The 136,006-nt window shown below is 42.4% G+C and overlaps 3 long non-coding RNA genes across 3 annotated transcripts in view; 2 read left to right on the forward strand and 1 right to left on the reverse strand.

Annotated features, from left to right (window-relative positions):
• Window positions 1–1,725: 1,725 nt before the first annotated feature.
• LOC134737795 (uncharacterized) lies at window positions 1,726–4,097 on the forward strand. Its single transcript, XR_010123094.1, has 3 exons — window positions 1,726–1,788; window positions 2,339–2,533; window positions 3,912–4,097. It is a non-coding gene; the product is annotated as an uncharacterized LOC134737795 (long non-coding RNA).
• A 67,113-nt stretch (window positions 4,098–71,210) lies between these two features.
• On the reverse strand, window positions 71,211–102,724 carry LOC129030530 (uncharacterized). The gene is made up of 6 exons (XR_008500691.1): window positions 102,603–102,724; window positions 101,474–101,617; window positions 78,240–78,458; window positions 77,599–77,776; window positions 75,424–75,428; window positions 71,211–71,221 (listed from the first exon to the last, which is right to left on the reverse strand). It is a non-coding gene; the product is annotated as an uncharacterized LOC129030530 (long non-coding RNA).
• Window positions 102,725–125,602: 22,878 nt separating this feature from the next.
• The window catches only part of LOC129030097 (uncharacterized), a 22,202-nt gene continuing 11,798 nt past the window's right edge, over window positions 125,603–136,006 (forward strand). The window contains exons 1-3 of the long non-coding RNA XR_008500557.1: window positions 125,603–127,778; window positions 127,980–128,075; window positions 129,710–129,840. This is a non-coding gene — a long non-coding RNA (uncharacterized LOC129030097). The remainder of the gene's footprint in view (window positions 127,779–127,979; window positions 128,076–129,709; window positions 129,841–136,006) is intronic.

Genomic DNA, 136,006 nt, shown 5'->3' on the forward strand with positions numbered 1-136,006 from the left:
GAGCACAGATTCATATCGCTAAAAAGTTGTTCGGCCTGGCTTTGGGGGTGATGAGGCTGGAGGTGTCTGCATGGCCTGATGAGAAAGCACCTGTATTCTGGCCTAAGGAGTTTGCATTTTGCATGTCCTGAGGACAATAAGGAGGAACAGGATCCATTTTGTTAAAAAACAAAATTCTGGAAACAAGAAAAGAATGGACAGAAGAGGCTTGGGTGGGCAGGGAAAGAAGAGGGAGATCTAAACTCTGACTTTTTTTTTATCTTCTCCAAATTCCTACCTAAGGAGCCTAGGGAGTCACACCCTACAAACCATACAGTCTCATCAGAGGGTTTTTTGTTTGTTTCTGTTTTCGTTTTTTTGAGACAGAGTCTTGCTCTGTTGCCCAGGCTGGAGTGCAGTTCTGTGATCTCGGCTCACCGCAACCTCCACCTCCCAGGTTCCAGCGATTTTGTGCCTCAGCCTCCCAAGTAACTGGGATTACAGGTGTGTGCCACACCTGGCTAATTTTTGTATTTTTAGTAGAGACAGGGTTTCACCATGTTGGCCATGCTGGTCTGGAACCCCTGACCTCAAGTAATCCACCCGCCTCAGCCTCCCAAAGTGCTGAGATTACAGGCGTGAGCCACCGTGCACTACGAGAAGGGTTTTTATTTAACCCCCCTATATAAGGTGGTCTGCTTTCCAACCTGGCTCTGGCATAACATCACATAACAAATAAGGAAGGAAATATAAATATTTAAAGCCCAAATATATTTTCTTGCCATATCTTGAAATTGCATGGCAAGGTTGTCTCTTGTGGGAAAAATCTATGGAGAATCTATAGAGATTCTATGGAGAATCCCCTTCCCCTCCCCTGCTTTTTCCTCTTTCTTTCCAATCCCAGGAGATATTCAACTAAGAGCCAGGTACCCTTTTAAGTGGGATAAGAAACATTTTACAACTTGCTGTCTCTGAAGTCTGCTGAGAGCTTCTTCTGAACAATAAAACTTGGTCACCACAATCCTTTATCTTAACATAAACATTTCCTTTCTATTGGTCCCAGGTCTTTAGATAAACTCAACCAATTGCCAACCAGAAAACTTTAAAATCTACCTATAAGCTGGAAGCCCCCACCTCTCCCCCACCTTCAAGTTGTCCCGCCTTTCTGGAGCAAACCTATGTATTTCTTAACTGTATTTGATTGAAGTCTCATGTCTCCCTAAAATGTATAAAACCAAGCTGTGCCCTGACCACCTTGGGCACATGTTCTCAGGCCCTCCTGAGGGCTGTGTCACGGGCCATGGTCACTCATATTTGGCTCAGAATAAATCTTGCAAATATTTTACAGAGTTTTGCTCTTTTTGTCAACAATCAGTATCAGAGGGTACCTCTTGGAAGAGAACCTGGGTGCTGGGGAACAGGGGTGGGAAGGAGACCTATTTTTTACTATAAATCCTTTTGTTGGATTTCTACATGTATGTTCATTTCCTATAAAAATAATTGTGTTTATTTTTAAAAGAAAAGCTCTTCAAGCAAATATGAGGGAAGAGAAGTACTTTCCCAAAGTGTGGTGGAAGGGAAGGGGGGAGAGTTTGTGATGGGGTGGGGGTGACGGGCCTGAACTTCATCCAAGCCTCTGAGGACCCAAGGAGCAGAACCTTGCGGGGATGTGAGCTAGAAGGTGAAGCCCACCGGTTCCTAGGTGACCTCTCTCTGACTTCATGGGCCATGGAACAGGCTGTCTCTGTGGTAATCTCAACAATGCTCAAGGCAGTCAGTGTCTGGCAGCTTTGGACTTAAGAGTATCCGGTAGGTGCAAAACATCAGCCAGGCACTCGGTGCCCAAAGCCTTTGATTACACCCCAGCTGGACATCTAGAGCCTGGACGTCAGCTTGGGGAAAACCACTTCTTATGCAGAAAGTAAAGCCCAGCAAAACCCACCATGTATTCCTAACAGGAATACACCTAACAGGGCCTTTCCTCCGCCTCTGCCCAGCCCAGCCAACTCCTTCCCTCCTCTTTGCCCTACAGAGAACCTCTGCACAGCCAAGCTAGGATATTGGGTTTCTGGACTCTTGCTAGGACTTCTTTGAGTCATCCATTTTCTTTTTATTTATATATACTGTGCTTGCCTCAACTATATTGCACCATATAGTCTCGGGTCTCTGGGAAAAAGAGGATCTCACAACAGAAACATTTTTCCAGAGAAACCCTGAGAGGGGGCTGGCCTCTTTGAGGGCTTAAATGTCTTTGTGATGTCACAGAGGCGTGCCAATTTCTGTCTTAGTCCATTCGGACTGCTCTAACAAAAATAGCACAGACGGGGTGGCTTAAACAGCAGGCACTCATTTCTCACAGTTCTGGAGGCTGGAAGTCCAAGATCAAAGTGCCAGCATCAGGCCTTGGGAGGGCCTGCCTCCTGGTTCATAGATGGCCATCGTCTCCCTATGTCTTCACACGGTGGAAGGGGCGAGGAAGCCTTCCCCACACACCTGCCCTTCACTCTGCGGAGCCCAGCTTCCTACTGCAGTAAACTCTCATATGGCCAAGAAGGTAAAGGTCTGCTCAGGGCATTCACCTCCTTTCAGTGGTTCTCCACATTCAGCCCAGATAGACTCAGCCAACAGGAAACCCATTAACCAAAAGCTGTGTCTTTAAGCATGTGTTCTGTTTGGCCTCTTACACATCAAAGGGAACATAACAGTGAAAATTATAATAAGCAACAATGATCATCATCATTTCCAAGCGACAACATCAGTGCCAGCAGTTCCAATGAGACCCTGGGGTGTCAGTCACTGTATCTGCAAACAGAAAATGCAACTCACCTGCCTCTCCAGGCATCAAGAGTGCTCATAACGCTTAGAAAATTGTAAATAGCTTATAACTGCCAGTTGCTGCTATTGTTCATAAGTGCTTTGGGGTCACAGCAATAGGGAGCTCTCGAAATAATGTGAAGGTGTGCTCTTGGCAATGAAATGAAACAGGCATTTCAGGGCAACCTCAGCTCAGATCCCTGGAGAAAAAAAGAATCTACAGCTTACCTCCAGAGGGGCACTGAGGATCATGTTTCACCCTGAGAGGGGGCTGGCCCTGGAAGGAAATGACCTGAGGTCGGGGTGAGCCTCCATTCTGCCCGAGAGGGCAGGGAAGATGCTTGGCTGCTCTCACAAAGGAGCTTCTAGGATCTGCCTCTTTTTTTCCTCACCTCCTCCTAAGGGAAAAAGTTGTTTTCCTTCCTGCGCCTCAGGGCAGAGCAGAAGTTGAAATGGACTACTTGTTCCTAATATTATTTACAGTTCAGCAAAGGATTTAGGGTCTCCAGCCTCAGGTCTAGAAACTCCTTCTACAGCCACACCCTGAAAAGGACTAGGTTAGCAGCAAAGCTGGGGCTCCTGAGATAGTATGCGATCTTCTGGTGGCGCTTTAAGCTTGCGGTATAAACTAAGGTGGTCTCAGGTCTCTGGGAAAGAGAGGATCTCACAACAGAAACATTTTTCCAGAAAAGGGTGCAGCTTTGGAGTTGCCTTAATAACATGGGATCTAGCGCCACCTAGTGCCTGCTGCGGAGCTTGACGTGGGTCTTGCTCTGATGAGGTGGTTTTGTTTTTTTGGAAATTGGCTTTAACCAAGAGAGAGACCGAAATGGAGAAACACGATTTCTGCACACAGGGCTGTCCTCATGCCCACGATGAGGGACTGAGAGTTTGGTGGGAGAAGCTGAAAAGCTACAATCTTAATGTGTCCCGGACGGGGGTGTTGGGTGAGGGGATGGAGGAGTCTTTCTCTTGGAAGGAAGCTGGGGTGACTCACAAGTAATATTTAGAGTCTTAGTCCCAGAAGATTGGCTTGGATTTGTCTGCATGAATATTTTTGCTAACACTAGAAAAAAGATACTGGTGCTATTTTATGACTTCTATGCTTTTCAAACTAGTTTCTCAGAGCTCTCCCAGAGCCAGCATAGGGGCTGCTTACAAAAAGCCCTTGGAAGCCGCTTCATTGTGGAATCCACTCCTGCTCCTCGCTACTGTCTACAGGGCGAGCAGCCCTCCTTTCTTGTCCTGCCACTGTCTGGCTGCTCCTAACCCTCTACTAATTAAAGCCACCATTTGCTATTTGTTTAACGTGATTCATTTAAACCTCAGAACAGCCAAGGCAGTGGATATCGGTAATCTCAACTGATATTTAGGGAGGTTACAGGACTTACTCAAGATCTTTCAGCTCATAAGCAGAAGTGGGATTTGAACCCAGAGTTATTGAGCTCCAAAAATTTGTTCATTTCACTACAGTACTCCATCTGCACTGCTAGGGGTAGCGGCTATTGCAGAGGATACTACAATGTCCAGGAGGTTCTTGAGGAGACAAAGAACCTCTGAACTAGAGGACTTCTAGCTTGGAGGACACCTCCTGCTCTGGGCTGGTCCCTCTGACTCCAAGGCCTGGCTCGATGCTTGGTGTAAACACCTCCCTCCTCACAGCATCTGCCCTCCCTCAACACAGACACTTCCTCAGCCTACACTTCTCCACCCTTGGAAACCACCCCAGAGGAATAATGAGAGCAAAGAGCAGGGAGTTGGCAACTGTGCAGAATGCCAGGAGAATCGTGGATTTGTCTGACTCCTGGGCTTTGGCCTCATCTGGTGGAAAACTGTGAAAATTCCCTACTGGCTCCTCCCTTCCCTTCCCTCCAGGCCCCTCCACCATTCTCCACCAAATAGACACGCCTCCAGAAGAAGGTTAAGTAAGGCCACTCTCTGGATGCCTCTGAAACAAAATGGTTTGCTTAAATGTACAGATTCAGAAATAAAGTTTAAATGGGGCAGCAGGCTGCAGTGGGACCCACACCCTGACCTCCATAAATGGATAAATGTTCAGGCTGCTGAAAGACCATGGAGGTGGTTTGGGGGTATCCGAGGAGCACAGAATTAAGAGACTGGGACTTAAGTCCCCACTCTGTCACTCCCCAGCTCAGTAATTTTGGGCAAAGTCACTTAACCACTGTGAGCATCAGTTTCTTCACTCAGAGAATGAGGACAATGATTCTCTTACCTGTAAGCTAACAGATGAACGAGCGCTTGGTAAAGCCCTGTAAGGGTGTGAGGTACCGTACAATGAAGGAACTATGGGCATGCAGGATTTAGCTGAGAGCGCCTTTACTCACTTCGTCCTTTCCCTACCTCTCCCTCTTCCCCAAAAAGGAGTCTGCCTCTTTCTATAAAAGGGGTCTTAATACAGACTCACACACACACACAGAGTCTTCAGTTCTTGTGGGCTTTTCATTTTTTTTTTTCAAAGTTAAATCATCTCGGAAAACAGCTTTTCCAATAAAGACCCAGTGGCCAGGACTGCTGGATGCACTTTCTTTAAACGCAGAAGCAGGAAGGTCCAGGACGGCATCCATCCTGTGCAAGGGGAAGGTCCTAAAAGGCTATTTCCTCTGCTACCAACTAAGAAAGATGGACGTTTGTAGCTGGGCACGGAGGCTAATCATCCGTAATAGTCTGGCAATGCTAATGCATTCAGGGGAGAGCAATTAATGCCTGATGGGGAACATCAGGAGGATGGAGCTTGAGTCTGGCAGCCTCTGGCAAAACCAGTTTGAAAACCTCAGGCTCCATTTCTAGCTAGGGTGTCTCCACCTGGCTTGGCAAACTCTGTGCCTCTCCAAGAGGGAAGAAATAGGTTCCTAAGTGAGGCTTGGGAGGAACAAAGGCCTCATTAGGATCAATCACTTATTCCAAGTACACATTCCCAAGAATCTCTATTGATGATCTCAGATACAAATGAAGTAGTAATTAAGGATGTAATGCAAATGATCTTCAGCTTAGTAACTCTCTGTAATTGAAATTTACTAAATTAAGTCTGAGATTTTTGAAACTAGGCCTTTAAAAAAAATTCCCCGATTATAATTACCCCCTCTCCTCCCTCCTACCCACTCTTCAGTAATGTAATTAGTTTAAAATAAGATCCGTGGTAGGGCTGATGATGCGCTGCCTACTGAAATGCTGGCCTCCTATCAGCAATCCCCAGGGAGTGAAGAGAACAGGGGCTCGCATCAGTCAGAAAGGCCACTGTCGTGTTGCCAAATATAGGACAAGGAAACTGGACACAGAGCTTGTGATACTGACTGTGCTGGGCGGGAGAGATTTCTCAGCTCTCCCTTCTGTTTCTTTCCCCTCTGCCCACAGACCTGGGATAAGCTATGGACCATTCAGAGAAAGAAGGGAATGGACTGGAGTAGGAGAGGAATTGGAATGTTTAGGGAGTGCTGAGAAGGCCCCTGACAGGAGAGACAGAGGGCTTGGGCAGATCAGAAACCTGGCTGTTTTCTCAGAGGCCAGAGTGCTAAATCTCCATCAGTAATAGCCCTGGGACTCCTCCAAATCCTGTCCTCTGCCACCTGATAGGACCATCCCTGCCCTTAGCTCATTTCTCCTGATCTGCCCCAGCAGAGGGCAATGCCCGCTAAGCTCAGCCTGCCCAGAGCCCAAGAGGAGCTACGTGTGGCCAGAGAAGGGGCCCCAGCAGGCACTCCAGCCTCCCCGTTCTTTTTCCCAGTTTGGTTTTTGTCCCAAAGTGGGACAAAGAAAGAGGACTGAACATTGTCCTGGGTATGTTTGATCTTCTAGAAGAGCATATTGGCCTATTTCATTTAATTCAGATGAAAAGACCAGCTTGTCTTTGAGATCACACTCTAATTTCATCAGAGCTGTCATGTGAGAACAGAAGAGAAGCTACCCACAGCCTTCCTCCTTCCCTTCCCCACTCCTCCCCTCACTCACCCCCACCCTCCCGGCCCACGGCTTCCTGAAACTGTTAGATCAACACAGAAACACCTGAAGCCCATTGACCCTCACAAGGCAAAAGCCAAAGGCTGCCAGGGCCATCTTAAGATGCCGCATGAGAACAGCAGCTCCCTGGCAGGCAGCACAGACCTGAAAGAAAATGCGTTCTCCCACTGGCCCCCAGGCTTTCGAAACTGCGTGTGTGCACACGCCTGCTTTCTGTCATCCATTCACATCACCACTGTTAGAAACTTCCATAAATGCTCAACTGAAGCGCTTCTGTCAGAGACAAGCAGCAGAGTTGTTTCTGGAGAGCACAGCAGGTGTATGTTCCATTCGCAAATCAGATGGAAAAGACAGACAATAGCAATATTGTCTCTAGATAAGCCCTTGCTTAAAAGTTGCCCTGAGCTAATGTGGGCACGTTGACTGTTGGATCTTGGTGCCCAGTGTGGGGCCTGGCACGTGGTAGGTGGTTGGTAAATATTAGCTGAGTGAATAAATGAATGACTCACTCTTCTTCAAAAACTTTCAGGAGCTTCTCAATGGTATGGAAAAATGACATGATTCTAAAATCTGGTATTGGGGATCCTGCAGTCAGATGCCTGCCTGCCTTACCCGCCTGGTCCCATGTTGCCAGGCTGGAGTGCAGTGGCCCAATCTCGGCTCACTGCAACCTCTGCCTCCCGGGTTCAAGCGATTCCCCTGCCTCAGCCTCCTGAGTAGCTGGGACTACAGGCACATGCCACCACACTTGGCTAATTTTTTGTATTGTAGTAGAGACGGGGTTTCACCATGTTAGCCAGGATGGTCTCGATCTCCTGACCTTGTGATCTGCCCACCTTGGCTTCCCAAAGAGCTGGGAGTACAGGCGTGAGCCACCACACCTGGCCAAGACTCTGCCTAGTTTCTAACAAGTTCCCAGATGATGCTGATTGTGCTGGCCCAGGACCACATCTTGCCCATATCACTCATCCCCCTCACCCTGCATCCCACCAGCTGGTCAAGGTCCTGCTCAGATGCTACCTTTTTTGTCAACAAAACTGGGCACACTAGCAAAAAATGCACCCCTCCCCCACTCACCTCACTGCTACACCCCTCTGTGCCTGCCAAGACACTTTGTATCTGAGCTATTTGGCTGTGTCTCCCTGACTTCAGGGGCCTGAAGTTCTCATGCCTTTCCCCGTACCCCACAGAATCTCATTTAGTGCAGCCAGGGACACGCTGCCAGCTGGGGCAGATTCCATTCCATTCACTAGGACCTTAAAGAACTTCAGACTCCTTGATGCAGCACTCAGCCCTGGGGGTCCAAAGATGCATGACGCCCAGAGACTGCCCTTGAGATTAACATCTATATTCCGGGTTATATTCACAGCTCACTGAGCACACTCTGCTGTCCTTCCAGCTGCTGGCCCCGGGGCATGACTGACCTGAGCAGACCACGGGATGTCCTCCCTGATCTAAACCAGTGGGAGGTTCCTCTCACTAATACACAGCTCCAAGTTCTCGGCTTGCCTTGCTGTCTTTGAGACTCAGAAGGGAGGTGTTACTTTCGGTGGTAAGCCACAATATGTAACTCAGAGAGCATGTAAGAGGCAGGTGAAAGATGTTTTGCAGCCTGTTTAAATGTCAGTGACTAAGACCCAGGGGTGCTGTGAGAACATTCTCACTTCTCAGTTGTGGGCACCTAAAAGGTTACTGTCCACCCAGTTCTCCTGCCACGTGGACTTACGGCATCATGGCCTCACATCCTCATGGGATCAATGGCAAATTATGGAATCTCAACTCAGACTGCTTAAGTAAAATGGGAACTCTTTGCTCACTTTGTGGCTTGGCCCAAGGTGACTCAGAATTGAAAAAGAAGCTATAGGAATCTGGGATTTAGGAACCATGTCTGGTCTCACACATGCCGGGACTCTCTCTCTGTCCATCCTGTTCTCATCTCTGCATGTCCTTGTATGTGGGCGTAACTCTCTCTTGCTGCATTCAGGAGAAAGGGTACCATGCCCACCGAGGCAGTGTGGAATGGAAGGGGGACTGTTCTCCAAAGGAGATAGGAGTGCTAGACAGACCCAAACCAGACATCCACTCCAAATGGTTAGCAAATGTTAAGTCTTTGTCACAAGTCAGGCACTCTGCTGTTTTACATATATGATCTCATTTGATCCCCAAGCTGACTCTATGAGTCAAGTATGGCATTTACTGGTCTGACAAATAAAAAGGCATGACACATATCATACCTCAGTCCCTTCTGCCAGCTCCAGTGCTGGCTTTGGGACAGCCAGAAGATGTGACCTGGATGGGAGAACGCATTTCCTTTGGAAATAAGCATATTGTCCTAGAAAGAGGGCCTAAAAGCCAGTGCTTTAGCTCTGGTTGTCTCTGTATCAGTAGTTATGAGGCTAACACCATCAATGTCAAGTTGTTACTTTTGGATCATTTAGATCTCTGTATTAAACCATCATTTCTCTGTGAATCTACATTGAAGGAAGCGAAGTCTCATCAAGAAAATCAAAGGGGTTTCCTCCACTGTCTCATCCAGCCAAGACACATATCCTTTGGGATAGCATTTAAAAAGATAGATGATCCGATTAGATGAGGATAAGGCATGGGATTCTCCCTCCAGACCATCTGCCATCTGGAGATGTTTTCATGGATCCTAGGACCCTACCCAAAAAAAGGACTCCTCCTCTCCAGCTTTATTTCTGTGACCACTTCTTGCCTATATTTTCTCTAAGAAGGAATGAGAGTTGAGACTTGCTCACAACTTTACCATTAAGAGAAAATAAATCATAACAGAGCCTGGTCACCACCTGTCTGAGTGGGTCCCCTGACCCACCAGGGGCGTGGCTCCTTGGCTGCTGAGATTCTCAAGGCTGAGAGCAGCCCCTCCAGTGTTCCTACCTGACTGGGGACTTCGTGCAGCCGCAGGCTCTGCCTCTTCTGCTCTCCATTATATCCTGACTCACAGCACAGTGGCTGGCACACAGCGGGTGCCCAAGAAGTGTTTGTTAAACAAATGAGTGATATTCCATTCTCCAGTGATAACTCAAACAACAATTGAAATCAGTTGGTGACTCCAAGCCAAGGTCACTGTGCTGAACATTATAGTTATATAGTTATATCAAGTTCCTCAGAGACATCCGTGGTTCTTCTCCCCGGTCAGTTCTTAGGGCTCTGTTTTTGGTTTCATCAATGCAAATGCCAACTCTTTATGTAAATATTGTCATAAATTCCTTCTCAATATTCTGCTTTGCATTTGTTCAATATAAATGTGCTGATCACAGGCTTCAAATCTGGGGCAAAGAATATTTGACTAAAGTCAGACAACCAGAGCTCCAGCTCTATGACCACTAGCAAATGCCAGTATTTACTGAGCACTTACTATGTGCCTGACACTTTATATGCATAATCTCATTTAATCCTCAAGATAATCCTATGTAAATGGTGCCATCATCATCTTGATTTTACCCATGAGGAAAGTAGAGTTTCTAAGGTGTAAGGACCTAGTTCAGTGCCACAAAGCCACATGGTAACTACTTAGTTCAAGGCAGAGTTAGCACTCAAACCCATTTGACTGACTCCAGTGCCAGTGCTTTCAAATCAATCCGTAGCATTGCAAGTCACTTAACTTTCCTTCACCTCTGCTTTATTTTCCTTCTAATGGGGATAAAAATCATCTCACAATTGTAGACTGATGCATTGTGTACACTGTAAAGCACCACACATCTTTTGAGGTTAACATTGCCATTGGCCCCAATCAAAGCAGGGTGTGAGGAGGCACCACTAGATTAATCAATGCTTCTCTTCCCTTAGGCATCTTGCCAGCCCTTCAGTAATCAACAGACATTACCCAACACCGACTTTGTGCCATTCACACAAAGATGAATAAGAGGGTGCCCTTGCCCTCAAGAAGCCCACAATCTTATGAGCATCTTCACTAGTTAATGAGGGTCAGGGCTGGATCTATACACTCACCCCAGATGCCCCCTTTGCTTGATGGTTCCTTGTTTCTCGGCCACCCCAGATGTCCCCTTTGCTTGATGGTTCCTTGTTTCTCTGGAAGAAAGAGTAAAAGAGAAGTTTGAGCCTAATGGTTGGACCTCTAGGACACAAAGAATAAGAGAGCAGATAAGTGGGAATAAAGGCCACCCCTTAGCTCTGGGGATCACACTCCAGCGAGGAAGGAAACCCTCCTTCCTGCAAACAATGGTATTATAGAGTGGTTAATGGGTTCAGGTAGCAGCTCCCCGCTTTCCTGGCCATGTGGGCACTGCTTTAATGCTCAGTTTCCTTATCTCTTAAGGGGAGGTGATAATTTTGATAACATGTGTAAAGAGTTTCGGTCAGTGTCTGGAGCAGAGCAAATGTTGTTAAGTGATGTGTGGCCAAAGGCAGGGGAACCGGTAGCGCAGGCTGCAGCAGCAACAACCTCATGAGCCAGTGGGAGGGAAGTGGCAGCTGTGGCTGGGAACGAGGGGAAGCCACTCAGGACCCAGGGGAAGGAGCAGCACCCCTTCCTCAGTGAAGCAGGAGGACTCTGGAGCAAGCACCACTGTTGTTTAAACGGCCCTCACTTGTCCTGCGTAGCCTAGAGAAAAGAGCGCCAAAATACTAAGTAATAAAATCAGAATGTCTTTCCACATTAAAAACTATTGTTTGCAGAGCAAGAACATCAGGTATTTGTGTTATGCTTTCAAATTAATTAGATTCCCAGAACAACCCCATGAGGCACAGAAAGAAATAACCACCCCCATTTTGTAGCTGGTGGGACTGAGACTTGTGAGCTGACACCATTTGATGAAGGTGGTAGAACCGAATTAACACCTAGTGCTTGGTCCAGGGTTTAACACCCTCTTTCAGAGCAAACCTTTGTAGAGAAAATGGGAAAAAATGCAGATGTCTGCCTGGAGAAGCTTTCAAACTTCCTATTCCTGAGCCCTCCTGAGACCTACTAAATAAGGATGTGCATGTTCCCAGGAAGCTCCCTCAGGGGAGCGGATACTGTTGTGCTGGCACAGTGGACTGGCATCCTGGAAGCTAGTAGCCACAACCGTAATGCTCCGTTTGTAGCTGTAAGAGGGTTTGGAGCAAACACCCTGGTTGTCTGCCAGCCCCCCACATCCTCTGCCCGCTCTTGCTAGGATAACTGCACTGGCCCACCGACTGGGGTTATGCCCATCAACAATCCCCCACCCAATCCACCCTCCACCGCAACCACCCCCTCCCTCACCCACATGCAAACCACTGCTTAGCATTCTGCTCAGCTAGCAAGCCCCTTAGCCTGGCTGATAAGCCCTGCCTGATCTGACCGCATTATCCACCACTCTCTGCTCCCTAGCCCCCAAGTCTTCCTTCAGTCTCCAGATCTGCAGAGATCCCCTTGTACCACAAGCCCTTGCACTTATGCCTCCTGCCCTCTGGAATGCCCATGGCCTCGAACCCCACTGCCCACCCCTTCTAGTTAATGCCTCCTCCTTCTGACGGCACAGGGAAGTCCTGTCAGCCCCCAGTCTAGGGCAGAGTCCTTTGCTACGTGCTCTCTTAGAGCTGGGATCCCTTCTTTGGGGGATCTCTTCTCTGATTACAGCTGTACATGGAGGAGTGAGTTTTTAAAAATTTAGTTCCATCTCCTCTTAACACAGAAGAGAGTTTCTGGAGAGCAGGCATCATGGGGTCTGCCCTGCTTGTCGTGTCTTCTCACTGCTTGGCACTCAGTGAGCGTTTGTTGAATGATATTGCATGTTATTTGTAACTGGACAATCCAGGAGCCCAACTGCCTCCACTTCCCAATTCCCAGGAGGCAGGACGTTTGGAGGAGGCCAGGGTGATGAAGCCATTTTGACATCTGTGCTCCCGTCAAAGTGCAACGTCACTAGGTTTTATTACCACGTAACCTGCACGGCTGACATTCCCAACTTTGTGCCGTCCACATCCCCTACCCTGGCCATGAGAGACTCCTGTACCACAGTCTCCTTTATCTCTGCTGGGTTTGAATTTTTATGAGGTGGAATTATTTTTGTAGTCAGAAAAGGCCATATAATTTTTAGTCTGTAAGAACTGGGCAAGACTCTAAGGTAACATTAGCTCTGTCTCTAAAAATCATAATTTGGAAGGAAGTATAAAGTATTTAATGTATGTCTATTGAAAGTATTTCAAGAAGCACTAGAAATTTATTTGAAGTTTCTCTTGGCATTCTGAAGTTGAGAAAAAGAGATAATGTCATGGTTCAAATATCCTTTCTGCACTGGACACTGCAATGTGTTGTTAACTTTAAGGGATCTAGTGAAGAATGTGAGAGGCAGAGTGAATTCTCATGTGTTGTTAACTTTAAGGGATCTAGTGAAGAATGTGAGAGGCAGAGTGAATTCTCAGAAAAGAGGCAAATTCCTTGCTGGGCTGCTTGACAGCCCTCCCTGAGATAAGCAAGGAGAGCAAATCCAGGAGCCCTGGTTCTAGGTGGCAGCCCTCCTGACACCTGCTTCACCCCAAACTCCACTCTGCATAAAGGCCAGGGATGGGGTGAGATTATTTGGTTTTACACAGTATTACTTTTTAAAACCCTAAGGTTTAGTAGGTTGGTGGTTTGTTTTGGGCTGTGTCAAACAATTCCCACATAAAGTGACTGCATTTGAATTTCACTTACCTAATCTGAGACAATTCCTCACCTCTCCCTGATGTGAGCCTATATCTTAGTTTGCTTTGTGCTGCTATAACAGAATTCCACAGACTGGGTAACTTATAATGAAGGGAACTTTCTTTCTCCAGCTCTAGAGGCTGGGAAGTCCAAGATCAGGGGGATCACATCTGATGGGGGCTTTCTTGCTAAGTCACCCCATGGCAGAAGGGCAAAGAGATGGCGAGAGAGAGACAAAAGGGGCTAAACTTGTCCTTTTATAAGGAACCCATTCCCACAATATGAATCCACTCCCATGATAATGGCATTAATCCATGCATGAGGGCATAGCCCTCATAGCCTCAGCACTTCTTAATACTGTCACAATGGCAATTAAATTTCAACATGAGTTTGGGAGGGAACACACATTCAAACCATAACAACCTAGATTCTGGCCCAACTCTGGCTCCTCACTGGTGAGAATCTCTTTGATTATTAGAAATAAGGATCAAATAGCTGTTAAAGCATGCATGGTTTGGGCTGGGTCTGGAGAACACAGCCAAGGGCTTTGCCGACAGAAGCAGAGTGGTTAATGGCAAAAGTGTCGGGAGACCCAACACTGACTGGGTCAGGTGACTTCATTCCCTTTATCATGAATCTTACCACATTCAAGCAATTTTTCTTTCTTTATCCCCGGTAGGCTAGACCCAATGGGAACCTACCTGCTAACCTATAATTGAGATTTTAGCATTGCAGTTGTGTTGGGGGATGAAAGGAGGTCATTTTAAGAATAATAAATTTTGAGAGTTGAATAAAATGTTACCTCCTAGATTCAAAGAAAGATTGGATGGGCTGGGAGATTGGCAGACAGATTTAAAGAAATATAGTGGGCTGGTCCACTGTATAGAAATCTGTAAGAGTTTTTGTGAACATGTGACCAGCCATAATTCCAAAATGTGCCTGCCACTTGATAATTATTCTGATGGATGGGCAGATGGATGGGTGGATGAATGGATTTATCCACTGTGGCAGATGCTGTCAGTGTCCTGCCCATATTCTCTCTGTTTTCATTTCTACACTCCAAAGCCTGCTTATTTCCCACACCTGCCACTCTGTCTCTTCAAGCCTTTATCTGGCTGGGAAAGCACACCAGGCCTAGGATCCAGAAAAGGAGAGTTACTGCCCTGGAAGCGGACTTCAACCCATGATTGATGGGGATGTGGTGGATAAAGACCCAGTCTCGGGTGACTCTGAGGCATGTCTACGCCACAAGACTAACCCCCAGTTGCCCTCAGTGATAACTAATAACGCACTCTTTCTTTTTTTTTTTTTTTTTTTTGAGATGGAATCTTACTTTGTCGACCAGGCTGGAGTGCAGTGGTGCAATCTTGGCTCACTTCAACCTCCGCCTCCAGGGTTCAAGCGATTCTCCTGCCTCAGCCTCCCAAGTAGCTGGGATTACAGGTGCACACCCAGCTAAAATTTTTTTTTGTATTTTAGTAGAGGCAGGGTTTCACTATGTTGGCCAGGCTGGTCTCGAACTCTTGACCTCAAATGACCCACTTGCCTCAGCCTCCCAAAAAGCTAGGATTACAGGCATGAGCCACTGCGCCCGGCCGATAACACACTCTTTATTGCCTTTCTTTCCTTCCCTGTCTCCTTTCCCATTTCCCCCTTAATGTTTCCTGGGGTAACCTTCCAAATGAACTCTTGTACTCAAATCCTTGTTATGGAGCATGCTCCTGGGGAACCCAAACTAAGACGTCCATCTCACGGACTGCTCTGTGCGTGTGACTGAAAAGTCCCCAATGTCACCCTTACCTCTGCTTCCTAAAAACAAGAATAATATAGTTGGAAGAAGGGTGACAGCTAACTCACACATCACTGGATTAGTACCTAACCCTATCAAAGCGCATAATCACCAGGTCTTATTGCTAGCAATGTGGTGGCTGACAGTGTTGACCCTCCTGCCGTCAGCAACTCCCATCCTAACCACAAGCAACTCCCAAGTTCTTCTTTAGCTCCGTTGGCTTTGAATTTTTATGCGGCACATTGTTTAATCTGCACCTAATTGGAATAGTATTAAACTCATTCTTGATTACATCTCTCTGGAAACTCTCATCTTATTAAGTATTTAACAGAAGTTCACATTCATTACTGAAGCCGATCAGGCTCTGTTATTTAATGAATGAAAAGAGGACAAATGCCAGACCCACAAACCCATTTTCCTGGCCAACCTTGTTTGACAATGCAGCTTTCCTAACTCTAAGGTTGTCATGTTTGTTAAAAAAACAGTCCTTTCAACTTTTCTCTGATTATTAACTATCTAAATTCTCTACAGATCCTCGGAATACCTGCAATAATTTCTAACAACACTAAAGGAGTGGTTCTCAGCCATAGCTGTGCATTAGAATCATCTGGGAAGCTTTTGTTGCAAGGGGTTCCTGGGTCCCACTACAGACCAATCAAATGGTGATGTGCAGGCAGTAGTATTTTAAGTCTCCAGGTGGTTCTAATGTGCAAACAAGGATGAGAACCACTGATTTAGGGGAACGGAGTTTCTATAAGGCTTTGAACACCAGCTGCCCCAGGAGCTACAGATTTGGAAAAGCAGGAAGAGCTAAAAGTGTCATTGATGACAGACCAAGTGACACAGCACACGTCATAATATAGTCACTGCACTTGTGGCCTGCCCTATGCTTCACTCCACCCTTTACTCACACTTCACTCTCTGCACTTGAGCCAAGGGACCTCGGGATGCCCCTCATCAACCATGTAATGATCTTTTGCTCCATAATATAGCAAAGACTTCTCCTCTCCTCCCCTAAGAGATTTCAGATCAGGAATTTTATTTTCTCACTCGAAAGTTGAGCTTCATGCAGTCTCATTTCTCATGCATTTTAATTTCCCTGTCTTCAGATCTGAGTAATTTTTGCTCCTGGGTAGTTTTTGAACCTTCAGGTATTAGATGAATATGGCTGCCTTCGTCCCTGGGGAGTTATCCTACAGAAGGTGTTTCTTACATCCCCAGAGTCCAAAAAATCAAAATGGAACCTAAATGCTGTGATATTTCTTTATGACTGAGCTCTACCCAGGGCTGTCCCTTTATGGGCTTAGGGCCCTGGAGGATTTTTTTCAGCCTGATAATGTATAAACTTTATAAAACCTTATAAAACTTAACAAAATCATAGTGATTATTTGGGATTCCAAGCCAAGGTAACATAATTTAAATGAGTCCTTGAGCCTTTTAAGATGTTTTTATATGTTGGCATGTATCTGCATTTTTTCAGAAGGGGGAGACAGTCTGTAGCTTTTTTCAAATCCTCAAACAGGTGTGTGACTTCACACAGTTTAAGAATTATCAGCTTCATGCTTTTCCCCTCTTGCTCAAGAGCCCAAATACAGACTCTTTGATGTGAGAGGGACTCATGTTGAGCCTCCTGGTCTCTTCCCTCACTTTATTCCCTTCTTCTACCACCATCTAGGGGCTCTAGAATGTTACAGGATATAGGTTTCTGGTCACCAAAGAGGAGGCCTAAAGCCACAGAGCACCTGAAAGTCAAGGAGACAAAGTGATCCAGCTCCCAGGATCCAGCAGTTCTTTAGAAGAAAATACTTGGTATGGGTTCTCTGGTGGCCCATGAGATCCTAAGCAAACACTGTCCCAGACTAACATGACTCCAGGCTGAGAGCTGGCTTCGCTGGAGAGAACAAGCCTCCCTTTCTTGTGCAAGCACATGTGATCCTTTTCTTTCCCCAAATTCTTAAAAAGGCATGAAAGGTGGTCATTTTTCACTGTCAGGCTTCCCACTGTATCAAAGCAGACACTTGCTACACTGAAATTCCACCTCACCGTACACCTCACTCCCTCACCTTGGAAAGGCTGAGTCTCCCAGTTTCTCTGCTGCGATGCGATGTTGCGGGGAGCAGTGGGGGGGATTAATAATGTCTCACCTTCAGGGTGAGACACAGGACTCTGTAAGTTCCATAAAGGGGAGGGAGGCTGTGAGTGCGTATGGGGGGATGGTGGCACGGGGAGAGGGAGCCAACATTTATTGACTCGCTAGTATGTGCCAGGTGTGTGCTATACCCTTCAATCATGATCACTGCCTGGTGAGCAGCTGCAGGGTACACTCAAACAAGGGAGCAACTGCTGCACAAGGTCACACTGTTGGGCTGGAAAAATTCTCAACTCCAAGAGACTTACTCTTAAAAGAGGAAGAATAAACCTTTATAGTGCCTGTAACAATGACAGCCAATTGCACCTAATATTTCATGCTTTTTCTTTAGCAGCACTGCCTAGTAAAACTTTCTGAGATTAAAATGTTCCATGTCTCTAATGTCCAATGTGGTCGTCATGAGCCAAATGTGGCTATTGAGCACTTAAAATGGGGCTAGGCTGACTGAAGAACTGAATTTTAAATTTCATTTAATTCATTCAAATGTAAATGGCCACATGTGCTAGTGGCTACTCTATTGGACAGTACAGTTCTATGGTAGATCTGATTTTTAGCTAGACCCATGGTCCCCTGAATTGAATCCTCTAATTCACAGCCTGTATTGCAGTCATGTGATTAAGTTTTCACCAGCGGATGCAAGGGGGGTGATATAGGCAACTTCCAGGTTATGCCCTCGAGGGAAGGGCATGCCCTCCGCATTGCCTTTTACTCCCTCCTGCTGGCTGGCCCAGGGTGTGGCCGTGAAACATCTGGAATCATGAAGACAACACCTTAGGGAGGGTACAGCAATAACATAAAAGGAAACTGGGTCCCGGAGGATGCTTTCATGAAGCTGTGCCCTAATTCCAGCTCAGACATCTATGCGTGAGAGAAATAAAAATTCCACTTCATGTAAGCCACTGTCATTTTGGGTCTGTGTGACTCTGAGCCACACCTATCTTCTATCCTAGCAGATATACAGTCTTCCTCCCTCTTACAGAGACTGGGGAAAACAAATGTCCTATGTATGAATTTCAAAGCTGCTGTCAGATCTTTATGCAGTTTAAGGGCAGAAGCATTTATGGAGCCTCTGCCCAGCAAAGCATTTTGGTGGGCTGGTCGGTCTGCAAAGGTAGACCTGAGTTTAGTGGGACATAAGGTTATGGAGAGCCAGATTCTATGCACAAGAAAGAAATCAGGATTTGGGGGAGAAGACTGGCTCTGAGAGAAGGGAGAAGGACCTGGAGAGAAAAGAAGGGACCTGAGAAAACAGCATCAGGATGGGCCTAAGGGGTAATACAGTCAGCAGGACAGTCCCCAGGGCAGGAATAATGGATGGGCTTTCTCAGCAATGGCATCTGTTGTTCCTGTGCTGAGCTGTACTGCAGACAACCCCTTGCTTGCTCCAAACACTGCTGCACAGCCCAGCCTTGTGTGGATGGTGCTTTGGAGAAAACTAAGGAATTGGGGCAGCGTCCAACATGGGACAAAGCAATATGAGGAACACAGCAGTCTTAGGAGGAAAAACACGGGGTTCACTCAGGAGTGCAGAGGAATGGAGAAATCTGAGCAAGAGGAGACTAGGAGAACGGGAAGGTCCCAGAGAGTTCCAGCAAACTTTGTAGGAAGAGACATGCTGGCTTCCACCAAATGTGGGATGGGGGTTCCTGCCACTTCACTTGAATGTTAGAGAAAAGCATTACCCCAGAAGTGTGTATGGCCTGCAGCATCCAGGCAGTTGACACTTGGTTTTGCAGTTCCTCAGGGGACCATCTTTCCTCCTGGCCAACTCCCAAAAACCTGACAGCCAAGTTGGGAAGAGAAATGAATGTTTCTTTCATGCTTTCTCTAACTTGGCTTGGATTAAAGGAGAACTGCTCCTCTTGAATCAAGAGTATGCAATCATTAGGAGGAGTGAGAAAATCTGTAATTGCCAGAGGGCCAAGGTGGATTGGTGAGCCTGGTGGTTGGAGACATTCAGAACAGGAGTTTGGGAATTCTGGGTTTTAGATGGGCCAGAATCCCACATCCCAACTGGCTCCTGAGACAGAACATGGAACACTTGCAGAAAGGTGTTAGATGTTGTTTCTGCTAATAGTAACACTATGTTTAATGTCCAAATATATTCTCTGTTTACACTTGTTCAAGTGATGGAATTTTAGGAGCTACACCTGGGGTAATAGAAAGGTGACAGGTGTTTCCTTGGTAATTCTCCTGAATATGGTTCTATCACATCTCTAGCCAAATTAAGATATAGACTGAAGGTTGGGACCTATTGGAAAAGGATCATTTGGGAATAAAAATCTTCACATTTATTGAGTGCCTTCTATGTGCCTGTGTGCTGCTAGACACTCTACATTTGTATAGTCTTCACAATCCAATGATGTAACTTTATTTACATAATAAGGAAACTGAGGCTAAAAAGATTGATAGTTTGGCCTAAAGTCACACAGTGAGTACGTGGTATGGTTGGGTTTTGTACTCAGACTGACTGGCATTGGAGTCCACATACTTAGCCAATACCATTTTCTACCTCTTTGCTCTGGGGGTGTTGTACTTAGGCACTGGGTGCACACAACCCTTCAGAACCATCCAGGGTCTTCCCATGAGCATGAAACTACACAGAGGACTATATCCTCAAATGGCAAAGAGGCTGGGGTGAAGCTACACAGCTATTAATGTGCAACCTAGAAGTTTTTGCTTTTATTAGTTACATCCACCTCTTTATCAACTTAGTTACTAGTCACATCATAACAACCGTAAAAGCAGAACATTTCCAAAACATTTCTCTTATTTGATATTCCTAGTAGCCTGAGTTCCAGGCAAACAAGATTTTACTGTAATCTGAACAATAAATAAATGGTCATTTCATTTATTCAGGAGAGTTTAACACTTTAACTTTCCTGAATATGTAGCATACTTGGTTTATTATTCATTGCCTGCCAAAGCCACATTTTCACTAAATCTTGCAATTAGTGGAAAAACTATATTTTAAATACACATGTATAGTAGGTGTATTGAGTATAAGCCTTAATGAAATTCATTTTAAAACAGTGGAGTATCTGCTTGAAGACTGTATGAAGTACATTTTCCCATGTCTTTTCTTAGGTTAATAAATATCTAGGGACCAGTTTAACTGCCGGCTTCAAGTAACCTACCAAGTAAAATAATATACCTAATGGTTCTAGAAGAAGACATTTTCTTCCATTTTGAGGCAGTGTCTCTTATCTTGGAATTATGAATTTGAGGTTTATCTGACAGTGACCTTGCATGACCAAAAATGCTTTGGAGATTATGACATTAATTTTTAAGGAGGAGGAGGTCCAGGACTGTTGTCCTGTTGTGTAAAAATCTGTATTTTAAACATGTAATTCATTTTCAGTTCTACGTTTTGTGTATATTGAGTCCATATTGCTGCCTTGGTAGAAAGCAAGAAAGAGGGTTTTTAAATTTTCTGTTATATTAGTTACATCAAATGTTATAAAGGAGATAGAATTGAACAGCTTGTAACTGTACTGTATTTGATTTTCATTTCATAAGATTTATAGAGTGATGTGAGAGTTTAACCTTGTCCTAAAAAGGTTCTTAAATGAAAAACATGTCAGCTGTATTGAAAAAGGGCCTCAAAGAGCTTCTCCCTGCAGGAGTCAGAACTTACTATGGCATCATCAGCTAGTTTCAGTGCCGCTGGTGAAATGTGATTTCTCAGATAAAACAGCATCCCAAGAAATGACATTTACAAAACGTGGTTCTAGCCAGTTTGGAGCAAGAATTCACACATTCACACTGCTGTCCTCACTGCTGGCGGAGACCAAATTGAGAACATTTTTAGCAGGAAGAGCTGGCACTTGGCTCTGAACCCCATGGCTAGCACCTGTGGAGAAACAGATAAGGAGTTGTACGGTTTGCTCCTAATAACCATGTTCCTTTGACATTGTAAATTTTTGCACAAAATTACCCAGAAGGCGTAACAAAATACTCTTTACTGCAGTAAACCACTGCTGTGCATGGAAAGTATATAGTGAGCATTGGAGAGATCAGGGCTTCCTTTTCCAGAGTTTTTGGAACAGACTTCAGGTTTCTTTCCACCCAGGGAAAAGCTGCTACAACACTTAAGGGCCGGGGGGAGAGGGGGTGGGAATGATTAAAATTTGTTTGTTTTAAATGTGAATCATGACAAACCTAGGAATTAGAAACTTAGAGAAAAACTTATCTGAGCAAGGATAGTCGCCAAAAAGCTCAGAGCAAAATTGAAAAAAAAAAAAGTCCTGATGCTCCAAGACTTCAGACTTGTATGCATCTGGTACTGTTGAGAGACGCCCTGCACTGAACTGTCTCCCCCCAGGCCAAGCGGCGCCTCAAACATTCCCCACAGCCTCCTTTTAGATGAGGGCACAACTCCGTGAAGCTCCGGGTAGGATCGAATGTTATCTGGAAGAGGAGATATGTTAGTCCCAAACTGCTGATTGTCAAACTACCAGAGTCCTTAAGGAATTGGTCTAAGGGTAGGTAAGTTTGGAACGTAGGAGCTGAGTGGAGAAGGGAAAGGGGATCAAGAAATGGGTTTCGAGCATAAGACAGGGCAGAGCTGGGCATGAAAGGGGCCCTTGGAAACCAAGGGATCTTGGGTGCCTACATTTTGGGAATAGGAGATGGGATAGAAGCACCTACATTAGTTCTCATTGACTATGACCCAGGTATGCAGAGTTTTTTTTAAGCCAATTTTTCATAAGCTGTTATGCAACATTTGTCTTCATCTGTCAGGGAGCCTGCAAACCCAGTTGCACCACACAGTGGTGTGATTGTTTTCGTCCCGTCCACGAAGCTCTGGTTTCAGTGGCTTTGCCAATCACAGCTGTTTCTGGATTGTTCACAGGGACCAGCACGGGAGCAGCGTGGGCGGCGGAATTCCATAGAAGCAGAGACCTCATTGTGACCATCAGCCCCAACTTGCTTTCATGGGGTTTTCACCAGAGCTTCCCACAACAGCTAAATAAGGGGTAGCATTTCTCCCTCGGGCCCCTGTCTGATGCCTCCTGTTCTCTAAGAGGGGTAGAAAGTGAGAGGAAAAAGCTTAGCAAGTCTGAATTATCCTCAGCCCAGACAATCAGCCAAGGGATAACCAGGAACAACTGGGGTTCCCCCAGATATTCGTTGGCCGTGCTCCCCTCGTGTTCTGCTTTGCAGACCTATCACTCAATGGGCCCTGAGTCAGGGGTAATTTACTAGCTATTTTACCAGTCTCACTACTTCACAGTGGGTGGAAGTTTCCAATTGGCTTGCAGCCCTCTAAAGCTTTAAAAAAAAAAAAAAAAAAAAAAGCCTATTTTCTGCCATATTGAGCTTTTAGGCTCTAGGCAGAGCTTTAATAAACTGAGCCCCAAAGGACGTCCCTCACACAGGGGGCTCTAGACAGCAACCCTGATGCATGGGTCGATCTATTTCTTGTCTAAATTTAAAAAGTTCAAGTCTATTTTTCCCCCTGTTTCTGGGAAGCTGACCTAAACAAGTAAGGATATGCTATAAATGCCTTTCAAGACTCGACTTGCAGGTTCTAATTATAATTAAGATGATAATATTACTTTGAATTTGCGCTTTCTTCCAGAGTGCCCTGAGCGCTCTCAGCTGCCTGACGGCAGGTATTACGCCCTCATGTGTATCTACTTGCAGCTTCTAATTACACCTTTTGATTCTGATTCTGAACTCACCTTCCTTCCCTGAGCCTGGGGCACAAGGGTCGCCTCACTGGGCTAACCTCCCTCGGTGTCTGGCCTGCCCTCCATTCAAGTTATCTGCTGGAGGAGGTTCCCCCGGCGGGGCCTCTGAGAGCTGGGCCTGACCTGCAGGCCTTTGCAGATGCACTGGCTTCCTCAGGCCGCATCCTGCTGGGAGCCTCTCTGCTGTAGTCACCCTCACTCTCCAGAATCCTGGGTGCCAGAGAGTGAGCCTGGCTTCCTGCCCTGTCTCTAGGGAAGGGCCCCTCTCTGAAGGTGCTCCACACCCAAGCCTGCCCTCAGTGGACTCTCTGCCCTCATTGCCCCATCTCCAGGGCAGGGGCAGGCTTGGACTTGCTCATGTCCCGCTATCCCGTGCTGGGATCACACAGAAGCTTTGTGTGGTCTTCCAGGATCCCCTTGAATGTGCGCTGTGGGAGGAAACTCTGGCAGACTCTGACTTTTCTGGTCCCTCTGAGCTAAGAGAGTCCTACAGTCACTGAAGCCATGAGATGTAATCTCATTTCAGAAATGAAATGTCCAGTCCTGTGGAATAACAAAAACTCAAAACTGGATTTAGAGTCCTCACCTTTCTCCCAGCTCAGGCCTACTATGGGGGTGGGGCAGTTGTGACTGACTCTCTTTGCCCTCTCCTCCCTTCAGCTGCTGACTATAGGTCCCCAGGGTTGGAGGAAGAGGAAGGAGAACTAGAGAAAGGTGCAAGAAAGCTCCAGGGTGGGCCTTCTCAGGACTTAACTGCTATTAAAGTTCAATCTTCCTCAGTAACTCCCTCCCCCTCATCATCACTGAGTTCTCTCACCTGTGGGTCGCAGGTGACAGGTCGATGCATTGCAATCCCAGCAAGTGCCTATGCTTCCTTGGTTCCTGGAAATCCAGCAACATCTCTGCTTCTCTTGGCTGAGGTTCCTTTACCCCCAGGGCACTCAATGAGCCAGCTTCCAAGTCCCTGCTTTCATCTTTTCTCGATTTCCCCTAGCCCAGTAAAGCCCTCTGTCCGCGCCCCTCCATCTGAAGACCTTTGAGGTTTTCAGGGATGGTCCAATCTAGTCTGCCCCCCAAACTGAAGGTGATACACATTAAGTTCTCCTTAAGCCCCTCTATTGTGAGAGGAAGGAGCTGCATCCTCCATTTCTCCCCACTGTGTGCACAGGCACTGGAGCCTTCTCCAAAAATCCTCCCTGGAAACCTTGTCCCTTCACTCCCATTTTCAACTCTATTTTTAATATGGATCTTGGAGAGGGGGTTAAGAATAATCTGTTTTTTTCCTGACTCTGTGGGCCTCATTTTGGAACATGGTTTGTGTTGTCTTGGTTCTTTAGATGTAACCCAAACATGGTAGGAGAGGGAAGCATGAGCAGAAGTCCTCCCTGGCCTCCCTTTGGGACTTTTTTTTTTTTGGAAACAGAGTCTTGCTGTGTTGCCAGGCTAGAGTGCAGTGGTATGATCTCGGCTTGCTGCAACCTCCGCCTCCCGGGTTCAAGCGATTCTTCTGCCTCAGCCTCCTAAGTAGCTGGGACTACAGGTGCACGCCACCATGCCCAGCTAATTTTTGTATTATTAGTAGAGACGGGGTTTCACCATGTTGACCAGGATGGTCTCGATCTCTTGACCTCGTGATCCACCCACCTCGGCCTCCCAAATTCCCATTCCCCTTTGGGACTTTAACATCACATGTTCCTAGGGACTCTGTTAGAATACAGATTGTCCCCGCTTCCAAGTTGGGGCTTTTATGAATCCATAGTGTTAAATCTCTGGAGGAAAACAGAAGGAGGATGTCTGTGTGTGCTTCCCTGTGAAAATCAGTACAGGTGTAGGTAGTCTTCCTCAGGTGCCACTCAAATTTACTTAGGCTTTCCAGCAAGAGCAAGAGAGCCATGATGTTTGGGATCATTTTATGAATGTATCTTCTGGGTGTCTGGTACCCAGAAGTTTATTTCACCTAATCCCAATCCATTTCCCACAACTATGATGTGTCTTGGAATACTTACCCCTTCTGTTAGTATCATCTAGGTGTCTAAAGGAACAGTTTGAAGAAGCATTCATATATTTTGGAAAATGATAGTCTAAGACACTGCCCAGTATATTATGTTGTATATAATACCTATAATATACTACTTATTATATAAAAGGTAATATAAAGAGGCCAGGCGGGGTGGCTCATGCCTGTAATCCCAGCACTTTGGGAGGCCGAGGGGGTTGGATTGCCTGAGCTCAGGAGTTCAAGACCAGCCTGGGCAACACAGTGAAACCCCGTCTCTACTAAAATACAAAAAATTAGCCAGGCATGGTGACATGTGCCTGTAGTCCCAGATACTTGGGAGGCTGAGGCAGGATAACTGCTTGAACCCAGCAGGTGGAGGTTGCAGTGAGCCAAGATCATGCCACTGCACTCCAGCCTGGGAGACAGAGTGAGACTCTGTCTCCAAAAAAAAAAAAAAAAAAGTAATATATTGAGCAGTGTCTTTGACTATCATTTGATACCTTCTGTTAAAGGTAAACATGATAAAACAACTACTGATGTTTAGTGCTAGAAAATATTTCTATCCATAAGCAAACATTTATGCTTCCTTTTATTTGCCAGTGAGAACTATACAACTTGATGTATTTCTTATTTTGCTTTGCCCACCAGGAAGCTCAGCACTAAATTTGGTGTTCAATTGCAGCAACTAATTCATCCCAGCAATCTGGTGTGTTTATCTCATGTCACTTTTATTTGGTTTATGTTATTTTTCTCTTTTTAAAAGCTTTTGTTGGCCAGGAGCACTGGCTCATGCCTGTAATCCCAGCACTTTGGGAGGCCGAGGCAGGCAGGTCACGAGATCAGGAGTTGGAGACCAGCCTGGCCAATGAGGTGAAACTCCATCTCTACTAAAAACACACACACACACACACACACACACACACACAAACTAGCTGGGTGTGGTGGCTTGTGCCTGTAATCCCAGCTACTCAGGAGACTGAGGCAGAAGAATTGCTTGAACCCAGGAGGTCAGAGCTTGCAGTGAGCGGAGATGACGCCACTGCACTCTAGCCTGGCGACAGAGCGAGACTCTGTCTCAAAAAAAAAAAAAAGCTTTTGTTATGTTTTTGGATATATTCTAACACTGTAAACCACCTCCAGTCCTGTTTTTGTAGTTGTCGGGACATATAATAAATCCAAAATAAATATGAATAAAACTCACATTTATTCATTTTTTCAAAATTGTTTATTGATCACCTCCTACATGTCTGGCATTTTGCTAGGTACTAGGAGAAACTCTGGGGATCAAACAGACCAGTGCTCCCCTTGGAGAGCTCACAGGCACCAGACTCCCAGGCAGGAGGAGAGCAATGAAAACCCAAGTCCCCAGAGAAAGAGCCTGAGAAGAAAAATGATGAGATTGTGGAGTTGTGGCAGCCAGGAGAAACGAGTGTTTCCAAAGAAAAGGTAAATCCTCTGCTGCAAAGAGACCAAGTATGACAAGAACTGAGATGTGCACACTTGGCAACAAGAAGGTCACTAGCTACTCTACCAAGAGCAATTTCACTGGAATATTAAATGAGAGATAAAGAAGTAGGGTCAGCAAGTGTCGACAACCCCTTCACAAAGTTTGGCTGAGGCAGAGAGAGACAGGGTGGGCCACTGGGGAGAATGTGATGATTTGTGCTAAAAGTGGCTCAGACCCATCAGGTACCATCTTGGTAATGTCAAATGATTATTTGAATTCCTATTAATATCCAAGTCTTTTTGATAGTTTGGGAGACTTGGACTATCAGGTCAATGAGAGAGGAAAAACACAAATATTAATGCTTTAGCTGCTCATTGCTTGGCTATCTTCTATTCTCTTAAATATCACTGTGGCTGTGGCTGCTGTCTTCCCAGAGCACCCAAGAATCCAGGAGCACCTTAAGGACTCTATTCGCAACTCAGAGGTCTGGCACGCTTGGCTGCCAGTATACCGCTGGCCTCCATCCCAGTTCGACTTAAGAATACCACATTTTACAAAATCTGCATGATCAATTCCTCTGCACAGCAGAAGAAGTGGAGTTGGCTAACAAGCCCCATGAGCATGGGAAACACATTTACATTCAATTTTTCCAGGTCTGGGTTTATGTCCCACCTGGACCTCTGCTGGTTGGTTTCCTTATTCACCTGGCATTAGCTTGCTTCATTGTAAGGATGGCTCTAATGACATGACAGCAATCTGCGTTGTGATTTTGGTGTTGTGAACCTAGAAACAGTCCACATATCTTCAAGGCAAACATAAGGGCCATGTGAAGCTCTTCCAAATTTACTTCCGAAATAATTGAAAGAAAAGTGGTAACTTTCTCCAAAATCACAGCAACTCAATATATAACTAATTACATGATATTCTGCCTGCTATTCCTCCTCTATCATGCACTTAACTTGCATATCACATAAACGTTCAATCAACTATCTCCTATTTTATAATGAGAATTGTGCAATTACTTACATTTCTTTCTTTATCTTGGCTGCCAGGAAGCTCATATACAGGTTTTATTTTCAGATATAGCAACCTTCTTGAATTTTTCAGTTGGCACATTTATTTATCCACTTACTTTGAGTCTATTTTTAAAATTTTTGCTCATTTTTTTTTACTTACCATATGACATTTTTGGAAACTGATTCATACCTTTTTTGAAAATGAGGTAGGGAATAAATGAAATCCATGGATAATTATGCATTCCTCTGTTCCTTCTGCTTTCAGCTTACTCTCATTTATGATATGGAAGGAATTCTTGTTTTCAAAGATAAACTCCTTGCTATTTTACCAAAGACTTCAGGGGCGTGTGTGTGTGTGTGTGTGTGTGTAGCAAGATGCACTGTGGCACAATAGTTGAGAATGTGAACTCCAAAGACAGACCACCTGGGTCCAAATCCCAAATCTTCCACTTCCCAGCATAGTGCCCTTAAGCAAATTTCTTTCTTAATTCTGTGGACCTTAGTTTTAATTATGAGAGTAATAATACTTACCTTATACTGTGATTGTGAGGATAAAATGCTAATACATTAATACATGTAAAATGCTTGGAACATTAATGTTAATGTTATTGTTGGGGTGGGCAGGGCAGGGAGGTGGTGCTGGAAATCAAGTCCCTCTCCAAAGATGGAGAGAAGGTGGCACTACTGGTTGCTCTCCCTCCCTCCCTCCCTCTAGGTACTTTAGCCAGACTGTAGAAGGCGGCTGGGTAGTGGTAACTGGTTTAGAAATTTCCCTACTTTGCACAACAGGTCTCGGTTTCCGGGTCAAGATCCTTGCTCCACATGATCTCATTCTAATTTTCCCTACTTTACTTATTGAACCAAAAAAACTCCATAGGGACTTATGTCTATTCTTATTTTAATCCATCTCTTGAGCTTTTCACTCCAATGCCTTTTTAAAGACTTTCTATTTGTTTTTTTTTATTACTAGTCAGCTGGTCACTTTTATTCTTATATATGTTCATCATTAAAAGAGACAAATAGTCCTAGAAGGCAATCTTTTGTTCCCTTCCCCACAGAAGTCACTTTCAGCTCTTTTTAGCTGACTATTTGGGATTTATTGCTATGTCTCTAAAGAACATATTTGTGTTGTTTCTTGTCTGTTTACAGTTTGTTTTAGTGGTTGACATCATGCTGCTATTCCACTATGAAAAGCAAGAGATTTGTTCTCTTTCATTCTCATGCCCTATCACAGCCATTCATCCTCCCTGTACTCCATCCTAATTTGATTATATCCTAATTTGTTAGGATATAAATAGTTACATCCTAATTAATTTGATTAGGTCATTTGTTATTATGTAAGCATCTTTGATTGCTGGGCCATGTAGTGTACTAAGAATACGTTTCCTTTCCTATAGCAGTTTTTATTTTGCATGGAATTAATGATTATTTTTCTCAAGTTCCATGATGTTGCTCTGGGCAGTGATGTCTTGAATATCGCCCCACAAGCACAGGCAACAAAAACAAAAATAGGCAAGTGGGATTCCATCAAACTAAAAAGCTCTGCACAGTGAAGGAAAAAATAGACTAAAGATACAACCCACAGATTTGGAGAAAATATTTGCAAATCATACATTGGACAAGGGGCTAACATCCAAAATACACAAGGAACTCAAACTACTCAATAACAAGAAAATAAATAACCCAATTTTTAAATGGGCAAAGGACTTAAATAGACATTTCTCAAAAGAAGACATACAATGACCAAAAAAATATGAAAAAGTGCTTAACATTTTTAATCATAAGAGAAATGCAAATTAAAACCACAATGACATATCACCTCACAACTCTTAGCTTGGCTATTATAAAAAAGATGAAAGAAAACAAGGGCTGGTGACGATGTGGAGAAAAGGGAACCCTTATACAATTTTGGTGTATTGTAAATTAGTGCAGCCATCTTGGAAAACAGTATGGAGGTTCCTCAAAAAACTAAAACTAGAATTACCACATGATCCATCAATCCTACTACTGGGCATATACCCAAAGAAATAGAAATTAATATGTCAAAGAGATATCTGCAGCCCTATTTTCACTGCAGCATTATTCACAATAGCCAAGATATGGAAACAATTTAAGTGTCCATCATGCATCAATGGATAAATAAATTTCTTAAATGTGGTATATATACACAATAGAATACTATTCTGGCTTTTTTTTTTAAAAAAAAAAAAGGCCCTCAAATTCTGTTATTTGAGACAACATGGATGAATCTAGAGAACAATAAGTGAAATAAGCCAGGCACAGGGAGACAAATACCATCTAATTTCACTTATATGTAGAAACTAATCAAGTTAAATTCATAGAAGTAGAGAGTTGAATAGTGGTTACCAGAGGCCGGGGGCAGAGGTGAATGGGAAAAAGGGAGATGTTGGTCAATGAGTGGTGCCAATAATTAACCCAAGAAGAAACAGTTCTGACACTGTAATCCCAATGATGAAATCCTGAATGATCAAAATTCCTAAAGTCTAAAATCCTCAAAGTCTAAAACCCCTAATGTCTAAAATCTCCAAAATCATAATACTGAATATTGAAATACTAAAATCCAAATTCTGGGGAAAAGATTAGTGTATTTTCAGTTGTATTCGGGATAATCGCATCCTGTTAGCTGCATCATGTTGGGGGAACTATTAGCTTGTTATTGTCTTTATTTGGAAATTAAATATGATTTAATGAGATGCATATAGATGCCAAGGTGAAAAGGGGTGGTCTTGTGGACTTAAATGTAGGTGTCAACTTGACTGGATTGAAGAATACCCAGAAACCTGGTAAAGCATGATTTGGGGTGTGGCTGTGAGGGTGTTTTCAGAGGAGATGAGTGTGTGAGTGTGAGTGGACCAGGTGGGGAAGATCTGCCCCCAGTGTTGATGGGCACCATCCCATTGACTGGGGGCCCAGAGGGGACAAATACAGAAGGCAAATTGGTCTCTCTGAAAGCTGGGGCAAACTTCTCTTCTGCTGCCTTGGACATCAGAACTCCAGGCTTGGCACCCTTAAGACTCCAGGATTTACACTAGTGACCCTCTGGGGCCTGATGTTTTTGGCCTCAAACTGAGTTATATCATTGGCTTTTCTGGTTCTAAGGCCTTTGGGCTTGAACTAAGCTATTCTATAAGCATCCCTGGGTCTCCAGCATGCAGACAGTCTGTCATGGGACTTCTCAGTCACCATAATTGCGTGAGCCAATTCCCCTAATAAACCTCCTCTATTTATACACATATCCTATTGGTTACGTCTCTCTGGAGAACTTTGACTAATACAGATTTGGTATTGAGGAAACAAAGTATTATTTCTTCTTACTGTATTCCTTATAACACATGAAAGAAATCTGTAAAATTGTTCCCTTGCCAAAAAGCTGTGATAAATTAAATGTACAAGGCTACTTAATGGTGAAAGATGAAAGTTTAAAAGCTAGTTATTATTGGTGCTTCAAAAGCAGAAAATCACTTAATTGCAACAGCCAAGCAATAACAAGACTTCTTTACATTTACAGCATACGCTTACAAAATTTGAAGACCACAACCACTCTCCAAATACAAATGCAGCAAGTGATTCGAAGATCATAGAAATGATAATACAGGCAAAAAATGCAAGAAATCTCCCCTGCCAAATTATTCAACTATGTATGACTTCTGCCTCTTCACAGCACCAATTTGCTATGCTATGCATTTCATCTTTGCATCATTTTCAATACTGGATGTATAAATTGTATAAAGACTTCTAGAGTTCTAATTCATTTTATGCACTTTTTTGCAAATTCAATTCCACGAAAGTGCATTATCACATCATTGACTGTGTGTAATCATTGTGCATGCATATAAAAATGAAGACATAAATGAAGAGATGTCTGTTTTATATATCTGCATTTGTAAAATATAAAATTTCTTAAGATCTTGGCTGTTTGGGAGACTGCGTATGTAGTGGTGACCTATCATGGTTTTTGATCAATCTTGGCAAAAGATTTAGCTTGTCTGTCATGGCATTTCAGACGACTGAATTTCAGATGTTATAAAGCTGGGTGCACACAATTGCCAACCACAGTAATATATATTTATATATTTTGCTTTTTGACATACTTCTTTATAAGTATGGTTTGTCTGCTCATAATTTTTATACTCTTGCAACTTTTGTTAGTATACCTGAGTGCTTATGTTTGCAAATGTATGTATGTTATTAATGCCTATTTTGTTGTATACAATGGCCTATGAAGTGTTCTATTGTGTTTTTGTTTTTCAAATAAATTCCCCTTTAAAAATGTGAACACATGCCTTTAAATTTTTTAAATTATTTTTTCCAGAATTGTATTTTTGGGATTTTAGACTTCAGGGATTTTGATCTTTTGGGACTTCAACATCTGGGATGACAGCATTTAGGATTGTGTTTTTCAGGATTATGGCTCAAATTCATCAACAGGTACAAAGTTTCAGTTAGATAAGAGAAATAAATTCTGGTGTCCTATTGCACAGCATGATGAGCAGTTAACAATAATGTATAATATATTGTATACAGTCACGTGCTGCAAAATGATGTTTTGGTTAATGATAGACTACATGTACCACCATGGTCCCATAAGATTATAATACCATATTTTCACTGTATCTTTTCTATGTTTAGATATGTTTAGAGACACAAGCACTTACCATCTTGCTATAATTGCCTACAGTATTCAGTTGAATACTGTACAAGTGTGTAGCCTAGGAGCAATAGGCTATCCCAATAGCCCAGGTATGTGGTAGGCTATACCTTCTAAATTTGTGTAAGTCACTCTATGATGTCTGCACAACAATGCAATTGCCTAAAGATGCATTTCTCAGAATGTATCATTGTAGTTAAGTAACACAGACGGTATTTCAAAATTAGCTAGAAGAGAGAATTCTGAATGTTCATGCCACAAAGAAATGAAAAATATTTGAGGTGATGGATATGCTAATTAGCCTGATTTTATCATTCCACAATTTATGCATGTACTAAAACATCACATTGTATCTCATAAATATACACAATTATTATTTGTCAATTACAAGTAAGATAACATTTTTAAAAAGTTGTTTTTCACAATTGTCTATCACAATTGTTTAGTATTTTACGACTCTACGGTTAATTTAATCTGAACCCTCTGACAGTTGTTTAAATCTTCTCTCAGGATGTTCAGACACATCACATATTCCATCAATCTTCACCTTCCCAGAGGACTTGCCTGGGGCCTTCTAACCAGCCTTCCCCTGGATTCTCCCTTCATCCTTATATTGGGAATGCCTCCCCTTGTCTCTGAAGTTGAATCCTTCATCGTCCTTTCTCTTCATTTACGCCCTTGTTTTGGTGGACCCTAACCTCCAGTAGCTTCACTTTTAAGTTTATTTTTTTAACTGACAAGTAAAATTTGTATATATTTAAGGTGTAAAACATGATGTTTCGATGTCACGTGTCATATCAAAACATCATGTATACCATAAATGTATACAAATGTTCCAAATGTTCCATGTTGTATACAAATGTTCTGTGTTATACACCATAAATGTATACAAATGTTCCACATGTGTATACATTGTAGAATGGCTAAGTCAAGCTATATAACATATGCATTACCTCACATACTTACCTTTTTTGTGGTGAGAACACTTAAAATCTACTCTTTTAGCAATTTTTAAATATACAATACTTTGTTATTAACTGTAGTCACCATGATGTCCATAGTTTTTTGAGAAAGAGTTCTTAAAAGAAAAATTTTTGAGACCATGTATGTATAAAAACCTCTTTATTTTACCTTCACACTTGATTGATAATTTTGCTGGGAGGAGAATACAAAGTTGGATATGTTCATTTTGTTCCACAATTATGGAGGCATTGTTCCACTCTCTGTAGCTAAACAGATTCCGATTTCTTATCCTTCATATGTGATTTTTTCCCACTCTCCCTGGAAGCTTGTTAGATCTTTGTGTCTCCATTCACTGAGTCTAGTTTTATCTCTCTTCCTGGGCACTCAGTGGGCCCTTTCAATCTGTTAACTCACGTCCTTCAGTTTAGAGGAATAATTTTACATGATTTCTTTGACTATTTAGTCCTTATCCTATTTCTCTCTTCTCTCTTTCTGGAACTCTCTTTTTCTTTTTCTTTCTCAGATTTAGGATTTCCTGGACTGGTCTTCTAAATTTTTTATTTTTCTCTCTTCTCTTTTTAAACTCTTTGTCTTTTTATTCTACTCTTTGGAAACTTTCATCAGCTTTATCTTCCAGCCCCTCTACTGAGTTTTTTATTTCTGCTACTATGCCTTAAATTTTCAAGAGCTTTTATTTGTTGTCTGAATGTTCCCTTTTTATAGCCTGCTTCAGGCTGGTCAGGTCCTTGAGTCTCAACCTTGGCTGCACATCAGAACCAGCTGGGGAGCCTAAAAAATTACTGATGAGTCTTGTTCCCAGGGACTAATTGATCTGGAATTCAACCTTGGCATGGGGTTTTTGTTTTTAAAGTTCTCCAGATGATTCTAAACTTCGGAGAGCTATTGATCTAGGTTACTATGGAAACAACCTTCCAATAATAGTAATTTCCAATAGCAAAATTATGCTTCTTACTCATCATTATTTCATCATTAATTGGTTGATGGCTCAGTTCTGTGTCTTTTCAGTCAGGGATGGAGGCTGACAGGGCGAGCCTCCAGTGTCTGGAACATCACCACTTGCTGTACCATTCGGTGAATATAGAATTTTGTCCCATTGTCAGTCAATAAAAGAGGAGAGTTGAGTGGCAGCAACTGCTTAGAGTATCAAGCTTCTATTCACCTGTCACTGGTCAAAGCAAGTCACATGTCTACTCAGTGAAGTGCAATCCTACCATGTGAGCAGAGAAAGGAGAACTGGAGTATTTGTCAATGGCCTTAATGACTCCAGTGCTAATGCTCTCTGTATGTGCTTATTAGCCATTTTTGTTTCCTCCTATTAAATTACATTCATGACTTTTTGCCCTTCTTTCTACTGTGTTGTCTTTTCCATGTTAATTCAGAGAGATTCTTTTTATATTTGAAATACTAATCCTTGGTTTTATGTTTGTTTCAAATATCTTCTCCCAGTTTATTTTTTTACTCTCCTAATTACATGTTATAAGGAACAAAAGTTTAAAATTTCATGTATTCTAATGTATGAATATTTTATACTGGTTTTTTGAGCATTTTGTTACGATAATTTTTCTTACTTGAGTCATACAAATAGTCTATATTTTTAATAACATTTTAAAGTTTTGTCATTTTTAAACTTTCATTTAATCTATGTAGAATTGATTTGTGTATATAGCATGAGGTAGAAATCCAATTTTTCTTTCCTTTTTTTTTAGTGGGGGGTGATTATTGTCCCAGCCCCATTTTTGAGCACTCCATTCCTTTCCTTACTGATCTATAATGGCTGCTGTGTTATGAATGAATTTTTTCTCATATGGTGAGTTTATGTCTAAGCTCTTTTCCATTGCATTGGTCTCTCTGTTTATTTCTCATACATCCTCCCCCCCGCCCCCACCGTGGCTTAACTGCTGGGGCTTTATAGTAAGTCTTGATATCTGCTATAGCAAGTCCCTTCCCTCCTCCTTCAAGATTCTCTTTCCTCTTTCTGGTTCTTTGCCCTTCCATATGCATTTTATAAGCAGCTAGGCTTTGTCTGCATAATATCCATAAAATATTTCTATTGAGATTCTGATTGAAATGATAGATAAATGGGACAAATTAATCTTCATGATATTGGGCCTTTTTATCCTTGAACATGATCTTTTTTTCACTTTGGGGTCTTTTTTACCTATCTTTTAGTAAACTTACATAATTTCTTTTTACATCAAGGTTGAGACAAATTTTTAACATTAGTATCACAACTTGAGTGTCCACATTCTACAGACAATGTGAATTTAGATCTTACCATATGCACAGTGCAATTCTTATTCACCTCTGACTTTGAAAGTTATCTTTTTGCTTTTGAAACTGGCAATTTCCTTTACTTGACTTCATGCTTAGTTATGTATGTAAAACATTTTGATTATATTTTAGCCAGAAGTTCTTCAATGTTTAGAGTGAGTGAAGAGCTTCCACTCACATGTCTCTTATCTTCAACCAAAGACCTTCCTAACTTTCTGTAGAACAGCTAACACAGTTTCACAGATTAACCAGAGCTTCAGAAAGTTTGTGATAGAAAAGATGGATGTTATGACTTTCTTCCCTGTAGATGACCATGTCCTACCTAGGTAACTTCCATCCTTCTCCTCTTTTTGGGCTTGCTTACATATTTAGATTGTCAATATGGGATACAGCTACCTCTTGAATGTATTAACACTCTAATGACTTTCAAGAGACATTTAAAAACAGCTGAAATAAACCAATTAATGGCTGACTGCTAAGTTTGCATAAATTTTATCAGTCATTTTCTTCATGGATGGAAAAATTAAGAAACATCTATGACATTAGCCAATAGCCAAAATGTTTCAAGTTATATTATAGATCACAGATTTTTATCCCCTCATCTCTTTTTCCTCCTTGAAGTAAACAAAAATGCCCATTAATGCCTAAGGCTATCAGACAAATGCCCATCATACTGACCTTGATTGACCCTTTTTTTACAACAACTGCACACCTGTTAGAAATAATTTGTTGAGCTGCAATCCCAGTCAGCAACTACAATGTCAGTTTTCAGCAAGCTCTTGCTGAGTAAGAAATCAGAAGATTTAACCACATTGGTGAGAAAGTCAGATGATTTGCACATAGGCCACAGGGTTGTGTTGCTGCCTTCCTTCTTTAGAGAAACTCCAGGCAAACAAATTTCCTTTCTTGAGAGAATCAAACTCCTACAGATCCACACTCTCTCCCCAGTTCACAGTGCAGTCAGGTGAAATAGCCCACAGATGAGTTAGGAAAATTCTTTAACAGAGAAGGGTAAGCAGAGGCTATTTCACACAAAATAACAGTGAAGTCAAGCACTGTGATGTCTTAAAGGGAGTGTACACCAATAAATTAAATCAAATAATTAGAAGATGAAGCTCTGTTTCTCAATGGACCTGAGCTCTTCTGCTGTATGAGTTTAGATCTTCATTTGGTGTCAGACTGAATGGGATTCCAAGGGCATTCATGACTCTCAAAATAAAAACATAACAAAGGGGTCCTAAATTCCTGTGATAAGATGACATATACTGTTCAATAATAATAAAGTAAATAAGTAAAAGGGTGAATTAATAAGGGAAATGACCCAATTGAGGGGAGATTACTCGGCGTTTGGAGGAGTACAGGCTCATGCTGTCTTCGCCTCCTCCCTCTCTCTTCCAAGGAAAAGGAAACAGTCCTTGAACCCCAGGAAGAGAATGGTGGTTTGGGCTCCAGGAGACTCATGGGTTCTCAAGTAGTAGGGTAGCTGTTTCTTTGCCGATGTCTCAGTCTCAGAGGTGAATAGCTAGGTGGTAAACCAGAGGGCTGCAGGCCAGGAAAGATGTGGGAGCTCGATGCCAGGACCTGGGGCTATCAACCACTGCAAACACTGAACCTAAGCAAGAAATAGAAGCATCAGAGCAGCTTCTCTCTGAGTGCTGGGACAATGAGCACATCACTGGGTAACCAGTGTGGACTGAAGACAAGGGAGCCTTGTCTGGAAAGTTTTGTTCTGTATAAAATCCCTAAGACCTTCTCATAACTTGGTGGGAATATTCCTGCCCCAATAACTAGTAATCTGTAGAAAGCAGAGGCTCAGGGTGAGATGTAACTTGATTTAGAAAGTAATTTTGAGCAACTTTTGTGTCCAAATTTGGTGTTTGCTAACACATACCTGCCACAATAGCCACTTTTTGTCTTAGTATTTATATGCCAGCCATGGAGCTAAAGAATTTACACGCTTAATTCTTACAAAAACCACTGAAGTATGTATTACTATTGCTTTAGACTTAGCTTTGCGGGGGAGCAGTGTCTGACACCCCACATCCTAGAAGGCAAAAATGTTTTAAACCGTTGGAAACAAGGCAGTGTGCAGATTTTGTTATGTAAGTAATGTAACATAAGTCACGTTGCTACTTATTCTTCGAGGGTGTAAAAACTGAAGCTTTCCATTAAGATAAAATATAAAAACAAAGAAAAACAACAAATACTCTCATAGGAGAGGCTGAACAAGAATCAGCAGTATCCTGGGTTTTGAAATGACTGACCAGCTCAAAAGAAGCGAGCATTCAGAACCATGGACAGAGGCATGACCATGCAGGGGCAGCCCCCCACACCCCAAAATAAAAATGCATTTCAGTCATGCCACCCCTAGGATTATCCCCGCTTTACAAATGAAGGAAATAGGCACAGAGAGATTAAGCAGCTGCCCAAGTTCACATTGCTGATAATGAAAGAGGTAGGAATAGAACGCAAATTCATCTGACCTTAAAGCCTATACAATTTTACTGTTGAAGCCAATCTTTCCCCTCCCCCTACTCCCTATGATTTTTTGATGGGTTTCGTTACAATTTGACCACTCTCCTTAAGATTGTTCATTCTGTTAGTCACATTCTCAATTAAAAAAAAAAAAGAACTGCATCTGCATCTTGGCTGCTGAAATGGCATTCCAGATTTGAAGCAAGAGAAGCAAGTGCAGGAGGTGCACTGATATCCCTAAGATGTTCCCTTTTTCTTTCTTTGTTCCCTTTTAAGCCTAGAGCTGTGGAAGAAAGGTGGTGTTGGAGACACACAGAGCCACACTATCTTCAGCTTACTGCTTCCAAAATGCTGTTTCAGAGCTGTTCCATCCCCCCTGCCTCCCCCTGAACCAGCCAGACGTCCTCCCGCCCACCTGCCATGTGCTGGCCAAGTGCAGTTAAGCTGCCTGTCCCTAGCACCTCTGTGGGGTGGCAACAGCTCTATCCTATCAGCGATCAGCTGCAGAAACCACACTGCTCATCAGCACCCCTGCATCTTGAGCTAGAAATAGCCCTGGAGTCTCCATGTACCATGAAGAGCAGAATAGGGAAGGATGTGGATGAATTTTTTTTTAAAGCTATCTGGTACTAAATTGTTTTTCTGTTAGGCTGTGTGCATCAGTTCTCTCCAGTGTCAACAGAGGCTATCCACATTTGGGCAAAGGAAGCCATACACTGTCAGCCCATACAGAGAGCTGGGCAGGCAGGCTAACAGCCCAGTTACCTGCTGCTTCATCCTCCATCTTCAGGGTAGCAGAGTGGCTCTTTGCCTCTTGCTGACAGCTTTGATCTTAGAAGTCCTCTTACAAATCTTTCCTGATTTTGCTAGAGTCACCCTTTGTCACTCTGAGAACTGAATGTGTGGGAGCAAGGCTTAGAAGCATAGGGGTGTGAAGTGGTAATCACAGTTCACAGAGTGAGGCCATCACACTGGGCAAAACCCCAACCCACAGCTTTCTGATTGAACGCGAAGTGCAGGTGCTCTCCACACTCTCCCTCATTACTTTGTCAGTCTTCTTAAGAACCTGGGGATTTCTCACTGGGCCACCTCTGGTCCTTAGGCCACTTTTGACAGAATGTCTTGCCAGGGTTCATGGCTTAGAAGCAGATCCTGGCTAGATTTCAGCCCCTACTTGCCCCCTTGTCTGGGTGCCCTTGTGCAAGGCAATCCTACACAGCTATGCATGCAGCCCCTTGTCCTCTTTGTCTACCTCCTCCTGCTGATGTTGAGATGGTCATTTCTCACATCCTCGTCTGCTTTCCATGCTCTATTTCCTTGAGGTCAATGAATCAGCTGCATTTTCTGTACTCTCTCCTGAGCAGCTTTAATCTGAGAGCTACCAGGAAAGGAAGGTCCCTAGACACCAAGGATCTACATCACAGGGAGGATTCTTGATTACCGAGTTCTAGTAGCTCAGGCATCTGTTACAGAGCCTGCAGTTGCCACATACTGTGGACCATTCTGGAAGACATAAGCCACCTATATATCCAAATGTATTATTTTCTGATGGTCCTACGAAGATATCTTTTTGAGGGGTAGACTGTAACATGAGTAAAAACAGAAAGAAAACAGAAGAAAAACAATAACACCTTGAACAGACTCAAAGCCCTTCATTAATAATTTGTTCACCAAATATGTATTAAGTGCCTATTGTGTGCCAGGAACCCTACCAGGTTCTAGGATACAAGAGTCAACAACAACAACAACAACAAACCCATGAATCCTGTCCTTATAAAATTGAGATAATGGGAGAGAGAGATTAAACAAAAACAAATCCCACAAATGCATACAATTACAAGCTGTAAACGTTCTGTGAACGAGAAGTGCTCACTGCCCTTTGAGGACAGGGAGGGTCTCATCTGTCTTGGCCTCTCTAATGCCTGTTAGTAGGTGCTACATAAATTTTTGTAGAATCAGTGGGTAGATGGGTGGCTACATGAAACGAAGAATGATTGCACAGCATAAGAATCATCTAAAGGCACATCATTTATAAGAGGTTGTGAGGACTGAGAGCCTTTATTCCTGAGTAACTTTCTCACCGTGGTCATTAATTTTACTTGTAACCTCAGACTATCAAAGCTCTCTGCAGGTCAGCTGTAATTGAGAGTGCTATGCAGAGGCCCAGGCATGCAGCATCTCCTCACCGGAACTTGTTTGCTTCTCTCTGAAATTCTTGAACTGGAAGTATCTTCCTGAAAATCAAGTAGTTTTCTTATTTTTATTTTTTTAGAGACAGGGTCTCGCTCTGTTGTTCAGGCTAGAGTGCAGTGGGGCAATCATGGCTCACTGCAGCCTCTAACTTCTGGGTTCAAGCCATCCTCCTGCCTCAGCCTCCCATGTAGCTGGGACTACAGGGACCTGCCACCATGCCCAGCCAAAATTAAGTAATTTAAATAGTCCATCAATGAGGTGGAGTAAAACCTGCTGCAGGTGCTGTGGGATTTCTTCCACACTTAGTTTTCATAGCATTCTTTGGGTTTTCCTCTGGGCTTACAGCATTGCGGTCATCTCTGAAGCTTTGATTTCCTACTTGTCTTGATTGAAGACATGCACTAAAAAGAACTCAAATAAAAGTGGGAATTATAAGGAAAAAGGGGGGAATCTCATAGGAACCAGTTTAAAAGTAGAGGTATTATGTACCCTGAAAATATATACATCTATTATATATTGATAAAACATAAGTAAATAGGCTGGGCATGGTGGCTTATGCCTGTAATCCCAGTACTTTGGGAGGCCAAGGTGGGCAGATCACTTGAGGTCAGGATTTCGAGACTAGCCTGGCCAACCTGGCGAAACCCCGTCTCTACTAAAAATACAAAAATTAGCCAGGCAAGGTGGCCCACAGCTGTACTGCTGGCGACTCGGGAGGCTGACGCAAGCGAATCGCTTGAACTTGGGAGGCAGAGGTTACAATGAGCCGAGATCATGCCAGCCTGGGCAACAGAGCAGGATTCCATCTCAAAAAAAGAAAAGAAAAAGAAAAAAAGAAAGTAAATAAATAAACAACAACAAAAACCACAACAAAAAAAGAAAGAGCATTTTTTTCTCCCTCTTTCTCCCTCTCTCTTACCCACACTCTGAAACCATGACATTTCTTGTCTTTTCTTTACTCTGCTTTTCTTCCCCATCTTCTCTTCAGCTGACTTTCTCTGCAAGACTCTTGCTTTGGCTCTCCCAAAACTTGGGCTTGGGCAAGGCTCTGGCTTGCCATGGCCCCAGCTATAGCTTCAATTCCCCATGACTGGACTAGTCAAGACTTCCTGGGATACAGAGTCAAGACTCTCTGAGTTGATACATACTCAAACCAAACTAGCATCAGCAAAAATAAAATAATTCAGGCTGGGCATGGTGGCTCACGCCTGTAATCCCAACACTTTGGGAGGCTGAGGTGGGTGGATCATTTGAGGTCAGGAGTTCAAGACCAGCTTGGCCAACATGGTGAAACCCCATCTCTACTAAAAATACAAAAATTAGCCAGACGTGGTGGTGCATGCCTCTAATCCCAGCTACTCGGGAGGCTGAGGCAGGAGAATAGCTTGAGCTTGGGAGGCAGAGGTTGCGGTGAGCCGAGATCACACCACTGCACTCCAGTCTGGGCTACAGAGTGAGACCCTATCTCAAAAAATAAAATAAAAATAATAAAATAATTCAATCACATAACTGAAAAGTCTAAAGATACATAGCTGTAGCCACAACTGAATATTTCATCATTAAATAATATGAGCCATCTCTCTGTGCATGTGTGTGTCTCTCTCTCTATCATTCTCACCCTGCTTTTATCGATATTGCCTGATGGCAACATGGCAACCAGCAGCTATAGATTTACATTGCTCCTCCTCTCAATTTATAATCCCAGAGGAAGAGAAACCATTTTCCTCAGTAGTTCTGGCTACAATCTAGGGGACTCTGGTTGGCCCAGTTTTGGTCATGAGACTGCAGTTGAACCAATCACTGAAACCAGAAAAGTGGAGTCCGTTAATTGACCAGGACTGTGTCACATGTCCACCTCTGAGATTATTCTAGGGTCAGCTCCACTAGAATCACAAGGCTAAGTGCTTTGTAGTTCAAATTTTCAAGAGATTCTGATTGGCCCAGCTTCAGCCAGACGTCTACCCTCAGTTCAATCAGCTGTGGCCAAGAGAGCAAGGTTATCCGGTACAAATATGGTTATCTAGACCCACTTCTTCAGGATGGACTGTGAACGGGGTACAGATTCTCTTAGGGGGCTATGGGTGGTGGGGCAATATCGACTGAAAAAAGTTAAATGTACCTTCCTCAGGTTGATATCTTTATTTTACTTCATTTTACTTTTTTTTTGAGACAGGGTCTCGTTCTGTCGCCCAGGCTGGAGTGCAGTGGCATGAACATGGCTCACTGCAGCCTCAACCTCCTGGGTTCAAGCAATCCTCCCACCTCAACCTCCCCAGCAGCTGGGACTACAGGCATACACCACAATGCCTGGCCAGACACCTTTGTTTGGAAGAGACATATTAAAATGTTTAAGATATAAAAAATAGTGGGCAGTTCAGACTTTGTAGACCCATGCAATTTTTAGGACAGAAAAAGACTGTCGAGATTATCTAGTAACAACCTCCTCTTTTGACAAATGAGGAAACTGAGGCTCTGGAGGATTTGAGTGGCTTGTCCAAGTTTTATAGCTCTTTTGTTGTAGAGCCTGATACAAACCTTAAATCTTGATTCCCACACCAAGATTTGCCTAACACATCAGGATGTTTAGCCAAAGGCTTTAGATATCAGCTTAGCTTCTCCATGGCAGGACTACTTCAAGCTTCCTTGTTTTCCTCCATGGGACCACTAGACCCATTCATTGCAAATAGTTGCTTGCTAGAGGGAATTCAGTTTAATGCAAGTAATTACTGGGGATGACCTCCATATCTGGCAATGGATTGTGTGCTGATGGTACACTAACAAAGAGTATTTAGTATGCTTTGGTTGAATGGAGTTTAGAAAACTATGGTCCCTGCCTTCAAAGAGTTTATAATCAATTTGGGAAGAAAAGGCTTTGATATTTGTAGTGAATATAAATAATAGAAGACAATATTTAATTAAGTACTAAGTTGAATATTAAACACTATTTATACATTTTTTTTGACTCATCCACTTTTTTCTACCTTTAATTACAGTCATTTCTTTTAGAATCTCCCCTCTCTTGGCTTGGGCTGTTCTCACAGGGCCAAGTGCAGAGGCCAGTTCCCATTCATTCTTGGCACTTGAAGACACACCTATGTCCCTTGGGAGCACACCCCCATGAGTCAGAAGCTCTGGAGGTCCCTGCTGAATCAGAGTCCTGTGAGACACTCCTTTCTCCATCACTGCAGTCAGCTGGTCAGCCACCTCCTCCCAGAACACCGTATTGTGAATGAGGGCCCGTATTGTGAATGTGAACAGCAAGGGAGGGTTTGCTGTTGCTGTCATTGCTGGGCAAAATGAGACTGGCCTCTGAAAGCTAAAATGGCAAGAAACACTTCTACTGCGGAGGATGTGGGGGACAACTGAATGAAGTAAAAGAGGGAGTCCTCCTCTAGACCTCCAACCCCTGTGAACAGTATATGGATTAGAAGACTCATGACTCAAATCCCAAATAAAGGATGTTTTGAACATTCTTCTTGGTGATCCTGGCCAGCTAAAATAAACAATGGTACCCATATCTTCCTCTAATTGGCATTAGATTTGCCTGATTCCCCAGGCAAGGGTGAGAGAAAGCCCCAGGAAAAGGGGTAAGAAAAGGGAAGAGAAAATTCCTATTTCGCTGCACACATAACCAGGGCATACCACTTCTTCCAATGTGCAAAGTATGGACCACCAGAACTGGTTTCTCAGTGACTGCCTTGCCAAGGTGGATGGCTGCTGCCTGCAGAACCTTGGCAAGGGAGCGGGTGCATAAACATTTTGCATGTTTGTTTGAGACAGAGTCTCACTCTGTCACCCAGGCTGGAGTGCAGTGGCACGATCTCAGCTCACTGCAACCTCTGCCTCCCAGGTTCAAGCAATTCTTGTCCTCAGCCTCCCGAGTAGCTGGGATTACAGGCACCTGCCACCATGCCTGGCTAATTTTTGTATTTTTAGCAGAGACGGGGTTTCACCATCTTGGCCAGGCTGGTCTTGAACTCCTGACCTCATAATCCACCCGCCTCGGCCTCCCAAAGTGCTGGGATTACAGGTGTCAGCCACTGCACCCAGCCCATATATGTTACAGAATGTCTACCACCATCTCACACAACCTGCATTACAGCCACCCAGGTTTTCAGTCTTCCAATACGCCATGTCCCTCCCACATGTCATCTTTGCATATGCCATCTCTTCCTCCCCACTTTCTACCCTCTTCACCTAGGAACTCCTACTGCTCTCTTAGATCTTAGCTTACATATCACTCCTCAGGCAAGGTTTCTGTCTAACAGACACCATGGCACCCTCTCCTTCCCGGCACCCCACACCATTGCAATTTTCCATTTGTTTGATCATTGTCTGTCCCCCACACTAGAATGTAAAGTTCCACAAGGGCAGTACCAATATCAGTTTTGTCTCTCATGGCATTCCATGCCCAGCACAGTGCCTGGCACTTTGGACGCCCTCAGTAAATATTGGCTGAAGTTTTACGGACTTGACCTGGAGGCTGGGAGGCTAAGCAGGCGGCCAGTATTGAGGGATGGGGGAGAGGCTGAAGCTGAGAGACAAAGTGTGCAGAACCGAAAGTCAGGTCAGCATATGTGAGAATGGGGACAGAGCCAGAAGCCAGAGAAGGGGGCCCAATGTTTAGTACAAAATGGAGGAGTGCCAAGGCAGCTCTGGGGAGCCAAAAATGCAGGGCAAATGGAGACTGCAAGGTGGGGTAAGGAAGTGGGAGGGGTCCACACCAATGCAGGACCCCGGAGCTGCTGCCCAAAGCAGGTTTCTACAGGCCTGGGTAAGCAGACTACACTTAACCAGCTAAGATGAAAGAGTGGGTAGGAAGTTATTAAGAGAACTTACAGAGCAGTGATTCTCAATCCTGGCTGGACATTTGAATCATTGGGAGCATTTTTTTAAAATACAAAGGCCCATGTCCAGAAATTCTGACGTTTTTATCCCAAAGGCAAGAATCAATTGAAGGTTTTAAGATGTGTGTGCATGTGTATGCGTGTGGATGTGTGTGTTGTGTGTGTATGATGATGATGATAATAATGTTTGTGGGGATAACACACGGGGGAGACCAGTTAGAAAGGTATTATGCATGGGACTCAAGAATAAGTGTTTTACAAAAGCATCCTATGCATTTAAAATATGCACTAGGGTTGGGAACCATTGTTCTAAAACAATAGTCTTTAATCTTGGCTGCATATTGCATTTGCCTGTGGAGCTGTAAAAACTCTTGATGCCTGACCCTCACTCCCAGAAATTCTGATTTAATTGGTTGAGTATGGCCTGTGCACAGGGATTTTTCAGAGCTCCTCCAGATTTTTCTAATGTGCAGGCAGGGTTGAGAACTACTGCTAACGCTATTCAGGCTACTCAAAGTAGCAAGTCTGCGGACCAGCAGGATAGACATCTGGGAACTTAGACATGCAAATTCATGGGCTACCGAAACAGAAACTCTTGGTGGTGGGGCTATCCAGGTGATTTTGGCACCTGCTACAGTTTTAGAACCATAATTCCAGAGAGACAAAGTAATAATTTCAAATTGGGAACCCAGATTCCCACTAGGGAATCTGGTCCGCTGAATATTTTAGAGGCTTCGGAGTTAACTCGCTTCCCTAACCTAGTGTGTCACTTTGGCTTCCAATCAAACAGACTGAGGATGAATGACAATAGTTTCTCCTCTGTGAGACCCACCTTCCTCCATCTTGGGGCACATCCGTTTGGAGCAGAGGCTTGACATTTTTCTCACGGTCTTTCTGATCTCTCACTCTGGCAGGATCTCTGCCAGAGGCTACATTACCTCCTACCCAAGGCCTGACTTCCAGATGTTTTTCATATGAAACAGAGAAGAGGGGGCAGAGAGAGCAGGGAATTGGGGAATGGAGCAACCCAAGAACTAAGGAAGCAAACACTGCCTGCTCACAGGAAGCGGGTCTTCTCTTGGCAGATCAAATGCACAGAGCACGACCTGGGGAAGTGGGGGAGGGCACTGCGGTTGACTTAAGGAAGAATTCTCCCCACGGGTGCGTTTCTCTGGCTCTCTCTCCTATGTAATAATGTGCAGCTGCAGTCATGATTTGCCCTCAATGCATCCAACATTTTTCTCCCCAGCTTGTGACTTAGCCAGGCATTAGACAGATGGCCAACCTGTCATAAGGGTGAAGGTTTTGGCAATAAAATGAGGGTCTAACATCTCACACTAATGAGATCAAGGCTGGGCTTGACCTCTGTCCTGCTTTGTTGGATTTTCAGGTGTTGTTCAGGAGCATCTGTGAGTGTGCTTCATGCTAGAGGGCAGAGGCTCCACTTGAGTGTCTTATATGGGACAGAAAGTAGTTTTGTGTCTTTATCATTGTCTTCCCTTAGCAGGAAGGCGAAGTCCTTCAGTGAGGCAGAATAAAGACTGATACTTTGTTAGCATAATAATGGGGTCTCATATGTTTCTTTGGGGGATAATTGAGATATTATTTTGATGTTTGTTCTTGCTATATTTTTTCCCTTCTCCATTCCAAGAAGGTAGCTAGGCCCCTTGAGATTCCTTCTGCCAGAAAAATTACCCAAAGCTTGGAAATGGGCAAAAGAAAATAAGTACTAGGTGTTATTTTAGGACAGTGCTACGGGTGACTTCCTACTTGCTAAGGCTATTTTACAACTCTATAGAAGTGAGGTTAACTTACAGATTTTTATTCAGTAGAGATGCAAATAATTTCTGTTCAGTGCAACAGAGAAACCCAAAAGCTGTGGTTTATGGCCCTGTTGGACATTAACCAGTTTTGTATTTACCCAACAATTTACTAAGTTGCATATATATACTACATTCTCAAATACTCTTTGAACCAGTTTTAACATCTTACTGTTTCCCTCATTCATGGGAGTTAAATACGATCTTTGACATGTGTTCATTTTATATTTACATGAGAGTCATACTCTTTAGCCTTCAAGCATGGTTTATGTTATACACAACCTCTCTGTCTGCTTTTGTTTTTCAAAAGGCTGAGCTTCTTGACAGGTTTATGTGACATGAGGAGGAAAAGAAATCAGAAGCAGCAAGACAGAATGAGGGAGGTTTCCCAAGACTGGGAAGGTGATGGGCCCACAGGTCCTAAAGGTCAGGTTGACTCCTGGTCTGCTCTCATGCAGAGTCCTGAGAAAGTAGCAGGGTTTCCAGAGGGGAATGGCTGAATGGGGCCCCTTGGAGTCTGGGAACGCGATAGGAGGCTGCATCCCAAGCATAGCGCTCTCAGCCTCCACAGAGATCCAAGTACACAGCAGCCACTCTAATTAAAGTCACTGGATTGAAAGGGCCATGGGAGGTTGGATAACGGGCTTTTGAAGAGAGACCAGAGGGAGTTAAAGACCTGTGGGTCTTTGTTCTGCACAAGATACATGGGACCCTCACATCACCCTGGAGGTAGTAAGACTCCCCCAATAATGACTCAAATTTCCCACCAACCCAGTGGGTTGGGGACTTACAATCAATGTAAATGAAGCAAACTGATGCATCATTTCTCACATATCCAAGATAGTGGAATAAGATTCCTGCCTGTCCCAGAGGCCATTATCCTAAGCAAATGAACACAGAAATAGAAAACCAGCTACTGAATGTTCTCGCTTATAAGAAGGAGCTAGATATTGGGTACTCATGGACATAAGGATGGCAACAATAGACACTGGAAACTACTAGAGTGGGAAGTGGGGGGGACAACGGACAAAAATCTAACTATTGGGTACTATGCTCAGTACCTGGGTGACAAGATTAATGGTACCCCAAACTTCAGCATCATGCAATCAACCCAGGTAACAAACCTGCACATTTACCCTGTGAATCTAAGATAAAAGTTGAAATTATTTAAAAATTGCCTGCCACATTAGCAAGAGAAAGGTTTGCTCATCTCATGGATGTTCCATTTGGAGATGTCTGAAACACCCAAGAACTTTCCATGAAGAAGAGCACAGAGCAGCTCAGCTCCAAGGGAAGTGCCCTTAGTCTCCAGGGAGACCCACTCACAATGCTGGAAAAATAATTGTCACCTCCCTGGTGAGCAACAACTTATATGCTGAAAGGTGGGATCAATCAAATATGGGGTCAAAGTAATCACACACTAGGATTATTTGAAGTGATGCTCAGTAGGCTCCCCTGACTAGAAATATCAATCTCGGCACCTAACTTTCCTCCAACACAGCTTTGTTCTTTCAAGTCTTCAGATATTCAGATTTTAGTACATACATTCCTGGGAAACCATAAACCCTAAGTTAGTGTTTCTCAGGTGTGTTCAATAAGTACACCTGCTTCAGAATTACCTGGGGAACTTGATAAAAAGTATATTCTTGCTTGAACCCGGGAGGCAGAGGTTGCAGTGAGCCAAGATCGTGCCACTGCACTCCAGCCTGGGCGACAGAGTAAAACTCCATTTAAAAAAAAAAAAAAAGTATATTCCTGGACCTTTCCCCAGACTTATTGAATCAGATCCTCTGGGAATGAGAAGGAGGGCAGGGTATCTGTATTTTTGACAAGGGTTCCAGGCAATTCTGATATCTTCTAAAGTCCGAGAACACCTGTGGTGTGGTTAAGGGTAGGGCAACAATTTGACAATAAACATGTGGGGCAGGGGTTTCCATCCTGGGGTGGCCTCCTGTGGATATGTGACTTCCGCACAGAACGAAGGGTTTGTATGTATGCTTTTGTATGTATTTTTTAGGGAAGAGAGGTCTTAACTCCCATCGGGTCCTCTAAAGCCTTGCTATTCAGAGCGTGGTCAGAGCAACAGCAGCATCAGCAGCATCTATTAGAAACGGAGCTTGTTAGAAATGCTGACTCTCAGGCACCGCCCCAGACCTCCTGACTCTGAGTTTGCATTTTAACACAATCCCCCATGATTCTCTTGCACATTACAGTTTGAACAGCACTGATCCAAGGGAGGAGTAAGGTGATAGGAGGGAAGAAAGGAGGTCTCAGAGGTGAAAAAAAGTATAGATAATGAAAGGTCCAAATCTACCAATTCCCCATTCAGCTAAGGACACTAAATAATTGTGTTTGCATCCACAGGAGGATGAATGAGACACCCTTTCCAGGGCTTTTGCAGTTCCAGGAACCCAGGGCTGCTCCTGTCTGTGGCTCTATGGCTCAGCCAGCCCTGACCTCTCACAGGGCAGCCAGGGCTGTCCCCTGCTTCCTTGCCTGAGGCTATCTACTATGGGGGTGAGGTCAGTGTGAAGCCAGAGGGTTGAAGATGCCCCTTGGCTCCCAGGTCTCCCTGGCTCTCCTTCCCAAGCAGCCAGCAACTGTGCCCATCTGCTCCTGTACAAGGGCCACCAAGGGGAGGGGGATTCCTCCAGATGGCTGCAGGGGCAGTCACTCGGAGCGGCAGGCCTGAAAGGTAGTACAAAAAATGAGTTAAACTGCACCCCCATCCCTTTGGTCGCAGATGATGTAGTAGAGAGAAAAAGGGGAAGCGGGGGTGGCACCTGCCAACCCTTCCCTTCCTCCAGGCTCCCACTGAGTTTGCTCGGCTCTGAAGTTGGTCCTGGCTGCCCTCCCGCTGTTCGGCACTCACCCACATGGTCCTTCCTCTCCAACAATGCTGCCAGAAGAGTTGCCACTCTGCTCCCAATATGTGCCTGGCCGGGGGCCAGGGACCGGCTGCCGACCCACTGACTACCACTGAACCAGACCCATGGCTTCCCCTCCTAGAGCTGCAGCTGGCATTTCCTCTCTGCTCCCTGGCCCCTTTGGGCTGCAAAGGAGCCCTCTGGCTCATCTTAATCTGGGCATGGCTGGGGGCTGCTCTTGGGGTGGGCTTCAAAGCCTTCTTTGCTCCATTTTGCAAGTCAACACCCCGCACACCTGCTCTCTCCCTTCCTCTTCTCTCTGTGTTCATCTCTGATTCCTTCTGTTGTTATTTCTCCCCATCCCACCCCTTCAATCCATTGTTCCCATCTACACATAGATATATGTCAGGATCATGCCTCTCTGAGATAACCTCCTTTAACCTCATATACCCTCCTAGCTACTGCCCTAGTTTCTCTCTCCTAACAGTAAAACTTCTTGGAACAATCATCTTCACATATTCTCTCTTATTCCTGCCTTCCATTAATTCCTTTACTCGCTGCAACTTGACTTCTATCTGCACTGCTCCACACAAACTGCTAGAACCAAGGACCCGTGTCCCTGTATTGTAAATCCAGTAGACTCTCCAGTCTTTACACGCTTGACCCCTCAATGGAATCAGACACAGCGACATGTGCTGTCCTGAAATGCTCCCATCTCCCTCTCCCATGGCATCCCGGACACCCTGTTTCCTTTCTAGCTCCTTCTTAGCTGCTTGCAGCAGTGTCTCTTTTTCTATCTGATCCATAAATGTTGCAATTTATCTGCACTCAGCTCTTCTTCCTGCCTTCTCTTCCTCAAATTTAGGGCCTAAATGATTTCATTACAGAAAAATGAAGTCATTTTTTTCTAACACATTTCAGTGTGGACTGGGATTCATCGCTAAAGGACAGGCAAACGTAAATCTTTCATCTCAAACCATGATAAGTGCTTGGAAGGAAAAATTTAAACAGAAAGACTGGGGCAGAGCCTAACTCCGCCTAATTCACACTGGGGTAGGAGTAGGGAGGCCTCCCTAAGGAAGCAACATTGGAGCTGAGACCTGACAGAGGAGGGGAAGTTGCACAGGTGCAGGGTCAGAGGAGAAGCAAAAGCAAAAGCAAATGAAACAAAACAATAAGTGGTAAAGGCTCACACAGATGGCACACATATCCCTACCTTCAACCCAGACCTCTTCTCTATGCTGTCGATTACTTATCTACCAACACTTCCTACCTTCCGAACATTTCCATTCCGGCATCACTCAGGCATCTCAAAAAGTCTGGATTTCCTCACAGGCACTTGTTTTCTCCCCAGACTTCCCCTGCTGTGTAAATGGCTTCATTTTCCCACCAGTTGTTCAAATAGAAACCTGAGAGTTCTTACCAACTCTTCCTTTCCCTCACTCCGCACATCCAACCCAATGGCAAAACCTGTTCCTTCTACCACTAAAATATATCAAGAACCCATCCACTTGCTCCACTGCCCCCAGCCTGGTTTCAGCCACCATCTGCTCTCAACTGGAAGATTGCAATAGCCCTTCAACTGCACTCCTAACCTTTGCCCAGGACAGCCCCCAACCCCAAGCAACAATTAATGTGACCTTTAAAGAACAGGAACTGCTTAAAAATTCTGAAACAGCTTCCCATGTCACTCAAATACAAATCCTCTGGCCCGCACTACACAGTCCTGTGTGATCTGGCCCCTGCCTGTCCTTCCAACCTCACCTGGGCTGCCTTCCCCTCACTCACTGGATTAAACTCTTATGGCCATCTTTCAGTTCCTCAAAGCCTTCCCTCTCTTGCAGGCTACTTGTCACAATTCAGGTGACTAAGGCCTATATTTTTCTCTAAAGCATTGAGTTCCCATTCTATGGAGTGGTAGAAACGTATCTCAGCCAACTTGGAGTTTCTTTTCTTCTCTGGCGTTCCTCGACAGTTAAGTTGTGCCAGGTCATTAGGTTGGTGAAGGCCTGTCAGTCTTCAGTCACCTGTCCACAAGGGTGTCCACTGAGACATCTTTTATTCTCATAATTGTAGGTCATTGAGGCACATAGATCACCACTTAGATGAGTTCCTGGTGTCTGTGCCCTTTCACAAACGGTGGGAAATCTCCTTACGGCTTTCATGTCTCACTTGGGAGCCAGGATTCTGCCTGGCTGTGTAAGAACAGTTTGTTCAGACCCACTGCACAGCTATTTCCCAACCCCGCTCCCCACTGGACTTCAGGACAGATGACATCTCTGGTCTCCTCCTGTCCCCTCTACCTCTCTTTCCACAGGCCTGGGGGATATTTTCTGGTCCAGGGGAGACCCTGCTCTCCTCAATCCCCACATCCCCCAAATATTTTGGCTATGACTGGAGTCCTATACAGTTCCCGGGGGGCTTTTAGCCTTTTAGGGACCAGAGCTAGGAAGATTCATTTATTTCTGTTACATCCACCTTAAAGCAATGGGCACCAAGTGCCAAGCAGCTTGGCCTGAGGGATGGGCAAAGGGGAGAAATAACAGGAAACTAGGACATCAGTAAACATTCAGAAATACTGTATTATCCCACCCCATTTGTTCAATGCTCACCTCTCTCACTCTATTGGAGACTTCTCCAGAGAATTTTATATATATGTAAAGCCAGATTAAGTCCTTTAGGGGCCCTAAAGCCACACATCATTTAAAATAAAATAATTACTCAATCATAAGTTTAAGAAACTCTTGTAAGTTAGTTTTCTCCAATGATGACTGTTTCTATGCTTTGTCTGAGATATCAAACTCTTTCTAAAATTTATTTCTTGCAGGGGAGAGGGAGAGGTTGGCATTTGCTTTGCTGGTGGCTGAATCCCAGGCTTATTCTGCGTTGTGTGATCTCATACTGCCTTCCATCCGTGGTGGCAGGGGGTCATGGGAAAGGTGAGCAGCAGCTTAGCCCACCTGCTTATGGTAGCCACAGCCTTGACATTCCTAGGAAGCCAGCCTATTATCCACTAATTTAAAAATTAGTTCAACTCAGTTCCTTGGAGAAGTAATAAAGCTACTAATCATCTGATCAGAACTTCTATTTCCTTAAGAACTCATGGAATACTTATGACCGATTCATTCCTACATATTTTCTTGTGTTCTAGACATAAGAATATAAGACCAGTCTTATCCGTACATTTCACTTATCAGGCAAGCAGGGTAGGGGAGACTGGGCAAAACCTGAAACCAGAATTGCCTGATCCTTATCACCTGGTTACATAATGTTCTTGTAACCCAAATAGACTTAATATTGCCCCTTAGAACTTAAAGCATTCAAGGCAAAGTGGACCTTGAAAAGAGTCGATTGTGATTGTAAATAAATCCCAGTAACTACTGCCTTTTCTCTTATTAGCTACTTCTTCAATCCCCATTTTTGCTTCTAGGGCTTGTTAGATTAAAGTATAATGGTCCCTCAGTATCCATAGGCAGTTGGTTCCAGGATCCCCCCTTGGATACCAAAGTCCCAAGACGCTGAAGTCTCATTATATATAATGGTGCAGTATTTGCATGTAACCTACACACATCCTCCTGTATATTTTAAATTATCTCTAGATTACTTATAATACCTAATACAATGCCTACATATCACTTCATTCATGTGGGTTCAATGTAGTACTCAGTGCATGGCAAATTTAAGTTTTGCTTTTTGAAACTTTGTGGAATTTCCTTTTTTTCCAAATATTTTCTATCCTTGGTGGATTGAATCTATTGATGAGGAACCCATGGATACGGAGGGTCCCAGCTGCTACTTGATCTACTCCTTAATGTCTTAACTATGTTGACTGCTATACAAATAATATTCCACTTTGTATAGAAGAGATGTGAGGATGTGAGCTGCACTTGTGCAGCTGTGGTTCCAAAGTTGCAACTAGAAGAAGGTGCCCACCACTTGTGAAGGGGCACAGACTGTGCAACTGGCCATCTGGGCTGTTTGGGAGCATGGCAAGGACATGGCAACTGCCTGACTTGCCTCCTAGGAATGTCAAGGCTGTGGCTACCATAAGCAGGTGGGCTAAGCTGCTACTCACCTTTCCCATGACCCCCTGCCACCACGGATGGAAGGCAGTATGAGATCACACAACGCAGAATAAGCCTGGGATTCAGCCACCAGCAAGGCAAATGCCAACCTCTCCCTCTCCCCTGCAAGAAATAAATTTTAGAAAGAGTTTGATATCTCAAACAAAGCATCGAAACAGTCATCATTGGAGAAAACTAACTTACAAGAGTTTCTTAAACTTACGATTGAGTAATTATTTTATTTTGAGTTATGTGGGGCTTTAGGGCCCCTAAAGGTCTTAATCTGGCTTTACATAAAGGAAACGCAAGGATAAGATAAAAGGAGGAGTCAACAAGTTAATTCACCAATAAATGTTTAATGAGTCCCACGGTAGGTGTAATGATGATACAAAAAGCATGTGAACTCTCCCCAGAGCACTTTACTAGTTAGGCCTGTAGGTTATTTGGATGGTGGGGTTGAGGGAGAGTGAAGCTTTTGTAAACCTATACAATGCATGAGAAATAATCTTGAAAAATGGATCGTAAGAACAAAATCAGGCATGAAAGAAAGCTGTTGATGAGAACATAAAAAACCTAGACCAAGGCAAAGAGGGCCTCACTGTGGGTAGAGACACCAACAAGATAACTCCACGTATGTGCCAGATTTAAGTGCAATTGTGGACATACAACAGTAAAACAAACAGACAAACAACACCCCCGACCAATCTCACCCTTACGGAGTTTAATTACTGGGTGTGATAGTAAATTTTATGTGTCAACCTGGCCAGGCCATGGTGCCCAGATATCTGATCAAAAACTAGTTTAGATATTGCTGTGAAGGTATTTTTTTAGATGTGATAAACATTTAAATAAGTAGACTTTGAGTAAAGCAGATGACCCTTCATAATCGTCTTGGATGGTGGCCTCATTCAAATGGTTGAAGGCAGTAAGAGAAAAGACTGAGATCCTCTGAGAAGGAAAGAATCTGCCTCCTGACTTTGCCTTTGGAATCAAGGCTGCAACATCAAGTTTTCCCTGGGTCTCCAGCCTGCCCTACAGATTTTGAACTTGCTAGTCTGCACAATCGTGTGAGCCAATTCTTCAAAATAATCTCTCTCTCTATATATATATAATATATATAATTATATATGTATAATGATATATCCCCACATCCCCCAAATATTTTGGCTATGAATGGAGTCCTCTACAGTTCCCAGAGGGCTTTTAGCCACATATATATATATATATTATATATATATAAAATGTTGTATATTATATATTATAATATATAATATATATTATAATATATATTATAATATATAATATATTATAATATATAATATATATTATAATATATAATATATTATAATTATACATATGTAATTATATATATTTTATATATGTACACATATATAAAAAAGGCTAAAAGCCCTCTGGGAAGGATAAGACTTTTTTTTAAATTTTGCATTTGTGAATGTTCCAGGAATTGGAAAGAATTGAACCAGGCAGATTTTAAACATTCACAAGTTGATTATATCAATGTGAGTTTGCCTCTGACCATTTAGGGCAGTGGATATACATCAAGTTGTTTTCTTCCCCTACACTGTCCCTTTCTGGAATTTGGGACTTGAAATCTAGATTCTATGCAATAATATAGAGCTGAGTTGGGATAAAAAGTTCAGTCAGGACTGAATCCTTAGATCCAGGCAGATAGTGAACAATTTTTAAAGTGGACACAGATAGTGTCCAGTTTTTAAGGTAAATGACCTGTACAATTTGAAGCACACTTTAATTCTCAGTTGTACATTCCAAGTTTCAAAAACAACAATAAAAAACTGAAAAAAGAACTGCAAATCTATTGGCTAAGATAATTTTTTGAAAATAATATACAAAGTAACAAAGAATTGCAAATCTATTGGCTAAGATAATTTTTTTTGAAAATAATATACAAAGTAACATGACAAAAACCATATAGTTTCTGTAAGTGGCAATTTTATTTACTTGTGTTCAAGTGATGAGGCAAGTAGCTGATAAATTAATTAGATGTTTCAAATAAAGTGGAGATTTTAATTTGTTTCCCTAACTTTGTAGTAGGCAAATTAAATCCTGTTTGATGTCTTTATATTTACTAATGAAGAATGTGTGGTAATGCATCACATATATTCTGGCTCTGCTGTTAATAATGGACATGAGTAACTCCTTAAAATCATTCTTTTTGGAGGCTCTACTGTTGAAAAGAATGAATAATTTTTCTATCTCAAAGCACTCAACAAGAGTTAATGAGGAAAGTAAGAGTGCCATAGTGCTATGTTTGTAATAACAAGTATCAGCTTCGTGGTGACACCTGCAGTGGTCCCCATATTCTGTAGGAAGTAAAAGAATAGAACCGGGTAATAGTTCACTATTTGACCATAGTTGAGCATCTTTTATTTGGAATACAAATGGCTTTCTCTGCTCTCCTGGATCAACATATGAAAAATTTGAGCAAAATATTTTTTTCTTGCCAGCACCTTGAATTTCCAAAAACATCAGTTAAATTCCTAATTGTTGGAATATTACTGTCCCCAATTAAAATGTTTTCAGTTTTCATCCACTTAGGGAAGCAATGAGTAATGAAAACCAATCTCAAAGATAAAGGGAAAAACAATAAGAAAGTCCCATTCCAAATGGAGTCAAGCATCTGGAATTGGGTTAGATTCATTTTTGGTGGGAGACTCTCCCAGACATCTGTCTTTCCATTTCTTTTTGTACTCTGTAACTCCACTGGAGGCTGAGAAGTGCCAGAAAGTGAGGATTCTTCCCACAGGCTAAATATTGGAAGAATCTGTAACACCAAGTGTGGAAAAAGGAAACTCCTCAGTATTCATGCTGTGAAAACTGCAAGGTGAGCCGCTACTGCTGATCCATAAAAACAGGTGAAATCTTATTTCCCGAGGCTTTTTCAGAAAGAAAGAAAGGGTAAGAGGAAGAAAAAAAGGGGGGGAGGGAGGGAAAGAAAGAAGGAAGGAAGGAAGGAAAAAGGAAAGAAAGAAAGAAAGAAAGAAAGAAAGAAAGAAAGAAAGAAAGAAAGAAAGAAAGGAAGGAAGGAAGGAAGGAAGGAAGGAAAGGAAGGAAGGAAGGAAGGAAGGAAGGAAGGAAGAAAGAAAGAAAGAAAGAGAAAGAAAGAAAGAAAAGAAAGAAGGAAGGAAGGAAGGGAGGGAGGGAGGAAGGAAAGAAAGAAGGAAGGAAGGGAGGAAGGAAGGAAGGGGAAGGGAGGGAAAGGAAATCATGAGGTACACGGAGCACCAACCAGATGCCAAGTTCATGTAACCAATAGATCTTAGATTCACACTGGGCCCAATCACAGAGGAGGCAATCAGTGGCTAAAGGTGACTAAGCACTTTAGGAAATTATCACTCTGGTTTCTCAAACAGTAGGTCTGATTATATTTTCACATACTGGGTCACGCCTCATGGTGGCACAGCCTCGTCCATGATCACCCCAGAGCTGGTGTGGGCCAGACACCAGAGCCTCCCTGGCTGGAGAAGGACTGTGAGAGACTAATTGTCTATGGAAATGAATGGTTACAGTCACTGGGCTCTCAAAACTTGAATGCAATTTATAAAGCAGAGCATTATTATTCCAAAACCCACATTCTGCAGAGGAAGTGAAACTTCTCCATCTGGTTGGTGAGCTTCTCAGTTGTTTACCTCTGGGCTTCGGTTTCCAAGGGCAACTTATTTCCTAGGCCTCACAGGCCATAGGGAAAGAAATCGAGGGCCCAGGTTACAAAGAGGTATTTGATTTCAGGCACTACCTGGCTTCCCAGAATGCCAGATTTCACCAGAGTCCATGAGAGGCTGCTCGCGCTGTTCCTGCCTGGGGTCTGAGTTTTCTGGCCCCGTGCTGAGGCAGGCCTCCCCTGCAGACCCTTTCAGATCTACAGCTCTTTCTGATAAACCCAAGACCAGTCCCAACCAAACCAACTGGAAAGGGTCCAGGGTCAATTCTCAAACCCTTTTGGGGACCCTGAGCCCAACCCCTCCCACTCGGGGTGCCTTTTCCATCTCATAAAGGAGTTGAAGAGCAGTCTCTCATTTTTTCTTCCCCTTTATGTGAGGATTTCTATCCCGAGTCCAGGACTTGGAGAAAAGCCTTTCTTCTCCTCAGACCCTCTTTGGAGCAAAGTCCTGGTGGTCTCTTGGATGTGCCAGGTCCCTAAGCTGGGCAGGCAGGTGAGTTCTGGCTGCTGCCCTCATTGTAAGCAAGCATTTGGGTGCCCTTTTCATGACAATACTTGCCGTTAAAATACAGACATCTTATTCAAACAGGACATTTACATTTTTTGCATTCTTTAGACAGGGCTAAAGGGGATGCCACAGGAGCAGCAGAGCAGACGAGGAATCTGTGGAATGTGAATGTTCTTCATACTTTTCCCCCTGTTGGTAATCATTTTGTTTCTCTATCCTCCTCATCCCCAGGTGTGCCAGCAGCCCACCTTCCAGAGCCTACTTTCACGCCTCACAAGGAAACAGCTTGGAAAGGACTGGGGCATACCAACATGTTTACAGAGTCAGCCTTTGGCATTGGAATAGACCCAGTTTCAAATCTCTAGGCCACTCCATCATTTAAAGTGTAGAGGTTGGCCAGGCGCAGTGGCTCATGCCTGTAATCCCAGCACTTTGGGAGGCTGAGGCAGGCGGATCACCTGAGGTCAGGAGTTTGAGACCAGCCTGGCCAACATGGCGAAACCCCATCTCTACTGAAACTACATAAAATTAGCCAGGCATGGTGTAGCCATGCGCCTGTAGCCCCACCTACTCAGGAGGCTGAGGCAGGAGGAACACTTGAACCTGGGAGGTGGAGGCTGCAGTGAGTTGAGATTGCATCGCTGAACTCCAGCCTGGGCAACAGAGCAAGACTCCATCTCAAAAAAAATTTTAAATAAAGGGTAGAGGTAGAGGAGGACTAATCAAAGGGCAAAGAGGAGAATCCAGAAGGCCTGGTGTTGAGAAAGCTAGGAAAAGTGATATTGCCTGTTGCAAAATGGACAGAGAAGGCAGGTAAGTGGACGGGGTCATGAGGGAATCGACTGCAGGAGCTCAGCTGTGAAGGAGAAGAGAGCATTTCATTTTAAAGGAAGATTCCTGACCATGTTCCCATACTTCAAGGGAGGGTCCAGAAATGGAGAGAAGAAGAAAAAAGGAATAATGGAGACAGCAAAGGCTCATGAGAGACTGGAGCTAGAGCACCAATGAGGGCCCTGGGCTGGTGAGAATTCAGCTTTTCTTTGAAAATACAGGAGAGGGCTTGGAAGGTGAGGTGGCCGCATAAGAGCCTGCAGCTCTGAGGGTGAGAGTTCAGGGAGTTTGTGAAATAGAGGCTGCTATAGATTGAATGTTTGTGCACCCCAACCCAACTACCAAAATTCTTATGCTGAAGCCTTAATTAATCCACAGTGTGAGACATTGCGAGGTGGAGCCTTTGGGAGGTCATCAGGGTGGAGCCCTCATAAGGAGATTGGTACCCTTATAAGAAGAAGAAACCAGAGCCCTCTCTTGCTCTGCCAGGTGAGGACACAGTGAGAAGAAGGCCATCTGCAAGCAGGAATGGGTCCTCACTAGGAACCAAATCTGCTGGCACCTTGATCTTGAACTTCGCAGCTTCCAGAACTGTGAGAAATAAATGTCTGTTTTTTAAGCCACCCAGTCTATGGTGTTTTATTATAGAACACCATAATTCTATAATAAATTATAGAATTTATTATATATTTATATTATATTATATATTATAAATTAAATATTTATAATTTATTATAATTATAGAATTTATTATAGAGTTATAATAAATTATTATAAATATTTAATAAATATAAATTATTATTATAGAATAAATTCTAGAATTTATTATAGAATTATAGAATAAATTCTAGAATTTATTATAGAATTATAGAATTTGCCAACATGGCAAAACCCCATCTCTACTAAAACTACATAAAATTAGCCAGGCATGGTGTAGCCATGTGCTTGCATGACTATAGAATTCTATAATTCTATGATAGAATATAGACTATGACTAAGACAGGAGCCTTGGTGGTCTGCTAAGAGAAAGGTGGTCGGGGAGGGGACAGCAACACAGCAGTGAGGGTTTAAGATGAGAGAGAAACAGAACAGGAGGAAAGGATGCTGACCAAGGGCCTGTGAGGGGTCACTGTGCTAAGAACCCAGCTGAGGTCAGAGGCCCCAGGTTACGTAGAACCCAAACCACAAAAGTGTGTATTCCTCTAGCCACCTTCAGGAGTCCTTGAGTAGGAAGAAAGAGGGAAAATGATTCACAGAGAAAACTGATTCACAGAGAAAGGTTTGCAAGACTGACATAGCAAAAGGAAGGGGAAAGTGGGTTGAGGTTGCTGGCAAGAGTCACAGAAGACACACACGTATACATATACATACATATATAATTATATAGAATTGTATGTGTATATATAATTACATATGTGTGTATATATATGCTAGAGAGAGAGAGATGGATTGATCACAAATGTAGAACAGGTCTGAGTTGCTAAAGTGGAGTGGAGTTGAAATTTTTTTTGATAAGGCTCTTATCAAAGAATGCTTCTGGAAGATTAATCTTTTTTTCTGGAAGGAAATAGAGGTAAGTGCACCATTTAGCAGGCTGATGTAATGGTCCAGATCAGAATTAGTAAACACACAGAATGCAAGTTACAGTGAACCACCTGTGCCTCTGGCAATCGTCACCAATGGACAACCACACTCTGCTGCTGAACTCAAAATCTTTCTCAACACAGGGCTCGGATAGCCACTACCAATTAGTTGGAATTGGCCCAGGAGATGGAAACCGCTTTCAGTTCTGGTCTGGATGAAAGGTAATAAGCCTGGCCTAGGTTTTTAGCAGCAGGCATGAAGTGACTGCAATGTGGAGCCCACCACAGGGTAAGAGAAAGAACATCTCACAGTCAGCCAGCCTCTGATCACTGGGTTCCCAGAACCCTGAGAGAGCTGAGGGTGGTGCCAGAAACGATCTCTGGACTCAGAATTGCTCTGGGGCACACCCAGAAGGCCAGTTGCTACTGAAGCCCCCGAGCTCACCTGGACAGTCTCTCAGAATCCCAGGTCAGTTAGCCTTGGCTGGCTTCTGGAAGTGGAGAATCAGACAAACCACAGATCTCATGACTCAGTGATCTTCCATAAGGGAGTAGATGAGTGTTTCTGGCACTGGCCTGGTAGGAGCTCATGGGAGGGTGCCAATAATTCCTTTTAGTTACTCTGGGTCATGGTGTCCTAATAGCTAGAGCCAGCCTGAGGCCACAAGGAAACAGAAGCAGCTTTGGGCCCATCTCTGAGAAATACCTTTCACTTTATCTAATTCCCTTTCTTTTGGGTGAGCAGCTTCAGCCAGCAGGAAGCTTCATTTCCTTCCTCTCTGCTGGAACTCCTTGGTTCTGGGCCTTTGTTTTTATCAGCCATTGCAAAACTGATCTCTGATTGCACAATATGGGCAATGACATGACAGTGACTGAGACTCATGAATCCCATTAAGCCCAGTGGTGCTAATAGATCAGATATTCATAAAGAGTTTGCAGTATTAATCCCTGACTTGTCACCACAACTTCCTTCAGACTGTCATTAATATTAAAAAGAATAAGTCATCGATATGTCATGCTGGTCTGCAGTTGTTTGGGGCCTTTTGTTGTTACATAATGAATGGGTTCCATGCGAAGGCCTCGGGGAGTTGTTTTTGCTGTTTATCTCTTTGTTCATGTTTGTTTATTTGTTTCTCCTTAGGCGCTTATCAGAAGAACCAAGAACTGAAGATACAGGAAAAAAACTTCTGCAAGTTCAATGTCCAAAAGAGATTAGGATTTAATTGAAACATACAGATCTGGAAAATAAAAGTCTGATTGAAAGAGTTAACAAAAGAAAGCAGAACACTAAGGGGTGTGTGTGTGTGTGTGTGTGTGTGAGAGAGAGAGAGAGAGAGAGACAGCAGGGCAGGAGAAAGGGTAAGAGAGCAAAACAGCTTTGCAGGGGCAGGTGATGGTGTGATTTGAAATGCCTATGAGATGCACATCTGGCAGGTCTGAAGCCTGCAAGTAACACATGGAGCAAGTTACCCATCACCCTGGCATTTCCTCAAGTCTAAGCTATATGAGCATCCAGCCTCCCACACGTTTGTCTGCATCCTAACCTAATTAGTAAAAGATTACATTCTCCTGTGTAAGTGGCAGAGTCTCTTGGGTGCAGTCTTTTGGGCTAGGACCCAATAGATAGCAGTGGCTGTGTCATTTTAGATAGCAGTGGGAATTTGGTAATTGATTTAAAAACAAGTCGGCCGGGTGTGGTGGCTCACGTCTGTAATCCTAGCACCTTGGGAGGCCGAGGCGGGCGGATTGCCTGAGCTCAGAAGTTCGAAACCAGCCTGGGCAACACAGTGAAACCCCATCTCTACTAAAAATACAAAAAAATTAGCCGGGCATGGTGGCGTGCGCCTGTAGTCCCAGCTACTGGGAGGCTGAGGCAGGAGAATTGCTTGCACCTGGGAGGCAGAGGTTGCAGTGAGCCAAGATCGTGCCACTGCACTCCAGCCTGGGCGACAGAGCGAGACTCTGTCTCCAAAAACAACAAAAAAAACAAGTCAACAGATACATGCAAAAGTTCCCAAGGTGTAGGCCACATTCCAAACAGGGTTTTAATGGCTACCTGCAAGTTTCCTAACCCTGCTTCCCCCCAGTTCAGCAGAGGGATCTTTCCTCAGCTAGCAGGCATTAATTGAATACCTATTAATGAATAGGAAGGAGCCATGGAGTAAGACAAGCTGACCCTAGTCAGTTTACAGACTGATTAGGGAGGTAACATGGGGCAGGGGATGCCTCTGTGAATTGAACTACAATTACTAAAGAGCATGCAAGATGTACTGGAAAGAAATGTGAGGTCCAGAGTAAGAAGATAAGTTTTTCTGAGAACAGCCTATGAACTGATTCTAAAAACGAAGCAATGGATTGTTTTAGTTTTAAAAATAGCTTTGGATTTTTAAATCACAAAATAAATAACAATTTGTTATAGTAAATTAGAAAAAAACAGGTTTGAAAAAAGTTTAAACTTACAGACCATCCCACCACTGCAAAGCAACCAGTGGGGCATCACCCTGAACCCTGGGCCCCATCTTTTTTTTTTTTTTTTTTTTTTTTTTTGAGGCAGAGTCTCACTCTGTCACCAGGCTGGAGTGCAGTGGCGCGATCTTGGCTCACTGCAACCTCTGACTCCCTGGTTCAAGTGATTCTCCTGCCTCAGCCTCCCAAGTAGCTGGGATTACAGGCACATGCCACCATGCCCAGCTAATTTTTGTATTTTTAGTAGAGATGGGATTTCACCATGTTGGCCAGGATGGTCTCCATCTCCTGACCTTGTGATCCGCCCACCTCGGCCTCCCAAAGTGCTGGGATTACAGGTGTAAGCCACTATACACCCAGCCCCATCTTTACCCACTGCTTTACACTTCCTCCTACCACTCCAGTCTGATCTACTTCATACCTGTGCAGTGTCTTCATTAGATTTCATTTGACCAAATGTTTCTACTGCTAAAGCAAATTTTAAAACTACTGCTAAACAGCTGGTCCAGGTAAATTCCCTGACTCTTGCTTTCCTTGCATCATTCTCTTCTGATCAGCCTCCAGTGGCAACCTCCTCACCTTGGCCATTCAGGGCTGTCTTGGTCAGTTCAGCTGCTATAACAAAATTCCAGAAACTAGGTAGCTTATAAACAATGGGAATTTATTTTTCATAGTTCTAGAGGCTGGGAAGTCCGACATGAAGGTAAATCCTGTGTCCGGTGAGGATTCATCTTCTAGTTGTAATCTCACATGGTGAAAGGGGCAAAGGAGCTTCTTTGGGTCTCTTTCATGAGGGCAATAATCCCATTCATGAGGGCTCCACCCTTGTGACCTAATCACTTCCCTAAAGGCCCCATTTCCTAATACCATTGCCTTGGGGGTTAGGATTTCAATTTATGAATCCTAGGGGGACACAAACATTCAGATGATAGCAAGGGCCTTCTGTTTCTGGCTACAGTCCATCTTTACAGCTTGATGTCCCATCACCCTCAACAGGACCCTGTCTCTGGAATACCATATGCATGTTCTTACTGCTAACCTTTTGCTTACATCTTTCTACCATGTTATGTGACCAACTCTTCTCTTCAAATATCTCCATACCAATTCTATAATCTGAGTTTGCCTAGCTCCACTGACCTATGAATCACAGCAATAGCAGCTCCCCACATTGCATCTGGCCACACCTGAGTGATGCAGAACCTCTGGGCCCCTCAAAGTCATAGCCAGAAATTTCACCCTGGGGGATGTTTGATGTGTCCTCACAATACCCCACAAATGTGTCTCCTGCCATGTTCTTCCTCTCCTGTTCCAGCCAAACTTACCCTCCTCCCCCTGTTTATGCTTCCAGCTGAGGCAGCCACTCCTGCTCAAGCCTTCCATGAATATCATAATGTCCTCTTTCCTCATGACCCCAAGGCTGCACCCTTAAGGTGCCAGCATTGTGGCCCCTGGAGTCCTCAAGGCACAGGTGCTAGGGATGCCAAGAAACACCACTCACAGCCCTGTAACTAAGATCCTTCCTGAAAGCCACTCCTTTGGCATCTGTCCTCTTCCATAGGCTCAGATCAGAGTCCCTTGACTGGCAGGGGCCTCAACAGGCCCATACTTTCCTTTCCATTTTCCTGTCCCGGTGCCATAGAGAACTCTTGACAATTGACTTATGCAAATGGACATCTGATAGCCCAGCTGGTTCCTCAGATGTGCTCAGAAATATTCTAATCCCATTGGTGGAAACAGTTTAGGTTCAAATGGCCAATTCGACTATATACACTTTTAGATCCCGAGACTCAGTGCCAACCTTCATAAAATCTCTATCTCAGGCTAAATAAACTCACAAGCCTCTGTAGGAGGCATGGTTGTACAGTTGACCCTTAAATAACATGGGGTTAGGGATACCAAACTCCCTTGCAGTCTAAAATCTACATATAAATTTGGAGTCCCCCAAAACTTAACTACTTATAGTCTACTGTTGACTGGAAGCCTTACCAATAACATAAACAATCAATTAATATCTATTTTATGTTATATGTATTATCTACTGTATTCTTACAATAAAGCAAGCTATAGAAAAGAAAACATTATTAAGAAAATCATAAGGAAGAGAAAATATATTTACTATTCATTAAGTGAAAGTGTATCCTCATAAAAGTCTTTATTCCCATTGTCTTCATATCTTTATAGCCTGAGGAAGAGGAAGAGGAGGGGTTGGGCTTGCTGTCTCAGGGGTGTAAGAGGCAGAAGAAAAGCTGCATTTAAGTGGACCTTGAAGTGCAAACCCATGTAGTTCAAGGGTCAACTGTACAATTAATTTGGCAACTATTCATGTATTTCCATGTGACAGCTCTTCTTTCTGCAAATTGGTGTTAACATTTTTATTGTACTAAAAAAGATATATTTTAAAGGTATGTCTTTTTTATTTTGAGCATGTTGAGCAAAGAATGGAAAGTCAAGAAAGACAGTCCTCTTCCACCTCAACCCCGAAGAACACAAAGATAGCTTGAATAATTTAAAATTGTCAATGTTTCATGTTTATGTCTTAGCTCATCATTCATGTAAGGCCCATGGTTTTCATCATGATATCCAGTAGGTACTCAAATACCAGTAGGTTCTGTTATTTTAAGAATGTTTAAGGTCATTATCTGTACCTTAATCAAGATCACAGGGGATAGGGAGAAGACAAGATAAGACAAAGTAAAACATGGGACAGAAATAAAACTTTACAAAGCAAAAATTTCCAGAAGAAAATTTACCTTAGCATTTTGGTGATAGGATAAAATACTTCTAATGTAATTTGCCACTTCTTAGGGATTTCAAAAGCACATACTGAGTATCTAATTTGCCCATTCAACAAATACCTATTAAGTACTTACTGTGTGTCAAATAGGTTCCTAACAAGACAGCCAGCATCCCTCCCCTCCAGAAACTTCCAGTTTGGTATAGAGAGGCGGAGACTAAACAAGATCATTTCAGACTGTAAGTACCATGGAAAAAATAAACCTAATGACTGGGGAGTGAGGATGAAATGGTCAAGGATGCCTTTTTGAGGAGGTAATACTTAGGCTGAAACAGACTGATGGCAAGTCATCAACCACACACAGCCAAGGAAAGAGTGTTCCCAGGCTGCTATTTACGGGTTGTGAACTGCACATGAACTCCACTTACAGGGACTCCAATGGCGCCCCTGGAGTAGTACAGTAGCTCAGGGTGTTCCAAGCATGTTTAAGTTCATTCACTTGTATAATTAATTTACTTTGCTCAAGTAACTTTGCACATCTATCGACATGCACTTAGTCCAGCTGGATGCAATGACAATCAAATTAACCACGTGGTAATTCAGACCAGCGAAGAAAATGACCCTCAGCAAATTGCAAGCTGGAGTTGATCGTGCAGTTTGTGACTACGTATATGTTTTTCCACTTCTGGAGACATGGGAGACAAGCCTGGCAATTGACATACTGTAAGTGGGAAAAGCTTGAGATTATTTTTGGAACCAATCCATTGTCTACTCCTGTCTTCCTGATGCCAGGGAAAGGAAATATGAGTAATTGCTGTCCAAGCCGAAAGCTGGTTTTCATGGTGAGCATTCCTCCTTCTTTGGTAATGTTCATATGTGGGGTTTTGAAAATAGCTTTTATAATTACAGACTATACTATTAAAGGTGTGCCACTCAATTAACCATTTGACTCCATAGCATGGGGATATCCCATAATGACAGGTTAATGGATTCCATGTTTAATAAAAACAAAAGGGACCATTAGACTTCTAGTTAAGTCAGCAGCATAACTCTTTGCTGGCCATGGATTCCTTGTTAAACTGGCCTCAAAAGCAAATGTATGGAGAGCCTTTAAGATTTCAAACTGGTTTAATGAGTTTCACAGAAATGCTCAAAGGTAGCTTTCCCATCAACTTAGAATTGAGGCAGTGGAAGCTTAAGTGGAGTCTTATGTTCACCTCAGGTCACCTCAGAAGTGGGATACTCAGAAACTGACCCCTTGTTCCTTGAATCTCTCAGCTAATCCTACTTCCTCTCTGAATTGTGCTCACCAGTGTTTGAATCCATTTAAGTCAGTTCTGAGGAGGAAATTCCAGGCACTCTTCCCTACATATTCTGGCATGTAGAATCCAAAAGGAATTCTAGGGGGTGGAGGGCTGGCAGGAACACAGAGTGGGATGGGGCAGAAGTAGTGTTCCTGGGGAGGGCCTGGATATAGGATGTCATGCCCAAACAAGGGAAGGAAAAATGCAGGCCACTCTGGCAGGTAGGGATATTCAAGGGCTGCCAGTTGCGAGAAGTAGGATGGGGTGTTCATCTACCCGTGCCAGGGGGAGCAGGGTTATCCTGGGATATCCAATTCAAAATAGGTGGAAAAATGGGTCAGGGCTCAGGACCTAAACAATGAGGGCTAAAGGACCAGAATTCTCCAGATAGCTACCTAGAGTACGTTTTCAAACTTTCGTGTGAATATGAGTCTCACAGAAAATGCAGATTCTAATTCAGTTGGTCTGGGGTTCTACATCTCTAACACATTCTTAGGTCATGCTGCTGCTGCTGGCTATTGCACCACACTTTGAATATCAAGGGGCTAGAGTATAGGGTAAGGTGTCTCCTTCTTTTTCTCCTAAACATCATGGTCCCAAGAGGAATGAGGAAGCCTTGTACTCTAGAGCCTGGGCAATAACACCGCTACTGCCCAATAACACTGCTGAGAAGACACATCAGCCCCCACTGATTGGGGGAGCAGTCAAAGTCCTCTTGTTAATTGCAGGGCAGAAGCTGAGCAACTGGCTACTGGAAGAGACTCACAGCAAAAAAAACAGCCCAAAACAATGGGTAAAAGAAAGGTCATATTTGGTGAGTCCAGGGAAGAGGCTTAAGTCTCTACCCCTTTTTAATGCTTTGAAAAAAAAGGATCTCTCATCACCCGCACTATGGTCAGTGCTTTGAGTAAGGTCCCTCTACAGAGTGAGCCTCAGAGTATGCTGAACAAACACTGTGACCCAGCCCAGCAGACAGGGTTCAGGGGCTACTGCTCTCTCATAGTAATCTAGGAAACTATAGAGGGAAGATTTCTTCCACAGCTGCTTTCCAGGAGCTCTAAATTGGGTACTGTGATGGTTAGTTTTATGTGTCAACTGAGCTAGACTATAGTACCCAGTTGTTCAATAAACACTAGTCTAGGTATTGCTGCGAAGGCATTTTGTCGATGTGATCAACATCCACAATCAGCTGACTTTGAGTAAAGGAATTATTCTTGATCATTTCTATGGGCCTCATCTAATCAGTTGAAAGTTTTAAGAGAAAAACTGAGGTTTCTCCAAGGAGAAGAAACTCCACCTGTCAATTGCAGCTCCAGCTCCTGTGGGAGAGTTTCCAGCCCTCGGGCCTGCCCTATAGATTTCAGACTTGTCAGTCCCCACAATTACACAAGCCAATTCTTGAAAAACTTTTGTAATGTAGAGTTGATCCTCATTATCAATGGATTCTATATTTGGAAATTTGCCTACTTGCTAAAATTCATTTGTAACCCCGAAAGCAATACTTGCAGTGCTTCTGCAATCATTCACAGACATGCTCAAAGCAGTGAAAAGTTTAAGTCACCCAATGTACAAATTTTTCAGCTGAAGTCAATTGAGGCAGCACTTTCATGTTTCAGCTCTCATACTGTAAACAACTGTCCTCACAGTTCATTTAGTGCCATGATTTTCACATTCTTGTGCTTTTTGTTGGTGATTTCATTGTTTAAAATGACCCTTGAATGTAGTGCTGAGGTGTTGTCTGGTGTTTCTAAGCACCAGAAGACAGTGATGTGCCTCACAGGGAAAATACGTGTGTTAGATAAGCTTCATTCAGGCACGAGTGGTAATGTTTTGGCCATGAGTTCAATGTTAATGCATCAACAGTATATATTAAATAAGGTGTCTTTAAACACAAACACACATAAAACAAGGTAATATCTTGATCAGTTGATGAAAATGTTGTGACCAGAGGTTCATAGGAACCTAACCCTGTAGATCCCCTAAGAGCAATGGCTCAGCATTTGCTATTTCAATGTTTGTGACAGCTTTATAGAACATGGCTATCATGAATAGCAAGAACTGACTTGGGTGGGGGTGTGTGTGTGTGTGTGTGTCCTGCTGGTTCTGCCTCCCTATGTTCCGCTTCCCTCTGCTTCCCTGGTAGCCCCCTTACTGATGCAGATGCAATAATGCCCTTTCCTCCAGGTCTGGCTACGCCTAGCACAGATGACAAGGGTGTTATGTCCTTTCTGTATTCAGATCCTTGACAATACTCTGCAGATGGAGGGGAGGAGTCCATGTACAAACCTTCTAGTGAAAGTTAACATTCTCTTTAACAAGGAGAGTTTTTCTCTTACTAGTTCAGATTTAGGAACATAAAATATATGCAGGCCTGGTAATTTGGATGTTATTCCATCTCTCTGATACAGTAAGAAGTAGGCTAGACTAGATAATGACTGGAATGCATTTCAGCATTTTTAATGCAATTTGAGTGATGAGTCCCAAATTACTTTTTCAGTGTAAACCAATCAAGTATATTCTAGTTTGAGTGTCTTTACCAAAAATAAACTTCTTTATGAATGTATAAAAAGTAATTAGACTGTCTCCAAGACATTGAGCCTATTCCCAAAGGGTGAAAGAAGCCAGCATGTCTCAGAGAAAAAGGAAAGCATCAATTCAACAAGCCCACTGCCCTTCCTCTCCCCACCCTAGCGGTCAGTTTTCGTTTTCTCGGGCTGTAGTTATGATTCCAGCTTGCCTGGCCTGCAGCTGCAGGCTTCATTCCTAATTCTAAATTTATTGTCTTCCATGTTGCACTGACTGCCACAGGAGGGCCTGGGTGAGAGAAAGTAAGGTCTTAGCTCAAATCTACCCCACTCCTGAGACACCATGCATGCTCACTCCCTCCATGGGCTGGTCCGCAGCCCAGCTCTGCAGCGCGTGCCCGACACCTGAATGGGCTTTCAAAGGCTTACAGATAATTCTCTCTTTACTTCAAGAACATGTCACGACTAAGAATAAGCACCATGCACCAGCCACCATTGATCCTGAAATAAAATGCTGTCTGGACAAAAAAGAAAAAACTTCTTTTATGCACTGATCCTAGGAAATCAGACCACCATTCACTTCACAGACCGTCTGCAATGTAATTCAACTGTCAAAGAGTGTTCAAACAAACAGAGGAAGGGGAGAGCATAATACAGCCTGAAATGTATTTGTATTCAAAAGCATTTCCCTTTAATGTTTAGCAACGTCCGCAATATGAGTAGTACTGTAAGATGCTAGATGGTAGAATGGCAGCTGCCTTTTCCTGTAACTACGTAATTGATATACTAAATAAGAATGATATACTCAATCAAATGAAAATGAATAAAAAAAGTGTCACCTCACCACCATGAAATAAAAAATTGTAGAAATATATATGGTAAACATATTGAGTCAAATATTCTCCACTCAGAAAAAAATGCGTAAATGGCTAATCAGGACTAGCTCTTAAGAAACTTGGCTTTGAGGGTCCACCGTGGCTCTTTGCTCCACATCTTCACACCCTACTGGTCACTCCCCCTTCTGGTACACCAGATGCAAGATGCTCCTTCTCTCCTCCTCCTTCTCCGGCTCTCAGCTGGTTGCCCACTTTGAGAGGATTCAGTTGAGTCAAGGGGCCACAAGCAGCCCACCTCCTGCTGTTTTAAATAAAATTTTATAGAAACACAGCCGTGCTTATTTGTCTGTGTGCCATCTATGGCTGCCTTTCATCCTACAAAGACAGGGCTGAGCAGTCGCAACAGAAACTTTATGGACCATATGCCTAAAATATTTACTTTCTGATCCTTAACAGAAAAAGTTCCCCATCCCCTGAATAAAGCCCTTCACATGAAAGTATAGCACTTTTAAAAGTTACTCCTCCAGGGATGACTTAAATTTTAATAGGGAGATAATTTTCTTAATCTAAAGGAATTAATGGCTAATAACAGAATTTTGGTCATCAGGAATGGAATACTTTAGAGGTGTGTTGGGGTTGGGGAATTTCTTAGGCTTAATAGCTATCACCTGCCCATCACCCAAGTTGTAGATCTACCTATGGAGTATTTTAATAAAATTGAGAGGGTTATTACGACGTGGAGAAAGACTCAAAAGAGAGGTTGGTCTGAAAGGAGTTTGAGAGTGCTAAAGATGGCAGCACTTGTGGGGTCAAAAACACACAACCCAGGAGATTGCCATTTGTCTCAGTCTCACCCAAGTGTTTAGTCTTATTCATAAATTTCACAAAGATATTATATTGAACTTCACAAAGTAAAACTTTTTTTATAGCACATAGATATTCTCTCTGAAGTCCCCACGAGTAGTGTTATTTATCTCTAAAGAAGTCTCTCACAACAAAACAGCAACAGAGAGCACGGTGCAGCCTTGTTTCCAGAATGCTGGGGCTCACTCCACACCAGCATTATTAAGTAGACTTAGCAAGACTTTGAAGTAGCCGCTGCACAAAGAAAACAAGAACATCTGGTTTCCCATCCCGAGGTGAATCAGAGGCTAAGCATGCATAGGAAGTAATAATCGCTTCTAACATATGCATTTGTTCAGGATATTACAGCTCACAGAAATGTTCGCCAGAGCGTTCTTTTGTTTAATCCTCAGGACAATCCCTTAATGTGAAAATTTTCATCCCCATTTACAGGTAAGGAAATGAAGGATCTAAAGTTTGGGTTAAAAGGCTCACCCTAGATAAAACTGCTCTTGGAGATGGAGTCAGAGCAAAAACTCAGGTCTTCTGAGTTGTCTCTGGGTAGAGGGTTTATTCCCTAAGCCCATGCTGGAGGGAGTCTCAGGTCTCATCAAGAGCAGAGTAGGCCAGCACAGTCATTCACCCAATTCTTTAAGGCCAAGGTTTTGTTTCTCTTTAGGTACAAGAGTGGTAAGCAGCAACCTAAAACAGGAATGGGCTCCATTCAGGTATGCGCATGAGCTACCTTGTTGGTACCAGGATGCACTGCACATTGCTCCTGGACCCTCCTGGGATGGTGGTCACATACTACTAGCACCTTAAGAGGCCTTTCTGCAAACTAGAAGAAGGCAGACCAATTCCGCAAAGATGCTCCTTCCCGTAGCTGACCCAGTCCTGAGCCAGGTGCAGCTCAGCAAGCCAAGCAGGCTAGATCCAGCCCCTGCTCAAGCCCTTCAACCCAGACAAGCCATCATCTCCAGGCACAGCCAATACAAGTGTCAAGTGCCCACTCAGTTCAGAGACCTCTCCTCTCCAAGAAGGGATGTTTCTTAAAAGAAAGAAAAGCTTACTGAGAAGAACTGAATCCATACAATAAACACTACACAGTTTACCAAGAAGGTCACAGCCACCATCTAATCTCAGCGTGGTTTGGGTTGTGATGACAGCCCTTCTGAGCTTGAGAACTGTGGCTGGTTGCAGTTCAGGCCATCTCCCTCTTGCCTGGTTCTCCCTCTTGGCTAAGCTCCTTTCTGTATCCCATTCAAGCCATTTTCCCCATTAATTTAGGTGCTACCATGTTTAACAGGAACATCCTTGAATCAGAGGGGACATACAGCTAGCAGAGGGGTGGAATTATTATTGGTGAGTGGGTGGGTAGCTGTCCCCTTCCGCATGTTTCTGTCACACCCTGACAGGGGATCCTGCTGGGATAGAGTGCCTCTTCCAGGCCCAGACCTTTCCAGGAGGGCATCTGCCATCACAGCATGCTGGATCTCTTCCTGCTCCTCCTCTAAATGTTCTCGGGAGCCCACATCATCACTTAGGTCAGGGGGCAAAGTCCAGCTGAGCTCATTAATCATATTAGAGTCACCTTTCCTGCTCAGGGATCAAGAGCAGCAAGAGCTCACAATCTTCTTTCGAGTAGCTTTTTCATAGATTTGAAGGAAGAATGGATCCAAGAGCAAAACAATAGCTCCAATTAAGCCTGGGAGACTAGAAAAGAAGGTCTACTGAGAGTGCAGCTGGGAAAAGCAGGAGAGTTAGCTGGGGTCCTACCTGATCTCAGCCACACCTCTGTCATGTGTCACGACCAAGCAGCACTGAGAACAAGACCTCAAGGCAGGCAGGTAGAAATGGACCCTCAGACTAAATGTTCAATAGACACTAAATATATTCAGTTTACAAAGTGCCCTGCTAACATTTATACGGTGTGCCGTGTCTTTCCAGTCCCACTCTGACGGCTACCACCACGTCCAAGGAGAATTGTTGAGCAAGTTGAATTTGCCTTCAATAACTTCCTAGCACCTTTTCTACACACTTCCCTTTAAACTCTATTTTCTCTCATATTCAGATTTAGGTTTTAATTATCTTGTTACTGGATGTGGGGTTTAGTTACCACTTTCGTGACAATATCTTATGGTGGCTTTAGATCCCTAATTATTAACTTTTGATAAATAACGAGGTATCTAGAGAACGCTGAAATTTGACAGTATTTTCAGGAGTATATCCCACTCCAGGTTAGATTGTACCTTTGTAGTATTTACTGCCATCAATTCAACCAAAATTATGTAGGTAAAATATAGCCAAGGTATGTTTATTGATGACATAAGAGTTATTAAAACAATTAATAACAGGTTTATGGTTTTTGAAATGATTATACATAAAACAGCCTTTGATCCTGTGTCAATTCTCTTCAAAATATATTAATAAATATTCTTAGCCAATAGACCTTTGCTCCAAGAGTAGGTTTACACTACCAAAAGCCACTGATGCCACAAAATTACTTAATTTTTGCCGTCACCAAGGAAGGGGCTTTTAATTTCCCACAATAGAAATACTAAGAAAAAACTCATTCAATGAATGTTTTGGTTTGGGGACAATTTCACAGGGTGAAGATGGGAGGGCCTTGCCCCAGCATTGACCATGTGGATTCACCTCCTGTAACTCATACAGTTCACAGAGTCCTCTCCTGCACAGACACCCGCAGCACAGCCACTTGCATTTGAAACTCACCAGGTTCCAGGAAAGGCTTGTGGCCGACAGGTCAGTGCACTAAAGCTGTGAGCTAACAACAGGGACTTCCACTTCTGCTTTCCGAGATCAGGCTGTCTGGGGAAAATGCTGACGCGTCTCTACTTCTTTTCCTGTCTCTGTCTTCCTGTTGATCTGTGTGTGCTTTTATAGCTTTATCACTTATCACTTGTCCCACTTCATCCCGAAAGAATAAAGGAGATGAGTAACGAACTCAGACAACCTGCTAGTCCCAATTCAGTTGAACCCCTCTTAAGGCAGCCAAGAGTAAAAATCTCAGATTTTAAAAGATGATGGACACATTATGAGGTGATTATTCACACTACAAAACAGTTTTTAGAACCCAGAATGATAAAGCTGAAAAGGGATCTTAGAAATCTTTCATTACACTCACCCTCTTTTATAGATGAGACTACTAAGCCCACAGAGGGAAAATGACTCAGCCAATGACCTTCTCATTCTTAACTCATTCTTTGCAGAAAGGAAAGTTTTGCAACTGGAGCTCTAAATTTTTAGAGCGATTAAAGTATGATTATTGCCCAGGTGCAGGGGCTCACTCCTGTAATCCTGGCACATCGGGAGGCCGAGGCAGGCAGATGGCTTAAGCTCAGGAGTTTGAGACCAGCCTGGGCAACATGGCAAAACCTTGTTTCTACATAAAATACAAAAATTATCCAGGCATGGTGGCACACACCTGTAGTCACAGCTACTTGGGAGGCTGAGGTGGGAGGCTCACTTGAGCCCCAGAGGCAGAGGTTGCAGTGCATCAAGATCACACCAGTACACTCCAGCCGGGGCAACAGCGCAAGACCCTGTCTCAAAAAAAAAGTATGATTTTATTTAAAACTATTTAAGTTAGACACACATTCCTAGGAAAACACTATTACATGTACTGAGGGACAATGGCTTGTGAAATGGAGTATGAATGCATGCGGTACCACATTCATATATGTGGTTCCATACTCTAGAATAATGAAAAACATTCCACATCCACATTTGTTTTAGTATTTCCTATTAACAACTTGTGTTTGGAATAAATACATGTTATTAACAGAACCATCCAGTTAGGCAATTAATGAACGTCCTGGGGGTATATAATGACACAAATATATTTTAAAGTCTTGAGAGGAGACAAATTACTAACAAGGTCAAGGCCACTTCATTTGCCCTTGATAGCCTTGTGTGAACATACCCTCAGCTGCCTTCTGAACACTCTCCAGGTTCAACTTCTACAACCTGCCTCTGTGATTTATCAGGTAGCAGCTGTGTGAGCAACTAGCCGTGTGCACATGGGCACACACACGCACCCATACACAATGCTCCTAGGAACAAAAGCTGGCACAGAATCTTAACTGAATTCAATAGAAAAAAAATGATTTTTTTAAAAATTGATATAGGCATCCTTCTGAGGGCCACACTGTCACTCTGGGCTTTTGTACTGGCTGGCTCCTGATTTTTCAATGCATGCTGAAAACACCACTCCTGCACACACACTCCCCGGAGGCAGCTTTGGCTTGCTGCCACTTGCCCTCACTGTATTAAGAAGTGTGGATCCATTGCTATTATGGAGCCTGAAGCAGAGCCAAGAAGAAATCTCAAAGGACCCACTCCCTAGACATATGTGAATAGAATAAAAATGAGACACAAATGATAGCACGAAGCCTCCAGCACTCTACGGACAAAGTGAGGGGCTGTGTTGCAGGTCAGGAGAATGTTCTTGTTCTTGGGAAAGAAATAAAATTAAAATATGCCATCCGTTACATAGGAAGTTCCTTCAGACCTATCATCAAGAGAGGGGGTCTTTTTTCTGTTGTTTTCCTCCAAGTAGGAGTTGGAATTTATTAAAGCAAAGATATACATTCAAGGCTGAGTTTAGAGGTGTCTCCACGACTACATACCGAGGGTTCCCAGCCTGCTGATCAGATAACAGAGGAAGCAATCTCATATGCTCATTTATACTAAAGTGTTAAAGATTTGATGTGTTACTTCTCCCAGAGGTAGTTACTTTACAAAGGCCCATGGACAGCAAACAATATTTAACCTAAAGGAATATACAGAACTTCAGACACCAGAATTTCAGGTAGAATTTCAGGCACCAGAGCTTTTTAACCCTACCCAGGAAACCATTTAATTAATACATGGTGTATCTAAACATATTTGTCTGATGCAGTGACAGAAAAAAAAGAGTGTCATACAAAGCAAACCTACAAGAGCAAGTCATGGCTTCTGCTATTTTTTCTTTCTCTTTCCCTTATCCATTCCAAACCCCTAATGGTTCCTGCAACCTCATGTCTCTGATTCCACTGTCCCATGTGATTGAACCAGTTGTGAAGATTCAGCAAAGCGTTTCTCACACGTTTCATTGGTAAAGATAAACCCAGTGCTGAGATCACTGCAAAATGAAATTAGAGGTCAAAAACAATGTCACAAAATAGAACAAAATGGCAAACATTCAGGCGGAAATGTTAGGCTACACAAGAGCTAGCACAAATAGTGCACAAAACTGCAGGAATCACCAATGTTTTTATGACAAAGGAGGCATTTAAGCTAATGATTTAAGCTAATGATTTAAGCTAATTCCACTGCAGTGTGGTCCCAAGGGCAGGGCAAGAATATGGGTCCACCCCCCAGGGCAGGCAATCAAGGGGTCCATGGCCTGGAAGGGACTTAAAAACAATAATAAAACCCACTGAAAGCCAATGTGCTTTTTATTATCACCACTGCAAGCAATTCTAAACAATATCAGTGATAAACTGCTCTCCCCACCACCAAAAAAAATCTTTTGTTGGTCTAAGTTCTACACAATCGCTGAAGTTGCAGTTGAATTTTAGGAATATAAATGTATGCTTCAACTCAGCACTTTTTAAAATTGTGCCTTCCTTAGTAAACATTGCATTCTACATGGGAGTTGATTCAGAGAATTAACTCCATGCATTTATTTTGAGAGTAAGTACAAAACAAAGCTTGCTTTGGGCACAATTCGTGTCTCAGCCTCCCTGGCACTGTACTACATATTCCTGTTTTCAAACAATTGATTGAGATAAACAATGATAGCTCAGTGATTGTAAAGACAAACAGAACTTGAGTTACTTCAACTCTGTCATTCTATGTGACTGCTGGAGTTTTTTATTGTGTTTAAATTTTCTGGAATTTATTGTGAAATGAGATTTTATGTATTTCTGCCAAATGTATCCTTATGTTTACGGCTTTTTCTTATTTATTTAATCTGTTCCTTCATGTGAAAGAAAGCTTTCAAAATTAAAATTAATGAAAAATGTTCTTTGATCAAAGATAGATAGAAACTTCATGAATATGGGAAGAAAAATAACTCTGACAAAGCCATTGACAAATTTGCAGAAGTTAATCACAAAAACAGAAACCAAAAAATCACTATTCATGACTGTGAAAGACCAATATGTAGGTATAAGTTTTCATCCCTTTATTCAAAAAAAATACACTAATGAAACTAAAAATATTATACTATAACTTTCTTTCCTTTTTTGGATTGTAGCATTTACTGTATTTTTAGTTTTTATTGATATGACACAAAATTTCATAAAAGAACATTTCTGGCCAACATTATTTTCATTTCATGTTGTGATTATTACTAAAAACAGCTTTGACATATAGAGCAAAGAGGTTTTAAAACTGATGCGGTCTGGGTGTCAAACACTAGCCCTAGCGCTTCTAATCTGTTACCTGCTTTGTTTTTGTGGTTCCCTGACTGTCTCCCTCCCTTTAGTCTGGGCCTTCCCCTCCCCCCACCCACACCCCCATCACTCCAAACAAGACTTGTTAGAAAGGTAGATCTGATGCACTTAAAATAATTCACCTCTTCTCTTGGGTTCTTCAGTCTTTCTCCCACTTTTTCTTATAGAGAGTCAGGTTACGAAACTAGAAGGGTTAAAACTCAGTCCTTCACTCTCTTTTTCCTATTTGCCGCGAGTAGAGATGAGCTGAAGCATAATTGGCCAGGACTCACCAATCCACCTATGAGAAGCTGAGCCAGGCTGGGGAGAGTGGGAGAAAGGATTCAGACAGCACAAACCCTACTTTGACTCTGACCCCAGGCATGCCGCCTCCAGCCAGGAGTACTCCTGGCTTTCCTTTCTGGAAGAGCATCTGAGAAAACATTGTCCTGAGATGTAAAACTGCCCTCCACACTCAGGGCCCCAGCATCACCCATCACTTCAGAGACAATAGAGTTTACATTTTAATGCATGCCCCATCCCACACCTCCTCCCAACTCTGAAGTTCCAACTCTTGTTGGCCCACTGCCCTTAACTCTGAAGAGTCGACTCAAAGTAACAGGGGATATATTTCCCACCCAAATTTGGCATAGGAGGATCATCCCGCTTCAGTCCCCTGAAGGATCTTAAGTTACCTAACAGCGATTTATTATGTCATGAAGGGTCACGTTTCCTTCATGTTAGTGATGAGGGGAAAGTTATAGTATTTATTTTTCATTTTGACTTAGCTGAATATAATGAATTCCGCTGATGGCCTATTTCTGAAATCCACCAATCAAAGGAAATTGTAAAGTTCACCATAGTAACAGCTCTGTGTCAGCGGCCCGCGTGAGAACCACACAGCCTGGGAGGCACCGCAGCTGAGGAGGCACTGGCCAATGGTGGGGCAGAGTGATGTTACCATCTCATAGCAACCAAGGGATCTGCATGGCAACATCAGTTGCTATATAAAAGAAAAATTAGCAACAATATTCTGTTAGGGAGAGATAAAGATATTAACTGTTAAGTCATACTTGAGTCACATTTATGAGGACCTATCCCAAAATATCCACCTAAACATAGCTCAGATGATACCTGCCAGATTCAAGTCCACATGCCAGGAACATTCTCCCCCACCAACTAGCACCACCTGAGGACTGAGAGAGAGGAGCATGTCCAGAGAACAGACTGCTTCTGCATAGGAAGGAGAGGGCTCTTTGAATACCAGGAACCACAGCGCATATTTGCGGGGTAAATTACACATAAATCATCACATTTAGTCCTGTGAGGGAGGTAGGGCAAAATTATTATTATCATCAAGTTCTCCACCTATCTCCCATCCCTTCCTCCCCCGGCTTTCCCATCTCAGTTAATAGCTACACAATTCTTCCAATTGCTCAGGCCAAAAACCTCTGAGTTCTCCTATTTTCTTTCTCTCACACCCACATCCACTCCATCAGAAATGCTATTCATTCTTCCTTCAAGCTATCTCCAGAATTCAGCCTTTTCTCACCACCTCCACAGCTACACCCTGGTCCACTCCACCACCTGTCACGCAGAGGCAATAGCCTCCTAACCTGTTTCCCTGCTTCCCGGGTAGGCCTCCCTGTGGTCTATTCTCAACACAGCAACTAGAGTGACCCTTGCAAAACGTAAGTCCTTGGCTCACAACCCTCCAATGACTTCCCATCCTATCTCAATGTAAAACCCCAATCCTTCCCAGGACTACATGGCTTCACACACCTTGGCTAGGGAGCTGACCCATCTGCTGCTATTGTCTGCTTCTCTCAACTGCTCTAGCCACACTGGCCCCCTCACTGGGCTTCTAGCACATCAGGCTCCTTCCTACCACAGGGTCTTTGCACTAGCTACCTCTTGCAGAACATTCTTCCCCCAGAGACCCTCACTTCATTCAAGTGTCTACTCAGATGTCACCTTCTCAGTGAATTCTTCTCTGACTTATTTTAAAACTGGACTCTCTATATCCATAGCCCCTAACCCCCATCCCTAGCCACCAGTGGGCACCTAGAACAGTGCTGGCATGCAGTAAGTACTCACTCAATATCTAACGATGAATAAAGGAAGCACTGTTTTACAGATAATCGGGCTCAAGAAGCTAAATTATTTACTCAGAGGCTCCCAACCAGGACGCATTAGAGCCCAGACTTGAACCCAGACTTACTCATGCAGTGACTCCCACACTGGGCTCTACCCTCTCTACCTCACTTCGGTTTCCTTTTCCAGATCTACCACTGCTTCTAAGTGCCAGGAAAGCATGAATTCTCCGGGAAGGGAAGAGGAATGGCTGGGCTGATGGCGTGGCTGTGCAGACAGCCACAGCAGGAATAGAGAGTGGGGGTAAGCTGGCCCAGACCCTGAGCAGTGCCCTGAGTGGAGCCACCCTTCCAAGGGAATCAGCAAGTATGGCTGAGACCATGTCAGCGTGACTGCCAATGACACCTCATTGATGATGACCTCTCCCTCCCTTCCAGGCCACTTCTCTTGGGGATAGAAACAACTCTTTTGAACATTCAGCATTCCTACCCAATATTTGGATCAAAAACAAATATTTAAATGGAATTTTTAGTCTGTAGAGTGTTTTATCCTCATTTTTGCTAGTTTGTTATCAAGGAGTCTCAGAGTTGTATTAAGTGTATATTGCATGACTGATTAAAAAAAAATAGAGAAAATTCAGTCACCAGATGTTTTTTGGTCTAAACAATAAATAGTTTTTGTTAACAGAAGCAGCCTAGTATTGTGGGATTATGAAGAATAGCATTTTTCCATTAAAATTATGCTGAACACTGGTAATAGCACGCCTATATTCTCTACCCTGAATCTGGTGGTGGAGGGTAAGTAGTGGAAGAAGAGATGAGGTGGGAGCGGGGGAAGACCACCCAGAAACAAGGCAGGGAGAGGAAAACCAAAGGCAAGAACATTTTGCTTCCATGGCCTATATCGGCAATTAGGAAATCCTGGTGTAGACACAGACATTGTCATCAATCTTGCTGTTGAAGCAAAAAAATTAGTCATGACTCTCTCACCAAGAAACTAGAAACATGAAAGACAAACCAATAACAATAATCACTACTGCTTTTTGAGCATTTACAATGTAGTACACGTTTTGCTAAGGGCTGGCATACAGTTTTACATTTAAGCCTCTTAGCAAACCTGGATGGGAGGAATTACCTCCCCATTTTATAGACTATTTACAGAGAAATTGAGTAACTTACCCAGGGTCATACAACTAGAAAATGACAGAAATGATCTGATTGCTTCCATAATCCCTGCAATTTTTTTTTCTAATTTCCAGCTTTTATTTTAAGTTCAGGGGCACATGTGCAGGATGTGCAGGTTTGTTACATAAGTAAACATGTGTCATGGTGGTTTGTTGCACAGATCATCTAATTATCTAGGTAAAGCCCAGCATGCAGTAGCTATTCTTCCTGTTGCTCTCCCTCCTTCAGTCTCTGGCAGGGCCCAGTGTCTGTTGTTCCCCTCCCTGTGTCCATGTGTTCTCATCATTCAACTCTCACTTATATGTGAGAACATCCAGTATTTGGTTTTCTGTTCCTGCATTCGTTTGCTGAAGATAATAGCTTCCAGCTCCATCCATGTCCCTGCAAAGGGAATGAGCTCATTCCTTTTTATGGCTGCATAGTATTCCATGGTGTATATGTACCACATTTTCTTTATCCAGTCTATCATTGATGGACATTTAGGTTGACTCCATGTCATTGCTACTGTGAACAGTGCTACAAGAAACATATGCATGCACGTATCTTTATAATAGAATAGAATGATTTGTATTCCTTTAGGTACGTACCCAGAAATGGGATTTCTGGGTCAAATGATATTTCTGCCTCTAGGTCTTTGAGGAATCGCCACACTGTCTTCCACAATGGTCCCTGTTTTTAACTGTTACATTGCACCTCCTCTCTCTACAATAAGATTATTTCATGTGCTATAAAGAAACATGGAATACATATAAAATCAGGAGGTGATATAAGGAAACATTAAAAAAAAAAACTTCAGTGAAAGTTCTGATCCTTTCCAAGAATGCAGAGCCCTGTGTGGAGAGCTAGGCAGGTGTGTGGAGGTCCTGAGGAACGTGCTTCACAGTTCCACTTCTCATCCCCAAGGTGACATCATCATCCCCTCTATTTTGCACCACAAAATTAGTTCAACAATAATGGAAAAGTAAATGCGAATGTCCTGCTCACAAAGGTTCATGTTGCCAAAAGTTGTAGAACACATACTATTCTCTAAACTTTTCCCTGTTGACATAAAACTCACAGGTAAGGTGTTTTGTTACATGGAGAACCCCAGGAGAGTTGAAATAGGGCATAGGGGGACCAAAGCTGTGTGCCCAAAGCAAATGTGTAACAATGAAACAGCAAAAGAACTAACAAAACTAACTCCATTTTTCTTGAAGGGGCCTCTACCCATTCCTGCATGTAGGCTAAGATAATTTTAGAACACTGAGATAATATGCAAAAACAACAATCATGTAGTTTCTTAAACTAACTCTGGGATTAAAGGAGAAGTATGTAAACAACTATGTTTTGTTAAACGTTTATAGAAACATTGTGATCTGACCAAGGACAAAGAAATTCCCAACATTCTCAGACCCTCACTGACATGCAGATGTCTGTGATCACTGGTTACCTCTTGATTCTGACCCCCTCCTTTTCCCGTGTTCTTAACTTAAAAAGAGCCTAAAATTTTTACTGACTTAGGATGGTGCTTTAGGACACTAGTCTACCCTCTTCTCAGTTTGCTGGCCCTCCAAATAAACCTGCTTTTGCTCCCACCAACTCTTGTCTCTTGAGTTTTGGCTTCTGAATGGTGAGCAGCTGTAACTGAATGGAATCAGAACACTGGAGTGTTCTGCTGAAACTTTTGGCCTGGCAGGGAGGAAAAAGCAGGCTTATATTAAAGCTGCTATTCTTTCTCAGCTGCATCACATTCATTCCAGTATTTTGCCCCAGAAGCAAATATAAACCTAAACAGAAAAAAAAAAAAAAGAAAAAAGAAAAAAGAAAGATGTTTTTTGGATTCCTGAATTAAAAACAAAACTCCAGCCTAACTTTACCCATGAACATGAAACCAACATGCCATAGGACCTGGCATTCTGACACAGTCCAGGGCAGTTTCTACCCAGGCTAGACTTTCTGAGAAGCAAATGTTTTCCTGTATTCAAATGGATCTGTGTTACCTAATATCAGGACTAGCTCTCACCTCCCAGTTTACCTTTGCAGTGAAACTTCTGTTGATCACCCCAGATCTGAATTCCCTTAGCATGAGTTGTTTAGACCAGGCACCTGTGTATTTGCAAATACTGTAGAAGGCAGTATGACTTAGTGCAAAATGTTCTGGGACCATAGAGCTGCAAGCTCAAATTCCAGCTCTGAGATTTGTTACTCGTGAGATTTTTGGCAGGTGACTACCCTCTTCTACCTTTAGCTCCATCACCTGTCAAATGAACACAATTAAACCTATCTTACAGAAGTTTTTTGGTCAGGAATAAGTAAGCTATTACATTGGGAAAGAGCCTACTATAGTGCCTGGAACATATCAACTTCAGTTATTATTTTGCTGAATTATTATTTTAAAAGCAAAATACAGAAATGAACCAGGAGATGGTCAAAATTGTAATGTAGCATTCTAACTGTATCTCAATCCTTGCTGAACTATCCTAATTAATTACATATGTATGGACTCCTCAGGAAAAAAACGGAAGTACAATCAACCCCATCTCCAAAAAGGAGTCATCTTACTCACCAATTTTCGAGAGAAGTCTTCCATTTTTCCCTCAAAATTGAACATCAGCTTTCTTCTCAACATACTCAAGGACAAACCCCCAGTCTAATGATATTAAATATTACATTTAGGCTCAAGGATGATGGGTTGCCCTTATGATCATGTTCTACTGCATTTCGCCAAAGTCGTGGTTAAGGACAGTGTCATCTTTGTCTCAGTATCTGCAGGTCTTCTGCAGGTTAGCCTTTGAGTTCATAAACAAAAAACACCTGAATAATCATGGTGTATATTTCGGGCTATAAATCCTATAAATCCTGTGTAAATGTACTTGCCCAAATCTAGAGTAGGTAGAAATAACCTTTTGACAAAAAGAAATCCCGATTTTAAATGATGTAAAGCAGAGCCTATGTTAGTCCCTCCCATTCTTTTAAACATCTGTGTAAATTATAAACAGTCCCCAACTTGCAGGAATTTCCTTTTTTTGGCATTTGGGATGGTGAAAAAGCCATATGCGTTCAGTAGAAATCATACTTTGAGTACACATACAGCCATTCTGTTTTTCATTTTCAGTACAGTATTGAATAAATTTCACGAGATACTCAGCACTATTATAAAATAGGCTTTGTGTTAAATGATTTTGCCCAACTATAGGCTAATGTAAGTGTTCTGAGCACTTTTAATGTAGGATAGGCTAAGCTATGATGTTTAGTAAGTTCCGTGCATTAAATGCATTTTTGACTTAATTTTTTTTCAACTTAAATAGACTTATCAGGACATAGCCCCATTGGGGAGCATTTGGTATTTGCCATAACCATTGGGAGGGTTAGATGGATGCCCTCCAGCCATTGGGAATAGAAAGACAAGCATCTTCCCTGGTGCTGATGTGAGTTTACCACTAGGAAATTGCAACAGCTTTATGAAGCAGTTGTACCTGTTGTCTGATTATTTGGAGAAAATGTAGTTGAGCAAAAACTGTGGAAATGGGGGATGGGGAAGGGGCCATGGTAATCTGCAGGCCCAGTTCAGGCATTTGCCTACTGGGGTGGAGAGTAGGAGCTCTGTGTATTTGCTGGAGGACTCAGTCAGCCCTGAAGGAAAAGAATGAAAAAGAAATCTGTGGGACTGAAGGGAAGTTGGGGAAGCGGTTGAGAACTTGGATGCCTAGATTCTGCCTGGGTGCTCTGGCCAACTGTTGGTGTGGAAGGATGCTTCCAGATAATACAAAGGATAATGCTGCCCAAATAGCCCCTGAGCTAACTCTGGGGCTGTTGTCCCATGTTCCCCAGAAAGAGGGCTATCAGGAACTAGAAAAGACAATGCCCTCCATTCAGGATGCTAATGAAAGAATCCTTAGGAAGAAAGCTCACTCTCAGAGCAGCAGATACAGTCTCAGACAGCAGAGCAGGAGTGGCTCCATTCACAACTGCAAGAAATCTTCCAAGTAAGCATCCAAGAAGAATGTGCAAGACATACTGCCCTTAGGCCCAGGCAAGAGGGGACCATGCTTTGGAGGGCTCCACATGTCACAAACACAAAAAAGACATAATGTTAAAGAACACATGGACAGCTTTGTCTCTCAGCTCTTGCAACTGAGACCCTGACCCTAAACATCAGATCTCCTGACCTTCTCTGTTCAGGCTTCAGGGAAATGTTCCCCACATCTCTTGCCTCACATCCAAATGCCATCAGAGATGTGGATCTTGCTGCTGTGGACTTCAGAGATGGACACTGCTGCAGAGGTTGTATGGGTTTGAGTGGCCAAAATACAAGAGAAGACAACTTCCCCAACCTTTCCTCAGGTACCATCAATGGAATAGACTATTGCATTAAAGATTGATTTGCAGTAGTGTTCAGAGGCAATTTTCTTGCTTTTTTTAAATATTCCAATTCGTGGTTCAAAGAATAGCACATATTTTATAATTTGTTAGCTTGATTCAAAACATTTGAATAACTCTGTTGATACTTTTCTCTCAAACCCCACAAATGTTAGGGTGGGCCTGCCTGTGAGTCACCCAGGAACCTGTCACAGGACATGGGAAAGAATAGGGTGTGACTGAGATTCTGTTTCCTGGGGATTCACTACCTTTGCATCTATTATCCAATGCTTCTGTGTCCTCTCCCAGAGGGTGTGTCTCAAAAAGGCCAGGATTACCAAACAGTGAAACCAAAATTCTCATATCTGGCAAACATTCTCTAATATTGATGTGGATGCCACCAATTAGGCTCATTCAACAGATCAACTCGGAGAGCACATTTGATAGCTGACTTGTTTGACTAAGGGGAAGATTTTCTGTAGCCCTTCTCCCACCCTAATCAATATACACCTCCCTACACCAGGTCTTTTCTATAGAGCTTCTGTGTCCTCCCTTCTGGGGAATGATGGAGAGGGAATCTCCATGTTTTCTCCCTAACTACTTGCTGTTGCTCCTCAAGGGAGGAAGGGCTGATCCAGTTGGCCAGAGCTTAACACTGACTAAGCCCCACTCTTATGTATGGTGGATTACATGTCTCATAATAGGAGGAACAGGCTCCAGCCTATCTAGTTCAAATTCTTCTTGTCCACCCCTGTGCTTCATTTTTCCATATAGTAGCAAAACCAGCAAGGTCCTCTCACAAGGGGAGGCCAACAATTCTCCTCCCTGCCCTGTTCAGCCCTGACCTGGGGAGTGAGATGGACTTTGCCTCCACGCAGGTGGCTGGGTTAGTTGGAATCTGTGCTGCAGGCTTAGGCACGTGCCCAAAGACACACTGGACTTTGTGAGTCCTAAAGCAGAGATTTAGGGTCAAAGACGGGAGATCATAGGTCCAAGTCATACTCCCCAGCACAATTTGCCAGAATCCCTGTTTTTTGAAGGTACATTAGACAAAGTGGGCTAAGTAGCCATGATGGAAGACCCACTAACTCAGAGAATGCAGAAGGTTGCCTCTGTCATATTTTGGTCTTAGATGACTGGCTCAGGGTTGGCAGACAGCTCTGAGCCACATAGTCCTTTGAGAGCTGGTGCAGACAGTGCCTCTTGCTATCTTCAACATGCATCTCCCAGGGCTGCTCTATTCCAGCCACCCAGAAAGGGAAAGAGGACAGTCCAGGGCCAGAGATGACTCTTAAGTACATAGGATGAAAGTTGCCCAAATCAATTCCTCCCAAACTCCAAAGGAGCCTGGGAAATGGGAGCACTGATTCTGGCAGACAGCTAGCATTCTCCACCACAGAGGAGTTACTGAGCCTTTGCAGGATGTAAGTTTAGTCCTTATTCTACAAGAACACATTAAGTGCTTATTTGTTTGTTTGCTTGTTCGTGGTCTGGGTAGTTGACTGGCAATAGTTACAAAAACTTCTCAGCCAAAATCACCTGTTACATACAAATTGGTGCAGAACTCACAATCATTAGCTTGCTTCAATTATTTAAGCAGATTCAAAAATTCATTTTGGGATAAAAATAAATAAAGTTATTTTAATAGGACTCATGAAGCCTATCTTGGGGTAGAAGAGGGATGACCCACCACCTGTAAGTTTCCTAAATTAATACATCTTTGTCAGTTTTATTGGCCATCCTAAAGCTTATCAGTGCCCCTTGAATCAACACTAAGTTTATGACCCCTCCCTGATTAAGCTGTGATACCTTTTAGTTAAGAGACACAGCCTGAAGGATATATTAGTTTCATTCATTTAGGTTCTCCAAACAATAATCCTAACTTTCTATATTTCTAACTTCTCAGCTAAGATAATTGAAAAGCAATATACGTAGGGCATATTGTCTTAGTTCTCCCAACCCCCTCTGCCAAAATAATGGGTAAGTTTTTTTTTAAGTTAGGTACTTGACATTTTGAAGATTAATTTTTTAAAAATCTATTTAACATCATTTGTTTTCAAAGCTTATCCACTACGATCAAGTAGGCCTCATCCTTGGGAGGCAAGGTTGGTTCAACATATGCAAATCAACAAATGTGATTCATCACATAAACAGAACTAAAGACAAAAACCACATGATTATCTCAATAGATGCAGAAAGGTTTTTAATAAAATGCAACATCCCTTCATATTAAAAACTCTCAATAAACTAGGTATTGAAGGAACATATCTCAAAATAATAAGAGCCACATATAACAAACACACAGCCAACATCACACTCAATGGGCAAAAGGCAGAAGCATTCCCCTTGAAAACTGGTACAAGACAAGAATGCCCTCTATCACCACTCCTATTCAACATAGTATTGGAAGTTCTGGCCAGAGTGATCAAGCAAAATAAAGAAATAAAAAGGCATTCAAATAAGAAGACAGGAAGTCAGACTATCCCTGTTTGCAGATGACTTGATCCTAGATCTAGAAAACCCCATCGTCTCAATCCAAAAGCTTCTTAAGCTCATAAGCAACTTCAACAAAGTCTCAGGATACAAAATCGATGTGCAAAACCTGCTAGCATTCCCATATACCAACAACAGTCAAGCCAAGAGCCAAATCACAAACAAACTCTCATTCATGATTGCCATAAAAGGAATAAAATACCTAGGAATACAGCTAACAAGGGAATTGAAAGATCTCCACAAGGAGAATTACAAACCACTGCTCAAAGAAATTAGAGATGACACAAATAAATGGAAAAACCTTCCATACTCATGGGTAGGAAGAATCAATATCATTAAAAGGGCCATACTGCCCAAAGCAATTTATAGATTCAATGCTATTTCTTTTAAACTACCATTGACATTCTTCACAGAACCATTTTTTAAGACTGTTCTAAACTGTAGAAAAAACTGTTTTAAAATTCATATGGAACAAAAAAAGAGCCTGAATAGCCAAGGTAATTCTAAGCAAAAAGAACAAAGCTAGAGGCATCACACTACCCACTTCAAACTACTACAGGGCTACAGTAACCAAAACAGCAAGGTACTGGTATAAGAACAGACACATAGACCAACAGAATGGAATACAGAACCCAGAAATATGACCACACAACTACAACTATCTGATTTTCAATAAACTTGACTCAAAAAAAAGCAATGGGGAAAGGATTCCCCATTCAATAAATGCTGCTGGGATAACAGGCTAGCCATATGCAGAAAATTGAAACTGGACCCCTTCCTTACATCATATACAAAAATTAACTCAAGATGGATTAAAGACTTAAATATAAAACCTAAAACTATAAGAACACTGGAAGACAACCTAGGCAATACCATTCAGGACACAGGCATGAGCAAAGATTTCATGATGAAGGTGCCAAAAGCAATTTCAACAAAAGCAAACATTGACAAATGGGATCTAATTAAACTACAGAGCTTCTGCACAGCAAAAGAAACTATCAACACAGTAAACAGACAACCTACAGAATGGGAGAACATTTTTGCAAACTATGCATCTGACAAAGGTCTAATATTCAGCATCTATAAGGAACTTAAACAAATTTACAAGAAAAAAACAACCTCATTAAAAAGTGGGCAAAGGACATGAACAGACACTTCTCAAAAAAAAGACATACATGCAGCCAACAAGCATATTTAAAAAAGCTCAACACCACTGATAATTAGAGAAATGCAAATCAAAACCACAATGAGATACCACCTCACACCAGTTAGAATTACTATCATTAAAAAGTCAAAAAATAACAGATACTGGTGAGGTTGTGGAGAATAAGGAACACATTGTTGGTGGGACTGTAAATTAGTTCAACCACTGTGGAAGACAGTGTGGCAATTCCTCAAAGACCTAAGGACAGAAATACCATTTGACTCAGCAATCCCATTACCGAGTATATACTGAAAGGTATATTAAATTGTTCTATTGTCTATTACATATTATAAAGACACATGCACACATATGTTCACTGCAGCACTATTCACAATAGCAAAGATATGAAATCAACTTAAATGCCCATCAATGATAGACTGGATAAAGAAAATGTGGTACATATACACCATGCAATACTATGCAGCCATGAAAAACAATGAGATCATATCCTTGGCAGGGAGATGGATGGAACTGGTGGCTATTATCCTTAGCAAACTAACGCAGTAACAGAAAACTAAATACCACATGTTCTCACTTATAATTGGGAGCTAAATGATGAGAATACATAGACACATACAGGAGAACAACACACACTGGGACCTATTGGAGGGTAGCAGGTAGGAGGAAGGAGAGGATCAGGAAAAATAACGAATGGATACTAGGCTTAATACCTGGGTGATGAAATAACCTGTACAACAACCCCCCATGACACCAGTTTACCTGTGTAACAAACCTGCACATCTTGCACATGTACCCCTGAACTTAAAAGTTTTTTTTTTTTTAAATCATTTGTTTTTTAATTAAATAGTAATTGCACACATCACCCTTTAAGTTACTCATGATTTCTTATATAAGCATCTATGCAGTAAATTCCTTCTAAAATTTTAACCTGGAAAATTTTATAACTTCAAGTGAAGGTAATGAATCTATTATTTTTTCTTACAAGAACCATACAATCTACCCACACCCCCCATTATCTTAATTTCTAAGATTGGCACTAAACTTAATGATCAACTATAATAGCTAGTTCAATTCTGGTGCCTGAAACCTATGTCCCGATTTGCTTTACATTTTAATGAATGTTTTACTTTGGAATAATTTTAAATTTATAAAAAAATTATAAAATAATTTGTACGGAGAGTTCCTGTAAACCCTTCACTCAGTTTCTCTTAATATTAACATCTTACTTAACCTTGGTACATTTGTCAAAACTAAGAAATTAACACTGGTGCATTTCTAATAACTAAACCACAGACTTTGGATGTCACTAGTTTTTCCGCTAATGTCCTTTTTCTGTTCCAGGATATCTAACTGCATTTAGCCCAGTTTGTTTTAATTGAAATACAGTGTCCTGGTTGAAAATCATTCCTAAGAAATTTAATGACTAGAAACTGGAAAAACATTTATTTAAGATTCACAAAAGGTTTTCTTTCTCAAACAAAAAAAAATTGTCTACATTTTAATTTTTAAGCTATCATTTAATTTAAATATGGTTTGCTAAATGATAAGGAAATTAGATTTTTATACTTGAAAATTTAGAGAACTTATTAGATGTGGTTCATCAGGAAGGCTTAAGAAGCACATATCTATCATGGAATAACTTTATAAAAAGAGAAATATCCCTCTTAAAAGTTTTGGCTTTCCTGTACCCCAATCCCAGTGATAGCCATAGAGATTCCTGTTGGCTCATAGCCAAAATTTAAATACTGTCTTGGTCATGCACACCCAAAAAAACACCAGAACAATGAAGTCCTTAGAAACAGAGCCTTTAGATACTTCTTTTGGAAACAGCGGTGCAATAGAGCTTCTAAGTCTTCTAATTGCTATTGCTGACGTAGTCTGCTGTAAAATTACAATAGTGAATAGGCAAGGACCAGAAGATTCCAAATTGTCAAACAATTTGGAGAGGTACTACAAATCATTTCTCTTAAAAAAAACATGGCTGTCAGAGCCTGGGACCTGATTATGAAGACATCCCTGACTGGATAATGCTGATTATGAAAACTGCTGAAAGTTATAAATAAAATGTTAAATAATACAGTACAGCTAATTCTTCAGGTGTTGATTCCATTCTCAAGTAAGAATCTACATGAATCAAGTAACAGCACACAACTTTCCTGGGGTCAAAATCTCTAGAAACATTGTTCACTCACATTTGCTTATGTCCTTTTACTCTATAGTCTCAATGACATTATTATTTCTTGCTTTGTTATTTCTTTTCTCCAATCCACATTAGTAGCCTGTTCTTATGAATAATTCAGCATCTGTCTGAGCATTTGTTTGCAATATTATCTTATATGATGTTATGTAGGAAGAGGGAGAAAAATGCAAAGTATTTTTGAAAGGCTAGTAATGCTTAAATACAGGGAAATAATTTTTCTTTCGATCTTTCACGTTTGCAAAGTGGTTCTGCCACATCCATTGCCTCTGAACTTACACTGAACTTTTGCTTCCAGAAAGTCTGGTTTCATAGACTCCAGCCTGCTGTAAAATTTGATATAACTGAAACTTGATAAGACGGTCCATTGCAATCACATGCACCTACAGAGCTATCTACCATACCTGTAATTCCTGGTGAGCTTGTGTCTATTTGTATGTTCAAACAGGCTTCAAAGGAAGCAAGTCAGATCATCTGTACACACAATGGGGGCAAGGAGAACCATTTTTGCTTTTATTCTTTTCAAATACAATTTTGAGATAATGTTGTTAAAATTTCCAGGGCAATTTAGGACTCAGAGCCAGGTGTTCACATTTGAGATCTGCAGTTGAAACCTTGCTGGCTTACTTCCCACGATACATCCGACAATATTGCCTTGGAGCTGTTGGGAAGCTTGCCACAATTGTAGCGGACATCCAATCTTCCAGTTTCTAAACAGAGTTAAGGAAGACAAACTTTGAAAACAGAATTAAGTCCATGTTGGAGGACTCACACTTTCAACTCTCTTGACTGCCAATGACTAAGAGTATCTTTTTTAAATTATGAAAACCTACAGGAATCCAGGTCAAATGTTGACTTAGGGTTCTTCTCACATGCTGTTTCCTCTGCTTGGATGCTGTTCCCTCCCCACCCACTCCACTCTTAACTTACAATCTAATTTTACTTCACCCTTAGGGTCTCAGCTTCCCTGACACCTCAGAAGAGGCTGGGCACCCCAGTATATGCTGTTTCAGTGCATTCCATCTCTACTTCGTAGCGCTATCCTTATTTTTTTCTCTAGTGGTTGATTGATGTCTGCTTCCCCCAATAAACGTAAGGAAGCTATAGGAGAGCAGAACTATATCTTTCTTACCCACCACTGGCTAGCTAGGCTCAAGGTGGTGGTCCAATAAAGACGTAAACCGATAAATCAATGCATGTGAGTGAAAATAATAATAGCTAGCTAATATTTACATGTTTGTTTACTACATCCCAGGCTCTGTGTGGAGTGTTTTACCAGCAAGAATGAATGAATGACCACAAAAATGAACACTAAGAACATTAGAAGTATCTGAACGAATAGTAGATGTAATCTTACACAAGTTATGCATGAAGCCTTTTTGTTTACATAAAATTTAGGGGAATGTTTCAAGTTCAGTATTTCATGATTTATCTAACCTCAATTGCAGACGAGGGAGAAACTCAAGTTTTATAGGTAAACTGCCAAGAACAAAGCTTGGAAAAAGTCAACAGGTAAAATAGTAGTAATGTGCTCCTATCTAAAGCTGAAACAATAACCAGAGGAAAGAGAAGATGGGGAGCTAGGAAGCCCAAGGTAAATGCACATTTTTATTCAGATTCTCGAAGAGGTATGTGACCCAAAAAGGATTAAAAACTAATGCTATCTATATTATTTTGTAAACTGCATTTTTTTAGTCAGTACATCTTGTCATCTTATCATGTCATTGAATATTCCTCTACAACATCTTTTCAAGTAGCTAGAAGAATTTTATTGTGTGCATGTGCCATTATTTATTTAACTATTTTCCTAAAGTTGAACATTTAGTTTACTTCCCATTTTTGCCAGTATCAACTTGTAACTAAATTTTTGCATACATCCTTAATTATTTGCTTTAATATAGTAAAGGGGTTAAATTACAGGGACCAGGCTGGGCGCGGTGGCTCATGCCTGTAATCCCAACACTTTAGGAGGCTGAGGTGGGCGGATCAGGAGATCAGGAATTTGAGACCAGCCTGGCCAACATGGTGAAACTCTGTCTCAACTAAAAATACACAAATTAGCTGGGTTTGGTGGTGGGCACCTGTAATCCCAGCTACTCGGGAGGCTGAGGCAGAAGAATTGCTTGAACTCAGGAGGTGGAGGTTGCAGTGAGCCGAGATCGCGCCACTGCACTCAAGCCTGGGTGACAGAGCAAGACTCCATCTCGAGAAAAAAAAAATTATAGGGCCCAATATTTGTAATTGTATATGGGAAAAACATGGCTTCACACAGGATATTTCATCCAGGTTTGAGATCATAACCTTCCTTTAAATCAAAGAGCACAAAGCTAGCAACTTCAAAAAATTAACATTTAACAGCATTTGTATTTATTTACGTTGAACTGCTTTACCATTTCTTCAAGTTGCTTTACCATTGCTTCAATCAAAGCAGCAAAATGTTAGTAATGCTAAATTGAAAGAAATTCTGAAGGTGCCATCTGGAAATGGCAGCACCTTGGCCCTAAAAAGCATTCTTGACTCAATATTGAAGACACTTGTCATGGTATTTTTTTCTGATTCCGGGTAGTTTTAATATATATTCAATTGAGTGATAATCTTAGAAAACAATCATGGACCTCTTCACTATGTTTCCAAGAAAGATCTCAAGTCTTCGAGATTAGTACAAATCTTAAAAGGTCATATCTGAGTACTTTTGGTTTCTTACCTCCTAAAAGGCAAACCAGGCCATTTGTTGTTTTGCCTGGTAACAAGAGGAAAGAGCTTCTAAAATTAGTGTGAAGCCAGACCTACAGTGAATTAATAATGAATAGAATCACTGATTCCATAAATAACAGGATTCAGGGTCAAGAAGGTCAGCTTGGCTGCACTCCTAAGAGGAGTAAAAGCACCTCCAAAATTAATGCTAGAAATAAAAGGTACGGAGCCACGATGTTTCTAAAGGAAACCTAAAGAAGATCTTGCTGTGCAGGATGAATTTCAGTAGTGGCCATTCTTAAAGTCAACTGCATCTCAGATAATCACAGTCAAAAAAGTAAAGCTAATGAACCTCATCCAACAACTTGGTTTAGGACTATTGTTTGTGATAGCATACTTTCTGTCATGTTAGTCATCACCATGAAAAGCTGTTTTTAAAAAGCGATCCCAGGCCGGGCGCAGTGGCTCACGCCTATAATCTCAGCACTTTGGGAGGCCGAGGCAGGCAGATCACGAGGTCAGAAGATCGAGACCATCCCGGCTAACACGGTGAAACCCTGTCTCTACTAAAAATACAAAAAATTAGCCGGGCGTGGTGGCATGTGCCTGTAGTCCCAGCTACTTGGGAGGCTGAGGCAGGAGAATTGCTTGAACCCAGGAGGCAGAGGTTGCAGTGAGCCAAAATCATGCCAGTGCACTGCAGCCTGGGCAACAGAATGAGAATACATTTCAAAAAAAAAAAAAAGTGATCCCACTCTCAGAAAACATGAATAGGTTCCCAGCCTGTATAGCCCTCCCAACTGGCTTTGATCTTCAAACCTACATGTTGTCAGGTGAATTAATTTTTCTTTTTTTTTTTTTTGAGACAGAGTCTTGCTCTGTCACCCAGGCTGGAGTGCAGTGCCGCGATCTTGGCTCACTGCAACCTCCACCTCCCAGGTTCAAGTGATTCTTCTGCCTCAGCCTCCCGAGTAGCTGGGATTACAGGCGCCCACCACCATGCCTGGCTAACTTTTGTATTTTTAGTGGAGATGGGGGTCTCACCATGTTGGCCAAGTTGGTCTAGAACTCCTGACCTCCGGTGATCCACCTGCCTTGGTCTCCCAAAGTGCTGGGATTACAGGCATGAGCCACCACGCTTTTTTTTTTTTTTAGACAAGGTCTTGCTCTGTCACCCAGGCTAGAGTGCAGTGGCACGATCTTGGCTCACTGCAACCTCCGCCTCCCGGGTTCAAGCAATTCTCCTGCCTCAGCCTTCTCAGTAGCTGGGATTACAAGTGTGCCATCATGCCCAGCTAATTTTTGTATTTTCAGTAGAGACAGGGTCTCACGATGTTGGCCAGGTTGGTCTCAAACTCCTGCCCTCAGGTGATCTGCCTGCCTTGGCCTCCCAAAGTGCTGGGATTACAGGCCTTAGCCACTAGCCTGGCCGTCAGGTGAATTAATTTAACAGACAAGACAAAACCCTTAAGGCTACATTTGGATCCCCTATAAAGCTCTGATGGTCAAGGAATCTTGAAAGTAGCCCAACAGCCAAGAACTTGTCTCAAATTGTATTCCGTTTTCTTATTTCTGATGAAACTTGGTTTCCAGAGATGAATAGTAATCTCATTTTTTTTGTACGTTCAGGTGTTCAATTGCTGTTGTTCTTCTAAAATGGTAGTTTTCTTCCCTTTAATCCACTGCTTCATGTCACCTTGTGATATCAAACAAGGATATCACATTTTGAACAACACTTAGCACAGGCCAAATACTTTATGAAATGGGCATGACTCAAACTTGACAAAGTGAAGCATAAAGACCCATGCTGCCCTTTTCCTAGAAAGCTGATGAATCCTTCACCAATTCTTTTCAGTAGTTTCACTCCTGGCCCACAGGGCTGCTCGTTCTTCTCAGCACACACTATTTACGTATCTTTCACTATGGTACAGATTCTTCGAAGACCTTCCCTTTGTATCTCTAAGATAGCTAAGTATTTGAAACACCCACTCCACTTAATTAATGCAACCCAAATAGTAGAGATTAAATCATCCCAGGCTTCCAGGCAAATGGAGGCTCTTTCCTCTGGTAGGTCACAAACACACACACAAATAGAAGCAAATGTACACCTACGTAAAAATACCCAACGACTCCAGAACTGCTCACAACAGAGTCCCGGGAAGCTGCCTTGTTACTAAAAGATCCCAAAATAAAAATACAAGAAAATGGATTCAAGGGAATAAGGTAAAATTTCACCTTTGGAGAGCTGGCTCTAGACAGGATAAACTTGATCCTGAATTTGGTCACAGCATGCAGTTTTTTCATGGGTTGGCACAGAGGACCAAGGAAGAGCAGACCTGGGAATCACAGGAATGCTCTATCTCAGGCTCATGGATGCATTGGCTGAGAGCCCCAAACACATGAAAGTTCTATTGCCATTATCATGGTCCCACTGTGGGAAGACCCACTGTTAAGTCAAGTTACATGTTTGAAATCAAAATTTAAAAGTATGTTCCTCTAAGCTAATAGTATAGAACTGTACATGACCTTGGCCTACTCTAACCCAGTGAAACATTACCAGCTCAGTAGAGCAGAAAGAGGTCATTTTCAAAACTGGTTGAATTATAACAGGATTTCCTGAAGGCCAAGAGGAAACCATGCTGTTTCACTGCAAGCAAAGCAGAGTGGGCCAGGATAATAAAGTACTCAGGAGTGAATCCTGGCACACAGAAAAATTAAAGAAACATGTGGCCAGGCACTGTGGTTCACCCCTGTAATCCCAGCACTTTGGGAGGCTGAGGCGGGCGGATCACCTGAGGTTGGGAGTTCGAGACCAGCCTGACCAACATGGAGAAACCCTGTCTCTACTAAAAATACAAAATTAGCCAGGCGTTGTGTTGCATGCCTGTAATCCCAGCTACTTGGGAGGCTGAGGCAGGAGAATCGCTTGAACCAGGGAGGCAGAGGTTGCAGTGAGCCGAGATCGCGTCATTACAATCCAGCCTGGGCAACAAGGCGAAACTCTGCCTCAAAAAAAAAAATGAAACATGTAGGTGGGGATAAGAGTATTCTTAGGGGTTGGGTGGAGTCACACAGAGGTGCAAAAATAAAGGAAATATATAGAATAGTGCATCCACAGGTCAGGAATACCATGCCTCCACTTGCCCCAGGGTTCTGCACACTGCAGGCACTCAATAAATGTTAATTGACTGAATTAATAGGCTTCATAGTTCCAACATGCAGTCCAGTGCCCAATTAGCTAGTCCAGGCAAGCCCTCTTAATACTATATTTGGAGAATGAGAGACATGAATTGGTTGAGTGACCTCCTCAGGTTACCCTCTGTGTTAGAGGTACAGCCAAGACAGGAGTCGAGGCACAAGCATCCACCAGCCACCAATGAACTGGCCCACCAATGACGAGGCCAGGAGCTGAGGAGGCAGGAACGCTAAGATAAATGGAATTTGAAGTCTAAATTCAGAGAATTTTCAGTTCTCTCGAATCACAAATGAGAACATTTAAAATGAACTCATCAAACTCTCTCATGGGGTGGCTCAAGAAATAGGAGCCTCCAAGTTCAAGTGAGAAGTTGTATAGGAAGAACTCTAAGACGGCACAAGGAAGGGCATGAGCTCTGGAAGCAGGCAGTCCTGGCTTTGAATCTAGCTCTATTACTCACCAGCCATGACCTGAAGCAACTTAACCTCTTCAAGACTCAGTTTCCTTGCCTCTAAAATGAAAATGATAATGATTGTCTCATAGAGTTGATGTGCAAAGTAAAGATGTGATAATAAGCCCCTAACATGATGAGTGGTCCAAAATGGGCACTCAGGTACAAACCCACAAACAAAATGCTAGTTATGACAATGATTCCACTAGGAACAGCAGAGCATCAGTCAGAGGTCATGTAAAGTTTCCACTGACTTGATGAAAGGAAATCTAAAGTAATGAATAAACACAGGAACAGGTCATTCAAACTGCAGATTAGAAGGACAGTTTTTTTCAGTATGAGAAAAATGCTGTTTGGTAGCTCACAAGCAGATTTCACTCTGGAGCAGTGCCCTTGACACAGAGCAGGCTGGGCTTTCTAAATTGTCTGCTCTCTCTCTCTTTCTCTCTCTCTCAGCTTCTGATACGTGATGTTCAGCAAATATACCACATACTGGAGAATGGTATATCATATACCCTGTGACTGCATTTTACGACAGACTCCCAAGATTGAGGGCAGATGTACTATGCACTTGAATATGCCCAAAGTTTAAGAGTTAAGTTACTTAATGCTACATCCAGTGGCATCATTTGCAACAGAGCTGGCTACCAAAAATGCATTTGGGATTCTCACTTTCCAACTAAAAACTACATTAAACCAGCACAGTGCATTGGAATTTTATATCAGACTGTAATAGTTGACAACATCCATATCTCCATATCAAAGAGAAACCATCCCTTTTTCACAAGGAACTGATTTCAAAGGAGTTATACTTCTGAATGAGAGACAGTCCGGTGATCTGGACCTAGAATCTCTGAGACTGCTTAGATGCTGAATAATATTAGTGTTATAAGAACCTGTTATTGTTGTTGTTATTGTTGTTATTATTATTGAGATGGAGTCTCACTCTGTCACCCAGGCTGGAGTGCAGTGGTACAATCTCAGCTCACTTCCACCTCCACTTCCCAGGTTCAAGCAATTCTCTTGCCTCAGCCTCCCAAGAAGCTGGGATTACAGGCACATGCCAACATGTCCAGCTAATTTTTGTCACGCCAAGATGTCCAGCTAATTTTTGTATGCTTTTGTAGAGATGGGGTTTTGCCATGTTGGCCAGGCTGGTCTTGAACTCCTGGCCTCAAGGAGTCTGCTCACCTTGGCCTCCTAAAGGGCTGGGATTCCAGGTGTGAGCCACCTTGCCCGGCCTCACCTACACTTTTCTAAGTCCATTTCTCAGTTCTCAGGTCACATCTGAGGTGTGTGTCAGTAGCATCCGACACAGTGATGACTCCCTTTCCTCTGAAACAGTTTCTTTACTTGGCTTCCAGCACAAACCCTTTCTTCATTTTCCTCCTCCTCACTGGGCATTCCTTCTTGGACTCCTTCCCTGGTCCGGCCTTTTCTCTCTGACCTCATAATCTTGGAGGGCCCCAGGGCTCAGCCCTCAGGCCCCTTCTCTTCCTTATTCACCCTCGGTGATCTCACCTGGTTTCATAGCATTAAATATCACCAGAAGCTGCCAAATGGGCACCTCCAGCTCAGACTTCTCTCCTGAATTCCAGACTTCTTCTTCTTTTTTCTTTTTTTCTTTTTTTGAGATGGAGTCTCACACTGTCGCCCGGGCTGGAGTGCAGTGGCACGATCTCGGCTCACTGCAACCTCCGCCTCCCAGGTTCAAGTGATTCTCCTGCCTCAGCCTCCCAGTAGCTGGAATTACAGGCACCTGCCACCACGCCCAACTAATTTTTGTATTTTTAGTAGAGACGGGGTTTCGCCATGTTGGCCAGCTGGTCTCGAACTCCTGGCCTCAAGTGATCTGCCTGCCTCGGCCTCCCAAAGTGCTGGGATTACAAGCATGAGCCACCATGCCCGTCTGAACTCCAGACCTTTATCCAGCTGCCTGCTTCATGTATCAAACTTAACGAGTCCAAACTTGGACTTCTGTTCTTCCCTTTGAAGCCAGCTCCACTCCCAGTCTGCACTCTCTCAGTCAATGGTGACTCTGTTCAAAACCTTTAGAGTCTTTCTGGACTCCTCTTACTTTTTTTTCTTTTCCCACATCCGAATCTTGCTGGCTTCCTCTTCAAAATATATCCTGCATCCAACCACTTCTCACAATCTCCACTGCTGCCACTGTGTTCCAATCCATTGTCATCTCTCTCTTGGATTATCACATTCCCTTCCCCACGACAGTTTCACTGTCACCCAGGCTGGAGTGCAGTGGAGCAATATCGGCTCACTACAACCTCAGTGATCTTCTGATAGCCTTGTAGTATAAAGCAATTCTTTCTCTTGACCCATGATAGCTGTCCAGGCACCATTTAAAAAATAACAACAACAAAAGGTGACCATTTAGACAATTTAAGAATTACATCCAAAAAGCAAACACATGGAGAAAAAAGCAAAACAAAATATAGGCTAGTGACCACAATTAATTCCTATAGCCAGTTACAAATCCTTGCAACTTTCTCATTCCTTTAGGTTCAGAGAAGTCAGAAGACTTCGGGTTGAGGAAAGCCAGGAATATAAAAGCCAAGGTCAGCTTTTAATTTACCTTTAACATGATCAAAACTAAACTTTTGCCCGGGAGTTTTCTCAGTAACAAAGGTGAGCAATTCCACCTTCAAAGGCATTTTTGGGTCTACACAACAGCTTCAATTGCAGTATACCCTGTTTTCCTCAAAATTAAGTTTCACATTTGTAAATGTTGATCAATAAACTAGTCCTGCTTTCCCAGGTTTTACACTCAATTCTGAATGTCCTTAGGGGGACACTGTGAAATTTATAAGGGCTCTGCTTCTTCTGCCTTCCTTTAAAGGATGGTCTTCCACTAAGATTCACCTTTCCATCTTCCACTCTCTTACCTTAATTTACATACTTTCCCTGGGTAATCTTGCCCACTTCTTCCCCTGTGCTCATGACCCTTAACCCTCTACCTATCTCTAGCTCAGACCTCTCTCTTGAGCTTCAGATCCATATATCCCTGGATGTCCCATTCTCAAACACATAGTGCACGTACAGAGTTCCTTTCTCTCTGCCAAATGTACGCCTCTTCCTCCCTTTCATTTTCCTTACTGGTGCCAAGATTCATCTAATCACTCAGGCCAGAAGCCTGAGCCTGGTGCTATAAGATCACAGAGGAGAATCCAAGGATAGTGGCAATTTGCTGCAGGGTCGGAATGCAGGGAGGCATTCCAAGTGACATAATGTAACTATAGAGATGCCAAAATAAGAAAAAGCATGGTACGTGTGCTGTTAGGATAGAATAGGACAGGCTGAGGTAACAAATAAAACCCCATAATTTCAGTGGCTTTTTCTCATTAAAAAAAAATATATATATATATTATGCCAGTTGGTCAGCTTTCCTGCAACAGAAATTCAGGACCCAGCCTGCTTCCATTTTACAACCCACTGAGTTAGAGTTTTGCACATCCTAGCATATGGACAAAAGAGAATAAGCATGAAGAACTCAGACCCCCTCTTAGTTTTCCTGAACCAGAATGCCATATCCCTCCACTCACTTTTTTGTTGTCAAAAATTTGGTCAGTGTCCCAACCTAGCTGCAAAAAAGAAACTGGGAGATGTCTTCTCATCTGCCTAGGAAGGTGAAATGAGGTAGTGAACATGTAGCATTTTCCCCACTATGACATGTTTAGGAAACTGTAAGAAGACTGGCATACCTGGAAACCAATGGGAATTATGGGTTGGGTTGGGGGTGTAATATGTGTTGTGGAGAGAGGGTAGGTAGACAGTGCTGGGAGACACAAGAACATAAGTACCATGGCCAATATAACTAGAAGGACTGGGTGGAGTCAAGAGCCTGAGTGTCATGCTAAGAATAGCATGCCAGTTCAATGGGAGTTTAAAGACGGGAAGTGAGCAAAGACAGGAGAGGTGGTCAGTGGAGAATCCTAGAGCTCAAACTTCTCAACCTGAGAGCCCCAAGTAAAGGACCAGCTCTTGCTCCAGGACCAGCCTGAGGTTCCAATTGCTTTAAGAATCCATCGAGTGCAGACCAGTATCTGAGACTCTGACCTAAAAACAAACTAAAAAGTTCTGTGTTCATTACCTCTGGACATGGTGTGATCCTTCCTCTAATGGCTTGGCTCCCACAACCTCCCCACTGGCACTCCCCTCTCAGCTGCATCCCATCTCCCTCCGCAGGCTCACCTCCCTTTTCTCTCCGGGTTCAGCCTTTCTTCTTGATTTTGATGGGTGCGGGTTCTTGGCCCCTTCTCATGGGGCTCTGCCTCCAGTAGTACGTGCCCCAGCTGACTTGCATTCTGGTTTACACGCGGCCATCTTCAACCAGGCCTATCCAATCAAAATAATAACATTAGTAAGTAGGATGTACTAAATGGTTACTATATGCCAGGCGCTATTCAAACATGTTTTATAAGGTCATGTGATGTATAACAATATTCAGTCAATATACTATTGTGGTCCCATGAGAGTATAATACTGTATTTTTACTGTGTACTTTTTCTATGTTTAGATGTGTTTAGATACATAAATACTTACCAGTGTGCTACAATTGCCTGCAGTATTCAGTACCGTAACATGCTGCACGAGTTTGTAGCCTAGCAGGAATAGGCTATACCATATATCCTAGGTGTGTAGAAGGCTACACCATCTGAGTCTGTGTAAGTACACACTATGATGTTCACACAACCGCATGATCGCCAAGTGACACATTTCTCCGATCTTGTTAAGCAATGCATGACTGTCACATGACTGTATATAATTATTTATTCTCAGGAAAAAAACCATGAGGTAGGTGGTATTGTTATTGCTTTATGCAGATAAAGAAACAGATGCAAAAAAGGCTAACTTGCCACATTCGTGGCGCTTATAAGTGGTCAAGCTAGAATCTGAATCCAGGATGTCTGGCTTTTAACCAGACATAAGTTAAAAGTGATATTGGTACTACTAAGTAAAGGATGAAGGAGAGGAAAGATAGAGACGACATGGCTTCATGATCTTGAAAGAAAAAAAAATGCAAGTAGCAGTTGTAATCACTAAGAAGGGAGAAGAAACAGTCTCCATTGTAGATAATTGCGAAGAAGGAGGCGCCACTAGAGGATAAAAAGCCTCCAATCATTCACACAAGGGATATTTGTTTCTTAAAAGGGAGACAAACTCCTGGAAGAGAATAGATAAGCCTGATTTTTTCTCAGTGGAATTTCACTTGCCCTGGCAGGTGGGTGGCAGGGAGATCTGAGGCCCCTCGAATTACAGCTCCTGGGCCCTGCCTCAGAAAAGACCATTCGTCTCGGTAGAGCCCCTCCCACAGACGCACAATGTGGCCGTCTCGAGCTGGCCCGAGGCTGGACGTGTAGTCAGCCGAGCACACAAAATGAGAACTGTTTCCCTGCGTGCAGCTGGCGCGCGCTTTCCGCTAGTCGCAGCTGCTTGGAGCCCTGCGCGCTGGCGGGGCCACGCCCCCAGTGAATATTCATGCCCAGCTTGGGCTCGGAGCCCGGGATTTCAAAGCCCCTGAAGGGATTTGAACGGGCGAAGGAGCTTCCTGATAGGGAGTTAGAAGGAAGGAAGGAGCCGGGCTTTGGTGCGGGCTTGCTTTTGAAGACTACAAAGAGGAAGGGTCACATGGAAAGTCAAATCCCGGGTTGCTAATCTAGGCTAGGTCAAGTTTGCAATGAGAGCTAGCTCCCTCCCTCCTTGTAATTTATCGAGTCTTTCAATGTCCTTTCACACAGACAACGTGCAATTACTGGTGTTTCGCAGACAGGCTCTCTTTCTAGCACTGGGAAGCATGAAAACAGCCGAGAGTAGGCTTTTAGCTGGGTTTTAAGTGCTTACTTCATAACTCTTACCCAGTTAAACGTCTGCGATGACAACGCTCCTTCTTCTCACATAGGTTTCTGTGCATGGATTTTAATTTGCACACATTCCTTACCTAATCTATGATTTTTAGATACGTTAGTCTGTCATGGGCTAGAAACTTAAAAAAAAAAAACTTTTAAAATGCATATACCCTTAAGTCTAGTTGAGACACTAAGTATTAACCCTATTTATTAGTACTCATGTTTGGCTATTATTTTTATTAATGGAGAGATTTCCCAGCACAGATCATCTGAAAGAGTAGATAGTTCCCAAATGCATTTCACGGACTTATAATACTGGGTGGCCTTTTGAGTAAGTGGATTCACTGTCTTTTGTTGTTGTTGGGGCCATAAAAGTGTTTACTTTAGAATCCACTTAACAGAAATTACTGGAGCTTTATTGAGTGCCTCTATTCCATTAATCCCTCCATTAAGAGAGAGGCTCTGCTTTTTACCTACAGATTGGAAATGGAAGAAATAACATTGGGAGGAAACCAAAGAATAAACAGGAATATATTGTGAAAGCATTTAGCTATCTTAAATGAAGGCAAACCCCTCCCCCACCCCACTTCCATACTGGAGAACTGAACAAACATGCAGATGTGAGGGTAGAACCACTGCGAGCAGCCCACGGGATCTTATGGGAAATAGGACGAGGATCAGACAAAGGACATAAACAAATGTCCCCATAAACTTGGATTCTAGCAATTATAGACAGACACATTTGCCATCAATCCCCAGCAAAGTTCTAGACTGAATAGTTAAGCAAGTAGCTAGTGAGCACTTTAAAAAGGTGACTCCTAAGAACCAGTAAGAGTTCACCAGAACTAGTCAAGCCAAACTGTATTTCCTTTTTATTTATTTTTAAAAAACAAAATGCTTGACTTCATCACAATCCCAAAAACAACGAATATCTTGACAAAAGGATGACCTATGTCCCCCAACCTTTTTTTTTTTTCTATAATGGACTCAGTATTCAGAATTGCTAAATTGAGTATCTGGTTGCTATATTAGTCCATCCTTGCATTGCTGTAAAGAAATACCTGAGACTGGGTAATTTATAAGAAAAGAGGTTTAATTGGCTCATGGTTCCACAAGCTGTACATAGTGGCATCTGCTCCTGAGGAGGCCTCGGAAAGTTTACAATCATAGTGGAAGGCAAAGGGGGAGCCAACATCTTACATAACCAGAGCAAGAGGAAGGCGAGAGGGAGGTGCTACAAACTTTTAAACACCCAGACCTCATGAGAACTCTATCAGGAGAACAGCACGAAGGGGATGGTGCTAAATCATTCATGAGAAATCCACCTCCATGATCCCCACCACCTCCCACCAAGCTCCACGTCCAACATCAGGGATTACAATTCATCATGAGATTTGGGTGGAGACACAGATCCTAAACCATATCAGTAGCCAAAAGAGAATAGACTTTAGAGCCAGAAGGAACTGGGTTTGATTCCAGCCTCTGCAACTTACTATTTGTGTGAGTAGATTGGACATCTCTGAATCTCAGTTGTCACAACTGCAAAATGAGAATAGAATATTTACTTCATAGATATTAAAGAAAATACATAGGTACTCATAGGTACTCAAGAAAGGGCAATCATTATTAAGATACAATTCAAAAGGTACAAATACAAACATAAACTCAGGAAAGAGAAGAGCTGAATCAAATAGTTCATATAGAAATAATTTTTTAATTTATCAAAAGCTCAATATGAAATAACAAAGTAACATGTTTCAGGTGCAAACTGAAGCTTATTAATACTAGTACATGGAAGCCAATAGTAAAGAGTCCCAATTAATTTTACTTGGTCAGATCCTATCTGAAATTCTCTGCCCCCTTTTGGGTAGCACACCTGAAAGAGAGCAAGGAAAAATTAAATAACATCCAGGATGATGTAAGACCCAGGAACCACAATATCTGAGAAATAATTGAAAGAAATGGTGGTTTTTATCCAGAAGAGGTTACAAAATGGCTGTCTTCTGATATTTGAAGAGCTATGATGTAGAATAGGTATAAAATGGGTTTGTATGGCTCTAAATGATAGAATTAGGAGACATGATTAGACGTTGCTATGAGATAGATTTTAGACTCGAACATGTAGAAGAGCTGTTCAACGTAGCAATGAGCATTCCTGAAAAATAGTAAGCTCACAATTACTGAAAGAATTCCTGCAATGAGTAGAATTCAGCTGTCAAGGAAAGTGTAGAAGAAATTATGGCATTGGAAAAGAGTGGCCTAGTCTTAGAGTTAGTCATACACCATATACACGCCACCATCCCCAGCAATGGGAGGCTATGACTAATCAATGACAGCTGTCTTCCCTGCTGAGCTAAAGTCAGCCTAGCAATCCTTTTCAATACAATGCTCCAAGCCATCCCCACCAATTTATCAGAGTTGACAACCTATCCAACCCAGATGATCCCTTAGTGTCTCTAAGATCCTATAACTTAAAATTTTCCCCCCATAACAAGTCTACAAAATACATCTGTAAATTAACTAGAAGGAAAGTCATCGTTAAGCACAAAATATTTCCAGGTATCTGTGTATGTTTCTGTGTTTATGCCTGTATATGTACATATATGTGTGATAGTGTATACATGGCTACTCCAAAACAGGAATCTTATGGCGGAAATAACATATTGGCCACAGAAGCCCTTAAATAGTGAATCTCATTTGTGACATGCCAATAATTAATGATGTTGCTTTCTCCTCCACAAAAATTCAAACCTTTTGCTACCCTATTCCACCCCTTATAAAATTTCAAACTTATTTTGTAAGTTTTAACTTTTGGGGCATCACAGGCAGGTTGGTAGAAAAGGAGAGAATGTGAGGAATTGGCAGAGATAGTGCCAGAGTACTTATAAACTCTCAAGAAAAGGGAGGATTTTTATTAGTAAGCACAGTGGCCAAAGACAAGCCAATAAGAGGCTAAATTACAATGTTCAAAGGTATTAGCAAACTTAGATTCCAAACTAATGGGTGGGCAGCAGGAGGTACTCCTGGAAGGAGTCCTGGTTGAAGACAGGTGGATGGCAGCTCATATTTTGGCTCCCTAGCTAACAATTAAGAAGAACAAAAATTCCAGTTTAACTCCCAAGGAGAGGGAAGAAGGTGCAAAGACAATTCAGTGAAGAAAAGATAGTCTTTTCAATAAATAGTGCAGGAATAATTGGATATCAGTATGCAAAAACAAAATTGAATCCTTACCTCTCACCATTTAGAAAATTAACATGAATCACAGACCTAGATACAAAACTTATTAACTGTAAAACTTGACATTTTCTTAAAAAAATTAAGGTATTTAATTTCAAAAGTGAGTCAGTTTAAAGACAAATATAAGTAAATAACAGTATATACAAGTGGTATACAGATATGCAAAAATTATGAAGTTGGCACTCCCCCACTGCCCTTTAACACACTGCCTCCGAGGGCTGAGAGGTATCATAGCCCCAGCCAGGCAGGATGGTGTTTAATAAAGAATTCAGTTTCAGGAGGAATGTCTGTCAAACCAGGAAACTCTGCCAGAACCTCATCATGTGGGCATGGGAAACTGTTGGATGAGGATGCGGAGAAGCTGCCATTTGCAGCCCAGCGTTTCCCTAGACTCCCAGGATCTCAAGTTTAGGAGACAGGAACATGAATTCTAGTTATCACTAGTCAACACTTGTGCAGCCACTTTTCGGTAGCCTGGCCTGAACATAGTGGGCTCAACTGGGCAGAGAAAAACCTGAAAAATAAATGTATCAGCACCTGCAGCTAATTGAGCTGAGTAAGGTAGGAGAAAGGTATGTGCTTCTCATCTCATGTCTTAAATTCTTGGACCTTAAATTGTGATGTCAGTTACAACATCTTCCTTTATGCAGATCAAACTCCACTCTCCAATATGTCAAGAATTCTTTTTTTTTTTTTTTTTGAGACCGAGTCTCACTCTGTCACCCAGGCTGGGAGTGCAGTGGTGTGATCTCGACTCACTACTACCTCTGCCTCCCGGGTTCAAGCTATTCTCCTGCCTCAGCCTCCCGAGTAGCTGGGATTACAGGTGCTCGCCACCACGCCAGACTAATTTTTGTATTTTTTGTAGAGACAGGGTTTCACCATGTTGGCCAGGCTGGTCTCGGACTCCCAACCTCAAGTGATCCACCAGCGTTGACCTCCCAAAGTGCTAGGATTACAGGTGTGAGCCACCGCACCCGGCCCAATGTCAAGAATTCTAAAAGAAGGTATGTAACAAATTTTTTAAGAGATTCCCTGACAATTGATTTTCTAAGAAAGTTACAAAATATTCCTTTCTTCTTTACCCATAAAAGTCTTAGACATATGAAGGCAATATAAAGCTTAAAAGCATTATCTATGGTGTCAGGTTGTCTGGGCTCAAGTTCTACCTCTGCCTCCTAATAGCTGTATAAGCTTGGCCTGGGTTCCTAAGCTCTCTGAACCTTAGTTTCCTCTTCTGTAAAATGAGAATTCCACTGCCCAACACACACAAAAAGGAAGTGTTTATTTCAAGGTGCATTTAGCACAGCGAACCAGAGTTACAGAGCAGGGAGGGGAGTTGAAAATCATCTAAATCATCTAGAATCTCTCTCTCCTCTGTTGTACTAGTAGAGCAAGGCCCAGAGACATTGGTAACTTACCCAACATCTCATAGCTAAATTAGGGGCAGGCCTGTTTTTCAGAAATTGAAGTACTATCATTTTTCATTTCAGTTTCCTTTCCTCTTTTGGTGTTTGGTACAATTTTCTTGGTACCTCCTCTTCTTATGCCAAACTGACAACAACTTGCACCATATTTTACTCTAGGATTTTCCACGGCTTTTCTGTGACCCCACATCCTTTAGCACTCCTACATTGTGAAAGCTGAACACCATCTGTCATTGATCAGCGCACAATGGTCCCTCAAGAGCTTGGTAAATATCTTTTCTGTAAAGCATCCTTCTCCTTTATGCATAATGCAATGTTATAATTTAACTTTCAAGATCCACTCAGGGTAGAAGGGAGGATAAGACAGGTCCATACATAAACATTCTCCCCATTGGACAGTATGACTATAAATATACCACAATGTGCTCTTCTTGAGCTAACAACACATTACCTAATGATCTTCCACTTCCAGGCTTTTGAGAGCCCTTCTCCCAGAAAGAAAAGATAATGCATTGGTTTCTACATCGTTTCTTTAAATTATGGGCAGAAGCTACTATTCTAAAAAGTTTATCTAGTTAACACAAGCTAATTCAGGTGGGAAATCTCCATTGCCTTCCTGATGATTTTCCCGAAGTCTATAGGGTAGAGTCATAAACTACAGCAGGTTTTACTAATAACAGCTAACCAGAAGGACAAGCTATTTGGAAATTAGGTCACATCTTATGGCTTCCTGCCAAACTCACACACAGGAATAGTAACATCTTTGCCAGAGTATCTCTGAACACAAAGAACAATGATAGATAATGTTGTTCTGCTGGGAATGCTGAACGGCTGGATTCCTTGTGTGTAGGGTGTCTTGGAGTAAGTTTCCTGACCAAAAGAAAGAGATTTAGGGGAATGCTTTCAGTATGTGCATTTCCAAAACAGACTTTTCTATACCAGTTTTACTATATTTTATATTTCCTGCACCTAAAATGCCTGGTATGGAGTAGGGTATTCAAATGTACAGAACAGAGGAATGAATGATTGATTTTCTTTCCCTTCTTCTATTATCCCATTCACGTACTGCCTCAGAGATACACATAAAAAAGAACAAGCTTTATCAGTGAAGAGTTCAGACTCTCCTTTTTGGTTCTATTGCTGGTGTTTGTGGGACATTTGTTCAGGGCTCTGTGTCATCAAGTGGCCTTTGAGTGCCCAGCACTCTGCCCTTGTCTCACACCTGTCCTTTCTACCTTGAAGAGGAATTCTGTCAGGGAAAAGAGTTTAAAGTCCTGCCACAGGTAGCACCTGGGAGCCTGTTGAAAATGTAAAATCTGAGACCCTACCCCAGAATCAGAATCTGCATTTTAAGGGGCTCCCCAGGAGAGTTTGAAAAGCACTAGTTTAAGCCTGTTTAAAAGTGGATCCTCCAAACACTACTGCCTGCTGGTCTCTGAAGATGTACAGCCTAAGATTGTATCCCAGGTTGACAATGGTTTTTAGAAACGGAAGAAAGACAAGAAGCCCACCAGACTTTGGAAGCTTGCAAATTAACAGTAGTCCTTAGATTCATGGCAAAGGACAGAGCATCTGCTTCAGGGGACAGAGGTACACTGTAGGCACAGGCAGGCAATCGAAATTCGCTTCTGTACATCTTCGTAAGACTTTGAAACTATCCAGGGCCCCTTCTTGTTTTTCTTCTGTGTGTTTCATAAAAACTGTTGCCAAAGCGTTTCAAAACTTGAAATTACAACTGATTGCCTATTTGCTTATTAAAAGAATAAAGCTCCGTGGAGGGTGCAAATTCCCATTTCAGAAGAAATCAATAGAAATTGCTAATCTGTCAGTGATAAATGATTGTATGTATTGATTTTGGGGCTCTTAGCATCAGCAAGGAAAAGGCTAATCACTCCGGAATGTGTGTGCACTTAGAGCATAGCCCCAGGGAGCAGAGAGCTTGCCTGTTAGCTCAGAATATGTTATAAACAAATTATAGGCAAAAGAATTCCTTTACTGTGGTAGAATTCTCTATTTCAGCTCCTCTTTAGCATTTACAAGGCAAACAATACCAGGGATGGAACAAACATTTAACAGCCATCTGCTTTGTATGCAGAATTAGACAGACAGAGTCACATGCAGTGTGACACTTTAATCTTTCTTTTAAAATACTGCCAGCAGCATTGTTCAATGAAACCCTGTCCTTCAATGCAAACTCTAAAAACCATGCCATAACTATTCTACTGCTTATGTCGTAAGAGACTGCCACATAACTGATAAAGGATGAGAGAAACCACTGGAAGCATCTATATATCCCTTCGTAGATGGAATTTGTTCATGGGGCTTCCACTGTCTGCATGCTTCCCTCACACATCTCCACTGGTTAAAATCTTGTTTATTCTTCCTAGCTCTCTATGGAACCTTCCCAGAGCCTACAAACTAGACTTCTCTTTGCTTCCTCTGTGTTCTCTGTGTTCTTATAGCAAGTTATGTGATCTTCTAGTACACCACAGGACTCTTTCTACCTTACAGTCTAGCTGCTTGGCATGCTTCATCACTGTTGCTACACTGTTTGCTTCTTTAGAGCTGCACCCTTATTAATCTGTGTGGCTTTCCATCTAGCACAATGCTTGGGATATTGTGTGCAATCCATTAGTAGTGATTGATGTGAACAACTGAGGATTTATTGTGTTCTCATTATCCAGTATTTCATATCCCAGTTCAACCAAAGAGCAATCAATATGGAAAAGCAAATATTAGGGGAAAAGCAATGGGACTCCACTAAGGTCTTAATTCTCTTTGTTAGCCAGTCAACAAACAAAATTAGCACCTATCATGTACTTGGAAAGAGGAAATTATAAAATGAGGAAGAGGAAGTTCCAATCAGATTATGAAGTAAAAATTGGGGGGTGGGAGCAAGTACAAAGCAAAAACACAAAGCAGGCAGAGTTTCATCCATCATCTTTCTACACCATCTGTCCTCCTCCCTCTGATTTCCTGCTGTCTGCAGTTTCTTTGTTCCTTTCCCATGTCCCTGTACGTGCATCTAGTATAGCTCTTATCACGCTAACCAGTAATTAAGTCAGGAGATTAAGTTTGAGCCTAGGCCATACTTGGGGTTCAAGTATGTCTGTTTCCCAGCAATTACTCAAAGACCAAAACTGTTCTTACAAAAAGGAGCTGATGCAGAATTTGAAAAGGGCTGTGATCATCAAGGATTTTGGAAGAAGAGGGGCCCAGATACCTCTGCCTTGGGGCGTAGAAAACAAAATGTTGCAATGAGCAAGGGGAGAGTCATTCTCCCCATTTCTGTATAGAAGATAACTGGGTCACAGTGAAATGTGGATTGAAGGACTAACCCTATTTTGACATTTGTTCATTCAACGTTCACATATGTATTCAGCAGCTAGTAAGTGTCGGGCACTCTTCTAGGTCCGATGAAGACATGAAGAAAATGGACAAAATTTCTGCCCTCATGGGGTGTGTTGCTTCTGTGTGATGACCAGGGGCCACCATCTGTAGCAGAGTATTTATGTTCTTTTAACCCCTCACTCCAAAAGAGGGGGCAGCTGGCTGAGCTTCAGAAGGAAATGTCTCAGTTACTCTGCTGTCCCTATTTTCTTCTTGTCTTTTGGCTCCACATTTGCTCACTGGGTTAAACTAGCCTCTTCCTTTTTAGAGCAGATCAGTTTAGAAAACAGTAAGAATTCTCTACGATAAGCTACTTGAGAGACACTGGCTGCCGGTCAGGCTGCCTACTACAGAGATTTCTCCCCTGTAAAATGTTTTCTAGAATTTTTTGAAAAGCTTTAAACTAGTATAATAAATAGTATTGTTTCTTCCATTATTGAATAAAAGTTTTAAAAGTAAAAAAAAAAAAAAAAAAAAGATGAGGAAGAAGTACCAGATACCTGGAATCCTTGAGGCTTGAAAGCAGCAGCTATGAATAGGGGAGAGCTGAACTGGAGAAGCCTCAGGGGTCAGTGTGGGAGTCTCTGTGAAAAGGCTGGCAGGAAGCTAAGTTCCTATATACGTAAGTGGGCCAAAGCCTGTGAAATCTGGGTTATTTTTCTTATGACGACCATATTCGTACTCATAGACTGGTGAAGCCTGGAAATTTAGGTTATATTATAACTTATTTTGTTATTTTCTCCCCTATTAAAATATGAACACATTGATGATAAGGACTTTATCTTGCCAGCACCTAGAAGGGTGACTGGCATAGCTAGGTGCCTAGGAATTATGTGAGAAAGGAAGGAAGGGAAAATATTCAATGATTGGAAAATATTCAATGATTTATAAATATTAAGATAGATCTATTTTTTAGGCTGGGTACAGTGGCTCATGCCTATAATTCCAGCACTTTGGGAGGCCGAGGTGGGTGGATCACCTGAGGTAGGGAGTTCAAGACCAGCCTGACAAACATGGAGAAACCCGTCTCTACTGAAAATACAAAATTAGCTAGGTGTGGTGAGACATGTCTGTAATCCCAGCTACTCGGGAGGCTGAGGCAGGAGACTGGCTTGAACTCAGGAGGCGAAGGTTGCAGTGAGCAGAGATTGCACCATTGCTCACTCCAGCCTGGGCAACAAGAGTGAAACTCTGTCTCAAAAAAAAAAGAGAGAGCGGGCTATTTTTTTTTTTTTTGAAATGGTAGGAATCTATCCAGAGCCAAGCCTGATGATGATGTGATATATCTTTATCAATATCAGATGTTAAAATAAAGTGAGGAGATTGGAGGAATTCTAAAGATATTTTGAGAAATGGCAGCATTACTGGGATATGAGTCCCAGTTGTGACTTCATTTCACACATTGGATGTCTGAACTGTGGCATGTATGCTAAAATCTTTCTGGTATGTTATGGTCACACCTCATCCTGTCAAGTGGTAGCTTGTGTTTTTGATCATAAGGCCTGCAGGAATTCATTATCGGGAAAAGTTTTCACATACCCATTTTGTTGTTGTTGTTGAGACAGGGTCTCACTCTGTTGCCCAGGCTGGAGTGCAGTGACACAGTCATGGCTCACTGTAGCCTCCAACTCCTGTGCTCAAGTGATCCTCCTGTGTCAGCCTCCTGAAAAGCTGGGACTACAGTTGTGTACCATCATGCCTAGCTAATTTAAAAAAAATTTTTTTTTGTAGAGATGGGGTTTCACTGTGTTGTTCAGGCTGGTCTCAAACTCCTGGCCTTAAGTCATCTTCCCACCTCAGCCTCCCAGAGTTCTGGGATCATAGGTGTGAGCCACCACACCTGGCCCAGATACCCATTTTTAAAAAGAATCAGTAATGCCATCCTGGCCCTGAAATACTGAACTAAAGAAATGGAGAATCCAGAAGAAGAAAGATATAAAACTGATCAGCATTTTAACCGAAAAAATAAGTGAAATGATTAAAGTAGTACCCAAAAAGAAAATCTGAAAAGAACAAGGAAGGATGCCTTTGTTTAGAAATAACAGAAATAAACTCTGACTAGTTTAACTAACAAAGAGGACTTGTTGGAGGGATAACAGCAGAGTGATATTTAGCTGATTCACCCCAGCATGGTTATCCTACATGTTTATGGTTGGTTGGTGTTTATGCTCTACTCTTTGTTAAATATCTTGCCCATCAGCCGTGATCACTGGAGTTCCTCATACACCCTAAGAGTTAGAGCTGGACCCCGAAAATGAGCAAGAACCAGTGTATCGTATCTGCTAGTTTTGGCAACAAGTCATGAAAACTCAGACTTAAACTGGCTTATAACAGGGGTTGGCAAATGATAGTCTGTAGATTAGCTACTTGTTTTACTGGGATGCATTCACATCCATTCATATATGTATTGTCTAGTACTGCTTTGGAGCAAAACAGAGGACTTGACTAGTTGTGACAAAGACCTTACGGCCAGCAATCTTAAAATATTTACTCTCTGGCCCTTACAGATAAAGTTTGGTGACCCCTGGCTTCTATAATAGGTCATTTACTATCTAATATATTGGATTGAGTGCCAAGGTGGACTCAAAACTGCCATCAGAGGTCCAGGCTTTTTAGAATTCTTGCTGTCATCTTCAGTGTTGCCCTCAAACCAGCATGGTCACGCTCATGATGGCAAGAGAGCTGACAATGGCAATCAGAACTATGCACTTCCTTGTTCACGTCCAGCAGAAGACTAATTTCTCCCCTAGGAATGGAATATAAATCTTCAATCAGATGATTGGGCCAATTTAGGTCACATGCCCATCACTGGATCAATACAGTTGCCAGGGCATTGCCATGCACATAGTGTCTTGGACCAGTCTGCAACCCTCTCTAGGGATGGATGGATCCAGAAAAACATCAACATTAAGAAGTGAAGAGTGGCCCGGGCACGGTGGCTCACACCTGGAATCCCAGCACTTTGGGAGGCTGAGACAGGCAGATCACTTGAGGCCAGGAGTTTGAGACCAGCCTGGCCAACATGGTGAAACCCCGTCTCTACTAAAAATACAAAAATTAGCTGGGTATGGTGGTGCACACTTGTAATCTCAGCTACTTGGGAGGTTGAGGAAGGAGAGTGGCTTGAACCTGGGAGGCAGAGGTTTCAGTTAGCCGAGATCGTGCCATTGCACTCCAGCCTGGGTGACAGAGTGAGACTCTGCCTCAAAAAAGAAATGAAGAGTGATTGTTAAGTTAAGTGAGCAACAGTTCCCACACAACCAGGCACTGGAGGACTATGGAGGAACCTAGGAATTGTTTCTCTCTTCTATCTCTAAATCTTTGCTTCTCTCTTTGACTCTGATTCACTGTTTATTTTTTTTTTTATCACAACCTGGTTTCTGCTACTTCTCCCAACATATGGTGGAAAATACAGCTACCAATAGCTCAGATATTTACTATTACAGTTTTATGGCTCAAAAAAACTAAGCTCTCTTTTTCTCCATCTTATTTTCAAGTTCCTGGGGAAACATTTTGACTGGCCGAGCCAGGGTCAAGATTATCCTTTAACCAAAAATGGGGTCATGTTCTTGAGTTTGGAAACTCCCACTATAACCACCTAGACACTAGTACAGAGTCAGTTAATTCTGAAAAAGACTGTTGGCAGATAAGCCAACAGGTGTCTGCTACAGTATGTTGGTTTCTTCATGTCAGATAAAATCTATCTTTTCCATTATTTGTGATTGTATACATTAAGATTATTTTTCATTTTGAGAAACATAGACACAAAAGAATAGTCATTTAAACAAGACAGTTTATCTTTCATACAAACCTTCAGAGGTAGACAAGCTTATTACATTTCTGTCCACTCATCTGCAGTGTTGCCCTTGTCTTCATTGTCCAAGATGGCAGCCAGAGCTCCTGCTTGCATGTCCATATTGGAGGCAACAGGACAGAGAAGTTGCCATATACTTCCATTAGTACTTTGCAAGGGAAATTGGAAAACAGCTGCTTTTTTTTTTCTGAACAGCTACATGCCTAACTTAAAACTCAGGGGTTCGGCCGGGTGCAGTGGCTCATGCCTGTAATCCCAGCACTTTGGGAGGCTGAGGTGGGCAGATCACGAGGTCAGGAGATTGAGACCATCCTGGCTAACACGGTGAAACCCCGTCTCTACTAAAAATACAAAAAGTTAGCCGGGCCTGGTGGCGAGCACCTGTAGTCCCAGCTACTCAGGAGGCTGAGGCAGGAGAATGGCATGAACCCAGGAGGCGGAGCTTGCAGTGAGACGAGAATAGCGCCACTGCACTCCAGCCTGGGCGACAGAGTGAGACTCTGTCTCAAAAAAAAAAAAAAAAAAAAAAAAATCAGGGGTTCTATCACTATGGAAGAAGAGAACACATATTAGGGGACCAATAGTAGTCTCTGCATTTTGATGGTTCATTTTTAGAATACATAAAGCTCTTAAGCTAGAATAGTTTCTTATTTATTTTTAATTGACAAAAATTGTGTATATTTATGGGGTACAATGTGATTGATCTATGAATACATTGTAGAAAGTCAATCAAGCTAATTAACATATCCATCACCTCATCAACTTACCAATTTTTTTGTGGTGAGGATGTTAGAAAGCTATTCTTTTAGCAATTTTGAAATATACAATACATTGCACTGAATGGTGACCACAGTTAAAAGAGTTTCTTTTTAATACAGAAAGAAAAAGAGCAGTCATCATCAAGTAACAGAGTTTAAAAATACAACTCATGTTTTGTACCCACATAATTGAAATTGAAATACATTAAAGTAACAGAAAAAATATACAAAATGCTGCCATTGTTTACTTATGTCATGTGTGGCCTTCAAATAAAGGCAATTTTGTGTCATAGTGAGGAGCTATCCGCCAGACAGTGACAACCAGTTCATGTCACTTTTGACAAAACTCTGTGTAAATTCTGTAGGTTTGTGGTATAAAAGGAGACAGATTAACATTCCTTAAATTCAGTCTCAGTCTTAGAAACATGAAATGCTGAAAAGTTATTTTTTAAGCCCAGGAATCTTCTCCCACCCATTAAGCTATCAAAATGGAAACATCCAAAATGACCAGGTGTATTTGCTCAACTAAAAAAAAAAGTGTTTCAGTTCTGCTTACCGCAATGACAGCTTGTAAAGCCTTCATCAAAGGAGGCTTTACAAGTTACAAAGCAAGGCTTTGTAAGTTGCTTTTTCAAATTATGATTAATGGGCCTACTCTTTTCATAGCCAGTTTCCGATGGAAAGAAGATTCAAGTAATATTCTCCGTGCTACTGTGGTCTGTTCTTAGTGGTGACTACTACAAGCCTGACTCAGTCAATTTAGATTTAGAAAAAATAATAAAGCTCCAGTCTCATGCCTGTGAATGAATGGGGAGTAGAGAAAGGGATTTTTTTTAGTACCTGAAAAGTTCCAGCAAAACTAAGCCTCATTGCCGAGGGTGTGTCAACTGTTCAGGGCAACACCCTTCCTGCAGTTAGGGAGTACAAGAGCACAGACGTCAAGTATTATTTGGTGACAAGAATAGAACATTATTCTGAGCAAAAAAGTGTTATTCAAATTCTACCAAAGCACACAGATGCTGTGACATGGTAATTATTCTAAGAGTGATTAATTTAGAAATTACCTAACCTTTTTGGTTTCTATTTTCGATGACATTTGTAATCTAAATGAGCAACAAACCTGTGCCTCTCTGGCTTTTACAGCAAACTCCAAACCTGATTTCCACTTTTATTTTAGGATCAGCAACTCATTTATTAGCATCAGTCTGTATCTCAGAGATATAAGGCCATTCTAGGGCCAGGTGATCTGCAGACAAGGAATGGAGAAGTAAAAGAAATTACTGCTATCGTTTTCGAGCAAAGCAGGAGAGTAACACGTCATCATTTGACTGTCGCCTTTCTCTCCCGTGCTGCCCCTAGAGGTCTGAGCAGAAGAGGAAGTCATAGAATGGCTGATCTTTGCTGAGTGTTGGGACTTTGGCCTCTTCCTGTGAATCAACAAAATAATCAATCCAGCATTGGTTGTACTTAATTAAGTTTTAGATCCTCAGCAGATCCGCTTATTAATCCATTCTTTTAGCAATAATTTTTCTAGCACCTGTCTCTACTGGGCTTTGTGTTAAACTATGGGTATACACAGAATCATCAGAAAGGGGCCCCATTCTCAAAGAACTTACCATCCAGTGATACTGGTATTAGTTTCAGTTATAGGAATAAGCAGCATGCATTTAGGAAATGATTGACAGGAAATATGTACAAATGATCATAATAGTTAGATGAAATCGTGGGTAATTTTTAAAACTTCCCCAAATTCCTACAATGTTATCATATTCCTATAATTATATTCATCTAATGGTTTGAATTTAAAAATACAACAGTAATCTCAAGCCCTAGTATTGAAAATTGAGTGACGAATTTTGATTTCTTCAAATAAAACTACTTTAAGTAATATAACCTCCATTATAAATTGTAAAAGTTACTTTTTATAAACAGACATCAACTATTTAATCATAACACAGATTCTATCTATCACAGCATAACACAGTTATTACAGCAAATCCACTTAAGTCTTCCTGGGACAAGGGAAAAGGGCATATGTGAAAACCACAGAATAAAATATCTTGGACTATTTTAGGCCTTCCAATGATGGCAGTGAGATGAATGGCCCTTTTTAACCTCTATACAAACCATGTTGTCGTTTACCATGCACCTATGATGTAGTGGCTAGGCTTACCAGAAAACACTCTTAAGCAGCCTCAGAAATGTTGAGTCATTCGTACATGTAGTCTACCTCATAATACTGAGAAAACTACTTGAAATGTCTCAAAAAAGAGAAGTATTAGTATAAACTTGTAACAGCTACAGTGGTCATCAGACCTGGACCAACTGTAGTCAATGGTTTTACCCACAAGCCAACTTGTGAGTCAGAATCCCACTTGTTTTCAGCTGAAAACACAGGTGATAGGAGTTCAAGGCCTCTACTCAGTGCTACGAACACTATGAGTACTCTCCAGATGGGAGCTATGGGTATTGTCCTTCAAAGATAGTATAGAATAAATGTTGAGGTGTCGTTTTGACCATGAAACCTGATCAGTTCTATCCTTTAGCTACATGCCTTTCTGATGCCTTCAGAGTATAAATACCCAGATGGTTTGAGTATTTAAAAGGAGGCTTATCAAAAAAAAAGAAGGGTTGAAAAGAAAAGGCACTTATTGAGTTCTTCAAAAACAACAGTTGAAGTGAATAAACTGTCATGGGTGCTTTTAATATGTAAATTTGCAAAGTCATATGCTTATTTCTGTTATCAGGAAGTAAGTGAAAAAATTCCTTTTAAATTCACTGAATCAATGCAGATATGATTTGTTTTGTTTTGTTTTTGGGGGGGTTTTTTTTGACACAAGTTCTCGCTGTTGCTCAGGCTGGAGTACAGTGACACAATCATAGTTCTCTGTAACCACAAACTCCTGGGCTTAAGCAATCCTACCACCTCAGCCTCTCAAGTAGCTAAGACTACAATGCTATGCCACCAAGCTCAGCTAACTTTTGTATTTTAATTTATTTTATTTTAATTTTATTTTATTTTTTGGTAGAGATGAGGTCTCACTATGTTGCCCAGGCTGGTCTCAAATTCCTGGACTCAAGCAATCCTCCTGTCTCGGGCTCCCAAAGCACAGGGATTATAGGCATGAGCCAGCATGCTGGGCCCACAGATAGGATTTTTATAGACTTTTCTCATTTTTGTCGTTCCTGTCTCTGAAGTTTTGAACTTTCGTTTACTCAAGCATATTTACTGATTTCCTACCATGTGGCAGACATTGATCTGGTGCTTAGAATACATCAGTGAACAACAACAGCAAAAGATCTCTGTCTTTATAGAGGTTACATTCTAGGTAGAAGACATAAAACAAACTATAAACACAATAAGTAAATAATTTCAATAGGATATTAGATGCGATAAATGCTTTGGGAAAAGGAAATGTTAGACCAGGGTAAGGCATCAGGAGTGCTGGCTGTGGAGAGGGAAGGCAAGTCCAGTTTCAGCTAGGCAGCAGGGGAGGCCTTGCTGAGAGGGTGAGAACTGAGTGAACAGATGATGAGGATGAGGGGTGGGTCATGTGCTGTGGGGGAAAGTATCCCCGGCTGAGGGAACAGACATAGCTGGGGCAGTTGAGGAACAGACATAGCTGGAGTGTTTGAGGAACAGTCAGGAGACCAGTATGGCTGGCATGGAATGAGTGAAGGTGAGGTTAGCAAGAAATGAAGCCAAAGAGGTGATGAGGAGTTGGTCATCTGAGTGGTGTAGGCCTTTGTAAGGACTTGTATTTACTCTGAATGAAAGAGGGCACTATTGTGAGTTTTCCAGCAGAGGCATGATATGATGAACCTACACATCTGAAGCATCTCTCTGACCAAATCCCACAGTGTGGCAAGGGTAGAAGTGGGGAGACTTGTGAGGAAGTGAATGTGATCACCCGAGAGAGATGACAATGGCTTGGAACAGATTGGTAGCAGTGGAGGTAGTGAGAAGTGGTTGGATGTGGGATATATTTTGAAGAGGAAGCCAACAAGATTCGGATGTGAAAAAAGAAAAAAAGAAAGAGGAGTCCAGAAAGACTCGAAAGGTTTTGAATAGAGTCACCATCGACTGATGGGGTGCAGACTGGGAATGGAGCCAGCTTCAAAGGGAAGAACAGAAGTCCAAGTTTGGACTTGTTAAGTTTGATACATGAAGCAGGCAGCTGGATAAAGCTCTGGAGTTAAGGAGACAAATCTGAGCTGGAGGCGCACATTTGGCAGCTTCCGATGATATTTAAGGCTATGAAACCAGGTGAGATCACCAAGAAGGTGAGTAAGGAAGAGAACAGGACTAAGATTATGAGGTCAGAGGGAAAAGGCGGGACCAGCGAAGGAGTCTCAGAAGGAAGTGAGGAGGAGGAAAATAAAGAAAGGGTGTGTGCTGGAAGCCAAGTAAAGAAGCTGTTTCAGAGACAAGTCAGTCATCACTGTGTCGGATGCTACTGACATACACCTCAGATGTTGCCTGAGAAGTGAGCAATGGGCTTAGAAAAGTGTAGGTCAGGCCAGGCACAGTGGCTCACACCTGAAATCCCAGCCCTTTGGGAGGCCAACGTGGGCAGATTGCTTGAGGCCAGGAGTTTGAGACCAGCCTGGCCAACATGGCGAAACCCTGTCTCTACAAAAACATACAAAAATTAGCCGGGCATGGTGGCACATGCCTGTAATCCCAGCTTCTTGGGAGGCTGAGGCAGGAGAATCACTTGAACCCGGGAGTAGGAAGTTGCAGTGAGCCGAGATCATGCCACTGCAGTCCAGCCTGGGTGATGGAATGAGAATCTGTCTCAAAAAAACAGAAGAAACGTGTAAGTCATTGGTGACTTTGAAAAGACAAGCTTCAGTAGAGGATTCATGGGAGAAGAACTTGTTTGGAGAAAGATTAAGAGGTGATAAAAAGAGAGAAATTAGAGGCAGCAAATATCGATAACCATTTAGAAAAATTCTGCTTTCAAAAGGAGATGCAAAGAATTGGGGCTGTAGCCCCATTTTTCTGAAGTGTTTTTGTTAGGCATTAGCATGTAAAATTAATACTTGCTAAATGAATGTCCTGTTTTTTCAGACAGGCAAACATGTCTAATAAGTGTCTACTAAATACCATGTAATTAGTAGAACATTATGGGAAAATTAACAATTTACAATGGAATTAACAAACTATGAATTCTCTTTTCTGTACAAGGTCTTTTTAGAGATTATAATATCATCTCCATTATAGAAGAAATTGTGCAGGCCGAGCACAGTGGCTCACGCCTGTAATGTCAACACTTTGGGAGGCCGAGACGGGCAGATCACTTGAGGTCAGGAGTTTGAGACCAGCCTGGCCAACATGGTGAAACCTTGTCTCTATTAAAAACACAAAAATTAGCCAGGCGTCTTGGCATGCGCCTGTAATCCCAGCTACTTGGGAGGCTGAGTCAGGAGAATCGCTTGAACCTGGGAGGTGGAGGTTGCAGTGAGCTGAGAATGCCACTGGACTCCAGCCTGGGTGACAGATCGAGATTTCATCCTGGAAAAAAAGAAAGAAGAAAGAAAAGAAGAGAGAGAGAGAAAGAAAGAAAAAGAAAGAAGAAAAAAGAAAGGAAAGAAAGAAAGAGAAAGAAAGAAAGAAAGAAAGAAAGAAAAAGAAAGAAAGAAAGAAAGAGAAAGAAAGAAAAAAGAAAGAAAGAAAGGGAAAGAAAGAAAGAGAAAAAAAAAGAAAGAGCAAAAGAGGCCTTCTCAAATTGATATATGTTTTAGGATCTTCACTCCCATCCTTCTCAAAATGCTACCATTTATCTCAGCAGGAGCACCTTGTGAAGCATAAGCACAGCAACCTTTGCTACTTATACCCAAGACCTTGCAGCTCTTAGCATCCAATGTCTTACTTCCAATAATACTGTACAATGGGGAAAGGCAGTGAGTTGGTATGTGGGTGCTGTGGGTGTGAGGAAAATAAAGAGAGAGGAGGAAGAATGTCTTAAAAGTCAGATATAACTCCAGTGACTAATTTTGACTGTAATTTTGGGAACAAAGGCTAACTTCAAACCCAAAGGTGCATGCATGTTTGTTTGTTTTTAAGACTTTTCTTTTTTGGAGAGGTGAGAACAGCAGGAATTTTTTGCTATTTTGCTTTTTCTTCAAACTATACCTAAGCCATATCCTGGTATCTAAATCACTGGTAATATCCTGAAACTTGCATTTTAAAAATCTGATTTAATTTAAATAGCTCTGAAAATATCCTCCAAAAGAGATAACATTTATTGCACCCACAATCATAGTAAAGATCATCTCTAAGTAAAAAGAACATGTTCTATCTTATGCCTTTCACTGACACAGATCATTCCTCACCTAGCTGTATAAGTAGTTTCATTGTGCAAGAATAAATGTTGAAATTATGTTTAATATACTACAGAAAAGAATGTATTCCTAATGTCTGTGTGAAACTTATGTCTGTGTTAGCAACGTTCCAATTGTAATATAGCAGAATGGTTAAGAACACTAGTTTTGAGACCTGCAATGACAGTGATGGCCCAGGAAGTGCCGATGAAGAGGGAGGCGTGCCCTCCTGAGTTCATCTGGGCACTGGAGGGACAGGTATTGCACAGGGTTGGGTCTAGGAGGTGGCAGAAAGACAGAACATGAGGAGGATGCAGGGCTTCCTGCTCCCATGCAGCGCTGGCTACCATGGGGGCAACAATGCCTCCATGCAGCAGAAAAAGTATTGCAGGGAAAGCTGCATCCTCAGGCCCTGGTGACCTGCAAGTTGAAGAAGTTCCAGGACCAAACAACCCAATGCACCTGCAACAACACAGTCAAAGAATTGATGGATATGGGGAGCAAGAGTGTGGATGAGCACATAAACCATATCCATGGTCAAAAATATAAAGGGTTCCCTCTTATCCACTGGGAAATAAGAATCTTTGCCCATGACCATCAGGGGTAAGAACAAGAACTATTTAAAAGAATGAAATATTTTGTCTTTTAAGAAAAATTAAGGAATGAAGAAATCAAGAATTGTATTAAGTTCAAATAATATGTTAACTTGCCACTGGACATTTGGCTCCATTTTACATTTTAATCTATAGGAATAGAAATTGAAGAAAGTGATCATAAATTTTGGGTCAGAGGCCGGGCACGGTGGCTCACACCTGTAATTCCAGCACTTTGGGAGGCCCAGGCAGGCAGATCACTTGAGGTCTGGAGTTCGAGACCAGCCTGGACAACATGGTGAAACCCCGACTCCACTAAAAATACAAAAATTAGCTGGGCATGGTAGCGGGTGCCTGTAGTCCCAGCTACTCGAGTGGCTGAGGCAGGAGACGCGCTTGAACCCAGGAGGCAGAGGTTGAAGTGAGCCAAGATGGTGCCACTGCACTTCAGCCTGGGTGATGGAGTGAAAGTCTGTCTCAAATAAATACATAAATAAATTTTGAGTCAGTAGTAGTGCAAGATTTTTCTAGAGCCAGATTTCATGCAGTAAGAGCTTGTTTTAGCAGTATGGGTTTCCCTGTCACACCAAGCCAGAGCCCTCTGAACCAGTTGTTCTTGGGACACAGGTAGAAATGAACTAGAAAATTCCCCTAATCTACCTGTGGTCTGATAGAATTTGAAGAGGATAATTCTGTTTGTGGCCAAACTCCCATATACCAGGAGGTGCCACCACACCATTTTCCACAGGCCATGAAGAAACCTAAATGACGTCATTTCTAATTTGAAAAGAAAAAATATTTTCAGAGTATTTTTGTATGGTTTGGTTTGATTTTTATGTTTGTTGTGGTTTGAACGTGTCCCATAAAGTTCATGTGTTGGAAACTTAATCCCCTGCCCAACAGCATTGAGGAGTGAGATCTTTAAGAGATGACTTTAAGAGACAGGCCCCCTTCCTCACCCTCTCTCCTTCTCACACTGTCTTGCTCTTCTGCCTTCTGCCATAGGATAACACAGCACACAGGCTCTTGCCAGGTGCAGGCCCCTGACCTTGTACTTCCCAGCCTCCAGAACTGAAAGAAACCTGTTCTTTATAAATTACCCAGTCTCAGGTATTCTGTTATAGCAGCATAAAATGAACAAGGACAACATTCAAGGGATTGAAATTGATTAAGATGTGGCACTTGGAGAGAAGGGTAAGGATTAGAACCTGGACAGACTCCTGATGGAAGTGCCTTTCTTGCCACCAAGACACAGCTGTGCTTTTCTCAAGGTTCTTGCACACTACATCTTTCAGCCTGGACCCCGTGTGATACATGAGAGGCATACATCATACTAGGCATGGGAAGCAGAACTTTTCTCTCACCTCCGTGATGGACCCTGGTGCTTCCTTCCCCTGCTCTTCTGCAGGAGAACAGTGGGAAGGGCAGTGACACTCTGCTTTGAAGGGAAAAGGGATTTTGATTATAATGTGTACCAGTGACTGGGCATAAACACTGAAAGACAGATCCTTGGCTGCTTAATTATGAAGTGTTGCAAAGTACTAGATTTGGGAAGACTTGTTTTTTTCTCAAACAGAATGGGATGAAAGCCTAAACCTGGCGTTGCTTGTTTAGCCCTCTCTAGTTGCAGAGCCACCACTAAGAAGATGCCTTGGAAACAGTGAAGATAAGAAAACCATTGTCCCCTTTAGCACAAAAGAGGGTCAGCACCCCCTTTTCCAAATACCACTTTTGATCAAGCCAGGGGCCTCTGGGTCGCGCCACGCTCCTTCCCTGGCCTGGGCATTGTGCTGAATAGGATCTTGCTCTCTTTCTACCACCTGATTATTCGAAATGATAACAGCCTGGGTATTTGCAACTTCAAGGCTATGATATAGTTTCCTAGTGATTAAAAAATAAATAAGATTTACTCCACTCACCTACCCCCAGCCATAATAAAGCTACAACTATGAATCAGACCGACTGATATTTGAATCTCAACCCCTTGACTTACTAGTTAGGTAGGTTTGGGCCATTTTTTGTTTGTTTGTTTGTTTGTTTGTTTGTTTTGAGACAGAGTCTCACTCTGTCACCCAGGCTGGAGTGCAGTGGCGCAATCTCGGTTCACTGCAAGCTCCACCTCCCGGGTTCACGTCATTCTCCTGCCTCAGCCTCTCGAGTAGCTGGGACTACAGGTGCCCGCCACCACGCCCAGCTAATTTTTTGTATTTTTAGTAGAGATGGGGTTTCACCGTGTTAGCCAGGAAGGTCTCGATCTCCTGACCTCATGATCCGCCCACCTCGGCCTCCCAAAGTGCTGGGATTACAGGCGTTAGCCACCGCGCCCGGCCGGCAGGTTTGGGCCATTTTAACCCTCCAGGGCCTTGGTCTTCTCACTGTTTTTGTTTTGTTTTGTTTTAAACGGAATCATTTTGCCTGCCTTCATGGGTGAGGATCAAGTTAAGTCAATGCAGGTAAACTATTAGGCAACTAGTCAAATCTCAACCTTTGGTGGTTATCAGAGTTCACTATGTGGATGAAGACAATACAGCTAGGAGTCCTCCTAGACAGACCCTGGAGAGAAAGAGCTGCTGCAAAGTGTGCAGGAGACAGGGGGCACCAATGCAGATTTTGCACCCCCTTTCCTCAGGAACTCCCAGGAACAGCCAGGTCACTCCCCATGCTGCTTCCAGCACCCCCTCGTGTATGCTGGTCACTCCTCCAGTGGAAGTGAAAATATTTAATACTTGGAGAACTTTGCAAAGGTCAACTGTGGCTAATAATCCATCCCCCTGAGAACCTCATACCACAAGAACACAGACACACGTGCACACACGCATGCACAGACACTCATCTGGCTTAAGAGCATCAAGAGTCAAGGAGGTAGAGCAATTCCAGAATATTATTTTCTCTAGATGTCAACTTCCACAGAGCAGGGCCAGAGAGATTCTGGGACCTGTCCCCAGGGGAATTATTTCTTATACCCTTGATAAAATGTACAAAGCTAGGGTAGGAAGTAGCAAGGTGACAGCAGTGGTTAGGTGGAAAGGTTCTCTAAGAGAAAAAACTAATGAATTCATTCAACTGAAGCTTCTTTTATATATTTATTCCTGTCACCTTTCAAGTCAGCAGCTTTTTGCAGGTGACATGGCAAAAGGGCCTGGCAAGTGCACAGGGTTAAGCCAAGGACTATCAATACTGCTCCCTAAAATATTTTCACCTCTGGTTTTGGGGATCTGCTTCTTCTCGGGGTCTCTCCCGCTGCTTTCCTGGTAATAGCACCTAAAAGACCCATGAAACAAATCCCCAATTCAATACAAAGTAGCTGAGTAAATATGAGCATAGACTTTAGGAATCCACAGAATTGGAGCTTTGCTTAATACCAGCCGGGAAAATGTGGTTGTCAGTTAACCTCTCAGAGCCTCTTCGAGGCTTGGTTTGCTCATCTGTTAAATGAGTCTGAATAAGCCCTACTCCTCCAGGTTGTTGCTAGCATCAAATGAGAAATGTATGCAAAGCCCCAGTGCCATGGCTGACACACAGGAAACTTTCAACAACTGGTGCATTTTCACTAAGTAAAAGGAGTAATGATTTCTTTAGTGGTTTCTTTTAACACCGGAGTTTCTAACCATCCCAAATAGAGGAAAGATATTCTAATAAAACAATCATTTATGTGATTTGTGATTACACCGTACAACTCAAGTTCCTGTGGAATGTTTAGTATAATCAATCCAAAGCTCTCAGCAAGCTCCCTGGGCCTGATTTTCAAATCCAATGTTACTGTAGAAAAGAACTAAAGGAGGGTGTAAAAATACACCCTCCTCCCCTTTTTCCTAAAGGCTGTTTGTCCCCTTCTCTTGATAACTCTTCAGTTCCCAGAGAGCAGAGACTCTTGGGAAACAGGAAGTAGCAAAATGCCAGTGAGAAAATCCCCAGATGAAGAGCAGCAATAAGTCTCCGGGCAACAGTGTGGTCAAAAGGGGGAAATCCCCCCATCAGCCCTCAAAAACAGTCCCTCAGGAAAGCTTAGTGAAGGTTAATTTGGGAAATTCCCTCAGAGGCCATAGAACAGAAACGGAAAACTGCTGTTTAAGAGAAATCTGAACGGAGCAAGCCAGTTCGTGGCTGCCTGGGGTGCTGTCTGCGTAAACCATGCTGCTGCTCCTCCCTGACTTCCCCCTTCTCATCCTGATCCTGAGGGTAACCCCGAAGGGGTCCAGTTGCCAGAGCCACTTGACACCCACCCTGCCCAGGCTCCCAACCCAGGAGAATTAATGCCGTAACACCCAGCCTCTTGACATGAGCTGCTGCTAAAGCAGATTCGCCTCCCCGTTAGGACCTCCTGTGACCCACCCTTGCTCCTGTCCCCATGGTAGGCTAGCAAGCCACAGTCATCATACTGTGAGTGTCCCTCACAGTCACTTGCTATATAACAAGTCCATCAGGTTTTACTGGGTTTTAATCTAAATGTGACCTTAGGATGACATTTCTTAGTGCTGCTAAGCTCCAAGAGGCAGGGAGGAATCCTCCCCACAGAGAAGAAGAAAAAAAAAAATCACATAAACATTGTCCCATGAAAGGCTTAGAATGGAATATCCTCTGATCAGCTGAAGCGGAGAAAGCGTATAAACACTGCTGGAAAGGGGCCTGGGTCAGGGGGAAGTACTGGCTCTACGGAGCCCTGATCTCCAGATGCAAGCGAGGCCCGGTTCCCTGCTGCAACCAGCTCTCCGTGAATCATTTCCATTCCCATAGAACTTCTATTTGGTGTTTTGTTTTGTTTTTTATATGTGACTTAAAATGACCATTTCAAGAAGATGACAAAAAGGAGATTTCAGTAGAAGAGAGAGGAAAGTAGACTCCATCGTGACAGCCTAAATTCGTTTTACTGTATACTTATGCAAAATAGGTATCAAATTTTGGAAAAGAGATTTTAAAGGAGAAAGTACTCTGGCTTTAAAATTCTATTAAAAAATATGCTCTACTAGAGCGTGTGTGCCTTTTTTATGTAATCGGGACCCACTGCTGTATGAGTCACAATTATAGATTCTACTTTCAAATATTTTTTGCCTCCTAGAAAACAGCCCTGACAAAAACCACTTTTCTGATGTCTTCAAACAAACAGGTTCTTATTCACTTTCATTCCTGTGGTTTTGTTAAGATTCTTTTCTCCAAAAATTGTAAAGATTCTCAGCCACTTAGTTTTTCCTATGCTTGAAAAAAAGCAATAAACCTCCTCTTTAGGTTTGCATGTTTCCTAGCCATTAGAATAGTCCTTAAATTCATTTTGTATACACAAATAATAATTACAATCATTACATTTAAGCTACTTTCAAAGTCTCCTACACTTGAAAATTCTAGACAGATTGTCAACATACTCTCAAGAAGTATTCTTTCCATTTTTCATCTAGGAAACTAGCAGGTATTCAATTCTTAATTCCTAACAAGGAATATTTTTTATTTCAGGGAAAATTTTTCCCTGGCTTTCAGCACCACTATAGTTGTGAATGTGAAATCAATTAAACGAATATGCAGGTCAGCAAAAAAAAAAAAAAAATCTCTTTAATGCAGGCACAGATGAAACAGATTCCAACATGGGGCTGAGAGTAATAAATAAACTAATAAAAAAAGGAAAGCACGGAGCAACTTTGATAGAAGTAAGCTGTTTGCCTTTGCCCTGGAAAGTTTATAGTGTTTTAAGCAATTGTAAACATGTCAGTATACGTGGATACTGTTTCCATAGCAGCATAGCAACAGTTAGGAGTTTCTCCAAACATATCCAAAGGAAACTAAAAATAGTCTGTCTTCAATATCAAAATACATACGTATACATAATCAGACAACAGTACACAGAATGATGTGTAATGAGAAGTTCTGCAAACACCAACCTTTCACAAAAGTACATCGCGGATAGTTTTAAAAACCATTGAGTTGAGTGTTTTTAGAAATGGAGTAGAAACCAGAGTCTGAGGGAAAGCCACATGCCAGGTTGAATTCTAAGATCAGAGGTCCTTGACAACAACTGCCTTCAGCCATTGCTTTGACTGCTCTACCCGACACTGCTTTTGCCCTTAAAGACCTCTGTGCCCTATTCATCTTTGGCCTGTACCAAAACTGGAGTTGAGTATATGATATGATACATACTCTGATCTCCATTTATTGCAGTATTCTCTCATCTTCCTAAGTTTTCTAGCCATTCATTTCTTCTTCCCTATAGAGATTGGACAGCAGCTGCATTTTGTAAAACAATGTAAAACCACAACAAAAATAATGTGAACCAAGTTCACATTTTCCCAATGAAGTGACTTAAACTGACGCTCAGTGACAGAAATAGTGATTCCAAAATGAAGACAGTGTCAAGTACATTTTTGGTCCTTCACTGTTTGTACTTTTTATTTATATCCAAGAATTACAAGTATTTTAAAAACATCATCTAGTGGGAAATATTATTACTAGGATATATATAATTTATCATCTAAAAAGGAACACTTGAGAGTGAAAGGGGGTGCTATTTATACATACATTGGGAAAACAAGTGTAAACCAAGACTGTCTCAGGAAGGCCCAGATGAATGGTCACACAATGTTACACATAAGAGTGTAAGTGTCTTGAGGGCAGGAATGTTTTATTTATTTTTGTATCTTCAGAATCTACTTCAGTGCTTGACACCTAGAAAGAATTCAACAAATGCTTTTTAAATAAATAAATTTTATCATTGGATTATGTTTTTGTAAAACTTTGAAAAGTATTTCTTATACATAATACTAAGCTGAATATATTTCTTTTTTTAGGTCCATAGTCCACAAGTTAGGGTAAAATAAAATCTTATGTAGCACTAAGGGTGAATCTTCTTCATCATCTGATCTTCTCCCTGAAAGTAAAGAGGATAAAAATGGCAAAGTAAAATATATCCATGAGTCATAAAAAAGATAATTCTATCAGTCTGGGATGGTTTATGAAAGCACTAAAGAAAGGTTAGAATATGAATTCAGATAGGAAGCAATTTTATAATCTGATTTCTATGGCTATGATCCTGGTTTTATTTTTCTTTGCCAGGAATTTTGGCCCCTAGGGAGAAATGCAGAAGGAGTAGCAAATGAGCACACTGACTGGAAAGAATGCTATTTGTCTTTCACTATGTGGAGTTCAGAAGAGTACTGGCCATTGGGGAAGTCCCAGCAGTGAAGGTAAGAGCCTCTTCTCTTTCTGCCCCTATCTGCCAGTTTTGCAAGGAGTGCCTTAACACAAATCATTTTTCCATTTGATGGGCCTCTAGTCAGTTCTTGGTTTTGTTCATTTGTTCGTTTGTTTTGTTTTGTTTTTAGATGGAGTCTCGCTCTGTTACCCAGGCTGGAGTGCAGTGGCGTGATCTTGGCTCACTGCGACCTCTGCCTCCTGGGTTCAAGTGACTCTCCTGCCTCAGCCTCCCAAGAAGCTGGGATTACAGGATTTCCTCATGTTGGCTAGGCTGGTCTCAAATTCCTGACCTCAAGTTATCCACCCACCTTGGCCTCCCAAAGTGCTGGGATTACAGACATGAGCCACCACATCCAGCCCAGTTCTTGGTTTTTAAACCACACCAGGCAGGGTGCAGTGGCTCACACCTGTAATCCCAGCTACTCGGGAGGCTGAGGTATGAGAATCCCTTGAACTTGGGACACAGAGGTTGCAGTGAGCTGAGATGGCATCACTGCACTCCAGTCTGCCAGGTATGGTGGCTCATACCTGGAATCCCAGCACTTTGAGAAGCCAAGGCAGGCGGATCACTTGAGGCCAGGAGTTTGAGACCAGCCTGGCCAACATACCGAAACCCCATCTGTACTAAAAATACAAAAAAATAGCTGGGCGTGGTGGAGCATGCCTTTAATCCCAGCTACTTGGGAGGCTGAGGCAGGAGAATCGCTTGAACATGGGAGGTGGAGGTTGCAGTGAGCCGAGATCGCACCACTGCACTCCAGCCTGGGTGACAGAGTGAGATTCTGTCTCAAAAACAAAACAAAACTATAAACCACACCAAAGGATTGCTGGGGGAAGTTATCATTACATTCAAGCAAAGCACTTAGTGATCCTCCTATGAAAAGGGTCTTGCTATCAATCTGCTACCCCTTAGTGGAGAGGCAGCAGAGTTTGGGAGATGGTATTACCTGTCCTTATCATCTCAGACTCTGCAGTCATTCTGTTTGTTTGGGTTTGCAGCCAGATTATTCTACAGGATGTTGCCTAGCATATCTGGATCCCAGTTTCTTCATTTTTCAAAGGGGAAAATAATAATAGTATCCCTTCTGGGGTTATTTGTGAGGGTTAAAAGATATCCATGTAAAACACTTGCGACATGAATCTAAGCTATTATTATTGTCTAGCTCTATATTTCTTTGGACATTTAGCAAGAGTACTACTGAAAAAAATATGTAATTAAAGGCAAAATTTGTACTTTCATGTTTCTAATCCAAATCAACCCAAATGTATGTAACCTAAGGTCAGAAGGAATCCGCTAGGCCTTAGACCACTTAAGGACTAGATCCTATTTTCATCTCTTTGCCAAGAATTCAATTGTTTATTGCTCTCACACCAAGGAGACTTGGCGTTTTATTCTTGTTGTTGTTGTTATTCATTAAATTCCATCAAATTCTAGCCAGTTTGTATTCCGGGCCATACATAGCCACATCATTTTAGGGAAAGCCGAAGGCCTGTCCCAAAAGAATGATATCTCTTCTTTAATACCTAATTTAGAGGATAGGAACATTCCAGATAAGTGAGTTTATTTACATAATTATGTAAGGCTTTACATTTCATGAATTTCTGATGTCTAAGGGTAGGAGCAGGGGGAATAGGCTCCTTATAAATACCAAATCATGCTGTTATCTACAGTGTGTGTGCCAGTTGGTTATATAGAGCCAAATTCTGTTCAGTTTGATAATTACTAAATTTGACATTCATAGAGGTTCTTTTTAATTCTGGGAATAAGAAACCCACAAACTCATTAAATTATGAAATGTTTCAACCCTATTATCCTAATACAATTACCCCACAGACTACATTGCCACAGGAAGTCTTTGGGACAGCTCCTAAGGGTTAGAAGGCTCATGAAAAGGGATTTGATTCACATAAAAGCCACCACCGTGTGTGTGTGGTTTTTTTCTTTTTTTGACAAGGTCTTGCTCTGTCACCCAGGCTGGAGTGCAATGGCACGATCTGGGCTCACTGCAACCTCCACCTCCCAGGTTCAAGCAATTCTCGTGCCTCAGCCTCCTGAGAAGCTGGGACTACAGGTGCACACCACCACGCCCAACTAATTTTTTGTATTTTTATTAGAGACAGGGTTTCACCAAGTTGGCCAGGCTGGTCTTGATCTGATCTCAAGTGATCCACCCACCTCGGCCTCCCAAAGTGCTGAGATTACAGGCGTGAGCCACCATGTCTGGTCTGGTTTAAAAAATAAAAGTGAACATTAATCCACCAGATATAAAGTTATGGTTAACGATTCTAAAGAAAGATATTTTTACTCATGCCCAGCAAAGAGTCTTTATCCAGTAAATCTACACTGGCATTCAAAGTGACAAAGGGCAAAGGAAACAGGATCCAAGCTTCTTTAAGAATATTTGGGGGCAGGAAACTTGGCCATACATCTGTTTCTTTTGAGTAACAATAGCAATAATTTACTTATCTAGTAGTATTGCCATTTATTCCTTAGCCACATCAAGGGAAATCTAATTATTTCCCACAAAATGGGAACTTCTAATGAAACTTTTCTTATTCAATTAATTTAATAAACTATAAAGGTCTAAATAGCACCTAGATTTTCTTAGCACCCTGACTTCTCCAAACCTCTCCTGAAATGTCCACGTACTATGAATGGGACAAGTGTGGCCGAGTGGAAGTACATGAGACTGAGAATAGGAGATATAGCTTCCTACCACAGTCACGGTTCTGTGACTTAGTCGCTATGAAACTGGGTAAATCTTTTGGCATTAAAATGTTGTCAGAAAACAGGAAATTCACATAGCTTCAAAATGACACCCCAGGCCGGGCTCAGTGGCTCGCACCTGTAATCCCAGCACTTTGGGAGGCCGAGGCAGGCAGATCATGAGGTCAGGAGATCGAGACCATCCTGGCTAACACAGTGAAACCCCGTCTCTACTAAAAATACAAAAAATTAGCTGGGCGTGGTGGCGGGCATCTGTAGTCCCAGCTACTCGGGAGGCTGAGGCAGGAGAATGGCATGAACCCGGGAGGCGGAGCTTGCAGTGAGCCGAGATAGCACCACTGCACTCTAGCCTGGGCGGCAGAGCGAGACTCCGTCTCAGTTGCAAAGAAAGAAAGATATCTACACAATGGAGAAATTTGTCCTTCAAAATTAAAGTTTATTCATATAAATACTCCCAGTGGTGGCAAAGATACCTCCTTTAAGGTTGAGTTTGTGCTTAAATGTCACCATTCCCATTCCAACCCAGCCTACTTTTCTCTTCTTGTTATTTCTCTAGCTCAGTCCCTTATCTGTTGCCTTCATACCTCTTATCCCAACTCTGAAGCGTTTTATTAATTTGTTTGTTAGATGTTGTGGCGGGGTGGTTTTGGTCTGTCTTTCTTGTTATATCAGCTGCAAGAGAGCAGGAACTGTTTCTGTCTTATGCATCACAGAATCCTCAACTTCTAACACAGAGCCTGACATGCAGGGGCATTCAATGAGTACTTATAGAAAAAATGAATCTATGGATGAATGAGTAAATGAATAGATTTAATTTTTTTAAATATCCCAAGTTATTTGGAGTTACATCTAGAAGGGAGAAAAATAAGTAATCAATCTTCTGTGTCGTGGCTAAAAATTGAAATAAAACACTAAGTATTTAGTCCCAAGTGGTCTACAGACCCTAACCTTGGTTCTGAAGGCAACTCTAAGATAAAGAGTTCCAAAATGCTTTGCAAAATGATGTCTTTACTAGGATAAGTTCATATCTCCCACTATGATTCCTGGAAGAATAACACTAATTTGAATGTATAAGCTATGCCATCTTTTTTAGTTGTGTCATTTTTTAAAGCAAACTGTATTCCTTACCTCACAGTCCTACATACCCCAAATATCTCACATAACATATGGAGAGGAATTTTCTCACTATAAGTCTCACTTTAGAAAACTCCCTGGTCGTCAGCTGACCCCATGAACAAAGCGTCCTTTCAATGCTGAGAGCAACCACAGCTGAATAGCAGATCGGATGAACCAATACTGCCATGGCTGTAATGACATCCTTAGAAACGCAAGAGTCCTCACTGAAAGAACAAAGATCAATATTTAGTTTCTTGTGTCCCTACAGGCTGTTCATCAATTTTATAGCCTCCTGTTTTGCCACTTCCCTCACCTCTAACTCCAATTTGCTCTTCTAGGAAAAAAGAAAGGTCAGGCTGTAAGTACATAATAGTAATACGAATGCAAAAACACTTCCAACAAAGTCCAAAGTTTGAATTACAATAATTGTGCTATGTTGACACCAATATTTGGTATTTTTTAAAAAATAAATCTTTTGCTGTATTTTAAAACATTTCAATGCATTTTAAAAGAATAAATCTTTGGCTGTAGTTTAACACTTTTAAATGCATTTTTGGTAGTAACTAAATGGACTTTATTAACTACCTTACAAATGAAAGAACAGAAAGAAAGGGGCAAAAGTTATCGCCTAGTTGTCTCTTTTTTTTTTTTTTTCAGAGTCTCACTCTATCGCCTAGGCTGGAGTGCAGTGGCAATCTAGGCTCACTGCAACCTCCACCTCCCGAGTTCAAGCAATTTTCATGCCTCAGCCTCAAATGATTTTCGTGCCTCCGCCTCCTGAGTAGTTGTGATTACAGATAGCTGCCACCTTGCCCGGCTAATTTTTGTGGTTTTCTTTAGAAGAGACAGGGTTTCACCATGCTGGCCAGGCTGGTCTCGAACTCCTGACCTCAAGTGATCCACCTGCCTTGGCCTCGCAAAGTGCTGGGATTATAAGAGTCAGCCACTGTGCCTGGCAGCCTAGTTATCTTTATATCCGTTTTATTCCCTGAAGTCCGCAATGCTAAGCATTGCACGGTCTGACTCTTGGCCTCAACCATTCCCAGACATAGACTTTACATGCTGCTGCCACGGTTTCAACTCCCATGATACACTAACCTCCTAATTTTCATACATTTAATTTCTTAATAAAACAAGGAAGAAATTAAGACTAGTCTCGTAATAATATAGTTAACTTTCCACATAAATTTCTTCAAATAAAGTTTGGAGCTGATGGCATGGTTTGGGAGTATTTTTGATGATCAGCCAAAATGGGATGTGATATGATATGCAGTGAGGAGCTAAGCCAGGTCCTTGTCACCATCCACCTTTCCTGTTTAGAAAACATCCATTAACATCACAAAGAGGCTGCCAAGTTAAGTAATCGTAAAAGACTGTCACTAGGCATGATAGTATATCTAGAAAACCCCATTGTCTCAGCCCAAAATCTCCTTGAGCTGATAAGCAACTTCAGCAAAGTCTCAGGATACAAAATCAATGTACAAAAATCACAAGCATTCTTATACATCAATAACAGACAAACAGAGAGCCAAATCATGAGTGAACTCCCATTCACAATTGCTTCAAAGAGAATAAAATACCTAGGAATCCAACTTACAAGGGATGTGAAGGACCTCTTCAAGGAGAACTACAAACCACTGCTCAAGGAAATAAAAGAGGATACAAACAAATGGAAGAACATTCCATGCTCATGGGTAGGAAGAATCAATATCATGAAAATGGCCATCCTTCCCAAGGTAATTTACAGATTCAATGCCATCCCCATCAAGTTACCAATGACTTTCTTCACAGAATTGGAAAAAACTACTTTAAAGTTCATATGGAACCAAAAAAGAGCCCGCATCGCCAAGTCAATCCTAAGCCAAAAGAACAAAGCTGGAGACATCACGCTACCTGACTTCAAACTATACTACAAGGCTACAGTAACCAAAACAGCATGGTACTGGTACCAAAACAGAGATATAGATCAATGGAACAGAACAGAGCCCTCAGAAATAACGCCACATATCTACAACTATCTGATCTTTGACAAACCTGACAAAAACAAGAAATGGGGAAAGGATTCCCTATTTAATAAATGGTGCTGGGAAAACTGGCTAGCCATATGTAGAAAGCTGAAACTGGATCCCTTCCTTACACCTTATACAAAAATTAATTCAAGATGGATTAAAGACTTAAATGTTAGACCTAAAACCATAAAAACCCTAGAAGAAAACCTAGGCAATACCATTCAGGACATAGGCATGGGCAAGGACTTCATGTCTAAAACTCCAAAAGCAATGGCAACAAAAGCCAAAATTGACAAATGGGAT

This window comes from Pongo pygmaeus, chromosome 12, assembly GCF_028885625.2.
Source record: "Pongo pygmaeus isolate AG05252 chromosome 12, NHGRI_mPonPyg2-v2.0_pri, whole genome shotgun sequence".
In the NCBI taxonomy this organism is placed as follows: domain Eukaryota; kingdom Metazoa; phylum Chordata; class Mammalia; order Primates; family Hominidae; genus Pongo; species Pongo pygmaeus.